Source organism: Nerophis ophidion, linkage group LG07 (assembly GCF_033978795.1).
Source record: "Nerophis ophidion isolate RoL-2023_Sa linkage group LG07, RoL_Noph_v1.0, whole genome shotgun sequence".
Lineage (NCBI taxonomy): Eukaryota > Metazoa > Chordata > Actinopteri > Syngnathiformes > Syngnathidae > Nerophis > Nerophis ophidion.
Genome location: NC_084617.1, coordinates 73,892,598 through 74,036,776, shown reverse-complemented (window position 1 = coordinate 74,036,776; position 144,179 = coordinate 73,892,598). Strand labels below are relative to the sequence as shown.

Below are 144,179 nucleotides of genomic sequence, written 5' to 3'. Positions count from 1 at the left end.
AATGTCATTTTTTCCAACATAATACAAGGGTTTAAAATAACGTACAACATATAAAACAGTCTCATGCATTATAATCCATCCATCCGTTTTCTACCGCACCTGTTCTAGAAGTCGCATCAGTAGTAAGAACTACTTTATTTATTATTGGTTAGCTTCAGAATAAAAATGTTATTAAAAAAAAAGACTTATTATACTCTAAAAATGTTGGTCTTTCTTAAAAAATGCATGCATTTAGTTGTATTCAGTGTTAAAAGATATTATATTGCTCTCAAGGTAATACACTTTAAAATATTTGGCTTTCATGGCTCTCTCAGCCAAAAAGGTTCCCGACCATCCATCCATCTATCCATCTATCCACAAATCTTCTTCCGCTTTTCCGAGGTCGGGTCGCGGGGGAAATAGCCTAAGCAGGGAAACCCAGACTTCTCTTTCCCCAACCACTTCGTCTAGCTCTTCCCGGGGGATCCAGAGGCGTTCCCAGGCCAGCCGGGAGACATAGTCTTCCCAACGTGTCCTGGGTCTTCCCCGTGGCCTCCTACCGGTCGGACGTGCCCTAAACACCTCCCTAGGGAGGCGTTCGGGTGGCATCCTGACCAGATGCCCGAACCACCTCATCTGGCTCCTCTCCAGCGGCTTTACTTTGAGTTCCTCCCGGATGGCAGAGCTTCTCACCCTATCTCTAAGGGAGAGACCCGCCACCCGGTGGAGGAAACTCATTTCGGCCGCTTGTACCCGTGATCTTATCCTTTCGGTCATGACCCCAAAGGTCATGACCATAGGTGAGGATGGGAACGTAGATCGACCGGTAAATTGAGAGCTTTGCCTTCCGGCTCAGCTCCTTCTTCACCACAACGGATCGGTACAACGTCCGCATTACTGAAGACGCCGCACCGATCCGCCTGTCGATCTCACGATCCACTCTTCCCTCACTCGTGAACAAGACTCCTAGGTACTTGAACTCCTCCACTTGGGGCATGGTCTCCTCCCCAACCCGGAGATGCCACTCCACCCTTTTCGGTGCATCCCTACTTTAAAATATTTGGCTTTCATGGCTCTCTCAGCCAAAAAGGTTCCCGACCCCTGTTGTAATATGTATATGTGCTTTGCTATGGAAGTTGTTTCCCACTCCAGACTGGGCCCCCTTAGCAGCCCAGTCTAGATTTTATTTTTTTAACTCATCCTTCCCCAGCGTTTTACCTTTCTCCCCATCTTTGTGGCGACCCATCAACGTTCCTGGTCTGTAACCCTGTACTCTGTTTGTTTGTCTCATCTTGAATGGGTTTGTGCTGAAAACGAAGTTTTGTTGTACTTGTGCAATGACAATAAAGACCCGTGCTAGCCTATCAGACCCACAGTGTAGTAGTACTACTCTCAGAGATTGTGTGATTGTCTGACCAGATGCAGTCACTATCACTATCTTTGTACTCCTACCACAAGCGAGATGGATGTTGTCATAAATAATGTAAGACTCTGCAGTCCTGCTAAAAGCTCACAATAACCTTGACAAAACAAGCGATGCATACTCCAAAAAATCCCCAGCACTCATTGCGTATTTTGATCACCGGTAAAATGACTACAATCTCTTAAAGCTTTGATTTTCCATGCCTGGGCCTGCTTCTGTCTAATAGCTGATAATGTAATTATGTTTCCATCAGAGGGAAGCCTAATGATTGACTGAGTTGTAGAAAGTGTGAGCGGGATTAGCGGCCTCCTCAAACGCTGGCTTTGCAGAGGCTGGCTGGGTCAATAATATCTTTCTCATGTTCTTCTCGTTTGTCATGCCAAAGTATTTCCTGTCATTATGCAATAATATATTGTCAGAGGGGATATTTGTTGTTTTACAAACCTCAAACGCAGTGAAGTTGGCACGTTCTATAAATGGTAAATAAAAACAGAATACAATGATTTGCAAATCCTTGTCAATCGATATTCAATTGAATGGACTGCAAACGTTCGAACTGGAAAACTTTATTTTTTTTGCAAATATTTACTCATTCGGAATATGATTCCCTGCGATGAGGTGGCGACTTGTCCAGGGTGTACCCTGCCTTCCGCCCGATTGTAGCTGAGATAGGCGCCAGCGCCCCCCGCGACCCCGAAAGGGAATAAGCGGTAGAAAATGGATGGATGGATGGAATATGATTCCTTCAACATGTTTGAAAAAAAATGGCACTAGTAGCAAAAAAGACTGAGACAGTTGAGGAATGCTCATCAAACACTTATTTGGAGCATCCCACAGGTGAACAGGTGGGTGCCATGATTGGGTAAAAAAAAACAACTTCCATGAAATGCTCAGTCGTTCCCAAACTAGGACGGGGGCGAGGGTCAGCACTTTGTCAACAAATGCGTGAGCAAATTGTCAAACCGTTAAAGAACAACATTTCTCAACCAGCTATTGCAACGAATTTAGGGATTTCAACATCTAGTTCAGGGGTCGGGAACCTTTTTGGCTGAGAGAGCCAAATATTTTAAAATGTATTTAGTGCGTCTGCCTCACAAGACGAAGTTCCTGCAGTCCTGGGTTCAAATCCAGGCTCGGGATCTTTCTGTGTGGAGTTTGCATGTTCTCCCCGTGAGTGCGTGGGTTCCCTCCGGGTACTCCGGCTTCCTCCCACCTCCAAAGACATGCACCTGGGGATAAGTTGATTGGCAACACAAAATTGGCCCTAGTGTGTGAATGTGAGTGTGAATGTTGTCCGTCTCTCTGTGTTGGCCCTGCGATGAGGTGGCGACTTGTCCAGGGTGTACCCCGCCTTCCGCCCGGTTGAAGCTGAGATAGGCGCCAGCACCCCCCGCGACCCCGAAAGGGAATAAGCGGTAGAAATGGATTTCCCTAAGAGACATATAATGTTTTTTTTCAACACTGAACACAACTAAACGCGTGCATTTTTAAGTAAGACCAACATTTCCAGAGTATAATAAGTCTCTTATTCTTTGTAATAACATTGTTATTCTGAAGCTAACTGTGGAGGGGGGCGTGGCCTGCGAGCCTGCAGCAAAGCGGGATGTTGCCAGGACCGGCCTCGAAATCAGCGACAGGTGCATAGAAGGCCCACCTGGGCCTTTTTATCTAATCACCTGTTATAAGCGGCAGCCAGGAGGAGAGACAGGGTTGGGGTTGGGGCTGGAGCCAGAGCACGAGTGAGGAGGAAAGAGAAAAAGACAATTGCTGGAAAGCAACTGAGAGACTAATTGAAAAAATATTTTACCCTAAAACAGGCTCTCATGTGGTGCTTGGTGGTCTGAAGAACCCCCCGGAGGGCAAGCCCAACACTAACCAATAATAAATAAATAACTTCTTACCATTAACGCAACTTCCGGAACATAAAAATGCATGAGAATGTTTTATATTTTGAATGTTATTTTTAACACTATGATTACAAGTGGAATTATTCATTACTTATCATGTCAAGCAATGTCAGCTCAGATTCATCCGAGAGCCAGATGCAGTCATCAAAAGAGCCACATCTGGCTCTAGAGCCCTAGGTTCCCTACCCCTGATCTAGGCTCTGTAATATAATTAAAAAGTTCAGAGAATCTGGGGAAATCACTGCACGTAACATTGACCTTGGATCCCTCAGGCGGCACTGCATCATAAACCGATATTAGTGTGTGAAGGATATCACCACATGGGCTCGGGAAACCACTGCCAGTAACTACAGTTTTCGCTACATCTGTAAGTTCTAGTTAAAACTCTACTATGCAAAGAAAAAGCCATTTATCAACAACACCCGGAAACGAAAACAGCTTTGCTGGGCCCGAGCTCATTCAAGAAAAATGTTCTGTGGTCTCACGAGTCCACATTTCAAATTGTTTTTTGGAAACTGTGGACGTGTCCTCCGGAACAAAGAGGAAAACAACCATCTGGATAGTTATAGGCGCAAAGTTGTGATAGTATGGGGGTGTATTAGTCCCCAATGCATGGGTAACTTACACATCTGTGAAGGCACCATTAATGCTGAAAGGTACATACAGGATTTGGAGCAACATATGTTGCCATCCAAGCAACGTTATCATGGACACCCCTGCTTATTTCAACAAGACAATGCCAAGCCACCTGTTACAACAGCGTTGGGTTTTGTATTTCCCCAATCAGTAAACAACAATCAGTGTCATGGTTGTGTGATGTCTTCATGTCGCATTTTGTGTGTTTCCATGCAGGTTTTGAGTTGCTGTATCAGCCAGAAGTAGTCCGGCTCTACCTTTCTCTCCTGACGGAGAGTCAGAACTACAACACCCTCGAGGCCGCTGCGGGTGCTCTGCAGAACCTCGGTGCCGGACAATGGACTGTGAGTGGAATGGTGGGAGGGTACACATCTTACAGCAACAGCGGAATCAATACCGGTACTCAACTGTACCAATTAACAGTGTACGTTTTACCAGGGGTCCTTGTCGGTGCGTGTTGTGTGAATCTTTCGCCGAATCCAAGGGGCAAGGTGAAGAGGTCAGTCAGCAAGGGTTGGAGAGAGGCAACGATGTCCGTGTCCAAGCAGGGGTCGAGGATCGAGGGAGGCGAGGAGAGATCTGGGTGGAGGTCGTGAGGCAAGACACGATCACGGGCAACAGGGAAGACATGTGAAAGATAGGCTACGTTCTGGCAGAGGGGTCCGCTGGCTTTTATGCCGCTCCCTCTCATTAGGACCAGGTGTGCTGATTCACAATTGTCTGCAGCTTTGTTGCTGAGCGCGAACAGGGGCATGTCTTGGCAGACTCAGCTGCTGGAAAAAAGCGGGTTTGAGTCCTTGTTGTCATAAAACTGTGCAGTCCAGGTTATATATATTGTCTCATTTGCAAGTATTATATAGTAGAGTTTGCATGCAGTTGCAATTACAAGAGGTTAAAAGGCAATAGTCTATAGACCAGGGGTCACCAACCTTTTTGAAAGCAAGAGCTACTTCTTGGGTACTGATTAATGCCAAGGGCTACCAGTTTGATACACACTTAAATAAATCGCCTGAAATAGCCAATTTGCTCAATTTACCTTTATTAAATAAATCTATATATATAGAAAAATGGGTATTTCTGTCCGTCATTCCGTCATAATTTTTTTTTCCTTTTACAGAAAGTTTTTTGTAGAGAATAAATGATGAAAAAAACAGTTAATTGAACGGTTTAAAAGAGGATAAAACACGAAAAAAATAAAAATAAAAATTTGAAACATAGTTTATCTTCAATTTCGACTCTTTAAAGTTTAAAATTCACCTGAAAAAAATGAATAGAAAAACTAGCTAATTCGAATCTTTTTGAAAAAATAATTTATGGAACATCATTAGTAATTTTTCCTGATTAAGATTAATTTTACAATTTTGATGACATGTTTTAAATAGGTTAAAATTCAGTCGGCACTTTGTTAGAATATATAACAGCTATATTTCTAACAAAGACAAATCATTATTTCTTCTAGATTTTCCAGAACAAAAATTTTAAAGGAAATTCAAAAGACTTTGAAATAAGATATAAATATGATTCTACAGATTTTCTAGATTTGCCAGAATATTTTTTGGGGAATTTTAATCATAATAAGTTTGAAGAAATATTTCACAAATATTTTTCGTCGAAAAAACAGAAGCTAAAATGAAGAATTAAAGTAAAATATATTTATTATTCTTTACAATAATAATAATAATAAAAAAATACTTGAAAATTGATTGTCAGAAAAGAAGAGGAAGGAATTTAAAAGGTAAAAATGTGTATGTGTTTAAAAATCCTAAAATCATTTTTAAGGTTGTATTTTTTCTCTAAAATTGTCTTTCTCAAAGTTATAAGAAGCAAAGTAAAAAAATAAATGAATTTATTCAAACAAGTGAAAACTAAGTCTTTAAACTATTTTTCTTGGATTTTCAAAATCTATTTAAATTTTGTCCCTTTTAGAATAAAAAATGTCGAGCAAAGTGAGACCAGCTTGCTAATAAATAAATAAAATTAAAAAACTTGAGGCAGCTTACTGGTAAGTGCTGTTATTCAAGCTATTTTAGAACAGGCCAGCGGGCGACTTATCTGGTCCTTACGGGCGACTTGGCGCCCGCGGGCACCATGTTGGTGACCCCTGGTATAGACTAAGGTGTGTTGCCTAGCTAGGAAATTGTCTTTGCTATAAACTTGTTACCAACGCTCTCTTAGTGTTTATAATGTAAATAAAGCCAGACTTGCGCAATTTTTCAGGATTTATGCAGATCCCAAATACCGATCAGCAGGTACCAGAATGTATGAAAAGTTGCTTTTGCATCATATTGCCAAACAAAACACCAGATAATGTCTTACCTTATACACACTCTGTAATACATTGTATGCTTCTGATGATTAGGGATGCACCGATTAATCGGTAACCGAATATATTCGGCCGAATATGGCAAAAAAAAAGCCACATTCGGCCTTCGGTGGAATGAGTTGAAAACAAGGCCGAATAGTGGCGTGTGACGCAATTTTTTGACGCGGTGACGTTGGGATATGTTGTGTACCTGTATAAGTGTATGAGGTTACAATGTTGTGTACCTGTATAAGTGTATGAGGTTACAAGCACACACTTATTTGAGATTTACTTGAGCCTTCTGTTTACATTATTAGCATATCTACTGTGGCTAAGCAGACTTTTGCCAAAAGGACAATAATTCATTTGTTGTGGGTTTATCCACTTTAATGCACTTTATTTTTTTTGGAATGCATGTTTTGTTTGAAGGCTTAATATAAATGAAAAGCAAAGGCTACTGGAATATTTAGAAAAATGTCAGTATTCAATGAAAAATGACTTTATTTGAAAAACATGTCTAAATATTTATTCTAGGCTATTTATGCAATATAAAAAAAAATTGTGAAAAACTGCATTCATTATTCGGTATTCGGTATTCGGCCTTCGGCCAAGCGTTTAAGTTTTATTCGGCTTCGGCTTCGGCCACAAATTTTCATTTCGGTGCATCCCTACTGATCATCAATCAATGTTTATTTATATAGCCCCAAATCACAAATGTCTCAAAGGACTGCACAAATCATTACGACTACAACATCCTCGGAAGAACCCACAAAAGGGCAAGGAAAACTCACACCCAGTGGGCAGGGAGAATTCACATCCAGTGGGACGCCAGTGACAATGCTGACTATGAGAAACCTTGGAGAGGACCTCAGATGTGGGCAACCCCCCCCCCCTCTAGGGGACCGAAAGCAATGGATGTCGAGCGGGTCTAACATGATACTGTGAAAGTTCAATCCATAGTGGCTCCAAGACAGCAGTGAGAGTCCCGTCCACAGGAAACCATCTCAAGCGGATCAGCAGCGTTGAGATGTCCCCAACCGATACAGGCGAGCGGTCCATCCTGGGTCCCGACGAGCGGTCCATCCTGGGTCTCGACTCTGGACAGTCAGTACTTCATCCATGGTCATCGGACCGGACCCCCTCCACAAGGGAGGGGGGGGACATAGGAGAAAGAAAAGAAGCGGCAGATCAACTGGTCTAAAAAGGAGGTCTATTTAAAGGCTAGAGTATACAGATGAGTTTTAAGATGAGACTTAAATGCTTCTACTGAGGTAGCATCTCGAACTGTTACCGGGAGGGCATTCCAGAGTACTGGAGCCCGAACGGAAAACGCTCTATAGCCCGCAGACTTTTTTTTTTTTTACTGATGATCGATGAGAATATCTGCAGGCAGAATCAACATTTATTCCACTTAAAGCCGTAAGTGTGTGTATCTAACTTGCAGGCAGCAGTGAGTTATGGACAGGAAACGGTGGGTGTTTTTATACACAATCTCTGTTTTTTAATCCTGTACACCGCAGCATTATAATGGGGAGTGTTTCAGTTTGCATCAATATGTGAACGCACCCATCAAGCGGGTGAAATCAGTGGTCAGCAGGCCCTTCTGGCTCCTCGGGGAAAATCACATGAGTGGGTGATTTCATCCCCCGGCTTCCTTGTCACATTTTAGCCTCTCCATAATTCATCTGTAGTGATTTTTCCAGCAAAGGTGGCCATTTTAGGACAAATCAGTTTGTGCATGTTTTTTTCCTGCGGAAGCCGATCAGAGGGGTCCCCGAGCCGGACTCGGGAGAAGGTCGAGCTGCTTATAAAATTTGTCACATCTGAATGCCGGACTAAGCCGGTGCTCTCTCTCAAACCCTGCTGGTCTGCACCACCGGATGTGGTCCGCTTGCAAGGCTGACTACTGCCCTCTTGTGCTGACTGTTATTATGACGCTAGCTTTCAGAGGGTAGGCTCAGACAAGAACCAATTCCATGTCAAATGCAATATTTCAAGTGTGTATTATTGTTCAATCAATCAATCAATCAATCAATGTTTATTTATATAGCCCCAAATCACAAATGTCTCAAAGGACTGCACAAATCATTACGACTACGACATCCTCGGAAGAACCCACAAAAGGGCAAGGAAAACTCACACCCAGTGGGCAGGGAGAATTCACATCCAGTGGGACGCCAGTGACAATGCTGACTATGAGAAACCTTGGAGAGGACCTCAGATGTGGGCAACCCCCCCCCTCTAGGGGACCGAAAGCAATGGATGTCGAGCGGGTCTAACATGATACTGTGAAAGTTCCATCCATAGTGGCTCCAACACAGCCGCGAGAGTTCAGTTCAAAGCGGATCCAAGACAGCAGCGAGAGTCCCGTCCACAGGAAACCATCTCAAGTTCAGCTAAATGTGTTGGTTTTCTGACATGGACTTGTTTCTTCAGCATTGTCCACGCATTTAAAGTCACTGTAACCTTAATTCTAGCCTGATTTAGCCATTCCTTTACCACTTTTGACATGTGTTTGGGGTCATTGTCCTGTTGGAACACCCAACTGCGCCCAAGACCCAACCTCCAGGCTGAAGATTTTAGTTTGTCCTGAAGAATTTGGAGGTAATCCTCCCTTTTTATTGTCCCATTTAAAGTACCAGTTCCATTGGCAGCAAAACAGACCCAGATTGCTTCTGGAGCAACGGCGATTGTATTGTACCATATGTCCCGGCAATAAATCTGCGTTCAAAAGACTCCGGCTTATTAGTGATTCCTAGAGCCCAAAAAAAGTCTGCGGGCTATAGAGCGTTTTCCATTTGGGCTCCAGTATTCTGGAATGCCCTCCCGGTAACAGTTCGAGATGCTACCTCAGTAGAAGCATTTAAGTCTCACCTTAAAACTCATCTGTATACTCTAGCCTTTAAATAGACCTCCTTTTTAGACCAGTTGATCTGCCGCTTCTTTTCTTTTTTCTCCTATGTCCCCCCCCTCCCTTGTGGAGGGGGTCCGGTCCGATCACCATGGATGAAGTACTGGCTGTCCAGAGTCGAGACCCAGGATGGACCGCTCGCCTGTGTATCGGTTGGGGACATCTCTACGCTGCTGATCCGCTTGAGATGGTTTCCTGTGGACGGTACTCTCGCTGCTGTCTTGGATCCGCTTTGAACTGAACTCTCGCGGCTGTCTTGGATCCGCTTTGAACTGAACTCTCGCGGCTGTGTTGGAGCCACTATGGATTGAACTTTCACAGTATCATGTTAGACCCGCTCGACATCCATTGCTTTCGGTCCCCTAGATGGGGGGGGGGGGGGGTTGCCCACATCTGAGGTCCTCTCCAAGGTTTCTCATAGTCAGCATTGTCACTGGCGTCCCACTGGATGTGAATTCTCCCTGCCCACTGGGTGTGAGTTTTCCTTGCCCTTTTGTGGGTTCTTCCGAGGATGTCGTAGTCCTTTGAGACATTTGTGATTTAGGGCTGTATAAATAAACATTGATTGATTGATTGATTGAACGGCGTGCGGAGGGGGTAGGGGGGTGGATTGTAAATGCCCATTGTCTTGGGTGTGTTGATGTAGTGTCCATAGGCCTGGGGCCATTCTGCATGCAAGTAAAGGTTCGACTCCGGATGTTGTTGAGGAGGGAGGGAGGTCAAAAGCGTCCATCATTGAGGTGTCCTTGGGGGGATGTTTTCAGAGCAGCCTGCTCCTGTCGTTGCATCAAGAACATTCGAGGGGAGTCAAATCGTAGATTAGCATTTTTGTTTTTCCGCGAGCAGACATTAAAATGGCTTGTCTGTTCTATTCGTCCATGCTGGCTCGTCCTTCTTGCATGGTAACCTCTCAGTCCATGGCGATGCAAAACACGCTTGACTGTGGACACCGACACCTGTGTTCCATTGCAGACCTGCCTTTTAGTGTCTCTCGGTTGACTCTTGATCCTCCTGACCAATTTTCTCTCAGCAGCGGGTGATAGCTTGTTTTTTCTTCCTGATCGTGGCAGTGACAAAACTATGCCATTTACAGTTTACTACCACCACCATGCTTGACGGTAGGAATGGTGTTCCTGGGATTAAAGGCCTCAACTTTCTCCTACAAACATATTGCTGGGTTTTGTGGCCAAACAGCTCAATTTTTGTTTCATCTGACCACAGAACTTTCCTCCAGAAGTTCTTATCTTTGTCCATGTGACGTCATGAGTTGTAGAAATGATTGGAAACTCAAGACAGCCATGACATTATGTCCTTCACAAGTCTATTTAAACTTTTGACCGCGACTGTAAGTCTGAACGTGTTCATCCTATTTGAGTGTGCTAATCAATTGTGCAAAGATTGTGGTGAAGTTATTTCCCAATTCCTTCTATCATACCATGAAATGAAATTTTAAAATGATAAAAGGCGCTCACGCATTACTTTCTGCCTACCTTTTAGTGGTCTAACTACATCCGGGCCACCGTGCGCAAAGAGAAAGGTCTCCCCATCCTGGTAGAGCTGCTGCGATCCGACTCCGACAAGGTGGTCCGAGCTGTGGCCATCGCCCTTCGCAACCTCTCCATTGACCGCCGCAACAAGGACTTAATTGGTAAGCACTTTTTTCTATGAATTTTCCCCTGAATACTTGCCACTCAATGTCAAAAAATGCTATATGATAGTACTTTGGGGTACAGTGCCTTATTACTAGGATTATACTACCTTCATATATCTGACTTTTACAACTTGTCAACATGTCCGTATTTCTTTTTTTAGAGGACCTACCTTTGGTTGCACTGTAAACTGACTTTTATGTACGTTGTTGCGTTTGGACCAGATGTTCCTCCAAGGGAATTTAAGTTGCTGGTCAATCCCAAGTTCTTTCAATGACACATAAAATGAGTTTAAATGATCACCCAGAACAGAATAGGTATTTTGCAATTTATGCCAAAGCTTTGGAGAGACCAACCTAAAAACAACACATTCAATTCGTGTCGCCTAGTTGATCTGAAAACCTTACGGAAGCGCTGTCTTTTTCAATATCTCCCTTACCCCCACCCACCGGAACGAATACACATGTCTATCGTCGTCCTTAGCTGGGCACAGGATGAGATAAGAAGGGAGTATTGCTACTCCCCACATTCCTAAAGCCAAGGTTAACTTGCAGTGTACCATAGGCATCACATTATAAAATAGAAAGAGTACAAATGGAAAACACTAGCTATTTCAAATATGACTATAGAGAGAAATAACTCTTAAATATGGATGTATGTAGATATTTATCTCCGTCAGCGTTTATTTACAAGTTACGATGCATAAAAAAAATCCATCCGTCATCAAGTCTTTCATAATGATTGTGAACGATAGGCACAATTTCAAAAAAAGTGCAGTTCCCGTTAAAGTCCCATAGCAGCAATAACATTATAAAATGATGTTGCTGAATAGACGATATGTCTAATGTATTTAATCTCCGACTGATCGTTCACAATCATTTCAAGAGATTAATTATACCTCGGGGGCGGCATAGCTCGGTTGGTAGAGTGGCCATGTCAGCAACTTGAGGGTTGCAGGTTCGATTCCCGCTTGTGCCATCCTAGTCACTGCCGTTGTGTCCTTGAGCAAGACACTTTAGCCACCTGCTCCCAGTGCCACCCACACTGGTTTAAATGCAACTTAGATATTGGGTGTCACTATGTAAAGCGCGTTGAGTCACTTGAGAAAAGCGCTATATAAATACAATTCACTTCACTTCACCTCTCAATCAAAAAAATCTAAACTGCATTAAAAAAAAAATGTCAACAATACTTTATTTACGTTCCGTAACCCGTGGCAACCATGTCATTGGCAGTAATTACAACTACTGTTATCACTGTAGGACGAGGAAAAGCTAAACATGCTTCACTACACACCATTTGTGGATCTACACCTGACATCCACTGTAATGATCAATCAATCAATCAATGTTTACTTATATAGCCCTAAATCACTAGTGTCTCAAAGGGCTGCACAAACCACCACGACATCCTCGGTAGGCCCACATAAGGGCAAGGAAAACTCACACCCAGTGGGACGTCGGTGACAATGAGGACTATGAGAACCTTAGAGAGGAGGAAAGCAATGGATGTCGAGCGGGTCTAACATGATACTGTGAAAGTTCAATCCACAATGGATCCAACACAGTCGCGAGAGTCCAGTCCAAAGCGGATCCAACACAGCAGCGAGAGTCCCGTTCACAGCGGAGCCAGCAGGAAACCATCACAAGCGGAGGCGGATCAGCATCGCAGAGATGTCCCCAGCCGATACACAGGCAAGCTGTACATGGCCACCGGATCGGACCGGACCCCCTCCACAAGGGAGAGTGGGACCAAGTACAGGAACGTATCTATCAATATATTTTATCGTCACAAAATCTTTTTTCTTTCTAAAATTGACAACATCCCAATAAACATATGTTCAGTATTTTAACATAAAAGTGTGTGATTGTGAGGCATTAAAAGCCACAAAATGCAACGGGTCCATCAGACCCACAAACGCTGGCTGAGTAACAACAATATGAACATTACACAAGGATTAAATGCATTTTTAAATGTGCAGTTAAATTAATGTGCAGGAAACTTTTCTATATTAAAGAACATATTTTTTAGTTATTTTTATCATGCATTTGTGCATTTTATTTCCCGGGGACACAATTCGGTGCAGGGTCCCATAACCTACTAAATCCGGGTATAAATCAGTTTTAATAGTTTTTTCATGTTTCAACAACTGTCCAGGTAAAATCTGCTATTTTATTGATTTTGCAGCAGTCCTACAATGTCTTAACAAAGAGGAATTTGCAAAGTGTGGTCCACATTTCTAGTTTGTCAGTGCAACATAATACCGAAACTGTTTACAAATGTGTTTCCCTTTTCATTAATAGGAAGTTATGCCATGCGGGACTTGGTCAGTAATTTGCCAAGCGGACAGCAGCGACCAGCCAAGAACTTGGAGGAAGACACGGTGGTCGCCATCCTCAACACCATCCATGAGATCGTGACGGACAGCTCCGAAAACGCTCGCTCCCTCATCCAGGCCCAGGCCATCGAGAAGCTGGTGGCGATTAACAGGACCAGGTATGGCTTTTTGTCTGTTCCGTCATAGGTCAGGATAGGACTTTGTTGTCATTGCACAAGTACAACGAAACTTTGTTTTCGGCACAAACCCGTTCAAAATGAGACAAACAAACAATGTACAGGGTTACAAAACAAGAACGCTAATGGGTCGCCCGTTAATGTTGGGGAAAACTTAAAACGCTGGGGAAGAAGATGAGTATAAAAATACAATCTAGACTGGGCTCCTAAAGGGACCCAGTCTGGAGTGAGAAAAAAACCTCCATGCCATGCACACATAAACATGTTACATGTAATCACTACAACTCGCAACAGACGGACGGACGGGCGGGGGGGTTGGGACCCTGGAGGTCGACTGCATCTATAAAGCGCTGCCAGCCGTACATCACCCCGAAGGGGAATCAAGCAGTGTATAAGCCCATTGTCTTGAGTGTGTTGATGTAGTGTCCATAGGCCTGGGGCCGTTCTGCAAGCAAGCAAAAGTTCAACTCCAGGTAAATAAATGATAAATGGGTTGTACTTGTATAGCGCTTTTCTACCTTCAAGGTACTCAAAGCGCTTTGACAATACTTCCACATTTACCCATTCACACACACGTTCACACACTGATGGAGGGAGCTGCCATGCAAGGCGCCAACCAGCACCCATCAGGACACAACGGACGTGACGAGTTGGTACTAGGTGGGATTTGAACCAGGGATCCTCGGGTTGCGCACGGCCACTGCGCCACGCCGTCCCAGGTGTCGTTGAGGAGGGAGGGAGGTCAAAAGCGTCCATCATTTAGGAGTCCTCGGGGCGCTGTTTTCAGAACAGCCTGCTCCTGTTGTTGCATCAAGGCCATTCGAGGGAGTCGAATAGTAGATTAGGATTTTTGTTTCTCCGCGAGCAGACATTATGATAGCTTGTCTGTTCATGCTGGCTCTCATATCCAATTTTTCCCTTTCAACAAACTTTTCAATGATGCGATCCATCTTGCGATCCAGTTCAGAAATCGCCCCAGTCTCTGATCCCACAGCCCGGCCCAAACCTTCCATTGCGACGAACAGCCCAATTTGATTGATTGATTGATACTTTTATTAGTAGATTGCACAGTACAGTACATATTCCGTACAATTGACCACTAAATGGTAACACCCGAATAAGTTTTTCAACTTGTTTAAGTCGGGGACCACGTTAATCAATTCATGGTACAAATATATACTATCAACATAATACAGTCATCACACAAGTTAATCATCATAGTATATACATTGAATTATTTACATTATTTACAATCCGGGGGGTGGGATGAGGAGCTTTGGTTGATATCAATCAATCAATCAATCAATGTTTACTTATATAGCCCTAAATCACTACTGTCTCAAAGGGCTGCACAAACCACTACGACATCCTCGGTAGGCCCACATAAGGGCAAGGAAAACTCACACCCAGTGGGACGTCGGTGACAATGATGACTATGAGAACCTTGGAGAGGAGGAAAGCAATGGATGTCGAGCAGGTCTAACATGATACTGTGAAAGTTCAATCCATAATGGATCCAACAAAGTCGCGAGAGTCCAGTCCAAAGCGGATCCAACACAGCAGCGAGAGTCCCGTTCACAGCGGAGCCAGCAGGAAACCATCCCAAGCGGAGGCGGATCAGCAGCGCAGAGATGTCCGCAGCCGATACACAGGCGAGCAGTACATGGCCACCGGATCGGACCGGACTCCCTCCACAAAGGAGAGTGGGACATAGAAGAAAAAGAAAAGAAACGGCAGATCAACTGGTCTAAAAAGGGAGTCTATTTAAGGGCTAGAGTATACAGATGAGTTTTAAGGTGAGACTTAAATGCTTCTACTGAGGTAGCATCTCGAACTGTTACCGGGAGGGCATTCCAGAGTACTGGAGCCCGAACGGAAAACGCTCTATAGCCCGCAGACTTTTTTGGGGCTTTGGGAATCACTAATAAGCCGTATTGTATGTCACTTTTCTAAATGTTTATACAACCTAAAATAAAATTGTTATTGGTTTAACCTATTTTCTTGACTGTTTTGAGTGCATTTACACAGTGCGGGTCAAAACGACCCGCAACATAATCAATGTCATTTTTTCCAACATAATACAAAATGCAACCTATAATCCAGTGCACCTTATATATGAAAAAACATTCAAAAAATAGAGCATTCATCACCTTAAATGCTTCTACTGAGGTAGCATCTCAAACTGTTACCGGGAGGGCATTCCAGAGTACTGGAGACCGAACGGAAAAAGCTCTATAGCCCGCAGACTTTTTTTGGGCTTTGGGAATCACTAATAAGCCGGAGTTTTTTGAACGCAGATTTCTTGCCGGGACATATGGTACAATACAATCGGCAAGATAGGCTGGAGCTAGACCGTGTAGTATTTTATACGTAAGTAGTAAAACCTTAAAGTCACATCTTAAGTGCACAGGAAGCCATCTTGCTTTTTTTTTATCAGAACTTCAGTCATCAACAATTGCATCAACAGAGAAATGTGGACATTGAAACAGTGTCGGTCTTATTTAGTAGGATATGTACAGCCAGCAGAGAACATAGTGAGTTCACATAGCATAAGAACAAGTATATACATTAGAAGTACATTTGAGTTGTTTATAATCCGGGGAGATGGGATGTGAATGGAGGAGGGTATTAGTAAAGTGTTGAAGTTGCCTGGAGGTGTTGTTTTAGAGCGGTTTTGAAGGAATATAGAGATGCACTTACTTTTATACCTGTTGGGAGTGCATTCCACATTGATGTGGCATAGAAAGAGAATGAGTTAAGACCTTTGTTGGATCGGAATCTGGGTTTAACGTGGTTTGTGGAGCTCCCCCTGGTGTTGTGGTTATGGCGGTCATTTACGTTAAGGAAGTAGTTTGACATGTAGTTCGGTATCTGATTTTATAGACTGGGCTCAGTGCAAGTTGTTTGACTCTGTCCTCCACCCTGAGCCAGCCCACGTTGGAGAAGTGGGTTGGATTGAGGTGTGATCTGGGGTGGAGGTCTAAAAGTAACCGGATTATCTTATTCTGGGATGTTTGGAGTCTAGATTTCAGGGTTTTGGAGGTGCAAGCGTAATCGAAGAAGGGTTGAATGAGAGTTCCCGCTAGAATCCTTAAGGTGCTTTTGTTGACCACACAATAAATGTCTTCCACGTCCTCGATGGAAAGGACTGAGAGGCACGTGATTCTCCATTTATCCCAGAAATCTCTCACGTACCCCGCAACAATGGTTCTATCAGGGCAGCCAGGCTCCCCAAGACCTCTTTTCCTCATTGAAAAGATTTTGTCAATTGAGTCGAGAGTCCTGCTGATCGATTCCATGTCTGATGTTTAGATTTGGAGGACAGCGCAGAGCAGTTAGATATCATAGAACGACGCAAAATAAATAGGGCGGTCGATGAACACAATAATGAGTTTCCATGCCGCCTCTTTGACCCTAAGTCTATACCATAAGTAGCAGCATTCCAGTTAAAAACAATCAGTTATTTTCAACCACGCACACATTCATACACCAGTGTGAGCAAGGGTGAAGTGTCTTGTCCAAGGACACATCGGCGGTAATGGCAGAGGCGGGGCTTGAACCCGGAACCCTCGAGTTGCTTGAATGGCTGCTCCATCCAAACTACAAACTAAACAAAAATGACCATGGATGAAGTACTGGCTGTCCAGAGTTGAGACCCAGGTTGGACCGCTCGCCTGTATCGGTTGGGGACATCTCTACGCTGCTGATCCGCTTGAGATGGTTTCCTGTGGACGGGACTCTCGCTGCTGTCTTGGATCCGCTTTGAACTGAACTCTCGCGGCTGTGTTGGAGCCACTATGGATTGAACTTTCACAGTATCATGTTAGACCCGCTCGACATCCATTGCTTTCGGTCCCCTAGAGGGGGGGGGGGGGGGGGGGGGGGTTGCCCACATCTGAGGTCCTCTCCAAGGTTTCTCATAGTCGGCATTGTCACTGGCGTCCCACTGGATGTGAATTCTCCCTGCCCACTGGGTGTGAGTTTTCCTTGCCCTTTTGTGGGTTCTTCCGAGGATGTCGTAGTCGTAATGATTTGTGCAGCCCTTTGAGACATTTGTGATTTGGGGCTATATAAATAAACATTGATTGATTGATTGATAAATGTGATTAAACGCAATTAAATATTAGAATCGTTTGGCAGCACTGAAAATAGTGAAGTGAAGTGAAGTGAATTATATTTATATAGCGCTTTTCTCTAGTGACTCAAAGCGCTTTACATAGTGAAACCCAATATCGAGGTTACATTTAAACCAGTGTGGGTGGCACCGGGAGCAGGTGGGTAAAGTGCCTTGCCCAAGGACACAACGGCAGTGACTAGGATGGCGGAAGCGGGAATCGAACCTGCAACCCTCAAGTTGCTGGCACGGCCACTCTACCAACCGAGCTAAAAAATAATCTGACTAAGATGTATTCGCTCTACTTTTTGATATTAATATAAAACCTAAAGCAGTTTGGCTAATGAAGATGACGTCTAATAAACACAAATAAAGAGGAGTGACACGTCTCACATCGAATACACAATCTTCACAGCCGGCGTTCAATTCCATTAAAATGAGAGATCAATTTAGCTAGAATTGATGTAATTTGAACACTGATGCAGTTTGCATTTAAATAAAAGATGAGTAAACATCCCAGTAAATAAACTAAGCAGCTGATGGATGCTTTATTGTGAAAATAAAAGCAACATCCTAATAGTTTCTCTCCTTCACTGTATCATTTTAGTGTGGGGACAAGTGTCTCCAATATTGTCCTCACCCATCTAATCACAGCAGTATTCTCCTAAACGCACGAGGGAAAATATCGTAAACCAAGCGTCTGGCTCCATTTACTCCGAAGGGGAATCTCCGGAGCAAAGTCCGTGTAGCAAGTGAGGCTTGTGCGCATACGCCTGACTTCGGAGCTGCCTAAAAATGCATCAATAAATGGCGTTTTTTCTGTCATTAAAAGCTGACTATGATCTATTCACCCTCCAGTAGCTCTTTGCCCTTATATTTAGTACCCTCTATATTCCACAAAGTCACCAGAAAGATGACATTCATGAATTGCAAATGGTTCACTGAGCAGCATATTCGTGGTAAATATTATTTTTTATTTCAAAATGTCAAACTCGGCTCTCTTTTTCTGTTTCTCTCCCTCTAACCTAAACACACACACATAAACAGGAGTTATCTACTGTATCAATCCAGGACATTATTGCAGATATTTGAAGCATTTTTGCTACCGTTTTTCCTTGAATTGCCGCCGGGTGCGCTAATTAATTTAAAACCTCGTCTCACTCCAGGCTTTACCCAAAGGCATGCGGTAAAGGCAAACATGTGCTAAATATTTTAAAACCTCCTCTCACTCCGGCACTTACCCAAAGGCATGCGGTAAATTTAGGCCTGTGCTTGAAAATTTGAGTGTGATGTAAGGATACCATCATGAAAAGCACATTTAATAAAAAAAATGTTATTATTGTCTTATCCATTCCATCCATTTTTTACCGCTTATTCCCTTTTGGGGTCGCGGGGGGCGCTGGCGCCTATCTCAGCTACAATCGGGCGGAAGGCGGGGCACACCCTGGACAAGTCGCCACCTCATTGCAGGGCCATTATGGTCTTACCTTTACTTATAAATGAAGTCCATGCGCAGCTCCTTCTGATCAAAAGCATCGATAACTTGTTTATAGAAGTCTTCCTTATCTTTCTTCAGTTTTAAAAGTCTCTCTGTCTCGATGGAGATCTTCTTTTATTACCTCCTGCTTCGATTGAAAGTCCAGTTTAGAAAACTGTTTTATTTTAGATATGTAATCCTCCATGTTAAAAGTGCAAGCGAGAGGAAAAACTAAAAACACGCTGCTTGTTGTCACTTCTTCTGCAGCCGAGTAGTCGCAAGAAGGATCACTAGCGCCCTCTACCATCCAGGAGGCGGGAGTCATTTAATGACTCATATTTGACACACGCAGCTACGGTATATTAATAAAACATAGATGCTTACTGTTCTTTTTAGCATATTCAATAGCTTGGACCTCAAATCCTACTGAATAGCTCTTAATCTTCTTCCCTTTATGCGATTTCAAATGATTGAAATCAGCCTCCTCCATTTTGAAAATGATGACCGGTGAAGTGTCACTCGTGACGTGACGAGTTTGACCCGTTGGAAATTCTAGGTATATGCTAATTACTTTTTCGAAACAAGTTTTACCCGGCGGAAATTCTAGACATGCGCTAATAAAAATAATATTTTGCGAAACGAGTTTGACCCGGCAGTAATTCTAGGCAGGTGCATACTATATTGTTAGTGATTCCCAAAGCCCAAAAAAAGTCTGCGGGCTATAGAGCGTTTTCCGTTCGGGCTCCAGTACTCTGGAATGCCCTCCCGGTAACAGTTCGAGATGCCACCTCAGTAGAAGCATTTAAGTCTCACCTTAAAACTCATTTGTATACTCTAGCCTTTAAATAGACTCCCTTTTTAGACCAGTTGATCTGCCGTTTCTTTTCTTTTTCTTCTATGTCCCACTCTCCCTTGTGGAGGGGGTCCGGTCCGATCCGGTGGCCATGTACTGCTTGCCTGTGTATCGGCTGGGGACATCTCTGCGCTGCTGATCTGCCTCCGCTTGGGATGGTTTCCTGCTGGCTCCGCTGTGAACGGGACTCTCGCTGCTGTGTTGGATCCGCTTTGGACTGGACTCTCGCGACTGTGTTGGATCCATTGTGGATTGAACTTTCACAGTATCATGTTAGACCCGCTCGACATCCATTGCTTTCCTCCTCTCCAAGGTTCTCATAGTCATCATTGTCACCGACGTCCCACTGGGTGTGAGTTTTCCTTGCCCTTATGTGGGCCTACCGAGGATGTCGTGGTGGTTTGTGCAGCCCTTTGAGACACTAGTGATTTAGGGCTATATAAGCAAACATTGATTGATTGATTTATATACCTGGCGGCAATTTAAGGAAATACCGAAAATGTGTCAAGATTTTTTCTGTCCCCACCACTTTTAATTTAACATCAAAAGCCCTCCCTGACCGTTAATTTACAATCCAAATACTCCAGTTTTTTAACATCATGTGAGGCTGTGTTACTTTCAAGGCCTCCATTCACGTTTGATTCATCCTGCTGGTGTAGAAGAATCTAATAAAAGGGAAAAAAAACTGGTTTTGAATTAAAAAGGAGACCCTGAGGCCACTCCAGGGATTCCAGAGTTTTTTTGAACAAAGAGATAGACAGCAGCAGAAGAACACATCGTTTGAAGATCTCTGACTTGTTCTGTTATTTCTTCATCTTTCTTCACGTGGGGTTGTTGTCCTGGCAGTCAGTCGCCCAGAGAAACAAAGGCTGCGTCTCATGTGCTGCAAACGGTGTGGAGTTATAAGGATCTAAGGAACGCCTTGACAAAGGACGGCTGGAACAAGAGCCATTTCCAGGTACTGGATAAGTCAGTGAGTGTTATTTTTTTAAATGTTACCTTCAAAAGTACATTTGCAACTTTTCAGACTTATGTACATGTATATGTTCTAAATGATATGGAAATGCCATGATGTATTATAAGGTTGTTGTGTCTTTAAAGCAATTTTTGGAAAGTCAATGTATGACAACTTGCTATGTCTGATTGTTCCTTTTGTCCGGCTTTAATCTGCGGGATGCGGGCTCAGGCCACAACATTTTTACTTTTTAAGGTCGAGGCAATGGTTGCCTTAAAGGAGGGCTCGTATTGTAGAGCAAAAAGGCAAACAATATTTTCTTTCAAGGCAGGGTATATATATATATATATATATGTAGGTGTGGGAAAAATCACAAGACTACTTCATCTCTACAGAACTGTTTCTTGAGGGAACCCCTCATGAAACAGTTCTGTAGAGATGAAGTAGTCTTGTGATTTTTCCCACACCTACATATTGCGCTCTACCATGGTATCGAGCACTATTCTCTGGATAATCCAATCAAGACACACATATATATATATATGTATATATATATATATATATATATATATATATATATATATATATATATATATATATATATATATATATATGTGTGTGTGTGCGTGTGTGTGTATATGTATATTTATATGTGTGTGTGTATGTATATATATATATGTATGTATGTATGTATGGTATGTATATATATATATATATACATGCATGCATATATATGTATTTTTATATATATACATATATATGCATGCATTTACATATGTATATATGCATGTATATGTGTATATATACACATATATGTATGTATATGTATATATACATATATTTCTATGTATGTATATATATATATTTATGTATATTTATATGTATATGTACGTATATATATGTGTATATTTATATGTATGTATATATGTATGGATATACATAATAATATGTATGTAAATATATATATATATGTACATATATATATATATTAATATATATATATATACATATATATATATGTGTGTGTGTGTATGTTTGTATATATACTTTTTTTCGTTTTTTCAGCTTTGTGTCATTAAATGATACCTTTATCTCTATTTTTCCATTTTGATAGAGGTAGGTATTTTTTTTGACTATTTATTTATGTTGTCAAGTTATGTACATTTCTATGTACACATAGATGCAGTATCGGGACAGATCTATTAAGAGTTTTAGCAGAAATATGTCATATAGGAATTAAATATACACAATAAAACATGACCAAAACTATGTCTGACATGAATGGTTTTTTTTAATTGGTTAAATAAGAGTGGAATAATTAGCTTTGGGGGGGGGGTTGTTTAAATTCTGTTTATTAGATTGAACAGGTGTGCCCAGTGGAGTCTTTGCTGAGTGCATATACGTAACATAAACAGCTTCAGGCTAAAGGAGTTTCCATAATTGTATAACCCCCCCCCCCCCCCCCCCAGGATTATTAAGGCTTCACCACAGAGCTCATAATGACCATAAAAATGCGCTCTAACACTTAAACGTGTTTTTACTGCAAAAAATAACTTTTTTTTTTTTTTAGCCCACAGCGACGGCAACCCCCAAAGCAACCAAGAACGGCAAACCGGGCTATGATGACACCACGCTGCCCCTGATGGAGAAGAACCAAGGTCAGCCAGAACTCATTACTGACTCACCTGTTAATTGGGTTCGTTAGACAGAAAGAGGCAGTTTGTGGTCCAATCCGAGGAGTCCGCGGATAAACCGCGGGTCGGGCGGGTGACCTGACGAAAAAATCGATTTTAATTAGATTCGGGCGTTTGGTGGTTGAACCATTCAGAAATATTTGATATACATGGTTCTGGGATCGATATCCTTTACCATTCAAAGAGCCATTTAGGTCCCGTGTCACAAAGCGAAGAAGACAATAGGAGACGCAAACATAGTCCTGAATGACTGCTGGCAGTCACCCCGTTAATAAGTATTAGCGTGCTAGGAAGTCATTGGCTTTGTCACCTTCTACAACAGGGGTAGAGAACCTATGGCTCTCGAGCCAAATGCGGCTCTCAGATAAATCTTAGCTGACGTTGCTTACCAGGATAAGTATTTAATAATTCCGCTGGTAATCACAGTGTTAAAAATATTCTTCAAAATATAAAACATTCTCCTGCATTTGAATCCATCTATTCGTTTCTAACGCACCTGTTCAAGAAGTCGCATTAATGGTCAAAAGTATAGCTAACTTCAGAATAACAATGTCATTAAAAAGAATAGGAGATGCACACATTGAGTTGTTGTAATCTGGGAAAGTCCAAATGAACGAGAAGGCGTGGAATTGTACAAGGGTGCAGGTCTACAGGTTTCTCTCCTCATTGAGCTAAATTGATTCCTGTCTCTGTTTAATTCCTTGCTTCTTGTCTGTTTAATAGATGTCGTCAGTGTTTGAACCTGACAGTTGTAATTGTTAATAATGTTATATGGCTCTTACGGAAATACATTTTAAAATATTTGGCTTTCATGGCTCTCCCAGCCAAAAAGGTTCCCGACCCCTGTTCTACAACATGAACGATCTGCTTGTCAGTCCAGCAACATGTTGTGTGTGACTACTGCAGACACACACACACACACACACGACTGCAAGGCATACTGGGTGACACAGAGTACACTAATGGTTGTCATACTAACAATTTTATCACTCTTAGTAATATGCGCCACGCTGTGAAGCCACACCAAACAAGGATGACAAACACATTTCGGGAGAACATCCTCCCAGTAACACAACATAAACGCAACTGAAGAAATACTCAGAATCCTTTGCATCCATGACACTACCTGACTATTTTATACACCCCGCTAGCAGCAAACCCCGCCACCCCCCACCCTCTGTGCGTCGGTAAGGTCGGTGGGGTTGGGGGCGCGGTGGTGTCAATCAATCAATCAATGTTTATTTATATAGCCCCAAATCACAAATGTCTCAAAGGACTGCACAAATCATTACGGCTACAACATCCTCGGAAGAACCCACAAAAGGGCAAGGAAAACTCACACCCAGTGGGCAGGGAGAATTCCCATCCAGTGGGACGCCAGTGACAATGCTGACTATGAGAGTGGTAAAATAGTTTCATGAAGTGTCACGGATGCAAAGGATTCTGGGTATTTGTTGCGTTGCGTTTAGGTTGTGTTACTGTGAGGATGTTCTCCCGAAATGTGTTTGTCATTCTTGTTTGGTGTGGCTTCACAGCGTGGCGCATCTTACTAAGAGTGTTAAAACTGTTTATATGACAACCATTAGTGTACTCTGTATCACCCAGTATGTCTTGCAGTCGCGTGCGTGCGATTGCGGAAGTTGCACACAACATGTTTGCTGGACTAACAATCGGTTTGTACATGTTGTTGAAGGTGTCAAATCAAAGGCTTCACAGCACGCCCTTATTCTTGTCATCAGGATGAACACCATTGGATAGTCGGGAGAACGTTAGCGGCTCCCATTGTCTTCTTTGCGCTGTGAAACGGGTTTAAAGAGCTCTTTTAGTGGTAAAGGTGGCCGACCTCTGATGTATTTCAACGGGCGGGTGGCGGGCGGTTGCGTTTCTGATAAAATGTTGGTTCGGTTTGGGCAGGGCTCCAGCGCAATTAATCAATCAATCAATCAATCAATGTTTACTTATATAGCCCTAAATCACTAGTGTCTCAAAGGGCTGCACAAACCACTACAACATCCTCGGTAGGCCCACATAAGGGCAAGGAAAACTCACACCCAGTGGGACGTCGGTGACAATGATGACTATGAGAACCTTAGAGAGGAGGAAAGCAATGGATGTCGAGCGGGTCTAACATGATACTGTGAAAGTTCAATCCATAATGGATCCAACACAGTCGCGAGAGTCCAGTCCAAAGCGGATCCAACACAGCAGCGAGAGTCCCGTTCACAGCGGAGCCAGCAGGAAACCATCCCAAGCGGAGGCGGACCAGCAGCGCAGAGATGTCCCCAGCCGATACACAGGCAAGCAGTACATGGCCACCGGATCGGACCAGACCCCCTCCACAAGGGAGAGTGGGACATAGAAGAAAAGAAAAGAAACGGCAGATCAACTGGTCTAAAAAGGGAGTCTATTTAAAGGTTAGAGTATACAAATGAGTTTTAAGGTGAGACTTAAATGCTTCTACTGAGGTGGCTTCTCGAACTTTTACCGGGAGGGCATTCCAGAGTACTGGAGCCCGAAATGAAAACGCTCTATAGCCCGCAGACTTTTTTTGGGCTTTGGGAATCACTAATAAGCCGGAGTCCTTTGAACGCAGATTTCTTGCCGGGACATATGGTACAATACAATCGGCAAGATAGGATGGAGCTAGACCGTGTAGTATTTTATACGTAAGTAGTAAAACCTTAAAGTCACATCTTAAGTGCACAGGAAGCCAGTGCAGGTGAGCCAGTATAGGTATGTATATATATGTATATATGTATATATAAAGGTATATACAGTATAGGTATATATGTATGTATATATGTATATAAAGGTATATACAGTATAGGTATATATGTATGTATATATGTATATAAAGGTATATACAGTATAGGTATATATGTATGTATATATGTATATAAAGGTATATACAGTACAGGTATATATGTATGTATATATGTATATAAAGGTATATACAGTACAGGCGTAATGTGATCAAACTTTCTTGTTCTTGTCAAAAGTCTAGCAGCCGCATTTTGTACCAACTGTAATCTTTTAATGGTAGACATGGGGAGACCTGAAAATAATACGTTACAGTAATCGAGGCGAGACGTAACAAACGCATGGATAATGATCTCAGCGTCTTTAGTGGACAGAATGGAGCGAATTTTAGCGATATTACGGAGATGAAAGAAGGCCGTTTTAGTAACGCTTTTAATGTGTGACTCAAAGGAGAGAGTTGGGTCGAAGATAATACCCAGATTCTTTACCGTGTCGCCTTGTTTAATTGTTTGGTTGTCAAATGTTAGAGTTGTATTATTAAATAGAGTTCGGTGTCTAGCAGGACCGATAATCAGCATTTCCGTTTTTTTGGCGTTGAGTTGCAAAAAGTTAGCGGACATCCATTGTTTAATTTCATTAAGACACGCCTCCAGCTGACTACAATCCGGCGTGTTGGTCAGCTTTAGGGGCATGTAGAGTTGGGTGTCATCAGCATAACAGTGCTAAGTCTGACATACCAATTCGTGTTTTGATACGTTCTAATAAAATCTTATGATCATCTTGTTCAATCCTATCTGTTGAGTTGAGATTTGATGTAACATTTCCTAAGGACCAACAATTGCCGGTGATCCAGAACGTCTGTCCTGTGACCTCCAACTACGGAAAAACGATGTTACTTTAATCTTCGAAAAACTTTTGATTGTCCGTGCCATGATAAGTGTCGATGTGTACAGCATTACTTGTCTGCTATTTGACCCGCTCTTCTCTCACCTCGTTAGATGGTTACTCCACCATCGACCAGAGGGACAAAGACTGCAAATACCAGACAGGCGACAGCTCGGTGGACCTGACAGAACGGGAACCATTAAAGGTACAAGCAGGGGGATGAAACAATTCTGTCTTATAGCTTTCTTCCTCTCCACGTTTTCTGCGGTGGTCCTCAATAGAACTTTTTAATTCCTATTAAGTTTGTCATTCAGGGCTGTGAATATCCGCCAGATCTGTGGACCAACCGCTCATTAATTAAGTGGACGCTTTTGCAGCCTGTAAAGCAATTAAAATCAGATTGATTCAAATTAAAGCCAACAGCGGATTTCTTGTGGAAACCACCCTTGGCTTGGCACTAGGAAGACACTTCATCATACTATTGATAACAGATTGTTAATTGCAAGGCTGATTGGTCATCTGTCTTTAAGCCATGTCCACACGAACACGAATTTGTTCAAAAAACCGGTTTTAGAACCATTCCCATCCACATGGTTGCTGTTTTAAAATGAGCTCTGTCCACACAAAAAGTACCGTATTTCCTTGAATTGCCGCCGGGGCGCTAATTCATTTAAAACATCTTCTCACTCCGGCGTTTACCAAAGGCATGTGGTAAATTTAGGCCTGCGCTTAAAAATTTGAGTGTGATGTAAGGATACCATCAGGAAAAGCACATTTAATTTAAAAAAACGTTATTATGGTCTTACCTTTACTTATAAATGAAGTCCATGCGCAGCTCCTTCTGATCAAAAGCATCGATAACTTGTTTATATAAGTCTTCCTTATCTTTCTTCAGTTTTAAAAGTCTCTCTGTCTCGATGGAGCTCTTCCTTTATTACCTCCTGCTTCGATTGAAAGTCGAGTTTAGAAAACGGTTTCATTTTAGATATGTAATCCTCCATGTTAAAAGTGCAAGCGAGAGGAAAAAATAAACGATCGCTGCTCACTCTAGCCGAGTAGTCGCTAGAAGGATCACGAGCGCCCTCTACCACCAGGAGGCGGGAGTCATTTAATGACTCATATTTGACACACGCAGCTACGGTATATTGATAAAACATAGCTGCTTACTGTTCTTTTTAGCATATTCAATAGCTTGGACCTTAAATCCTACTGAATAGATCTTAATCTTCTTCCCTTTATGCGATTTCAAATGATTGAAATCAGCCTCCTCCATTTTGAAAATGATGACGTGACGAGTTTGACCCGGCAGTAATTTAAGGAAATACGGTAATTCTCCAGCTGTCCATTAAGATGCCCAGAAAGCTGCCATTATCTGCATTGGTAGCATCCTAACCAGATATGTCAGATAATATGAGCCTGCCAATATTTTCGGCCAATAAATGCTTTAAAATTAAATATCAGAAATTATTGGTATCGGTTTCAAAATTATTGGTATCCGTTTTAAAAATAAAATACAATTCCTGACTTTTTAATAACCCTGCTGTGTTCGCAGAAGAAGGGAGAAGAACCGAGCGCCAATAAACCTTAAAGGCACTGCCTTTGCTTGCCGGCCCAGTCACATAATATCTACGGCTTTTCACACATACACAAGTGAATGCAAGGCATACTTGGTCAACAGCCATACAGGTTACACTGAGGGTGGCCGTATAAACAACTTTAACACTGTTTCAAATATGCGCCTTACTGTGAACCCGCTCCAAACAAGAATGACAAACACATCGGCACCGTAACACAACAGAACAAATACCCAGAATCCCTCGCAGCAGTAACTCAACTTCAATAAGAAATATGGCAGTGTCATGTTGGCATTTTTTTTTTTCATAACTTGAGTTGATTTATTTTGGAAAACCTTGTTACATTGTTTAATGCAAGGGTGTCAAACTCATTTGGCCCGCCGTGTATTTTCATTTGGCCCTTGAGGCAATATCAAATTAGCATTAGAGCTGGCCCGCCGGTATTATACAGCGGCGGTGTCGCTGTATAATACCGCATTCACCGCTAATACTCATACTTGCTAACCCCCTGATTTTCCAATTGACTCCCAAATTTCAGTGCCCCTCACGAAAATCACAGGGGGCAACCATTCTCCCAAATTTCTACCGATTCACACCTGGACAACAATATTGGGGGCGTGCCTTAAAGGCACTGCCTCAAGTGTCCTCTAAAACCTTTCGTCACGTCCGCTTTTCCTACGTAGAAACAGCATGCCGGCCTAGTCACATGATATATGTGGCTTTTACACACACATACACACGCTAATGCAATGCAAGCTTGGTCAATAGCCATACAGGTCAAACTGAGGGTGGCCGTATAAACAACTTTAAGACTGTTACAAATACGCACCACACTGTGAACCAACACTAAACGAGAATGACAAGCACATTTCGGGAGAACATCCGCCCTGTAACACAACATAAACACAACAGAACAAATACACAAAAACCCTTGCAGCACTACCTCTTCCTGGATGCTTCAATATAAAAATGTATTATTAGCCTGTGGGAAAAGTTTATTTTGATATTTACCTGAGAAGGCTGCAAATAGAAAAGAGGCATTCAATTTCTAATTAAATTTGATTTGATATGCCATTGCTATTTTTAAATGATTAGTATTATTTGAAACTGGATTTTGGATGTCACTATAAAGTTATATAAGTCTCGCTTGTTCAATATTTAATGCAAAACTTGTTTGGGTCCCTGTTAAAAGGTTCATTTGTTCAACCTTGGCCCGCGGCTTTGTTCGGTTTAAAATTTTGGCCCACTTTGTATTTGAGTTTGACACCCCTGCTTTAATGCATACAGCGGGGAATCACAACAAAATTAAGCATAATAATGTGTTCATTCCACAACTGTACATATTGGTATTGGTTTTGATTGATTGATTGATACTTTTATTAGTAGATTGCACAGTACAGTACATATTCCGTACAACTGACCACTAAATGGTAACACCCGAATACGTTTTTCAACTTTTTTAAGTCGGGGTCCCCGTTAATCAATTCATGATAAATTAATTGATGGGTGATATCGTAATCGGTAATTAAGAGTTGAACAATATGGGTAAAAAAAGCCATTATCGGCCATTTGTAGTCTTTGGTATGACTGTTTGAACTCATGACCTAAAGATCTCAGGACGGACATGCTAACCATGAGGCCACTGAGCAAGTCAAAGGACAAAAATATGTGTTTGCGTGTGGACAATGGAAAAAATGGCGTTTTTAAAATATTCATGACCAAGATTTTTTAAATGTTTTCTTATTTTATTCAAATATGTGCCTTTACTCAGTAAACATTGTGCAACACTGCTCTACTGTACTTGTAGTACTCTCTGTGTTATTGCAACAAATAGTCTAATAATCTCCATTAACCTCTACAGCAGGGGTGTCCAAAGTGTGGCCCGGGGGTCATTTGCGGCCCGCAGCTAATGTTTTACCGGCCCGCAACACATCATTCTAAAAATACTAGAACTTTTTTTTTTAAACATTAAAAAGTGGAATAAAAGAGCAAAAAGGTGAAATGCAACAAGAAAAAGTTGCATTGTTGACTCTAATACTCTAATAACACAATTTTTTTCATAATTTATCAAAAAAATAATAATGAATCAAAATCAATGTTTCTATAAATTATTGATTGATTTAAGGACAAAAAGGACATAAATACAACAAACATAAAAACATGAAAAATATGAAAGTTATAAAAAAAATACATACTAATTATATACTAATACTAATTATACAAATTATTCTATTGATTGTTATAATAAATATATTAAAATAATTACACTCCATATATAGTATATGTATAGTATCATATATACATATATATATATATATATGTGTGTGTGTGTATATATATATATATATATATATATATATATATATATATATATATATACATATACATACATATATATATATACAAAAAAACATAAAAACATGAAAAATATGAAAGTTATAAAAAAATACATACTAATTATATACTAATACTAATTATACTAAGTATTCTATTGATTGTTATAATAAATATATTAAAATAATTACACTCCATATATAGTATATGTATAGTATCATATGTACATATATATATATATATGTGTGTGTGTGTGTGTATATATATATATATATATATATACATTTATATATATATATACATTTATATATATATATATATACACACATACATATATATATACAAAAAAAAAAAAAAAAATATATATATATATATATATATATATATATACACACAAAATATTGTGTATTTTGTATTTTGCCTCAAAAAATTGGGTTTCGACAAAAAGCTCATAAAAGTAAAAACAAATAATGAAATAGAATTAGCTATTCAAGGGTTTTATGAAAAAAATGATATATGACTTATTTTGAACCTTGTTTAAGACTGAAACCCTTCTGGGTCCTTAAGACCTAACTTGAGGGAGCTCCAACAATTTAAAAAAAAAAAGTGTATATTGTATTGGTTTTGAAAATGAAAAAATATCAACTTGGCCTCCGGGGAGCTTTGATTTTTCAGTGTGCGGCCCTCAGTGGAAAAAGTTTGGACACCCATGCTCTAAAGGCTTAGTGGTCACATGTGTGGACAGCAAATTTTAGCTCTTATTTCCAAAATTGTGTACACTACTGAATTGGGGTCTAATGGCCACTTATGTGGACACTTATACTGCCATCTGGTGGTGTCAGAAGAATATAACAATACAATGGGATTTGGAAAAAAAAAGTGTAAAAATAAAAATGAGCATGTCACTACACATGAAGTACACGTTTGTGTACTTATGGACTCAGTACATCATATCAAAAGATGATTTTTAGTTTTCGTTGTAACTAGGGTCCAATAAGCACAAATAGCAAAGAGAAAAAAAAAAAAACGCATGGTTGCCAGGTAACCACAGAAACGACCACTCACATTGTCGGACAGTTTTGAGTCTCAAATTAGCCGACCATGCATGTCTTTGAGAAGGATTGAGAAAGATCCCACAAATGCAGGCCTGGGCAAATATTTTTACTCGAGGGGCCACATTCAGATAAAAAATGTGTCTGGGGGCCGGTATATGTAATACAAAAGCTCACAATAATGTCTGGTGGAATGCTAAAAACGTTATGACAGACCGCTTTATAAAACAGAATGAAATTAAATTTTTTTTTTACTGAATGAGACACCCAGAATGTACATGAAAGTAACTATGGAGGATAAAACACTGAATATTGACAACATATGAAGGTCACACCCCCTGTCCAACGACATATTTTACAATAAACGCAACCCCTACAAGTCTGTTTTGAAAGTTTCCCTGCTCTTCAGGGGATTTTATTATATATTATATTCCAAAATCCCCCTGTTTTGCAGGTTTCCTTGATCTTCAGGGGATTTTATTATATATGCATCCATTTTCTACCGTTTATCCCTTTCGGGGTGGGGCGGTGCTGGAGCCTGTGTTATTATAAAATCCCCTGAAGAGCAGGGAAACCTGCGAAACAGGCTTGTAGGGGTGAAATAGCCTCTGTGTTATCTCCTGACATGATATGTATTTTAAATTTTGAATTTTTTTAACCCATAGCGGCCCCCGAGTCAAAAAGTTTGTATAGTTCAAGACTTACGGTCATTTGAAAACATGACTGCACATCATAATGGCGGCTACGGCTTCCATCTTGAAGACCTAAACAAAATTTTGGGGGTGGTCCGGCGGGCCAGATCGACAAGCTTAACGTCTTAATTTGCCCAGGTCTGCACTAGAGGAATATTAATGCATTTTAATTTCAAAGTGCAAGCTTTTTTGTTTAATCATATTCTTGTTTAAGCTCAGTTCCAGAGCTGTTCTTTTGCACAGCTCTTAAATCTAAGGCTGCGGAAAAAAATAATCATCTTTATTGTCAGTGTAGAGCAGGGGTGCCCACACTTTTTCTGCAGGCGAGCTACTTTTCAATTGACCAACTCGAGGGGATCTACCTCATTTATATATATCATTCATATTTATTTATTTATGAAAGAGACATTTTTGTAAACAAGTTAAATGTGTTTAATGATAATACAAGCATGTGTAACACATATAGATGTCTTTCTTTCACCAAGACAAGAATATAAGTTGGTGTATTACCTGATTCTGATGACTCGCATTGATTGGAATCAGACAGTAATGATGATAACGCCCACATTTTCAAATGGAGGAGAAAAAAAGTTGTCCTTTCTGTACAATACCACATGAAAGTGGTTGGTTTTTGGCATCTAATTCATCCAGCTTCCGTACACTTTACAAGAAAAACATTGGCGGCAAATTCCGTAGCTTGCTTGATTGACATTCACGGCACCCGAGGGTCTTGTGAGATGACGCTGGCTGCTGCCAGTTCATTATTATGAAAAAATGACAGAGAGGAAGGCGAGAAACACTTTTTATTTCAACAGACTTTCACGCCGTCCCTTCCGTCAAAACTCTAAAGGCCGACTGCACATTTCCTATCTTCACAATAAAAGCCCTGCTTCATGCTGCCTGCGCTAACAAAATAAGAGTCTCGGAAAGCCGGCGTGCACAAGTGATGTGCACGCCAGCTTTCTGAGGGATCGCTTGTGCACGCCAGTTTTCCGAGACTCTGTATTTAGTTAGCGCAGGCAGCATGAAGCAGGGCTTTTATTGTGAAGATAGGAAATACGCAGTCGGCCTTTAGAGTTTTGACGGAAGGTACGGCGCGAGAGTCTGTTGAAATAAAAAGTGTTTCTCGCCTTCCTCTCGGTCATATTTTCATAATAATGATCTTGCAGCAGCCAGCGTCATCTCACAAGACCCTCCGGTACCGTGAATGTCATTTAAGTGACGTCTTGGTGAAGATTGATGATCACAAATTTTTAGGTCTATTTTTAAAAAAAAGCCTGGCTGGAGATCGACTGACACACCCCCCGCGGTCGACTGGTAGCTCGCGATCGACGTAATGGGCACCCCTGGTGTAGAGCTTCTAAAGATGTCCTCTAAGTCTGCCATCTGTACCTCTCCAAGGTTTCGCCAAATGCTACTTGTCCTCTCGCATGTCGGTCTGGTTCCTTTCCCTTCGTCTTGCATACGGCAGGAAATTAACCGCAGCTTCTTTTTTTTTTTCTGATTCTGTTGCATGTCTAATGTATTGACCTCTTGTTTGTTTTTGCTTTGTCTTTTTTTTTTGTTTTAACCCACCCTCCTGTGAACACAGAATGAGACAAGTAGGAAACTCTATATCAGGAGTAACAGGCCTGCGGTCAGTCTGGTGGACGCTTGTGACGTTAAGCCCCAGCCTGTTGATTCCTGGGTCTAAATGCATGCATGGTAGGTCTGAAAAGGAAAAGAAAAAATCACCAAAAATAACCCACTCTCACCTTTTAAGTTGGACTGCAGAAACCCTTTTCCATTCCCTGTTTTGTTCATCAGTTCTGTCTCCTTTCCACTAACCTGCAACACCACGCATCATCACTTTGCACCTGATAAGTCACCTGGTTCCACTCTATGTACTAGGGTTGTCCCGATACCGATAGATTGATTGATTGATTGATTGAAACTTGTATTAGTAGATTGCACATTACAATTGATCACTAAATGGAAACACCCGAATAAGTTTTTCAACGTAAATCAATTCATGGTAATAATTAGGTACCGGTACCAAAATGTGTATCGATTACCGGTGTCCGATAATATCGGACTGCCGATATTACCGGCCGATAATTCCAATGTTGTCCTTTAATAAAATAGTGAACATACAGGACATCTTGTCTTTTAGTAGTAAGTAAAACAAAGCCGCCCAATTAGCGTCAACTCATGCAAGTGAAATGACCAAATTTTTGTAACAAATTCCTACAATTTATGTTTTATCTTTAATAAATGTATTTTACCTGTTACATGGCTTATCCGTGTACATTGATCCATAGTTTTGATTTAGTCCTGACTAGGGTTGTACCATTATTCATATGCAGTTATATATTGTGTCATTTATACACCTATTATTTTGTCAACATTATTAAGGACAAGTGGTAGAAAATTAATTATTACAATTCAGAGGCAATATAGTAGCGAATAGGATCCATTAGTATCGCGGTTCTATACGAATAATGGTATACCGTACAACCCTAGTCAAACAAAACTATGGATAAATGTACACAGATAAGCCATGTAACAGGTAAAATACTTTTATTAAAGATAAAACACAAATTGTAGGAATTTGTTACATAATTTGGTCATTTCACTTGCATAAGTTGACGTTAACCCTTGTATTATGTTGGGAGAAAAAATGACATTGATTATGTTGCGGGTCGTTTTGACCCGTACTGTGTAAATGCACTCAAAACAGTCAAGAAAACATCCATTTCCTACCGCTTATTCCCTTTCGGGGTCGCGGGGGGCGCTGGCGCCTATCTCAGCTACAATCGGGCGGAAGGCAGGGTACACCCTGGACAAGTCGCCACCTCATCACAGGGCCAACACAGATAGACAGACAACATTCACACTCACATTCGCACACTAGGGCCAATTTAGTGTTGCCGATCAACCTGTTTATATAACTTAAAAATAAAATTGTTATTGGAAAACAGGTTAAACCAATAACAATTTTATTTTAAGTTATATAAACATTTAGAAAAGTGACATACAATACATTTTTTTATTCCAATTGTATTATGTTAAGGGTCAATTTGACCCATTTCAGTTTTTGTGTCGATCAAAGTACTGGTTATCCTTTCTTTTTCTTGCTGAAATCTGGTGACTTTTCCTCATCTAGGGTCATGAACTGGTGTGTAAAATCTGGACACTTTGTTTTGTAGTGGAATGTTTGTGCAGAGTTTGTATAAAAAGATGATGTTGCGAGTCATTTTGACCCAGGCACTTTAATGTGGGTAAATAGCTGTTCAGATCCAAAAATAAACATGTCTCCTTGACTTACTTTTTACTTTGATGTACAATTGTTTGTATTTTGATTGTCTCTGAGACCCAGAGCCAGGTGTGTGAAGAGAGGGAACTTTCTCACACTTGTCCTTGTCTCCTCAGATCTCATCCTTCTGGAGCTCATTTTTGGTGAGTTTGTCAAAGAGATGACATGAGAACAGTGACAAGGACAAGTTTGAGAAAGTTCCCTCTCTTCACACACCTGGATCTGGGTCTCAGAGACCATCAAAATACAAACAATTGTACATCAAAGTAAAAAGTACATCAAAGAGACTTGTTTATTTTAGCTATTTACCCACATTACAGGGTCTGGGTCAAAATGACCCGCAACATCAGCTTTGTATACAAACTCTGCAAGACATTCCACTACTCAATAAAGTGTCCAGATTTTACACACCAGTTCACGACCCTAGATGAGGAAAAGTCACCAAATTTCAGCAAGAAAAAGAAAGGACAACCAGTACTTTGATCAACACAAAAACTGAAATGGGTCAAATTGACCCTTAACATAATAGAAGGGTTAATTGGGCTGCTTTTTAATATTTTTCATCAAGCCGAGCAGCTGTGTGCGCGTCTACAGAGGAGCTGGTTAACGTGTTTGCGAGAATGGCAAAGTGTTGGCTGAGTGACGTCAGACTAACGTCTAAACCAGGGGTCGGGAACCTTTTTGGCTGAGAGAGCCAAAAAGCCAAATTGTTTTAAAATGTGTTTCCGTAAGAGTCATATAATATATATTTTTAACATTGAACACAACTAAACACGTGCATTTTTAAGTAAGATCAACATTTCTAGAGTATTATAGGTCTCTTATTCTTTGTAATAACATTGCGGGCCTGCAGCGAACTGGGGTGTGCCAGGGCCGGACTCGAAATCAGCGACAGGTGCGCAGCCAGGAGGAGGGACGGGGTTGGGGCTGGAGCCAGAGCGCGAGCGAGAACGAAAGAGAAAAATACAATTACTGGAAAGCGACTGAGAGACTTATTGAAAAATTAAACAATACTGTAACCCTGGAAAAGGCTCTCATGTCGGTGCTTGGTGGTCTGAAGAACCCCCAGGAGGGCGGGCCCCACACTAACCAATAATAAATAAATAACTTCATACCATTAACGCAACTTCTTGAACAGGTGCGGTAGATAACGGATGGATGGATTAAAAATGCATGAGAATTTTTGATATTTCGAACGTTATTTTTAACACTGTTTACAAGTGGAATTATTCATTCCTAACTTTACACATGCGCATATTGCCCGTCCCCTTAAAAGGGATGGGGGGGTCGCACTAATATACAACGAAAACTATAACCTTAGTCCTAACATAAATAATAAATATAAATCGTTTGAGGTGCTTACTATGAGGTCTGTCACACCTCTGCCTCTACACCTGGCTGTGAACGGGACTCTCGCTGCTGTGTTGGATCCGCTTTGGACTGGACTCTCGCGACTGCGTTGGATCCAATATGGATTTAACTTTCACAGTATCATGTTAGACCCGCTCGACATCCATTGCTTTCGTCCTCTCCAAGGTTCTCATAGTCATCATTGTCACCGACGTCCCACTGGGTGTGAGTTTTCCTTGCCCTTATGTGGGCCTACCGAGGATGTGGTAGTGGTTTGTGTTGTGGTTTGTGCAGCCCTTTGAGACACTAGTGATTTAGGGCTATATAAGTAAACATTGATTGATTGATTGATTACTTATCGTGTTAAGCAGAGTCAGCTCAAATTTACCACATCTCCCGAGCCATAGGTTCCCTACCCCTGCTTTAACATAACTATTTCTTCAAATCTTCTAAGAGGTTCTACTATTTCATACTGAATTAAGACTACTTTAGGCAAGCATATTCAACTGGCAACCCAAGTTAGTTTCGAAACTTGAGCATGTCGTGGTTTTAGGTCAACATTTTATTCCATCAGCATTGGGTCTGTTTGTTTATGTCCCATTCTTTGAATGCCATACGTCCATGAGTCCGTAGCATCGTGTCGACCTTCCTGTCTTCCTACTCCAAGTCATCATATTTTCTCTCTATGCTCGTTTTTATCCTAACTGTATCATGACTTGAGGTCTGTAGTCACAGTGGTGCTATTCAGTCTAGTCATGCTGCTTGATTCCAAAGGTGTACACCATTAGAATGACCTAAGGTAAGTAATTGTGCCTCTCATGATTTTAATCAATAGCAGACAATTAAGTTAATCTCTGATGCCTCTATTTAGTGGACTTCAAAGGCACGGTGATGACAAGTTCAATAGCGACAGCTTATTACCATCTGTGTTTGCATGTAATTGAAATAAAAAGCATTGAAATAGACTACCGTACTTTCCGGGTCATAGAGCGCACCGGTATTTGATTTGAATTTTAGAAGAAATAAACATTTTAACACGTATTAGCCACGCCGGACTATAAGCCGGAGATACAGTACATACCTGTCATGATTCGTGGTCCTGATCAGGTTTTGTGTTTTCCGTTAGTTCCTGTTTGTGCACCTCCTGAGTTTGTTACCATGGCTAATTATGATTTTCACCTGTCTCTCTTGTTCGGGACGCTCACCTGTTTGTAATCAAGAGACATTATTTAAGCCTGCCTGTGCCGATCACTCGTCCTGGCTTCTTTGTTTGCTTCACACTACTGTGACAAAAGTTTTTCTTGCCTCCTAGCTCATGATAAGTCTAGCTTCAAGTGCTATCCGCACCTTTGTTCCGTCAGTTGTTTTCTGTTTTGTACCTCTTTGGTTAATGTTTCAAGATTAATTCACGTTCATACCCGCAAGTCCTGTCCGGAGTCGTCCGTTTGCATCCCGGGAGAACGAACCTCATCCTGGCTTCTTTGTTTGCTTCACGCTACTCTTACGAAAATTTTGCTTGCCTCCTAGCTCATGATAAGTCTAGCTTCAAGTGCTATCAGCACCTTTGTTCCGTCGGTTGTTTTCTGTTTTGTACCTCTTTGATTCTTGTTCCAAGATTAAACCATGTTCCTACCTGCAAGTCCTGTCCGGAGGCGTCCGTTTGCATCCCGGGAGAACAAACCTCGTCCTGGCTTCTTTGTTTGCTTCATGCTACTCTTACAAAAATTTTCCTTGCCTCCTAGCTCATGCTAGGTCTAGCTTCAAGTGCTATCGGCACCCTTGTTCCGTCGGTTGTTTTCTGTTTTGTACCTCTTTGGTTCTTGTTCCAAGATTAAACCATGTTCCTCCCTGCAAGTCCTGTCCGGAGTCGTCCGTTTGCATCCCGGGAGAACGAACCTTGTCCTGGCTTCTTTGTTTGCTTCACGCTACTCTTACGAAAATTTTGCTTGCCTCCTAGCTCATGATAAGTCTAGCTTCAAGTGCTATCAGCACCTTTGTTCCGTCGGTTGTTTTCTGTTTTGTACCTCTTTGATTCTTGTTCCAAGATTAAACCATGTTCCTACCTGCAAGTCCTGTCCGGCGTCGTCCGTTTGCATCCCGGGAGAACGAACCTCGTCCTGGCTTCTTTGTTTGCTTCACGCTACTCTTACGAAAATTTTCCTTGCCTCCTAGCTCATGCTAAGTCTAATTTCAAGTGCTATCAGCACCTTTGTTCCGTCGGTTGTTTTCTGTTTTGTACCTCCTTGATTCCTGTTCCAAGATTAAACCATGTTCCTACCTCCAAGTCCTGTCCGGAGTCGTCCGTTTGCATCCCGGGAGAACGAACCTTGTCCTGGCTTCTTTGTTTGCTTCCTACTACTGTCACAAAAGTTTTTCTTGCCTCCTAGCTCATGCTAAGTCTAATTTCAAGTGGTATCGGCACCTTTGTTCCGTCGGTTGTTTTCTGTTTTGTACCTCTTTGGTTCTTGTTTCAAGATTAATTCACGTTCCTACCCGCAAGTCCTGTCCGGGGTTGTCCGTTTGCATCCCGGGAGAACGAACCTCGTCCTGGCTTCTTTGTTTGCTTCACGCTACTCTTACAAAAATGTTCCTTGCCTCCTAGCTCATGCTAAGTCTAGCTTCAAGTGCTATCAGCACCTTTGTTCCGTCGGTTGTTTTCTGTTTTGTACCTCTTTGGTTCTTGTTTCAAGATTAATTCACGTTCCTACCCGCAAGTCCTGTCCGGAGGCGTCCGTTTGCATCCCGGGAGAACGAACCTCGTCCTGGCTTCTTTGTTTGCTTCACGCTACTCTTACGAAAATGTTCCTTGCCTCCTAGCTCATGCTAAGTCTAGCCTCAAGTGCTATCAGCACCTTTGTTCCGTCGGTTGTTTTCTGTTTTGTACCTCTTTGGTTCTTGTTTCAAGATTAATTCACGTTCCTACCCGCAAGTCCTGTCCGGAGGCGTCCGTTTGCATCCCGGGAGAACGAACCGCGCAGCAAGCTGCCTATACCCCGCCGTAACAATACCAGCGCGAACGATTTTGTAAATGTGTTATTTACATACCTTAATTTTTACCAAACAATGCCTGTAATATGGCAGTAAAATGGCTGATTGAAACAAAACTGAAGCATCATCAGGGACCCACTACGCTGCGGAAACTAGCTCTCCGAGGCCGTAAACATACTCAATAACTGTATTGATGGATTGATTGAGACTTTTATTAGTAGATTGCACAGTACAGTACATATTCCGTACAACTGACCACTAAATGGTAACACTTGAATAAGTTTTCAACTTGTTTAAGTCGGGGTCCACGTTAATCAATTCATGGTAAGACGACTTGTTGGTGACTTTCAGAGACTGAAACAATCCGAGATCGACGCCATTGTAGGTTAATAATACTAACACTGACTCTTGTAAATGTGTTAGCATTTAAGCTAATATGCTAACACATCTACACATTTTTAACTTGATTAAATTTTATTACAGTATTCACAGAAACCATCTTTTAGACATCACACATGGGACGGTTTGAGGGTCACACATTCTGAAATTATTCAAACACAACTGTCGATTTTTTTAGAAATTAAACGATTTTAAGTGCGCCTTATGGTCCGAACAATACGGTACTTTACTTTGTGTGAGTAATGTATTTAACTACAGTTATTAGATCATTTCCCTTATTATTATCCTTCATTCTAATAATAAAAAATGTTTTATTTGTTCCTTAAAATGTCCCCTCATCTTTCATGAAATATGTTAAAATGCATTTGCTTTGTTTTCCTACTGAGAAAATGTGTTATTATTTCCATTTGTCTAATGCCTTTATGTATTGTGTTCCAGGCTTAAAAAAACAAACAAAACAAAAAAAAAAGCGACGGGAGTGCCACACCAGGAGGGTCTCTCACATCACCACTGCCATTTCATAAGGAGCTCACATTTGGGAGCTGAACTTTGTACAGATAGAGGATTTTAAAGATAACAACACCGATGACCAGAACGGCGACCAGCATTATATATGGAAAAAAAAAAAAAAAAAAAAAATCAACAACACAATATGAAGTGACAATTCCTACTGCTTTTACATTTCTACATTCCCACTGGACAGCATGTGAATTCTACAGTGTTGAGCTCGGCAAGTACGACGCAGGTGTGTGGACCTGATGAGGGGCAGGTGAGTGGGAGAGGAAGGAGTCTTTTTTTTTTTTTTTTAGCTTGCTTTCACACCTGGAGGATTTACGGATGGTCCAATTTCTTAGTCCGACTTTTTTCAGTTTTCATTTTTTTTCTTTGACGTGAGCAGGTTTGGGATTGGAGTGTTTGAAAGGTACCGGATGTCCGACGGCGAGGGTGATGAATAAATAAATAACTAAAAGGAGCGGTAACGAAGTGGATCAACATGTACACTAAGGGCCTGATTTACTAAGATCCAAATGAAAGCGTGTGCAATCTATACAAGTGTTTTTCAACCACTGTGCCGCGGCACACTAGTGTGCCGTGAGATACAGTCTGGTGTGCCGTAGGAGATGATCTAATTTCACCAAATATTTTTTGCAAACCAGTAATTATAGTCTGCAAATGATGTGTTGTTGTTAAATGTTGGTGCTGTCTACAGCTCGGCAGAGTAACCGTGTAATACTCGTCCATATCAGTAGGTGGCAGAACAGCGGGAGGCAGGGTGCAGGTAAAAAAAAGTGTCTAATGCTTAAACCAAAAAGTGAGTGCCCCTAAGACAAGGCATTGTATCTTAGGGAAGGCGTTGCAGAACAAGACTAAAACTGAACTGGCTACAAAGTACACAAAAACAGAATGCTGGACGACAGCAAAGACTTACTGTGGAGCAAATACGACGTCCACGATGTACATCCGGACATGAAAATCAACAATGTCCCCAACAAAGAAGGATAAAAACAACTGAAATATTATTGATTGCTAAAACAAAGTAGATGCTGGGAATATCGCATGAAACTGCTGCAGGAAAAAACCTCAAAAACAGAAAAAGCCACCAAAATAGGAGCGCAAGACCAGAACTAAAACACTAGATGCATGCTTGGTTATGCTTTAAAGTCATAACCAACAATTGCGACCACGACTTTTTACTGTAAACTGAGTTTTGTTTTTTAATGATGTCTGCCGGTGGTGGGCCTCCGCATTTTTTTCAGCGCAAAAAATGTGCCTTGGCTCAAAAAAGGTTGAAAAACACTGAACTATACAATAGCGTGCACATGTCACGTATGATCTACTAAGACTGTGTGTTCAAGTAAAAAGTGGTGCAAACCGTCTAATTTACATTGGATTTTGTGTGTTCTATCCTGGGCATCACCAGGGAGACACTCATTTACCGCACGTCCATGTTATCATGCTCCTACCTGTGGCTTTTTGCTGTTTTTATACAAGCAGGGGACATATACCACTTTTTATGGGCGTTTTACAAGCAGTCTACACTGACACTTTTTTTTTTTTACCACTGAAGGTGCATCATGGTAAGGAGGTTGCACTTACTGTGCTCAATACACCAAAAATGCATACTTTTGTCAGGTTCAAACACTGATGACATCTATTAAACAGACAAGAAGCAAGGAATCATGCGGAGACACGAGTTCAATTTAGCTCATGAGGAGAACGCATGGAGCTGCGCACTTAGTCACAGTCTCGCCCTACGCTCTAAGGTTCAGGTTCCGCGTCCCTCTATTTATTCAAGAGTTCCACAGTCTACGTCACTGAGGCCGCCTCTGAAAGGAGTGGGTCTCACCCAGAGCTTCTCACCCTATCTCTAAGGGAGAGCCTTGCCATCCGGCGGAGGAAACTCATTTTGTCCGCTTGTACCCGTGATCTTGTCCTTTCGGTCATAACCCACTGCTCATGACCATAGGTGAGGACGGGAACGTAGATCGACCAGTAAATTGAGAGCTTTGCCTTCCGGCTCAGATGTCGACTGGTGCTATAAAGCGCTGCCAGCAGTCCATCACCCCTTAGGGGAATCAAGCAGTGGTGAAGGCGTGGGGTGGCGGATGTCTTAGTTGTGTCGATGTAGTGTCCGTAGGCCTGGGGCCGTTCTTCGTGCAAGCAAAAGTGTTCGACTCCAGGTGTTGTTGAGGAGGGAGGGAGGTCAAAAGCGTCCATTTTGAGGAGTCTGTTGTTGCATCAAGCCCATTCGAGGGAGTCAAATCGTAGAATAGGAATTTTCTTTTTCCGCGAACAGACATTACGATGTCCAATGTCTAATTTTTCCCATTTCAACCAGCCTTTCCATGATGTGATGGTGCTCCCAAAATGAATTACACGCCTTATTTTACTCACTTAACAGACACAGTCCACTTTGCACACGTTTATTAGATCAGCGTTGTGCGCAAATCGTTAGTAAATCAGGCCCTAAGTCACCAAATAGCAGTCTTTTTGATTCACTGTGTTTAAAGAAAACTGCACTAAGATGCTTTTGGAGTGTGAGGTTTTATTCTATAAAGGGAGGGTTCTGCAGGTGGAAAAAAAGTGAAAGCAAGACGAGGCTAAGACGTGTAAAAGAAACGACGACACATGCTAAGAAATGAATACATTTCCTGATTCTGTGTGTATTAAAAATAAATATAAAGCGCTGTGTTCAGTTTGGAAAAGTTTGGTCTAAATTCTCTTTTTATGTTCAACCATACTTGCCAACCTTGAGACCTCCGAATTCGGGAGATTGGGGCGTTGCGGGTTTAAAGGGGCAGGAGTATATTTATAGCTAGAATTCACTGAAATTTTGGTATTTCTTATACAAACAAGGAGCATAGGTATGGGCAGCATCTGTGACATTTAATTTGCAGGAAAGAAGTGAGTTCAGGGTTGAATTGTCCGTCCTCGTTCTATTCTCTGTCCCTATCTTCCTAACCATGCTGAACACCATCTCGGATGATGCATTGCTGTGTGGCATGCACAAAAGTGCCTTCATCAAAATGCACCAGAGTCTAGAATCTTCCATCCCTACCGAGCATAGCCCTTAAAACTTCGAGCTGTCCTGGATGAACTGAAATTTTTGTTTCCAATTAGTTTGGAACTTGCAAGCGTACTTCTTTTTCTTACTCGAAGTCGCCATGACTGTCTCTTCTTCGTTTTTCTGCTTTGTGTCTGTTATGTTTTTTGGACATTACTACTTGCCGTAGTTTTGATGCAATGCATGATGGGAATCCAGATGTTGTTTGTCAGTGTATTAACTTGCCGGCTGGAATAAACACACACTGAGAAATAGTTCCGTGCCTGCTTACTTTATGGGTTATAGATAAACCTACGGATAACGGAGAAATATATAATAGTCCCCTTGTTGTGTGTGCAGTTGCACACTTAGCTCCAAAAGCCGTAGATGTTATGACGTGACTGGGCCGGCACGCTGTTTGTATGGAGGAAAAGCGGAAGTGATGACAGGCTGTCGTCACTCTGGAAATCGGGAGAAATTGGGGAGAATGGTTGTCCCGGGAGATTTTCGGGAGAGGCACTGAAATTCGGGAGTCCCCCGGAAAATTCAGGAGGGTTGGCAAGTATGGTTACATATAATCACGACAACTCGCAACGGGGGTTGGGGCCTCGGAGGTCGACTGTTGCTATAAAGCACTGCCAGCCGTCCATCGTCCCAAAGGGGAATCAAGCAATGAAGTGTCCATAGGCCTGGGGCGGGTCTGCATTCAGGCAAAAGTATTCGACTCCAGTTGTCGTTGAGGAGGGAGGGAGGTCAAAAGCGTCCTTAATGTTCCACGAACAGACATTACAATGTCCAATATCCAATTTTTCCCAGCTTTTCTATGATGTGATGGTGCTCCATGGGGGGCTTTTTTCAGAACAGCCTGCTCCTGTTGTTGCATCAAGGCCATTCGAGGAGGTCAAATCGTAGATTAGGATATTTTTTTTTTCCGCGAACAGACATTACAATGTCCAATATCCAATTTTTCCCTTCCAACCAGCTTTTCCATGATGTGATGGTGCTCCATGGGGGGGCTGTTTTCAGAACAGCCTGCTCCTGTTGTTGCATCAAGGCGATTTGGGGTAGTGTATATTGATAATAAAATAATAATAAAATAAAATAATAAGATGGAAAAAAAGTATATTAAAATCTCATTATTTGGAAAGCACATCTCAAGCAAGTAGTAACCGTGTCACATATTGTCGACTTCCGCATATCATCCCTTATTTATACGTTCATCGTGGGGCGGTATGGCTCGGTTGGTAGAGTGGCCGTGGCAGCAACTTGAGGGTTGCAGGTTCGATTCCCGCTTCCGCCATCCTAGTCACTGCCGTTGTGTCCCAGTGCCACCCACACTGGTTTCAATGTAACTTAAATATTGGGTTTCACTATGTAAAGCGCTTTGAGTCACTAGAGAAAAGCGCTATATAAATGTAATTCAGTTCAATCGTCTCTCTGGGCAAAAAAAAAAATTCTATATATAAACTGAGGTCGAGGGTCAGAGGTCAACAACTGATTATGTTTCTTTCCACTGTGTTGTTATAACGAAGCACTGATTGGTGCTTCTTAAAGACGAATATTATGTTGTGAGCATGACAAAAAAAAAAAAATGTACAGATGTCCAGTTTCTTTTTAAGTGCCAGGTTTGTGTGTGTGTGTGTGTGTGTGTGTGTGTGTGCTATCACTCTGTTACCGACATGCAGCGAGAGAAAATCCAAATGGAAGGATCACACTGTATAAACGCAAGTATAAAAAGGTCATATAGTATATATTTTTACAAGGTTCCAGGGTGGTTAGAAAACAGAGTGATATAGGCTCATATCTGCCATCACCCCCCACCCCCCCCTCACCCACACACAAACTCCGTCTTTCTCCGGAGTCAACGTATATAGCGGAGACGGAAACATTATTTTTTGTATCAGGTGTACGTCATCCCCGGCGAACGGCATGTGCCTGCATTGACGTTTTTTTTTGGGTTCGCTTTGTGACATGACTTTTATAAGAGCTTGCATATTTGTTTACAAAAAGGTGTGTGTGTTATGGTAATATTCAATAAATGACACAAAAAAAAAAAACTTGTATCAATAAGTTAAAAAAATATATATGATTAATATTCCCTTTTGTCGGTCCCTCGGAAGTGTGTGTTTTCGTCCACGCGATCCTCTTAAAAGTGTGTAGGACTGTAACGCCGCAACCAAAGGAGTCGTGTTGGCGTGAGTCGAGGTGTGTGTCGGTTTATGGAACACAACCGTGGTGTCGACAGGCGGGCGGTCGGTGTAGATTTAACTGATTCAACTTTTGTCAAAAAAAATAAAGTCGGCGTACTTCTCGGTAGCAGATGTGTTTGTACCTATCATGTGCCTTAATCTTTTTCCATGCTAGATAGCTGTTTTTTCTAGACCCGTATTCCCGCCCTTTCTGTGTTTCTTTGATCCAATGCTGATTTTACAACGCCATTTGTTTGAAATAAAGCAAAACGTACGTTTTCGGTGGAGATGAAGTCGTTAGAATGTCATTGAATCGGGTCCGTTTAAATATACTCTCCAAATGCTGATGGTTTTGGGGCTGTCGCTTGGCAACTTCCGAGTCTCAGCTCCCTCCAAAATGTACTGTATTCTTTTGAGCCATTCCTTCGTTGCCTTTGATAGGACAAATGAGTGTACAAACCCTGTTTCCATATGAGTTGGGAAATTGTGTTAGATGTAAATATAAACAGAATACAATGATTTGCGAATCCTTTTCAACCCATATTCAGTTGAATATGCTACAAAGACAACATATTTGATGTTCAAACTGATAAACATTTTTGTTTCTGCAAATAATCATCCATCCATCCATCCATTTTCTACCGCTTATTCCCTTTCGGGGTCGCGGGGGGCGCTGGCGCCTATCTCAGCTACAATCGGGCGGAAGGCGGGGTACACCCTGGACAAGTCGCCACCTCATCGCAGGGCCAACACAGATAGACAGACAACATTCACACTCACATTCACACACTAGGGCCAATTTAGTGTTGCCAATCAACCTATCCCCAGGTGCATGTCTTTGGAGGTGGGAGGAAGCCGGAGTACCCGGAGGGAACCCACGCATTCACGGGGAGAACATGCAAACTCCACACAGAAAGATCCCGAGCCTGGATTTGAACCCAGGACTGCAGGAACTTCGTATTGTGAGGCAGACGCACTAACCCCTCTGCCACCGTGAAGCCCTCAAATAATCATTAACTTTAGAATTTGATGCCAGCAACACGTGTTAAAGTTGAGGAATGCTCATCAAACACTTATTTGGAACATCCCACAGGTGTGCGGGCTAATTGGGAACAGGTGGGTGCCATGATTGGGTATAAAAACAGCTTCCCAAAAAAATGCTCAGTCTTTCACAAGAAAGGATGGGGCGAGGTACACCCCTTTGTCCACAACAGCGTGAGCAAATAGTCAAACAGTTTAAGAACAACGTTTCTCAAAGTGCAATTGCAAGAAATTTAGGGATTTCAACATCTACGCTCCATAATATAGTCAAAAGGTTCAGAGAATCTGGAGAAATCACTCCACGTAAGCGGAATAGCCGGAAACCAACATTGAATGACCGTGACCTTCGATCCCTCAGATGGCACTGTATCAAAACCAACATCAATCTCTAAAGGATATCACCACGTGGGCTCAGGAACATTTCAGAAAAACACTGTCACTAAATACAGTTAGTCGCTACGTCTGTAAGTGCAAGTTAAAGCTTTACTATGCAAAGCGAAAACCATTTATCAACAACATCCAGAAACGCCGCCGGCTTCTCTGGGCCCGAGATCATCTAAGATGGACTGATGCAAAGTGGAAAAGTGTTCGGTGGTCTGACGAGTCCACATTTCAAATTGTTTTTGGAAATATTCGACATGGTGTCGTCCGGACCAAAGGGGAAGCGAACCATCCAGACTGTTATCGACGCAAAGTTGAAAAGCCAGCATCTGTGATGGTATGGGGGTGCATTAGTGCCCAAGGCATGGGTAACTTACACATCTGTGAAGGCACCATTAATGCTGAAAGGTACATACAGGTTTTGGAACAACAAATGCTGCCATCTAAGCACCGTCTTTTGTCATGGAGTGCGTGTACTTTCCTGGCCTGCCTGCAGTCCAGACCTGTTTACCACGGAAATGTGTGGCGCATTATGAAGTGTAAAATACGACAGCGGAGACCCCGGACTGTTGAACGACTGAAGCTCTACATAAAACAAGAATGGGAAAGAATTCCACTTTCAAAGCTTCAACAATTAGTTTCCTCAGTTCCCAAACGTTTATTGAGTGTTGTTAAAAGAAAAGGTGATGTAACACCCTGGTGAACATGCCCTTTCCCAACTACTTTGGCACGTGTTGCAGCTATGAAATTTTAAGTTAATTATTGTTCGCAAATATGTTGTCTTTGTAGCATATTCAACTGAATATGGGTTGAAAAGGATTTGCAAATTATTGTATTCTGTTTATATTTACATCCAACACAATTTCCCAACTTCAATGGAAACGGGGTTGGTACTTCTGATACTTATTTCACAATACTTATTTAATTTATAACCTTTATTTCATGTTGTTTTTTTTACATTTCTTAAATCTCCATGAAAACACCATTAAATTATATATTTGCAAAGCTTGGAAAGTCAGCAGGGGATCAAACACTTATTCCCACACCCTCCGTATCACACTGGTATCATCCAACATGCAATGCCCCCCTCCCCGACTCTTGGTAGTTTAGTACGTGGGTCCCTGCCTTGTAACGCATTGTATTTGAAATTTTTACAAAGGTTAGGATCATTGGTTTGACTTTTTCTAGAGGAGTGCGGTCATTCGGGCTTAGGTAGCAAGCAGAAGCGATGCCACAGTGACAGAATGTATTACTTTAATCTTACTAATACCCACATGAAGATATTCAACTTGTTCCACATAACAGAAAGATGCTGGTTTGTAGAGTATACATTTTGGTGTGTTTTCAATAAAATCATGCCTGTAAAGCTCGTCTTCTTTGCCTGTGTGCCTTATTTTGTCTTGCTATTTATACTCGTCACTTTTCAAAGTTTTTTAAAAGGTTGATATCTTGTTGAATAACTTTTGCTGAAAAAAATGGCACGTAATTTCAGAAGGAAATTGGAAATTATAATTCTATTCAATTAAACATAATCATTTTAAATAGCTGCTCTAGTATTAAAGTGACTATTCAGTGCAGGTGATGAGTTATTGTTTTGTTTTTCGACTCTGTCAGCAAGGGGTCTCAATATTATTATACTTTTATACATATATACATACAGTATATGCATATCTCACTATATATGTTTCTCAAAAGAAAATGTTATTGCTAGTATTGTTTATATACATATATATAAATATATATATATATACATACTGTATACATATATATATACTGGATACATATATGTGTGTGTGTTTTTGTTAATATGTAGAGATATACATATATGTATGTACATATATACATTATATATACAAGCGACGATATATATATATATTTGTGTGTACATATGTACATGTTTATATCTATAAATGTATATGAATAAACACACACACATATGTATATATATATATACATACATATATATGTGTGTGTGTGTGTTTATTAATATACATATAGAGAGAGATACATATATTTGTATATATACATATATGTATATATTATATATTTATAAAAGCGTATGTACATGTGTATATGTACATGTATATATCTATATATGTATATATATATATGTATGTATACATATCCATCCATTTTCTACAGCTTGTCCCTTTTGAGTGGCGACTTGTCCGCACCCTCCCCATATATATATATGTGTGTATAGGTATATATATATAAGTGAAAAAATATATATATATTTCTGTATATATATGTATTTGCTTATATATATAAATGTGTGTATGTATGTATATATATATTTATATATATACACATATATATGTATACGTGTATATATATATATATATATATATATATATATATATATATATATATATATATATATATATATATATATATATATATAAAAATACAATCTTAGCACTGTGATGAAGTGGCGACTTGTCCAGGGTGTACGCGGCCTTCCGCCCGATTGTAGCTGAGATAGGCGTCCAGCGCCCCCTGCGACTCCAAAGGGAATAAGCGGTAGGAAATGGATGGATGGATAATAGAAATTACAGTTTCTGTTGAGAATAATTCTAGCCTTTGGACAAATTTGTACAAATATTTAAATTACAATAACTGTGTATACACTAAACTTTCTACAAGGTATAAGTGGTTCATTATTATTAGTGCAATTTATATGTATATGAGTTGAAGAGTTATAGTGAATATTTATTCGGGTCAGCCGGGACCTAAGGCGGAAACCACCATTTTTTTCCCGTCAGGCACTTATTCGGACACCTTAGCGACAGTTGGGGTCCTTCGTTTCACAACAACGACATGGCGGTCCTGTGCAGAGTCAAACACCGATGGAAGTCTGTCAGCTGCTGTCGTCTGATGACCACACACTTCTCAACCTTCTCAGGTGACCTTCTGACTCTCACACTCATACAAAACAGGACATTTGTTTTAAATTTGACGGTACTTTTGCGTCTGAAGAAGGCATTTATTTAAACCACGTGACTAGAGTCACCGCTTTTAACTAAACTTCTGACGTTTTTAACTATCTTTGCGTATTTCTGGTACTTATGTGTTCATAAAGTATACTCCAAACAAAACATTTAAGGTAGGTAGGTCCATAGACATATTATAAGTAGATACAGCATAGGCTGCTGTGTCGCGAGAAATTGGGCCGCCATCTTGAAGTGGTGATGAGCCTAAACCATACTTGCCAACCTGGAGAACTCCGATTTCGGGGAGGGGCGTGGTTAATAGGGGACGAGTATATTTACAGCTAGATTCACCAAGTCAAGTATTTCATCCATCCATCCATTTCTACCGCTTGTTCCCTTTTGGGGTAGCGGGGGGCACTTGCGCCTATCTCAGCTACAATCGGGCGGAAGGCGGTGTACACCCTGGACAAGTCGCCACCTCATCGCAGTGCCAACACAGATAGACAAACAACATTCACACTCACATTCACACACTAGGGCCAATTTTAGTGTTGCCAACCAACCGATCCCCAGGTGCATGTCTTTGGAGGTGGGAGGGGCCTATCCCCAGGTGCATGTCTTTGGAGGTGGGAGGAAGCCCGAGTACCCGGAGGGAACCCACGCATTCACGGGAAGAACATGTAAACTCCACACAGAAAGATCCCGAGCCTGGGATTGAACCCAGGACTGCAGGACCTTCGTATCGTGAGGCAGACGCACTAACCCCTCTGCCACCGATATATAACAATGGGTGGGTGGCGGGCGGGTGTGGCTTTGATGAAATGTTGGTTCGGGTGGATGACCACTTTAGTGATGCGGTTGCGGATGATATAATTGCCTATCCGCGCATCTCTAATACATATATATATATATTATATAAGTAAACAAATAAAATGAATACTTGAATGTCAGTGTTCATTTACTTACACATATACACACACATAACACTCATCTACTCATTGTTGAGTTAAGGGTTGAATTGGCCATCCTTGTTTTTCTAACCATATGCATGTACAGTAGATGGCAGCATTGTCCTGTTTAAGAGTGTCAAACATTACCATGAATTGATTAACGTGGACCGCAACTTAAACAAGTTGAAAGACTTATTCGTGTGTTACCATTTAGTGGTCAATTGTACGGAATATGTACTGAACTGTGCAATCTACTAATAAAAGTTTCAATCAATCAATCAATGCTGTTCACGGCAAACACATTGCTTTACAGTAGACAAAAATGGGCTGCTGTTGTTGTGTGTTGTTGCCGCGCTGGGAGGACGTTAATGAAACTGCCTAACAATAAACCCACATTAGAAACCAAGAACTCACCCTCGATCATTCTATTGTAACATCATTGGGCAGATATGCTGTGGGAAAGCGGATGTGAAAAAAGGCTCCCGCCCGCATGGAGCTGGAGGGGAATGGCCTCCAGCTCCGCCTGAATTTCGGGAGATTTTCTAGAGAAAATTTGTCCCGCAAGATTTTCGGGAGAGGCGCTGAATTTAGGGAGTCTCCTGGAAAATCCGGGAGGGTTGGCAAGTATGGCCTAAACTGACAGTTGACAGGTAGAAAACAAAGATGTTGAACTGATGGTTGACAGGTAGAAAACAAATATGTTAAAGTGACAGTTGACAGGTAGACAAAAAAAGATGCTAAACTGACAGTTGACAGGTAGAAAAAAAAGATGCTAAACTGACAGTTGACAGGTAGAAAACAAATATGTTAAAGTGACAGTTGACAGGTAGAAAAAAAAGATGCTAAACTGACAGTTGACAGGTAGAAAACAAAGATGCTAAACTGACAGTTGACAGGTAGAAAACAAAGATGCTAAACTGACAGTTGACAGGTAGAAAACAAAGATGCTAAACTGACCCTTGACAGGTAGAAAACAAAGATGTTAAACTGATGGTTGACAGGTAGAAAACAAATATGTTAAACTGACAGTTGACAGGTAGAAAAAAAAGATGCTAAACTGACAGTTGACAGGTAGAAAACAAAGATGCTAAACTGACAGTTGACAGGTAGAAAAAAAAGATGCTAAACTGACAGTTGACAGGTAGAAAACAAAGATGCCAAACTGACAGTTGACAGGTAGAAAACAAAGATGCTAAACTGACAGTTGACAGGTAGAAAACAAAGATGCTAAACTGACAGTTGACAGGTAGAAAACAAAGATGCTAAACTGACAGTTGACAGGTAGAAAACAAAGATGCTAAACTGACAGTTGACAGGTAGAAAACAAAGATGCTAAACTGACAGTTGACAGGTAGAAAACAAAGATGCTAAACTGACAGTTGACAGGTAGAAAACAAAGATGTTAAACTGATGGTTGACAGGTAGAAAACAAATATGTTAAACTGACGGTTGACAGGTAGAAAACAAAGATGCTAAACTGACAGTTGACAGGTAGAAAACAAAGATGCTAAACTGACAGTTGACAGGTAGAAAACAAAGATGCTAAACTGACCCTTGACAGGTAGAAAACAAAGATGTTAAACTGATGGTTGACAGGTAGAAAACAAATATGTTAAACTGACAGTTGACAGGTAGAAAAAAAAGATGCTAAACTGACAGTTGACAGGTAGAAAACAAAGATGCTAAACTGACAGTTGACAGGTAGAAAAAAAAGATGCTAAACTGACAGTTGACAGGTAGAAAACAAAGATGCCAAACTGACAGTTGACAGGTAGAAAACAAAGATGCCAAACTGACAGTTGACAGGTAGAAAACAAAGATGCCAAACTGACAGTTGACAGGTAGAAAACAAAGATGCTAAACTGACAGTTGACAGGTAGAAAACAAAGATGCCAAACTGACAATTGACAGGTAGAAAACAAAGATGGTGTTCAGCGTTTTTCTGCTCAAATGAGCGGACTGTTGAAAATAGAAATAGGGGGATTACTTTTCACAGGTAAGATTTAACATTAACTTACTCTTGGTTGTATTTTCTGAAAAAAATATTACCACAGATTTGAGAAGGAGTAAAGATCTCCAATCGTACTGAAATCGTAGCCGCTAGCAAACAAGAGTATGACCGTAATAGAATTGCTTGTCAATAAAATGAATTATATTTAAAAATGTCACACTTGAATAATAAAGTTGAAATGAATGATTAAGATAAAGATTGTAAAAGCCAACGGGTAAAAGTTAGGACCACAGTCCAATTTTTGCGCGCGTGTGTGTGTGTGTGTGTGTGTGTGTGTGTGTGTGTGTGTGTGTGTGTGTGTGTGTGTGTGTGTGTGTGTGTGTGTGTGTGTGTGTGTGTGTGTGTGTGTGTGTGTGTGTGTGTGTGTGTGTGTGTGTGAGCTCTTAAGACTGGACTCGTAAAGGGGCCCAGTCTGGCGTGGGAAAAAACTCCAGAGCAAAGCACAAAAATGTATATTACAACATACATCTCGAGACTTGCAACAGAGGGGGAGGGAGTGGGGGCTACGGTGGCAGGCTGCAGCTCTTCAGGCGCTGCCCAGCCGTCCATCACCCCTAAGGGATTTGCGTCAAGGGCGTTGGATGGGGCGGTGGGGTATGTGTGTGTGGCGTATATTTTTGTGGATGAATGTGTGTGTGTGTGAGCCTGCCGCGTGTCTCTGTTCCGCAGTCGGTAGTCCAAAGTCAACAACAACAAGTGTGTGTCCATGAGCGACAAGAAGGGAGTTTGCAGAGTCTTGAATCCAGGAAAAAAATTCTAATTAGAATGTTTTGTATGCAAGTGAAAATAAAATTTGTTTTAACTCTAAATTGTCTATGACTGGTCCTCAAAATTCATCCTGCGGGAGCAGACAGTCCAATGTGATCCAAATCACAAGAGTGTCCACAGTTCTTCCCGCATCATCCAATCATTTGTGGCAGCTTTGGGCTACTTTGAAAACTGCCGGCAACTTCCAATCTGTTGACAAATCAGAGCAACGCTTACTTCAATCAGCAAATGTCCTGTTGTCATCCTTCCGAATAGGTAAATATCTTCACGTCCACAACCGAAAGTTTTTGTCAGGCACTTTTTCTTCTCCCAAAAGTCCATCCGTCTGTCACGACAAGCAGGTTCCTCTAAACCAGGGGTGCCCATTACGTCGATCGCGAGCTACTAGTCGACCGCGGGGGGTGAGTCAGTCGATCTCCAGCCAGGCTTTAAAAAAAAATAGACCTAAAAATTTGTGATCATCAATCTTCACCAAGACGTCACTTAAATGACATTCACGGTACCGGAGGGTCTTGTGAGATGACGCTGGCTGCTGCAAGATCATTATTATGAAAATGTGACCGAGAGGAAGGCGAGAAACACTTTTTATTTCAACAGACTCTCGCGCCGTACCTTCCGTCAAAACTCTAAAGGCCGACTGCACATTTCCTATCTTCACAATAAAAGCCCTGCTTCATGCTGCCTGCGCTAACTAAATACAGAGTCTCGGAAAACTGGCGTGCACAAGCGATCCCTCAGAAAGCTGGCGTGCACAAGTGACTCTTATTTTGTTAGCGCAGGCAGCATGAAGCAGGGCTTTTATTGTGAAGATAGGAAATGTGCAGTCGGCCTTTAGAGTTTTGACGGAAGGGACGGCGCGAAAGTCTGTTGAAATAAAAAGTGTTTCTCGCCTTCCTCTCTGTCATTTTTTCATAATAATGAACTGGCAGCAGCCAGCGTCATCTCACAAGACCCTCGGGTGCCGTGAATGTCAATCAAGCAAGCTACGGAATTTGCCGCCAATGTTTTTTCTTGTAAAGTGTATGGAAGCTGGATGAATTAGATGCCAAAAAGCAACCACTTTCATGTGGTATTGTACAGAAAGGACAACTTTTTTTCTCCTCCATTTGAAAAAGTGGGCGTTATCATCATTACTGTCTGATTCCAATCAATGCAAGTCATCAGAATCAGGTAATACACCAACTTATATTCTTGTCTTCGTGAAAGAAAGACATCTATATGTGTTACACATGCTTGTATTATCATTAAACACATTTAACTTGTTTACAAAAATGCCTCTTTCATAAATAAATAAATATAAATGATATATATAAATGAGGTAGATCCCCTCGAGTTGGTCAATTGAAAAGTAGCTCGCCTGCAGAAAAAGTGTGTGCACCCCTGCTCTAAACCCAAGATCTTGTCAATTTCGTTGAGGCCAGTCAAATAGTTCCAATGTTTAGATTTGGTGAGCAGAAAAAAAACATTGGAAACAAACCATTTAATTGAAAGACTAATGTAATGATTTCATCTTAACTGTCTTTTAAATAGCTTTCTCATGTACAGTAAAATACATCAAACATGCTGCTAATATTGTGCCATTTTGTTTTGGCTTAATTATCCAACGTGTTCATGCAGGGAAGTATGAGTACGATGTGGTGGTCATTGGAGGCGGTTCAGGAGGGCTTGCCTGTTCCAAGGAAGGTGAGAACTGTAAAAAAGATTCCATACTGGACATTATTTTCTGACAAATAACATGACATTGTGTGCTGTTTACAACAGCTGCTCAACTCGGACTCAGCGTTGCTGTTCTGGATTATGTGGAGCCGTCTGTTCAAGGTGAACACAACTTACTAATTACTGAGTCACACTCACAAAAAGTTAGTAGCAATGCATGTTGCTCACATTTTGACTTCTTCTTGGATGTATGGAGATTCCAATCATTCAGGACTGATGTGGCCTGAATCTGATGCCAAAAGATCAGATTTGAAGCGTTTTGGAGCATTTAGACTGGCAAAAAATAACAGATCTGTGTCAGTAGAGGGCAAAAAAATCTGATTTGGTGTGCAGTGTAAACTGAGCCTAAAATACTATTTTAAAAAAAATATAAAAAATAAAATAAATGAAAAAAATCAAATGGGTATAATATTAAAAGAAAATGTTGTATTGTTGCCTCAAATAATACAAAACTGCAATGCTGACTGTTTTTTTTACTTTAAAGCTGTCATTGCTCAAAAAGTAATAATTAATCAAAACTAATCTTTTCACAAATTATTCACATATTTGGGAAAATATGTAGCATATTTTGTGTTTTTTTCTATATAAAAACAAATTTTCCTTGGGCAAAAAGAGCTTAAAACGACAACACAAAAATAACTCACTTAAAACATAATTAAAAACGTCCATCCATCCATCCATTTTTTACCGCTTGTCCCGTTTTGGGGTCGCAGGGGGTGCTGGAGCCTATCTCAGCTGCATTCAGGCGGAAGGCAGGGTACACCCTGGACAAGTCGCCACCTCATTGCAGTAATTAAAAAAGTATAATCCACAAATAGATCTGAAGTTGATTCATCCATCCATCCATTTTCTACCGCTTATTCCCTTTCGGGGTCGCGGGGGGCGCTGGCGCCTATCTCAGCTACAATCGGGCGGAAGGCGGGGTACACCCTGGACAAGTCGCCACCTCATCGCAGGGCCAACACAGATAGACAGACAACATTCACACTCACATTCACACACTAGGGACAATTTAGTGTTGCCAATCAACCTATCCCCAGGTGCATGTCTTTGGAAGTGGGAGGAAGCCGGAGTACCCGGAGGGAACCCACGCATTCACGGGGAGAACATGCAAACTCCACACAGAAAGATCCTCAGCCTGGAATTGAACCCAGGACTGCAGGACCTTTGTATTGTGAGGCAGACGCACTAACCCCTCTGCCACCGTGAAGCGAAGTTGATTCAGAGAAAGTTAAAAACAAGACCTACCATATTTTAACGGCCCTTTTTCATCCCCAAGACTTTTAGTGGGATTTTTTTTTTAAAACTGTCATTGCTCAAAGAATAATAATGCATTACAATCAATGGCGTTATGAAATACTGACCTATTTAAGGCACCTATTATGTCACATCAAACATTCCACTTTGAAGTGTGTTTACTGAGAAAATATTGCATATTATGTGTTTTGTCATAAAACATAAATGAATAAAAAAACTTTACAGACCTAAAGTTGATCCAGCGATTTAAGCGTTAAAACATGAATATATGATTTATTTTTAATATTTTTATGACTGAGACCCTTCCTGGTCCATCCATCCATCTTCTTCCGCTTATCCGAGGTCAGGTCGTGTGGGCAGCAGCCTAAGCAGGGAAACCCAGACTTCCCTTTCCCCAGCCACTTCGTCTAGCTCTTCCCGGGGGATCCCGAGGCGTTCCCAGGCCAGCCAACGTGTCCTGGGTCTTCCCCGTGGCCTCCTACCGATTGGACGTGCCCTAAACACCTCCCTTGGGAGGCGTTCGGGTGGCATCCTGACCAGATGCCCTAACCACCTCATCTGGCTCCTCTCCATGTGGAGGAGCAGCGGCTTTAGTTTGAGCTCCCGGATGACAGAGCTTCTCACCCTATCTCTAAGGGAGAGACCCAAACTCATTTCGGCAGCTTGTACCCGTGATCTTGTCCTTTCGGTCATAACCTAAAGCTCATGACCATAGGTGAGGATGGGAACGTAGATCGACCGGTAAATTGAGAGCTTTGCCTTCCGGCTCAGCTCCTTCTTCACCACAACGGATCGGTTCAACGTCCGCATTATTGAAGACGCCGCACCGATCCGCCTGTCGATCTCACGATCCACTCTTCCCTCACTCGTGAACAAGACTCAGAGGTACTTGAACTCCTCCACTTGGGGCAAGATCTCCTCCCCAACCCGGAGATGGCACTCCACACTTTTCCGGGCGAGAACCTTCCTGGTCCCTGGAACTCAAATTGAGGGGAGCCCTTAAAGTTAAAAAAAAAAATATATATATGTACTGTATTGGTTTGGAAAATCTGTAATGAGGTGGCAACTTGTCCAGGGTGTACCCCGCCTTCCGCCCGATTGTAGCTGAGATAGGCACCAGCGCCCCCCGCCACCCCAAAGGAAATAAGCGGTAGAAAATGGATGGATGGATGGTTTTGAAAATAAAAAATATCTAAATGGCCCCCACATACTTTGATTTTTCTGTTTGCGGCCTTCAATGGAAAAAGTTTGGACACCCTGTACAGTAATGGAAATGTACACATCTGCATCCAGGCACCAAGTGGGGGCTCGGTGGCACGTGTGTCAATGTCGGCTGCATACCGAAGAAGCTCATGCACCAGGCGGCTCTGCTTGGCACCGCAGTCAAAGACGCCAAGAAGTATGGTTGGCAGATCTCAGGACCAATTTCACATGACTGGTAAGGTTTGGAGAGGGAGACTTGTGAGGCAAACCAGACTATAATTAACTTAGCAGCACCATCTAGTGGTATTTTTCAGAAGTACACATAATTCAAGTTAGTCCTTGCATTGGCCTTTTCTACCAGCCTGTAATAAATGCATGTGAGTAGGGAGATTTGAATTTTACATACTAAATACAACATAAATTCAGTTTACAGAGCAAGAGTCTTTTTATTTGATTTAAATGTGCTTTCCTGTTTTTTATTTGGCTATTGTTCACCCAATCATGTGAACCAACACTTGTTTGTTGACAATACAGCGATTTTTTTTAATTTGGTGATGTTTCAGTGCGGTCTTTTTTGTAATCCCCTTATCTTCTTGCAGGGTTACCATGGCGCAGGCAGTTCAGAACCACGTCAGATCTCTGAACTGGGGTCACCGGGTGCAGCTCCAGGACAAGTCAGTACAATACAATATCACAACCACATTGTTTGTTCTGGGCAATTATTTTGACTCGGGGGTCAAATTTTGGAGAAAAAAGTCTGTTTAGGGGACTTTATATCTGATTTTTAGGAACATTAATACAAAACATCACAATAATGTCTGATTGAATGCTAAAAACGTCATGACAGACCGCCTTAAAAAAACTAAAAGGAATTTGTATTTTTTAATTACTGAATGAGACTCCCAAAATGTACATGAAAATAAAGAATGTGGGATTTACAATATTAACAATGAACGATAAAACACTGAATATTTATAGCAGGGGCCTCAAACTCATTTTACCTGGGGGCCACTGGATGCAGAGTCTGAGTGAGGCTGGGCCGCAAGAAAAGATTTCTTAAAAATAAATCTTTTTAAATGTCTTTATTTTTATTTTCAACACAAAATAAAATATAAATATAAATAAACAAAATGAGGGTTAGGAAATGATAAACGGGTTGTACTTGTATAGCGCTTTTCTACCTTCAAGGTACTCAAAGCACTTTGACACTACTTCCACATTTACCCATTCACACACACATTCACACACTGATGGAGGGAGCTGCCATGCAAGGCGCCAACCAGCGCCCATCAGGAGCAAGGGTGAAGTGTCTTGCTCAGGACACAACGGACGTGACGAAGATGGTTCTAGGTGGGGATTGAACCAGGGACCCTCGGGTTGCGCACGGCCACTCTCCCACTACGCTACGCCCGTCCCTGTGAGGCAATGCAAATAAAAATAAATAAATACATATAAGGGTTTAGATTGGTCCAGGTTATCGGGGACTGTTATTACTGATGGACAGGTGTCGCGGTGCGAGCGCAGCCAGGCATGTTAGAAAACCCTCGTCTCCATGGCAACGTCTCTGTCGCTTTCAATCATTTGCCGCTGTTCCACTAACGCAGGGGTAGGCAACCCAGAATATTGATAGAGCCATTTTGCACCCAAATTCCAAAAATCGTCTCTGTCTGGAGCAAATGGGAGGGAGGGGGGTTGGGGGGGGTTCTCTGCTTGCATCATGCAAGTGACGTCAATGTTCTGCCCTGGAGAGCCACATACCACACCGTGATTGGTAGATTCCTTCAGCTCCGCACGCGACGCTGTCAAGCGCCATTCATACAAAACTTGCGGGGCCGCACTAACATTAAACTTTCATATTAAGGTGGGGGCCGCAAAATAACGTCTCGCGGGCTGTGTGTCTGAGAGCCCTGATTTAGAGAAAGAAGTGTGACGGGGCCGGTATATCTGATTTTTAGGAACACTAATAAAATAACATTCAATAATGTCTGATTGAATGCTAAAAACGCTATGACAGACCGCCTTAAAAAACTAAATGGAATTGTATTTTTTCTTTTTTTTTTTAACTGAATGAGATGTCTGGAATATACATGAAAATAAAGAATGTGGGATTTACAATATTAACTATGAAGGATAAAACACTGAATATTTACAACAATTGAACGTCACACCCCTTCTGGATCGAAATATTTTACAATCAAGCGAAACGCAACAAACAGTGAAATATGAACTTATAAAAAAAACTAATAATCTGATATATCGGATACATCACTAAACTGTAGAACTTTGTTATATAAATCTCCTTTCGTTTCTGTACCTGACACCCGCATTTCAGGCTGGCAGTTCTAGAAACACTCTGTGGAAACGCTCCCCGCCCACACTGCTTGGTGCCTCTTCCGAGCTGCTGTGACTTAGATGACTATAGTAACTAATTAGATGACCATAGTAACTAATTAGAAGACCATAGTAACAAAATAGAAGACCATAGTAACTAGTACCGTACACATATAACACTATTGCACATTATAGTCCGAAGAAATAAGAAAGAAAAAGACATGAGGACACGATGGACACATTGTGCTCACACAGTGCCTGTTTAATGCCAGTCTCCATAATAACAAATGCTCAAATACTCTAACTAAATGCAAGAAAATGTGATAAATGAAGTAGCCATTGTTTGTTGATGTTTTGTTTCAAAGCCAAAGCCAGGTTGCAGACCCCTGGCCTAGTGTGATAAGAACTGTAGTTTACCCTTCTGCCAATCTAGCTTCAAGGCTTCTTGTGTTTCTTTTGCAGGAAAGTGAAGTATCTCAACATGAAAGGGATCCTGGTAGATGAACACACTGTCAAAGGACTCACAAAAGCAGGGAAGGAGGTTGGTAGTTAGCACTCAGAAATACATTGATTTCCATATTAAGTTGAATAACATTGAAACATTATGAAAAGTATCATTGAATAAAATAGAATGGTTTATTGTCAAAATACTGTGTATGAAGAAACTAACATTTGCCCTAAATGGTTGGAGTGAAAAGACTTTGGAGACCACTTGCCTTCTTCATCTGACATTTCCTTGTTGTTCCAAGGATATGAACAATGACTGCCACTTCACATCCTTCTCTCTTTTCATGCAGATGACCCTGACTGCCGAGAACATTGTGATCGCTACAGGTGGACGACCCAAACTCCCAACGAATGTTAGTGTCATTGTTTGTATCAGGATGTCTGTCTTTGTCGGCGCCAAGCTCGGTTGTCTTATACAAACAAGGTCAACATTTTCAGCTGGGAATCTCAGTTTTTAGGACACGCGATACATGACTCACAACCACGATACTATTTTGATATTGCGACTATCGATAAACAGGTCTTCATCCTTATTTTCACTGCGAGCTCAGGGTGGCGACAGACAACGTGGCTCTGAGTGTTTTTTGTCTTTCACGGGCATTAGATTTTCTTGAGACGCTTCTCCTTTATGGCAAAGTTCTTATCGTGCTTTGTCCACAAAAAAAGAGATCTCTTGTTGTTACAAGCTATACCAGGGGTAGGGAACCTATGGCTCTAGAGCCAGATGTGGCTCTTTTGATGACTGCATCTGGCTCTCAGATAAATCAGAGCTGATATTGCTTAACAATAAATAATAAATAAATAACAGTAAATAATGAATAATTCCGCTGGCAATCACAGTGTCAAAAATAACGTTCAAAATTAAAAACATTCTCATGCATTTTAATCCATCCATCTGGTTTCTACCGCACCTGTTCAAGAAGTCGCATTAATGGTAAGAAGTATTTTATTTTTTGTTGGTTAGCTTCAGAATAATTATGTTGTTAAAATGAAAAAGAGACTTATTATAAATGTTGGTCTTACTTAAAAATGCATGCATTTAGTTGTATTCAGTCTTAAAAAAAATATTATATGGCTCTCATGGAAATAATTTTTAAAATATTTGGCTTGTATGGCTCTCTCAGTCAAAAAGGTTCCCGACCCCTGAGCTATACTGTCATTAAAACTACAGTAGGTGGCAGAATGCAACATTACTTTGCATCTTAACACACCTCAAACACACATGTTCTGTTAGAGAATAAGAAAACGTGGCAAGAAGGATCAGTGTTGCCTAAATTCAGTAAGTATTCCGGCCCCTCTTAATATTCTTAAACAAAACAACAACACTAATTTAATCGAGTGACTTTTTCTGCTTTTATTTCACATTTTGTAGACTCTGATATGAAAGTATATACAGTGCTTCAAATATTGCGATTTCACCGTACAGCAGGTTTTTTAAAAATGTATTCTACAATTTTTTAAACTTAAATTAACTATATTGAAGCATAAACATGGCTAAATAAACCAAAATGTTCAACACTACCTGTGGAGGGATAATGTGAACAGCGCGCCTGTAGGAGCAAAGGTCACCGCCTCTGTCCATGGTGCTGAAGACGGAGCACCATCAGACAGGGGCGCGGCAGTGCTGACGGCGAGACACAGCTGGCAGGTGATTAGATTTCCCGGGTGGTCCGAGTTGTTTAATCACCTGTTGTCTTTAACAGTAGCGGTCAGTAACAGCAGAGGAGGAGGAGGAGGATTGGTGAGACTGAAAAGTCTGGCAAAAACTTTGCATAAAAACATACGATCATTAAAAAGCTTGTTAACCCTGCACACTGGACTCTTGTGCCGTGTCTGACAGTGGGACTGCAAGCAAGTGACTTCCACACTAACATAATATTGGCCAATAGAGGAGACCAAATCATTCAGAGCGTTCTTTTCAGTATTGTGGCCACTGATTGGCTCAGCCTCAGGCTGCAATGCTATATGTATTAAAAGAGTGTAAATGTAGCTATCCATCCATCCATCCATCCATTTTCCTACCGCTTATTCCCTTTGGGATTGCGGGGGGCGCTGGTGCCTATCTCAGCTACAATCGGGCGGAAGGCAGAGTACACCCTGGACAAGTCGCCACCTCATCACAGGGCTAAATGTGACTAAAGGGTGTTATTTCATGTCTAGAGGGCTCTCATAATTTAAAAAAATTATTTAGAAGGTCATAAACAGATTTTATTTATGCTCTAGCTATGAAAATAGAGATATCCGATAATGTCGGACTGCCGATATTATCGGCCGATAAATGCTTTAAAATGTAATATCGAAAATGATCGGTATCTGTTTCAAAAAGTACAACTTCTGACTTTTTAATACGCCGCTGTGTTGGAGAACAGAGCCCCAATAAACCTTAAAAGCACTGCCTTTGCATGCCGAACCGGTCACATAATATCTACAGCTGTTCACACACATAAGTGAATGCAAGGCATACTTGGTCAACAGCCATACAGGTCACACTGAGGGTGGCCGTACAAACAACTTTAACACTGTTACAAATATGCGCCACACTGTGAACCCACACCAAACAAGAATGACAAACATATTTCGGGAGAACATACGCACCGTAACACAACATAAACATAACAGAACAAATGCCCAGAATCTCTTGCAGCACTAACTCTTCCGGGACGCTACAATATACATCCCCCGCTACCTCCTATACCTGGCGTGGCGCAGTGGGAGAGTGGCCGTGCGCAACCCGAGGGTCCCTGGTTCAAATCCCACCTAGTACCCAACCTCGTCACGTCCGTTGTGTCCTGAGCAAGACACTTCACCCTTGCTCCTGATGGGTGCTGGTTGGCGCCTTGCATGGCAGCTCCCTCCATCAGTGTGTGAATGTGTGTGTGAATGTGTAAATGTGGAAGTAATGTCAAAGCGCTTTGAGTACCTTGAAGGTAGAAAAGCGCTATACAAATACAACCCATTTATTTATCATTTAACCCCACCCACCTCATGCTCTCTCAGGGAGAGCATGTCCCAAATTCCAAGCTGCTGTTTTGAGGCATGTTAAAAAAAATAATGCACTTTGTGACTTCAATAATAAATATGGCAATGCCACGTTGGACTCCTTTTTCCATAACTTGAGTTGATTTATTTTGGAAAACCTTGTTACATTGTTTAATGCTTCCAGCGGGGCACCACAACAAAATTAGTCATAATAATGTGTTAATTCCAATACTGTATGGATCGATATCTTTTGATATCGGACATCTCTATATGAAAATATTAGATTTTTGATTAATGATCCCTACTTCGCGAAAAATTCATTCATCCGGTTCATGTCTGTAACAAATTACCAGTGATAAACGATTGATGACTGTATCGCTCTTTTCAACGAGCTGCGGTTCCTCCTTCTAAAAATATGTGACAGAATAAGAAAGAATCCACAAAAAAAAAAAAAGTAAAACATTTTCTTGCTTACACTTGTTAGCTCTCCCACAATGCCCATAAAAAATGTGGTCATGCGTCATGGCCATTTATGCAAATTATACTATGATGTCATCACGCTACTTCTAGCCACCCTCTGAAACACTGACGTCACATTATTGTTTAGAAGCCTTCAGTGAGGAACTGCAAACAAGCACACGGCCGTCATTCACCTTCCTAAACACACTTTGCGCTTGCAGGTGCTTTATGAGCTCCGGGTGGCCTAAATGAGACAAGAGTTTAAGGGACATGTGTGCCTTGTTATGGTAATTGTTGAAGCTTAATCAAGCATTTAACTGCCTGCTATAAGTTCAGCTCATTTAACAGGGCTGGGACTTTCCTGGCATTTCTATAAAGTACATGCACAGGAACAAACAATTTCCTGTTTAACTGATTCGGTTGATGCTGTTTACATCTGTAACTTTGTGTTCTAGATCCCTGGAGCCGTGGAGCATGGCATCACCAGCGATGACATATTCTGGCTGAAAGAATCACCGGGAAAAACGTAAGCATGGCCCGCATACATCTTTAAAGACAGCATAATTGTACAAACCCCGTTTCCATATGAGTTGGGAAATTGTGTTAGATGTAAATATAAACAGAAAACAATGATTTGCAAGTCATTTTCAACCTATATTCAGTTGAATATGCTACAAAGACAACATATTTGATGTTCAAACAAATAAACTTTATTTTTTTTTTTGCAAATGATAATTAACTTAGAATTTCAGGGCTGCAACACGTGCCAAAGTAGTTGGGAAAGGGCATGTTCACCACCGTGTTACATCACCTTTTCTTTTAACAACACTCAAAAACGTTTGGGAACTGAAGAAACAAATTGTTGAAGCTTTGAAAGTGGAATTCTTTTCCATTCTTGTTTTATGTAGAGCTTCAGTCCTTCAACAGTCCGGGGTCTCCGTTGTCGTAGTTTACGCTTCATGATGGGCCACACATTTTCGATGGGAGACAGGTCTGGACTGCAGGTGGGCCAGGAAATGACCCGCACTCTTTTTTTACGAAGCCACGCTGTTGTAACACGTGTTGAATGTGGCATTGTCTTGCTGAAATAAGCAGGGGCGTCCATTAAATAGACGGCGCTTAGATGGCAGCATATGTTGTTCCAAAACCTGTATGTACCTTTCAGCATTAATGGGGCCTTCACAGATGTGTAAGTTACCCATGCCTTGAGCACTAATGCACCCCCATACCATCACAGATGCTGGCTTTTAAACTTTGCAACGATAACAGTCTGGATGGTTCGCTTCCCCTTTGGTCCGGATGACACAATGTCGAATATTTCCTAAAACAATTTGAAATGAGGACTCGTCAGACCACAGAACAATTTTCCACTTTGCATCAGTCCATCTTAGATGATCTCGGGCCCAGAGAAGCCGGCGGCGTTTCTGGATGTTGTTGATAAATGGCTTTCGCTTTGCATAGTAGAGCTTTGCCTTGCACTTACAGATGTAGCGACCAACTGTATTTAGTGAAAGTGGTTTTCTGAAGTGTTCCTGAGCCCATGTGGTGATATCCTTTAGAGATTGATGTCGTTTTTGATACAGTGCCGTCCTAGGAATGGAAGGTCATGGTCATTCAATGTTGGTTTCTGGCCATGCAGCTTACATGGAGTGATTTCTCCAGATTCTCTAAACCTTTTGATGATATTATGGAGCGTAGATGTTGAAATCCCTAAATTTCTTGCAATTGCACTTTGAGAAACGTTGTTCTTAAACTGTTTGACTATTTGCTCACGCAGTTGTGGACAAAGGGGTGTACCTCGCCCCATCCTTTCTTGTGAAAGACTGAGCATTTTTTGAGAAGCTGTTTTTATACCCAATCATGGCACCCACCTGTTCCCAATTAGCCTGCACACCTGTGGGTAGCATATTCAACTGAATATGGGTTGAAAAGGATTTGCAAATCATTGTATTCTGTTTATATTTACATCAAACACAATTTCCCAACTCATATGGAAACGGGGTTTGTAATAAGAATGAAGATATCGTTTAGCTTTTCATTGGAAACAACATGTAGTTGTGAAGATGTGTGCTACCGATGGCGTCACCTCAGTTGTTGACACGCCACATCCCGCTGTCACGCGCTGTTAGCAAGCATCAGTGGCAGTTCACTTTTTTCTTCCCTTCCTGTAAGCCTGTCCTCACCTCCACGATTCTGATTAGTGACATGCTTCCTGACTTATTCGGAACAAGGCCTTTAATCCAACCATTTAGCGCCTGTCATCGCCTGGTTAATTGGTCTATCTGAGACAATTCCTCTTGGCACAGCACACGGACCGAGACTTGTTGTGGTGTACCTGGATCCTGTTTACATCATGGTGGCAAATACAGGGTGGGTTGATGTCGGTATTTTAGCTTTTTGTAAAGTTTTGTTGTTGGCTCTCCTTACTGATCATTTATTTTGGTTTGTTTAGTTGTAAGAGGGGCTTCACGGTGGCAGAGGGGTTAGTGCGTCTGCCTCAATACGAAGTTCCTACAGTCCTGGGTTCAAATCCAGGCTCGGGATCTTTCTGTGTGGAGTTTGCATGTTCTCCCCGTGAATGCGTGGGTTCCCTCCGGGTACTCCGGCTTCCTCCCACCTCCAAAGACATGCACCTGGGGATAGGTTGATTGGCAACACTAAATAGGCCCTAGTGTGTGAATGTGAGTGTGAATGTTGTCTGTCTATCTGTGTTGGCCCTGCGATGAGGTGGCGACTTGTCCAGGGTGTACCCCGCCTCCCGCCCGATTGTAGCTGAGATAGGCGCCAGCACCCCCCGCAACCCCAAAAGGGAATAAGCGGTAGAAAATGGATGGAAAAATGGATAGTTGTAAGAGTGGGAGGTTAGGGCAGTGGGCCCCAACCACCGGGCCTTGGCCCGATTGGTACCGGGCCACAGAATAATTTTTTATTTAAAAAAAATAAATAAATAATAAAATTGTTGTGACAGTGTGATAAATTAAACACTAAAATGACTGTAATAGCTCAAAAGAGAAATAGAATATGTGGGAATACTGCTTGCCTGTGTATCGGCTGGGGACATCTCTGCGCTGCTGATCCGCCTCCGCTTGGGATGGTTTCCTGCTGGCTCCGCTGTGAACGGGACTCTCGCTGCTGTGTTGGATCCGCTTTGGACTGGACTCTCGCGACTGTGTTGGATCCATTGTGGATTGAACTTTCACAGTATCATGTTAGACCCGCTCGACATCCATTGCTTTCCTCCTCTCCAAGGTTCTCATAGTCATCATTGTCACCGACGTCCCACTGGGTGTGAGTTTTCCTTGCCCTTATGTGGGCCTACCGAGGATGTCGTAGTGGTTTGTGCAGCCCTTTGAGACACTAGTGATTTAGGGCTATATAAGTAAACATTGATTGATTGATTGATTGAATAAAATCAGCTAAGATAGTCTGCCAAACTTTTCTTAAACGCAAGGGAGAAGTGGTGGGATATATATGTATGAGGGTGTACAATATGCTCTATATTTAAATGTGGAATATTCTGTCTGAGCGGATGTTTTCATGCTTTCAATCACAATTTGATTTGATACACAGTCTGCTCTTCAACTTTTCTGCCACTTGGTGGCAATACAGCGAGCAGGATTGTGGTGCAGCAGTGACATGTGGTGAGCAAAAAGGCAGGTCCAAAAGAGAATAGTTCTAATTCATATTAATATTAAATATCAGGTAATAATTCAGTATTAATACTTGTTCATCGATTTGTGTTATAAATGTAATGACTAAATGATAACTGAAAATCTTTAAATTTGCACATTTCTTGATCATATACAGTGAAGGAAGCTGATATGAGGCTGCCTTTATAGACATTTGTCTGCTTAGTGCAGACCGGACAAATTAAAGGAGAACATTATCACCACACCTATGTAAGCGTCAATATATACCTTGATGGTGCAGAAAAAAGACCATCTCTTTTTTTAACAGATTTCCGAACTCTAAATGGGTGAATTTTGGTGAATTAAACGCCTTTCTGTTTATCGTGCTGGAGGCGATGACGTCAGAATGTGACGTCGCTGAGGTAACACACCCACCATTTTCATTTTCAACGATTACAAACACCGGGTCTCAGCTCTGTTATTTTCCGTTTTTTCGACTATTTTTTGGAACCTTGGAGACATCATGCCTCGTCGGTGTGTTGTCGGAGGGTGTAACAACACTAACAGGGAGGGATTCAAGTTGCACCACTGGCCCCAAGATGCCAAAGTGTCTGCCGCCAGACCCCCATTGAATGTGCCAGAGTGTCTCCACATTTGACCGGCGATGCTAAGGCAGACATGGCACAGAGATGTATTGATAACCTGCAGATGCATTTGCAAAGATTGTCAATGAAACCACAAAGGTGAGTTTTGTTGATGTTGACTGCCAGCTAATCGATGCTAACATGCTACGCTAATTGATGCTAACATGCTATTTACCGGCGGTGCTAAAGCAGACATGGCACAGAGATGTATGGATAACCTGTAGATGCATTTGCAACTATATTACGTTTCCTTCCACCCACATTTAATGCGAAAAAAACACTCACCAATCGACAGATTTAAGTTGCTCCAGTGTCAAAAGATGCGAAAGTCCTGATCGTTTGGTCCGCACATTTTACCGGCGATGCTATCGCAGCTATTCGGCCATGCTATGGCTATGAATAGCGTCAATAGCTATTCGCTCAGTAGCTTCAGTTTCTTCTTCAATATTTTCATACTCCAACCATCTGTTTCAATACATGCGTAATCTGTTGATTCGCTTAAGTCGCTGAAATCCGAGTTTGAATCCGAGCTAATGTCGCTATATCTTGCTGTGGTATTCCCATTGTTTGTTTACATTGGCAGCACTGTGTGACGTCACAGGGAAATGGCCAGTGTCTTCGCAGAGAGCGAAAATAAGGCACTTTAAAGCTTTATGTAGGGGATATTCCGAGACCGGTAAAATTTTGAAAAAAACTTCAAAAAATACAACAAGCCACTGGGAACTGATTTTTATTGTTTTTAACCCTTTTGAAATTGTGATAATGTTCCCCTTTAAGGCCCGGAGGCCACATGTGGCCCATTGAGCTTTTCAATCAGGCCCGCTGGACATTCCCAAATAATTTTTTTAGATCTATGAGATGAAAACTGTAGCTGCAATTATGATGTGCAGTCATGTTTTCAAATAACCGTAAGTCTTCAACTATACAAAGTATTTTAATGGTTGGAATCGGCGCTTATGGATGATATACCAGTTACCATGGTAATCTACTTTGTTACTATGGTCATTTACGTCACAGCAGTTCAGACGAGGCACCAAGCAGTGTGGGCGGGAAGCGTTTCCACAGATGCGGAAGGAGATTTTCACAAGAAAGTTCTAAAGCTTAGTGATATATAAATAGAATAGAAAGTACTGTATTGATCCCTATGGGAAATTCAGCAAATATCAGATTGTAGGTGGGTTTATTGTGTACCCTTCTTGTTCATATTTCACTGTTTATAGCATTTTTGTTGCGTTTCACTTGATTGTAAAATATGTCGATCGACAGGGGGGGTGAAATTCATATTTTGTCAATATTCAGTGTTTTATCGTTCATAGACAAATGTAAAATTCTATTACGTTTTTTAAGGCGGTCTGTCATAACGTTTTTAGCATTCAATCCGACATTATTGTGAGGTTTTGTATTGGTGTTCCTAAAAAGAGATGTACTGGCCCCCAGACAAATTATTGTCTCTCTTAATGCACTGATTGAGTACATTATAGAAACCAGACGAGGCAGTGCCTAATATGGTTTTTCCTGTGTAGTGCGTAAGCAATCATTTCCTGTCAGCTTTAGTGCACAAGCATGCTGGTTTAGGGTGTGAATAAAAACAATGTAAAAAAAGGTGATATTAATGGAGATTGGATTATTTATTTGTCTGTTATATCTCCCAGCCCAACGATTTTAAAATCAGCTCGGAATAATTGCAAATAATGACGTAATACTAATAAAAATAATAAAGCTAATAAAAAATGCATTTTTCACATCTTCATTCGCACCAATTGCATACTGTATAGTACTGATAAGAGTACCAATGAATACCGGTATCGCTAAGGAATAGAGATGTACGATAATGTCTTTTTTTGCCGATGTCGGCTATCGTCCAACTCTTAATTACCGATCCTGATTTCAAACGATACCGATATATACAGTCTCGGAATTAACACATTATTTTGCCTAATTTTGTTGTGATGCCCCGCTGGATGCATGAAACAATGTAGCAAGGTTTTCCAAAATAAATCAACTCAAGTAATGGGAAAAAAATGCCAACATGGCACTGCCATATTTATTATTGAAGTCACAAAGTGCATTTTTTTATTTATTTTTTTAACATGCCTCAAAACAGCTGCTAGGAATTTGGGAGAGCATGAGGAGGTTGAGGTGGGGTGTAGCGGAGGGTGTATTTTGTAATGTCCTGGAAGAGTTAGTGCTGCAAGGGATTCTGGGTATTTGTTCTGTTGTGTTACAGTGTGGATGTTGTCCCAAAATGTGTTTTGTCATTCTTGTTTGGTGTGGGTTCACAGTGTGGCTGTTTTTTTTACAGCCACCCTCAGTGTGACCTGTATGGCTGTTGACCAAGTATGCGTGGCATTCACTTGTGTGTGTGAAAAGCCGTAGATATTATGTGATTGGGCCGGCACGCAAAGGCAGTGCCTTTAAGGTTTATTGGCGCTCTATACATCCGTGTACACAGCGGCGTTTTAAAAAGTCATGCATTTTACTTTTTGAAACCGATACCGATCATTTCCGATAGCACATTTTAAAGCATTTATCGGCCATCTGTAGTTAACAGCGATTAGCGCATATGAAATAAAGTTTTATAATAACTCCAAAGTAGGGATGCACCGAAATGAAATGTTTTGGCCGAAGCCGAATAAAACTTAAACGCTTGGCCGAAGGCCGAATACCGAATAATGAATGCAGTTTTTCACAATTTTTTTTATATTGCATAAATAGCCTAGAATAAATATTTAGACATGTTTTTCAAATAAAGTCTTTTTTTATTGAATATTGACATTTTTTTAATATTCCAGTAGCCTTTGCTTTTCAAAAAAAAAAAGCACAAAGTTTTTCATTTATATTAGGCCTTCAAACAAAACATGCATTCCGAAAAAAAAATAAAGTGCATTAGAGTGGATAAACCAACAACAAATGAATTATTGTCCTTTTGGCAAAAGTCTGCTTAGCCACAGTAGATATGCTAATAATGTAAACAGAAGGCTCAAGTAAATCTCAATAAGTGTGTGCTTGTAACCTCATACACTTATACAGGTAGCCTACACAACAGGCTAATAATGTAAACAGAAGGCTCAAGTAAATCTCAATTAAGTGTGTACTTGTAACCTTATACACTTATACAGGTAGCCTACACAACAGGCTAATAATGTAAACAAAGGACCCACTAAATCTCAATAAAGTGTGTGCTTGTAACCTCATACACTTATACAGGTAGACTACACAACAGGCTAATAATGTAAACAGAGGCCCCACTAAATCTCAATAAGTGTGTGCTTGTAACCTCATACACTTATACAGGTACACAACATATCCCAACGTCACCGCGTCAAAAAATTGCGTCACACGCCACTATTCGGCCTTGTTTTTAACTCATTCCACCGAAGGCCGAATGTGGCTTTTTTTCGCCATATTCGGCCGAATATATTCGGTTACCGATTAATCGGTGCGTCCCTACTCCAAAGTGCCTCACCCGCCATGAACCTCACTGGTAAGCAGTCTTAAACAATTACCATCAAAACATTCAGCAGATTCATAAACCTTTTGTGTATGAACCCAAATCAACCACTTAGAAATGCCACTTGAGCTCAGGAAGTCCTTTCATTTTATGAGGGAGGATCTCTACCACCCTGGGGGCCAGAAAAGGTATTCAATAGCTTTTGGTTCTTGCAGAAGAGTAGCGCCACACACACGCTAGCAAGAACTGAGGTTGTTGTTGTTGTGCTGCCGAGCTGTCATCTGTGCAGGTGAGGTCAGGGTTGGTGGAGGTAAGGGGAAGGTGAATGATGGATGTCTAATAGGCCTTGGAGCGTGTATACAACTGAGTGACATCTCTGGCCCCGGGCCTGAAGCTACTGCCATACATCCTGCTCTGCAGTAGAAAACACTGAGTACATGTCGTTAAGACTGATTGTGCTCTAGAATTTGACCAGGACACTAAAGTAATCACCTTACAAACTTGACTGTTTTTTGTAAATGAACATAAAACTGCAATTTAGAATAATTTTAAGGTGCTGCAAATATCTAACTACTACTATTCATTTAGTTGCTAATTTTGTCAACTTCACGTATAGGGTTGAACTTTTATTCATTTCTTACTTCTTTCCCTCTTTCATATTTATTTGTGTCACCATCTGGGCCAATAATATGTTTATGGAGATCAATTTGTGTAATTTTATCTAATCCATCCATCCATCTTTTTCCGCTTATCCGAGGTCGGGACGCGGGGGCAGCAGCCTAAGCAGGGAAGCCCAGACTTCCCTCTCCCCAGCCACTTTGTCTAGCTCTTCCCGGGGGATCCCGAGGCGTTCCCAGGCCAGCCGGGAGACATAGTCTTCCCAACGTGTCCTGGGTCTTCCCCGTGGCCTCCTACCGGTTGGACGTGCCCTCAACATCTCCCTCGGGAGGCGTTCGGGTGGCATCCTGACCAGATGCCCGAACCACCTCATCTGGCTCCTCTCCATGTGGAGGAGCAGTGGCTTTACTTTGAGTTCCTCCCGGATGGCAGAGCTTCTCACCCTATCTCTAAGGGAGAGACCTGGAAACTCATTTCGGCCGCTTGTACCCGTGATCTTATCCTTTCGGTCATGACCCAAAGCTCATGACCATAGGTGAGGATGGGAACGTAGATCGACTGGTAAATTGAGAGCTTTGCCTTCCGGCTCAGCTCCTTCTTCACCACAACAGATCGGTACAACGTCCGCATTACTGAAGACGCCGCACCGATCCGCCTGTCGATCTCACCATCCACTCTTCCCCCACTCGTGAACAAGACTCCTAGGTACTTGAACTCCTCCACTTGGGGCAGACGATGTGGTCCTGTTGGCTTCATCTGGCCGGGATCTTCAGCTCTCACTGGATCGGTTCGCAGCCGAGTGTGAAGCGGCCGGAATGAGAATCAGCAACTCCAAATCCGAGTCCATGGTTCTCTCCCGGAAAAGGGTGGAGTGCCATATCCGGGTTGGGAAGGAGACCCTGCCCCAAGTGGAGGAGTTCAAGAAAAGAGGAAAAAATAAATAAATAAATAAATAAAAAATTTTATCTAATCAAAAAATACAATTGATTTGAGATAAATAGAAAAAAAATAGATTTGCTGAAAGTACGTGACGTATGTAAGAAGGTGTGTTTGCTGTCTGTGAGAAGGGGAGACAAGAAAGAGTGGGACGAGCCTGTAGTACAGGGGTCACCAACGCAGTGCCCGTGGGCACCAGGTCGCCCGTAAGGACCAGATGAGTCGCCCGCTGGCCTGTTCTAAAAAATAGCTCAAATAGCAGCACTTACCAGTGAGCTGCCTCTATTTTTAAAATTGTATTTATTTACTAGCAAGCTGGTCTAGCTTTGCTCGACATTTTTAATTCTAAGAGAGACACAACTCAAATAGAATTTGAAAATCCAAGAAACTATTTTAAAGACTTGGTCTAGACTTGTTTAAATAAATCCATTTACTTGGCTTCTTATAACTTTCAGAAAGACAACTTTAGAGAAAAAATACAACCTTAAAAATGATTTTAGGATTTTTAAACACATATACCTTTTTACCTTTTAAATTCCTTCCTCTGCTTTCCTGGCAATTTTAATCCATGTTCAAGTACATTTAATTTTTTTTATTGCAAAGAATAATACATTTTAATTTAATTCTTCATTTTAGCTTCTGTTTTTTCGAAGAAGAATATTTGTGAAATATTTCTTCAAACTTATTATGATTAAAATTCAAAATAATTATTCTGGCAAATCTAGAAAATCTTTAGAATCAAATTTAAATATGATTTCAAAGTCTTTTGAATTTCTTTTTAAAAATTTTGTTCTGGAAAATCTGAAAGAAATAATGATTTGTCTTTGTTAGAAATATAGCTTGGTCCAATTTTTTATATATTCTAACAAATTGCAGATTGGATTTTAACCTATTTAAAACATGTCATCAAAATTACAAAATTAATCTTAATCAGGAAAAATTACTCATGATGTTCCATAAATTATTTTTTTTATTTTTTCAAAAAGATTCGTATTAGCTAGTTTTTTTTCTTCTTTTTTTCGGGTGAATTTTGAATTTTAGAGAGTCAAATCTAAGATAAACTATGTTTCAAAATTAGATTTTCATTTTTTTTCTGTTTTGTCCCCTTTTAAACCGTTCAATTAGGTGTTTTTTTCATCATTTATTCTCTACAAAAAAACCTTCCGTAAAAGGACAAAAAAATGTACAATGGAATGACAGACCGAAATACCCATTTTTTTTAATATATATATATTGATTTATTTATTAAAGGTAAATTGAGCAAAATGGCTATTTCTGGCAATGTATTTAAGTGTGTATCAAACTGGTAGCCCTTGGCATTAATCAGTACCCAAGAAGTAGCTCTTGGTTTCATAAAGGTTGGTGACCCCTGCTGTATTGTAATGCCAGCAGCTTAAAGAAACTGCGTGACAACATATACTCGAATATCACAATATAGTCATTTTCTATACTGCAAAGAGACAAACCCGCAAGCCCTAACTGGAACATTAAAATAATGGCAATCAAACCGAACCATATTTAAATAATTTAGTGTGTATGTACAAGTCACACTAAATGCACTGGATATACAAATCAAAGCTCGACTGCAGTCCACATTTTGTAACACACTGGATGTAGTAACTAGTTAGCACGAAGGCAAATAAGTATCCAAAAATAAGTTTTAGTCATTATTGAGGCTTCTTAAGAGTTCTGGTTGGCAGAAAGAACTAGTAAGGTGGCTTTTGTTGTCCATCCATCCATTTTATACCGCTTATTCCCTTTTGGGCTCGCGGGGGGCGCTGGCGCCTATCTCAGCTGCAATCGGGCGGAAGGCGGGGTACACCCTGGACAAGTCGCCACTTCATCACAAGGCCAACACAGATAGACAGACAACATTCACACTCACATTCACACACTAGGGCCGATTTAGTGTTGCCAATCAACCTATCCCCAGGTGCATGTCTTTGGAGGTGGAGGGGCCTATCCCCAGGTGCATGTCTTTGGAGGTGGGAGGGGCCTATCCCCAGGTGCATGTCTTTGGAGGTGGGAGGGGCCTATCCCCAGGTGCATGTCTTTGGAGGTGGGAGGGGCATATCCCCAGGTGCATGTCTTTGGAGGTGGGAGGGGCCTATCCCCAGGTGCATGTCTTTGGAGGTGGGAGGGGCCTATCCCCAGGTGCATGTCTTTGGAGGTGGGAGGAAGTCGGAGTACCCGGAGGGAACCCACGCATTCACGGGGAGAACATGCAAACTCCACACAGAAAGATCCCGAGCCTGGATTTGAACCCAGGACTGCAGGAACTTCGTATTGTGAGGCAGACGCACTAACCCCCTTCCCACCGAATGATATATACACACTATTATTCAATCTGTTTTTCTTTACTTAAATATATTTTCTTAAATACTCCACCATGGTAATTGTGTGATTCTGTTCATAACTTTTATGGACAGAATTTCTCGGAGCAGTCAGGACGTTGAGGGTTTCTGGTTTGGTGGCTGCAGGATTAGGTCTCTGCTTTTTGAAGATAATGTGGTCTCGATGGCTTCATCTGGCCAGGATCTTCAGCTCTCACTGGATCGGTTCACAGCCGAGTGTGAAGGGGCTGGGATGAGAATCAGCACCTCCAAGTCCGAGTCCATGGTTTGCGCCCGGAAAAGGGTGGAATGCCATATCCGGGTGGGGAGGAGATCTTGCCCGAAGTGGAGGTGTTAAAGTACCACGGAGTCTTGTTCACGAGTGAGGGAAGACTGGATGGTGAGGTGGACAGGCGTCTCCAGTAATTCGGACGCTGTATCGATCCGTTGTGGTGAAGAAGGAGCTGAGCCGGAAAGCAAAGCTCTCAATTTACCGATCGATCTACTTTCCCATCCTGACCTACGGTCATGAGCTTTGGGTTATGACCGAAAGGACAAGATCACGCCCAAAGGAGTTTGGGGCTCTCCCTTAGAGATAGGGTGAGAAGCTCAAAGTAAAGCCACTGCTCCTCCACATGGAGAGGAGCCAGATGAGGGTGGTTCAGGCATCTGGTCAGGATGCCACCCGAACCTCCCTACGGAGGTGTTTCGGGCAAGTCGGGCAAGTCTGGGAAGACCCTAGGCACGTTGGGAAGACTATGTCTCCCGGCTGGTCTGGGAACGCCTTGGGATCCCCCGGGAAGAGCTGGACGAAGTGGCTGGGGAGAGGGAAGTCTGGGTTTCCCTGTTTAGGCTGCTGCCCCCTTGACCCTACCTCAGATAAGAAGAAGATGGATAGATGGTAATTGTGTCAAAAATATCCCTTATATAGAGAAGCTAGATTCTGGTAAATGTTACCAGCAATTGTTTCTGGATGTAGATGCAATAATCAAAAAATGAAGTTCATTCTTTTCTGCTGTCATTGACTGGTTTCATACATTAATTACATTGTATCCATGTCATCTGTAAATGCAGTGCAATTATTTCAACATGGCATCTTCTCAAAGCTGGCTGCCCGTGCATGTCACCATTCCTGTAAAAAGGTGATGGGGTCACGAGTAGTTGAACAACTGTACTGCCTTTGAGACAGTGTGACATCTAGTCAGGCTGAAGGCGTAGGGTGAAACGAGACATTTTCCCCAGTTGATGAAAGTGTAGAATCCTGCTGACGCTCTTTACTTGATCTCCTTTAAGCCTCTCACAATAGTGATAAGTGCACCTGTGCATTACCCAGACACAGGGACAAGGGGCATTGGGATTTTTTTTTTTTAGGAGTTGGTGTTAACATGGACAAGGGCAGTATTTGCCACAGGCACTCTGAGCTGTCAGGTACATGCCGTCTGGAGGTAGGAGGTTAAAACAAAGTGAGAGTGGGGCCTCCTGCACGAGGGCGATTGGCTTCACTCAGTAGTCTTAAATGTAGACTTGAGCCCTGAACATGACATTCCCCATCTGCAGGGATTAGTTTAAATGGTGGCAATTAGCCCTCCTCATAGCCAGGGATCTTAGGGTTGTATTAGACGTGTTATTCACCTGGACCACACACACAACATTAAGTACACTCGAGCAATATCCCAATGTGGAGGCACACCACCAGAAGAAATAATTAAAAAAACTAAACTCAGTTGACAGTAAAAAGTCGTTGTGGCAATTGTTGGATATGACTTTAAAGGGGAACATTATCAGCAGACCTATGTAAGCGTCAATATATACCTTGATGGTGCAGAAAAAAGACCATCTATTTTTTTAACCGATTTCCGAACTCTAAATGGGTGAATTTTGGCGAATTAAACGCCTTTCTGTTTATCGCGCTGGAGGCGATGACGTCAGAATGTGACGTCGCCGAGGTAACACACCCACCATTTTCATTTTCAACACATTACAAACACCGGGTCTCAGCTCTGTTATTTTCCGTTTTTTTGACTATTTTTTGGAACCTTGGAGACATCATGCCTCGTCGGTGTGTTGTCGGAGGGTGTAACAACACTAACAGGGAGGGATTCAAGTTGCACCACTGGCCCGGAGATGCCAAAGTGTCTGCCGCCAGACCCCCATTGAATGTGCCAGAGTGTCTCCACATTTGACCGGCGATGCTAAGGCAGACATGGCACAGAGATGTATGGATAACCTGCAGATGCATTTGCAACGATAGTCAACGAAATCACAAAGGTGAGTTTTGTTGATGTTGACTGCCAGCTAATCGATGTTAACATGCTACGCTAATCGATGCTAACATGCTATTTACCGGCGGTGCTAAAGCAGACATGGCACAGAGATGTATGGATAACCTGCAGATGCATTTGCAACGATAGTCAATGAAACCACAAAGGTGAGTTTTGTTGATGTTGACTGCCAGCTAATCGATGCTAACATGCTACGCTAATCGATGCTAACATGCTATTTACCGGCGGTGCTAAAGCAGACATGGCACAGAGATGTATGGATAACCTGTAGATGCATTTGCAACGATAGTCAACGAAATCACAAAGGTGAGTTTTGTTGATGTTGACTGCCAGCTAATCGATGTTAACATGCTACGCTAATCGATGCTAACATGCTATTTACCGGCGGTGCTAAAGCAGACATGGCACAGAGATGTATGGATAACCTGCAGATGCATTTGCAACGATAGTCAATGAAACCACAAAGGTGAGTTTTGTTGATGTTGACTGCCAGCTAATCGATGCCAACATGCTACGCTAATCGATGCTAACATGCTATTTACCGGCGGTGCTAAAGCAGACATGGTACAGAGATGTATGGATAACCTGTAGATGCATTTGCAACTATATTACGTTTCCTTCCACCCACATTTAATGCGAAACAAACACTTACCAATCGACGGACTTAAATTGCTCCAGTGTCACAAGATGCGAAAGTCCTGATCGTTTGGTCCGCACATTTTGCCGGCGATGCTAACGCAGCTATTCGGCCATGCTATGGCTATGAATAGCGTCAATAGCTATTCGCTCAATAGCTTCAGTTTCTTGTTCGATATTTTCATACTCCAACCATCTGTTTCAATACATGCGTAATCTGTTGAATCGCATAAATTGCTGAAATCCGAGTTTGAATCCGAGCTAATGACACTATATCTTGCTGTGGTATTCCCATTGTTTGTTTACATTGGCAGCACTGTGTGACGTCACAGGGAAATGGATAGTCGTATCGCAAATAGCGAAAATCAAGCACTTTAAAGCTTTATTTAGGGATTTTCCGTGACCGGTAAAATTTTGAAAAAAACTTACAAAAATACAACAAGCCACTGGGAACTGATTTTTATTGTTTTTAACCCTTTTGAAATTGTGATAATGTTCCCCTTTAAAGCATAACCAAACATGCATCAATATAGCTCTTGTCTCAAAGTAGGTGTACTGTCAAGCCCTGACTTATTTGGACTTTTCGGGTGATTTCCTGTGTGTCTTGTTTTAGTTCTTGCCTTGCGCTCCTACTTTGGTGGCTTTTCCTCTTTTTTTTGACGGTTTAATGTCTTCCTTTGAGCGCTATTTTCCTTCATCTGCTTTGTTTAAGCAATTTTCATCCTTCTTTGTGGGTGCATTGTCGATTGTCATGTCTTTTTGGGATGTACATTGTCTTTGCTCCACAGTAAGTCTTTGCTGTCGTCCAGCATTCTGTATTTGTTTACTTTGAAGCCAATTCAGTTGTAGTTTTGTTCTACGTAGCCTTCCCTAAGGATGTCGTAGTGGTTTGTGTTGTGGTTTTGTGCAGCCCTTTGAGACACTAGTGATTTAGGGCTATATAAGTAAACATTGATTGATTGATTGATCGATCTTAGGGGCACTCACCTTTTGTTTGTTTTTTTTTGTTTAAGCATTAGACACCTTTTTACCTGCACCCTGCCTACCGCTCTTTCCGTCATCTACAAACCAATTAGCTACCTGCTGCCACCTACTGACATGAAAGAGTATTACACGGTTACTCTGCCGAGCTCTAGAAAGCACCGACACTCAACATCCATTCGTCCATCCATCCATCCATTTGCTACCGCTTGTCCTGTTCGGGGTTGCTGGAGCCTATCTCAGCCGCATTCGAGCAGAAGGCGGCGTACACCCTGGACAAGTCGCCATCTCATCGCAGGGCCAACATAGATAGACAGACAACATTCACACACTAGGGACCATTTAGTCAACAACGGCACTTTATTAGCAAATTATAATTACTGATTTGCTTGAAAAAATATTTTTACCCCTGATAGGTTAAATTAGATAATCTCCCACATCACACCAGACTGTATCTCACGGCACACTGGTGTGCCGCGGCACAGTGGTTGAAAAACGCCGCTCTATGCAATATACCGTGAATGGCATCCACATGTTTCTCGTCTCGTAGGATTGTCATAATCATAATGATATTTTTGTGTTTTACAGGCTTGTGGTTGGAGCGAGTTGTATCCTTTTATCCGCCAACTACTGTAGCACATGAATAAATGACTGGTACAGTGGGGCAAAAAAGGATTTAGTCAGCCACCGATTGTGCAAGTTCGCCCACTTAAAATGATGACAGAGGTCTGTAATTTTCATCATAGGTACACTTCAACTGTGAGAGACAGAATGTGAAAAAAATCCAGGAATATCACATTGTAGAAATTTTAAAGAATTTATTTGTAAATTATGGTGGAAAATAAGTATTTGGTCACTTCAAACAGACCCGTAACTTCTTCTTTAAGAAGCTCTTCTGTCCTCCACTCGTTACCTGTATTATTGGCACTTGTTTGAACTCGTTATCCGTATAAAAGACACCTGTCCACAACCTCAAACAGTCAGACTCCAAACTCCACCATGGCCAAGACCAAAGAGCTGTCGGAGGACACCAGGAAAATAATTTTTGACCTGCACCAGACTGGGAAGAGTGAATCTACAATAGGCAAGCAGCTTGGTGTGAAAAAATCAACTGTGGGAGCAATTATCAGAAAATGGAAGACGTACAAGACCACGGATAATCTCCCTCGATCTGGGGCTCCACGCAAGATCTCATCCCATGGGGTCAAAATGATCATGAGAGCGGTGAGCAAAAAATCCCAGAACCACACGGCGGGACCTGGTGAATGACCTGCAGAAAGCTGGGACCAAAGTAACAAAGGTTACCATCAGTAACACACTACGCCTACAGGTAATGAAATCCTGCAGTGCCAGATGTGTCCCCCTGCTTAAGCCAGTGCATGTCCAGGCCCGTCTGTAGTTTGCCAGAGAGATGATACAGCAGAAGATTTGGAGAATGTCATGTGGTCAGATGAAACCAAAATAGAACTTTTTGGTATAAACTCAACTCGTCGTGTTTGGAGGAAGAAGAATACTGAGTTGAATCCCAAGAACACCATACCTACTGTGAAGTATGGGGGTGGAAACATCATGCTTTGGGGCTGTTTTTCTGCTAAGGGGACAGGACCATTGATCCGTGTTAAGGAAAGAATGAATGGGGCCATGTATCGTGAGATTTTGAGCCAAAACCTCCTTCCATCAGTGAGAGCTTTGAATGGTTGACCAAACACTTATTTTCCACCATAATTTACAAATAAATTCTTTAAAATTCCTACAATGTGAATTCCTGGATTTTTTTTCACATTCTGTCTCTCACAGTTGAAGTGAGAGACAGAATGGTGAAAATTACAGACCTCTGTCAGCATTTTAACTGGGAGAACTTGCACAATCGGTGGCTGACTAAATACTTTTTTGCCCCACTGTAGTCAGTTGAGAAACTGCAAAGTTGTAAACTTGACTTAAATTTACCACTTGATGTCAGGCCAGCGTAGCATGAATGCCTCGTGGTGTTTGTTTTAAGGTCAGTGTGCCATATGGGAGAGCCTTTTAGTTTTGTGTGCAAGGTAAAACACACATGCTTCCCATATGTGAAACTATTGCAAAACAAACAAAGTGACATGTTTCCAAATACAGTGTACCACTGAGTGCTTTTTTAGTTTGCTACTGTTTTACTGTGTCTTTTAGGTTGCCACTTTAGTATGCGGGACTACTAAGTCCGCATTATTTAAGGTATTAATTCATTTATTCATGATAAACACAGCAATCCCTAACCTGATGTTGCTCAGATGTGGCTCTTGAGTGTGCAGGCTTCCTCACAGGCATCGGCTTGGACACCACCGTGATGGTCCGCAGCATCGCCCTCCGGGGTTTTGATCAGGTACTGCTTCTTCTGTAATCAACTATTCTTGATGCCATCATAATAATAATATATTGCGCAATTGCATTGTTTTGGGGTTTTAACAGCAAATGGCAGGATTGGTGACAGACTACATGGAGTCCTATGGAACAAAGTTTGCATGGAAGTGTGTCCCCACCAGTGTGGAAAAACTCCCAACAGGAGTCCTGCAAGTAACCTGGAGTGATATCCTGACAGGCAACACACACAAGGACACCTATGATACCGTGTTGTGGGCAATCGGTAAGTGTGTGTGTGGACGTAGTCCTACACATGGATCAATCAAAATAGGGTGTTTTGTTAGAGATGGCCGATAGTATCGGACTGCCGATATTATCGGCCAATGAATGCTTTAAAATGTAATATCGGAAATTATTGGTATCGGTTTCAAAAAGTAAAATGTATGACTTTTTAAAACGCCGCTGTACGGACTGGTACACGGACCTAGGGAGAAGTACCGAGCAGTTGCGTCTCCCAGTCATACTTGCCAACCCTCCCCATTTTCCGAGGAGACTCCCCAATTTCAGTGACCCTCCTGAAGATCTCCCGGGGCAACCATTCTCCCGATTTCCACCCAGACAACAATATTGGGGGCGTGCCTTTAAGGCACTGCATTTGCAATCACAAAATATCTACGGCTTTTCACACACACAAGTGAATGCAAGGCAAACTTGGTCAACAGCCATACAGGTCACACTGAGGGTGGCCGTATAAACAACTTTAACATTTTTACAAATATGCGCCACACTGTGAACCCACACCAAACAAGAATGACAAACACATTTCGGGAGAACATCTGCACCGTAACACAACATAAACACAACAGAACAAATACCCAGAAGCCCTTGCAGCACTAACTCTTCCGGGACGCTACATTATAGACCCCCCGCCCATCTCAACCTCCTCATGTTCTCTCAGGGAGAGCATGTCCTGAATTCCAAGCTGCTGTTTTGAGGCATGTTAAATTAAGAAGGAAAAAAACATATAGATGTCGCACTGGAGTATAAGTCACATTTTTTGTGGAAATTTATTTTTTGACCATAGTAACTACCGTATTTTTCAGAGTATAAGTCGCTCCGGAGTATAAGTCGCGCCTGCCGAAAATGCTTAACAAAGAAGGGAAAAACATATATAAGTCGCACTGGAGTATAAGTCGCATTTTTTTGGGGAAATTTATTTTTTGACCATAGTAACTACCGTATTCTTCAGAGTATAAGTCGCTCCGGAGTATAAGTCGCACCCGCCGAAAATGCTTAATAAAGAAGGGAAAAGCATATATAAGTCGCACCGGAGTATAAGTCGCATTTTTGGGGGAAATTTATTTTTTGACCATAGTAACTACCGTACTTTTCAGAGTATAAGTCGCTCCGGAGTATAAGTCGCACCTGCCGAAAATGCTTAATAAAGAAGGGAAAAACATATATAAGTCGCACTGGAGTATAAGTCACATTTTTTGGGGAAATTGATTTTTTGACCATAGTAACCACCGTATTTTTCAGAGTATAAGTCGCTCCGGAGTATAAGTCGCACCTGCCGAAAATGCTTAATAAAGAAGGGAAAAACATACATAAGTCGCACTGGAGTATAAGTCGCATTTTTTGGGGAATTTTTTTTTTTGACCATAGCAACTACCGTATTTTTCAGAGTATAAGTCGCTCCGGAGTATAAGTCGCACCTGCCGAAAATGCCCGATAAAGAAGGGAAAAGCATATATAAGTCGCACTGGAGTATAAGTCGCATTTTTTGGGGAAATTTATTTTTTGACCATAGTAACTACCGTATTTTTCAGAGTATAAGTCGCTCCGGCGTATAAGCCGCACCTGCCGAAAATGCTTAATAAAGAAGGGAAAAACATATATAAGTTGCACTGGAGTATAAGTCGCTTTTTTGGGGGAAATTTATTTTTTGACCATAGTAATTACCGCATTTTTCAGAGTATAAGTCGCTCCGGAGTATAAGTCGCACCTGCCGAAAATGCTTAATAAAGAAGGGAAAAGCATATATAAGTCGCACTGGAGTATAAGTCGCATTTTCTGGGGAAATTTATTTTTTGACCATAGTAACCACCGTATTTTTCAGAGTATAAGTCGCTCCGGAGTATAAGTCGCACCTGCCGAAAATGCTTAATAAAGAAGGGAAAAACATATATACGTCGCACTGGAGTATAAGTCACATTTTTTGGGGAAATTTATTTTTTGACCATAGCAACTACCGTATTTTTAAGAGTATAAGCCGCACCTGCCGAAAATGCTTAATAAAGAAGGGAAAAACATATATAAGTCGCACCGGAGTATAAGTCGCATTTTTTGGGGAAATTTATTTTTTGACCATAGTAACTACCGCATTTTTCAGAGTATAAGTCGCTCCGGAGTATAAGTCGCACCTGCCGAAAATGCTTAATAAAGAAGGGAAAAACATATATACGTCGCACTGGAGTATAAGTCACATTTTTTGGGGAAATTTATTTTTTGACCATAGCAACTACCGTATTTTTAAGAGTATAAGCCGCACCTGCCGAAAATGCTTAATAAAGAAGGGAAAAACATATATAAGTCGCACCGGAGTATAAGTCGCATTTTTTGGGGAAATTTATTTTTTGACCATAGTAACTACCGTATTTTTCAGAGTATAAGTCGCTCCGGAGTATAAGTCGCACCTGCCGAATATGCTTAATAAAGAAGGGAAAAGCATATATAAGTCGCACTGGAGTATAAGTCGCATTTTTTGGGGACATTTATTTGATAAAACCCAACACCAAGAATAGACATTTAAAAGGCAATTTAAAATAAATAAAGAATAGTGAACAACAGGCTGAATAAGTGTACGTTATATGAGGCATAAATAACCAACTGCTATGTTAACCTAACATATTATGGTAAGAGTCATTCAAATAACTATAACATATAGAACATGCTATATGTTTACCAAACAATCCATCACTCCTAATTCCGATGAAATCTTATACGTCTAGTGTCTTACGTGATTGAGCTAAATCATATTATTTGATATTTTACGGTAATGTGTTAATAATTTCACACATAAGTCGCTCCTGAGTATAAGTTGCTCCCCCAGCCAAGCTATGAAAAAAACTGCGACTTATAGTCTGAAAAATACGGTAGTATAATATCATCCATAGGCGCAGATTCCAACTATTTAAATACTTTGTATAGTTGAAGACTTACGGTCATTAGAAAACATGAGTGCACGTCATAATGGCAGCTACATGTTCCATCTTAAAGATCTAAAAAAAAAATTATTCGGGAATGCCCGGCGGGCCAGATTGAAAAGCTCAACGGGCCACATGTGGCCCCCGGGCCTTAATTTGCCCAAGTCTGGTGTATATTATTACCCTTACCATAGTTAAAAAATAATATTTAAAATTGGTCGGGAGGGGCTTGACGTTTAAAAATTTCACCCGGAAACAGAATATCTCCCTAACATTTGTGGAGCAGTGGATGTCACGGGCCATCTTGTTATTTTCCTGTGATCTACTAACACAACCATCTAAAAGATCAACCCCCCCCCCCTGTTGCAGTCGTCCATCTTCATTGTCATCCTCACCAGAGTGCACTGTCAGCAGATAGCATAGGAATCAAGGTTGAAAACAAAGTAATAAAGCCTGAGTGATGGAGATGGCCGGGGGAAATGTTAATCACCTAGCAATAGCTCACCGGCTTTCTGGGTGGAGAGGGGCCAGAGCGGGCAGGATGCACCCAAACATAGGGTCACTTTATTCCCCTCTTTGTTCTCCCTCCCTGGCTCTTCCTGTTAATACCAACCTGCATCTGTCACTTCTAACCCTGCCGGCCGCTTTTTTTTTGTGTGCCAGTGCTACAGTGCCAACCTGTCTAATCCATTTCTCTCCTTTATTTTTGTATCTACAAACCCCGTTTCCATACGAGTTGGGAAATTGTGTTAGATGTAAATATAAACGGACTACAATGATTTGTGAATCATTTTCAACCCATATTCAGTTGAATATGCTACAAAGACAACATATTTGATGTTCAAACTGATCAACACTTTTTTTTTTTTGCGAATAATCATTAATTTTAGAATTTGATGCCAACAACACGTGACAAAGAAGTTTGGAAAAGTGGCAATAGATACTGATAAAGTTGATTAATGCTCATCAAACACTGATTTGGAACATCCCACAGGTTTGCAGGCTAATTGGGAACCCTGATTTTATACCCTGTTTGGGTTTAAAAACAGCTTCCCAAAAAGGGCTCAGTCTTTCACAAGAAAGGATCGGGCGAGGTACACCCCTTTGTCCACAACTGCGTGAGCAAATAGTCAAACAGTTTAAGAACAACGTTTCTCAAAGTGCAATTGCAAGAAATTTAGGGATTTCAACATCTACGCTCCATAATATCATCAAAATGTTCAGAGAATCTGGAGAAATCACTCCACGTAAGCGACATGGCCGGAAACCAACATTGAATGACCGTGACCTTCCATCCCTCAGACGGCACTGTATCAAAAACCGACATCAATCTCTAAAGGATATCACCACATGGGCTCAGGAACACTTCAGAAAACCACTGTCACTAAATACAGTTCTTCACTACGTCTGTAAGTGCAAGTTAAAGCTCTACTATGCAAAGCGAAAGTCATTCAACAACAACATCCAGAAACACCGCCGGCTTCTCTGGGCCCGAGATCATCTAAGATAAACTGATGCAAAGTGGAAAAGTGTTCTGTGGTCCGAGGAGTCCACATTTCAAATTGTTTTTGGAAATATTCGACATCGTGTCATCCGGACCAAAGGGGAAGCGAACCATCCAGACTGTTATCGACGCAAAGTTGAAAAGCCAGCATCTGTGATGGTATGGGGGTGCATTAGTGCCCAAGGCATGGGTAACTTACACATCTGTGAAGGCACCATTAATGCTGAAAGGTACATACAGGTTTTGGAACAACATATGCTGCCATCCAAGCGCCGTCTTTTTTTATGGACGCCCCTGCTTATTTCAGCAAGAACAATGCCAAGCCACATTCAGCATGTGTTACAACAGCGTGGCTTCGTAAAAAAAAGAGTGCGGGTACTTTCCTGGCCCGCCTGCAGTCCAGACCTGTCTCCCATGGAAAATGTTTGGCGCTTTATGAAGCGTAAAATACGACAGCGGAGACCCCGGACTGTTGAACGACTGAAGCTCTACATAAAACAAGAATGGGAAAGAATTCCACTTTCAAAGCTTCAACAATTAGTTTCCTCAGTTCCCAAACGCTTATTGATTGTTGTGAAAAGAAAAGGTGATGTAACACAGTGGTGAACATGCCCTTTCCCAACTACTTTGGCACGTGTTGCAGCCATGAAATTGTAAGTTAATTATTATTTGCAAAAAAAAAAAGTTTATGAGTTGAAACATCAAATATCTTGTCTTTGTAGTGCATTCAACTGAATATGGGTTGAAAAGGATTAGCAAATCATTGTATTCCGTTTATATTTACATCAAACACAATTTCCCAACTCATATGGAAACGAGGTTTGTACCATTTCACATCTTCCTCTGAAAGCCTGGTGAAGAACAACAGAGGCACACACAATATCCAATCAGGGCGTAGTCACCACTTAATTGAGATTTTCCTTATAACTCCCAATGCTTTTCCAGTTTTGTTTCTGTGTTTGCGTATGGAGGGAAAAAAATGCCTGTGCTTACGCGTGTGACAGCAACAAGGATGTGCGTGACCCTACAGCTGAAATGACGTTTGCCATTTCCTCCTGCGACTGAATTCCCACATCGTCTTAGCGTGAGACTGTTGGTGCCAATATTTGCATCAGTGTTGAAAACACCGAGCATTGTCACATCCCTGAAATGCTGTCAACACATTTATTTTCGGCTTTTGTCTGAGTTTTAAACACTGCAAAATCAAGGATTGCTTATTGCCCAAAAAGAGTCACGAAGATGAACGACATGTTTCACAATGCACCGAGATTTGATATATTTAAGACGATTTTCTTCACCTTGCTTTGCCTTTCTCAAGCCAGACTGTGCCATGTTCACAACGCACGGTTCATGAAGGCCTATTTAAGGAGAAGCTTATTCAAGCAAATACATGAAATATAGTCAAATATTAGTATGTATGGTAGTGATTCAACAAAAAAAAAAATATAAGGCTGGGTGATATGGCCTTAATCAATCAATCAATCAATGTTTATTTATATAGCCCCAAATCACAAATGTCTCAAAGGACTGCACAAATCATTACGACTACAACATCCTCGGAAGAACCCACAAAAGGGCAAGGAAAACTCACACCCAGTGGGCAGGGAGAATTCACATCCAGTGGGACGCCAGTGACAATGCTGACTATGAGAAACCTTGGAGAGGACCTCAGATGTGGGCAACCCCCCCCCCCTCTAGGGGACCGAAAGCAATGGATGTCGAGCGGGTCTAACATGATACTGTGAAAGTTCAATCCATAGTGGCTCCAACACAGCCGCGAGAGTTCAGTTCAAGCGGATCCAAGACAGCAACGAGAGTCCCGTCCACAGGAAACCATCCCAAGCGGAGGCGGATCAGCAGCGTAGAGATGTCCCCAACCGATACACAGGCGAGCGGTCCATCCTGGGTCCCAACGAGCGGCCCATCCTGGGTCTCGACTCTGGACAGCCAGTACTTCATCCATGGTCATCGGACCGGACCCCCTCCACAAGGGAGGGGGGGACATAGGAGAAAAAAGAAAAGAAGCGGCAGATCAACTGGTCTAAAAAGGAGGTCTATTTAAAGGCTAGAGTATACAGATGAGTTTTAAGGTGAGACTTAAATGCTTCTACTGAGGTAGCATCTCGAACTGGAGCCCGAACGGAAAACGCTCTATGTCATACAGAATCATTTAAAAAAATGTTTTTCTGGAATTAGTTATTTATTTTCTCAAAACAGTTGTATATTAAGTCCCGTCTGGGTGCATTTTAAGTGAAATTTGCCTGCGAGCACACCAGTTGGAGTCTCCTCACTCATCTTCGCAGTGACCTGATCACTGACCGTATAACAACCTACTTCGCCTTTCTGGTAACCAAAATAAAGGAGCATACGCGGTCAAAATAAAGTGTGCAATTAATCTGCGTTTAAACATGAATAATGAGATAATGTTTTGTGATTCAAGGCATGAATGTTCACTATTACAGCAATTAATTTTAATTTTTCTGAGGGAACTCTCCTGAAGGAAGCAATAAAGTACTGTCTATCTGTCTATGAAAATAAATACATTTTTAAAAGATTTAACTGATTTCGTTTTATGGGAAAGTCTACATTTAGGAAGCCAGAACATTCAACAAATGCTATTTTTCCAGTGTTCAAAGTAGTTTAACCCCTGTATTATGTTGGAAAAAATGACATTGATTATGTTGCGGGTCCTTTTGACCCGTACTGTGTAAATGCACTCAAAACAGGTTAAACCAATAACAATTTTATTTTAGGTTGTATAAACATTTAGAAAAGAGACATACAATACATTTTTTATTCCAATTGTATTATGTTAAGGGTCAATTTGACCCATTTTAGTTTTCGTGTTGATCAAAGTACTGGTTATCCTTTCTTTTTCTTGCTGAAATCTGGTGACTTTTCCTCATCTAGGGTCATGAACTGGTGTGTAAATCTGGACACTTTGTCTTTTATGGAATGTTTGTGCAGAGGTTGTATAAAAAGATGATGTTGCGAGTCATTTTGACCCAGGTGCTTTAATGTGGGTAAATAGCTGTTCAGATCCAAAAATAAACATGTCTCCTTGATGTACTTTTTACTTTGATGTACAATAGTTTGTATTTTGATTGTCTCTGAGACCCAGAGCCAGGTGTGTGAAGAGAGGAAACTTGTCTCCTCAGATCTCATCCTTCTGGAGCTCAATTTTGGTGAGTTTGTCAAAGAGATGACATGAGAACAGTGACAAGGACAAGTTTGAGAAAGTTCCCTCTCTTCACACACCTGGCTCTGGGTCTCAGAGGCAATCAAAATACAAACAATTGTACATCAAAGTAAAAAGTACATCAAAGAGACTTGTTTATTTTGGCTAGTTACCCACATTAAAGTGTCCGGGTCAAAATGACCCGCAACATCATCTTTGTATACAAACTCTGCAAGACATTCCACTACTCAACAAAGTGTCCAGATTTTACACACCAGTTCATGACCCTAGATGAGGAAAAGTCACCAAATTTCAGCAAGAAAATGAAAGGATAACCAGTACTTTGATAAGCACAAAAACTGAAATGGGTCAAATGGGTTAAGTGATCTTTAGTTTTTCAATCAGATCTTTGTGCAGGACACTTTGCTCAATAAACATACATTTATATTCCAATTATTTGTATTTCTAAATTGTATTTCCAATTCAGTAGAATGTTCCTACACATCTGTTCATGCAGTAACTCTGTATGTTACCAACTTGCAAATAGTCCAAAGGTCCGATTTCTAGATCCGTCCATCCAAGCTTTTGTTCCCATTCTCATCAGTGAGAAAAACAGTTAGAACACGGCTCTGGCTCTTTGATCCCTGCATGCAGGAGTTGTGAGTACGAGGCCACTTCCCTTAACTGTGACCTTACACTCCAGGCCAGGCGGGGTCCGGGCCTCTGTGGAGTTATTAAAGGCCCCGTCCAGGTGTGACCGCAGAAATACACCAGGAAACAGAACATTTCCACTTCCCGCGGACAGGCAGACAGTGGACATGACTTTTCCGCCTCAATGGACACTACGGTACTCAAGGATGTTATTTGAATGGATAAAGTTAAAGCTGTGTACAGACAAGCTGAAGTTCAAACGCTTTATTTTTTTTAAATTAACGATAACAAAAACGCTCAAAAGATCCTTGGTAGTGAAGATCTGAAGAGTGTCAAAATAGAACTCCAGTCTTAAAAATGTTTAGTTTTAGTAGAAGGTGGATTGAATTCAATCAAATCTGGTAAATAGCGGTTTCATTGATCAATCAATCAATCAATGTTTATTTATATAGCCCCAAATCACAAATGTCTCAAAGGACTGCACAAATCATTACGACTACAACATCCTCGGAAGAACCCACAAAAGGGCAAGGAAAACTCACACCCAGTGGGCAGAGAGAATTCACATCCAGTGGGACGCCAGTGACAATGCTGACTATGAGAAACCTTGGAGAGGACCTCAGATGTGGGCAACCCCCCCTCTCTAGGGGACCGAAAGCAATGGATGTCGAGCGGGTCTAACATGATACTGTGAAAGTTCAATCCATAGTGGCTCCAACACAGCCGCGAGAGTTCAGTTCAAGCGGATCCAAGACAGCAGCGAGAGTCCTGTCCACAGGAAACCATCTCAAGCGGATCAGCAGCGTAGAGACGTCCCCAACCGATACAGGCGAGCGGTCCATCCTGGGTCCCGACTAGCGGTCCATCCTGGGTCTCGACTCTGGACAGCCAGTACTTCATCCATGGTCATCGGACCGGACCCCCTCCACAAGGGAGGGGGGGACATAGGAGAAAGAAAAGAAGCGGCAGATCAACTGGTCTAAAAAAGAGGTCTATTTAAAGGCTAGAGTATACAGATGAGTTTTAAGGTGAGACTTAAATGCTGATAATGTTGCTGGACCGTCCTTGGTACTGTTAGTGCAGAGGTGTCAAACTCAATCGCACAGAGGGATACAATTAAAAACATACTTTTGATTGCGGGCACCGCGAACCCCAAAGGGGAATAAGCGGTAGAAAATGGATGGATGATTGCGGGCAAACAGGATTCATTGACAAACCAGCCAACAAATTCACAATTTGTCACGATCTGTAGCCGGATCGTGTTTTGTTTAGTTATGTTCTGTTAGTTTTGGACTCCCTTAGTTCCTGTTTTGTGCACTTCTGGTTTTGTTTTTGGTTACCGTGGATACTAATTGGTTTCACCTGCCTCTGATTAGTGTTCAGCAACTTCACCTGCTGCCGGGGACTAATCAGAGAGCTATTTGAAACCCTTAGTATACTTGTATGTGGGATTAGGAACTTCACCCCCGTTCATCTGATTTACTCCGATCCAACTTCAAAATGTTAAATGATAAACGATAAATGGGTTGTACTGCCCTGCCAAAATAGGCTTTCCAATGTGTGTTCATTTTGCTAATGTAGGGTCTTCAATTTAATGGAAAAGTTGTTGTGTACTAGGCAATGGGAGGAGGCTGTTATGGTTTGCAAGGGAGATGACGACAGACTGACACCAGAGGGCGAAGTAATCTACTAAGATTTTTTATATATATATAGTAAACATATATACATATATATAATACTAATGGTAAATGGGTTGTACTTGTATAGCGCTTTTCTACCTTCAAGGTACTCAAAGCGCTTTGACTCTACTTCCACATTTACCCATTCACACACACATTCGCACACTGATGGAGGGAGCTGCCATGCAAGGCGCCAACCTGCACCCATCAGGAGCAAGGGTGAAGTGTCTTGCTCAGGACACAACGGAAGTGTCGAGGTTGGTACTAGGTGGGGATTGAACCAGGGACCCTCGGGTTGCGCACGGCCACTCTCCCACTGCGCCACGCCGTCCCTATCCAGGAATTGCGGGCTCTCGTTCAATAATTTTCCAAGAATTTTCTGATTTCCCTGAAGTCCCAATTTTCCAGGAAATGCTTCCTTTTGAAAACAAACTTTCGCAATTTGTACCCATCCATTTTCTACCACTTGTCCCTTTTTTAGGGGGGTCACAGCGGGTGCTAGAGCCCATTTCAGCTGCATTCGGGCGGAAGGCGGGGTACACCCTGGACAAGTCGCCACCTCATCACAGGGCCAACACAGATAGACAGACAACATTCACACACTACGGCCAAACCTATCCCCAGGTGCCTCTCTCAGTCTGGAAATTCAAACTCGCACATTTCCCGGTGCAAAAAAAAAAATTCCTGGTTCTCCAAAGCCCCATTTTCACCCTTTTTGATCTTTCGGTTTCACGGTTCACATTTTTCAACCAATTCCAACAACTCCACCATCAAAACATTCAACTTATTCCGGACAACAAAGTGATCTATTTTATTTGACCTAAAAAAATATCCTAGTTTCCCGGAAATAATGTCGAAAAGACAGCCAAAAGGGGTTGGTAGATAAGAATAAATCCAAAGGTAAAATATTGTGCAGAAAAGCATCCAATTGCAGGAAATGTAGTCTTTATTTTTAGCAATTTATTTTGTGTTTCTCTTTATTATGTTAGATCCACTGTGGACTGGACTCTCACTATTATGTTAGATCCACTATGGACTGGACTCTCACACTATCATGTTGGATCCACTATGGACTGGACTCTCACTATTATGTTAGATCCACTATGGACTGGATCCCACTATTATGTTAGATCCACTATGGACTGGATCTCACTATTATGTTAGATCCACTATGGACTGGACTCTCACAATATTATGTTAGATCCACTATGGACTGGACTCTCACTATTATGTTAGATCCACTATGGACTGGATCTCACTATTATGTTAGATCCACTATGGACTGGACTCTCACAATATTATGTTAGATCCACTATGGACTGGACTCTCACAATATTATGTTAGATCCACTATGGACTGGACTCTCACAATATTATGTTAGATCCACTATGGACTGGACTCTCACTATTATGTTAGATCCACTATGGACTGGATCTCACTATTATGTTAGATCCACTATGGACTGGACTCTCACAATATTATGTTAGATCCACTATGGACTGGACTCTCACTATTATGTTAGATCCACTATGGACTGGATCTCACTATTATGTTAAATCCACTATGGACTGGACTCTCACTATATTATGTTAGATCCACTATGGACTGGACTCCCACTATTATGTTAGATCCACTATGGACTGGACTCACACTATTATGTTAGATCCACTATGGACTGGACTCTCTAACTATTATGTTAGATCCACTATGGACTGGACTCTCACACTATTACGTTAGATCCACTATGGACTGGACTTTCACACTATTATGTTAGATCCACTATGGACTGGACTCTCACTATTATGTTAGATCCACTATGGACTGGACTTTCACAATATTATGTTGGATCCACTATGGACTGGACTCTCACACTATTATGTTAGACCAACTATAGACTGGATTCTCACTATTATGTTCGATCCACTATGGACTGGACTCTCACTATTATGTTAGATCCACTATGGACTGGACTCTCACTATTATGTTAGACCCACTATGGACTGGACTTTCACAATATTATGTTGGATCCACTATGGACTGGACTCTCACACTATTATGTTAGATCCACTATGGACTGGACTCTCACACTATTATGTTAGACCAACTATAGACTGGACTCTCACTATTATGTTAGATCCACTATGGACTGGACTCTCACACTATTATGTTAGATCCACTATGGACTGGACTCTCACACTATCATGTTAGATCCACTATGGACTGGACTCTCACACTATTATGTTAGATCCACTATGGACTGGACTCTCACACTATTATGTTAGATCCACTATGGACTGGACTCTCACACTATTATGTTAGATCCACTATGGACTGGACTCTCACACTATTATGTTAGATCCACTATGGACTGGACTCTCACACTATCATGTTAGATCCACTATGGACTGGACTCACTATTATGTCAGATCCACTATGGACTGGACTCACACTATTATGTCGGATCCACTAAGGACTGGACTCTCACTATTATGTTCGATCCACTATGGACTGGACTCTCACTATTATGTTAGATCCACTATGGACTGGACTCTCACTATTATGTTCGATCCACTATGGACTGGACTCTCACTATTATGTTAGATCCACTATGGACTGGACTCTCACTATTATGTTCGATCCACTATGGACTGGACTCTCACTATTATGTTAGACCCACTATGGACTGGACTCTCACTATTATGTTAGACCCACTATGGACTGGACTTTCACAACATTATGTTAGATCCACTATGGACTGGACTTTCACAACATTATGTTAGACCCACTATGGACTGGACTCTCACACTATCATGTTAGATCCACTATGGACTGGACTCTCACACTATTATGTTAGATCCACTATGGACTGGACTCTCACACTATTATGTTAGATCCACTATGGACTGGACTCTCACACTATCATGTTAGATCCACTATGGACTGGACTCACTATTATGTCAGATCCACTATGGACTGGACTCACACTATTATGTCGGATCCACTAAGGACTGGACTCTCACTATTATGTTCGATCCACTATGGACTGGACTCTCACTATTATGTTAGATCCACTATGGACTGGACTCTCACTATTATGTTCGATCCACTATGGACTGGACTCTCACTATTATGTTCGATCCACTATGGACTGGACTCTCACTATTATGTTAGACCCACTATGGACTGGACTCTCACTATTATGTTAGACCCACTATGGACTGGACTCTCACTATTATGTAAGATCCACTATGGACTGGACTTTCACAACATTATGTTAGATACGCTAGGGACTGGACTTTCACAACATTATGTTAGACCCACTCGACGTCCATTGCATCCGGTCTCCACTAGAGAGCGCGGTGTCACCCACATCCGCGGTCCTCTCCAAGGTTTCTCATAGTCATTCATGTTGACATCCCTCTGGGTTGTGAGTTTTTCCTTAGCCTTATGTGTTCTCTGAACCGAGGTTGTCACTGTGGCTTGTGCAGCCCTTTGAGACACTCGTGATTTAGGGCTATATAAACAAACATTCATTCATTGATTGTCTGCTTGGAAACACTTTGTGTTGGTAGAAACGTTCCTCGTTTTTTCTTAAATGTTGCATTTGTTTCCTCAAAGGATACTCACATCCTTGCATTTGAAATGACTACAGTTATGTTTCATGTTTATCTGCTTTTTTTGTACTAAATTAAACCTAAATACTGCCCACCAGTCCAGAGTGAAGTCCTCTTACGCCCGTCGTCAGATATTAGACTTGCCTTGACCCTAAACATAAGCGGAACGGGCAAGAAATGCCTGCTACAAAGCGTATTAAGGTCTTGATTTAAATCTTTTTTTGGCACGGTGCAGAAACGGCTCCATCCAAGCAAAACATATCTGTTTCCACTGCGTCTTTGTTCTTTTTAATTGATCAGTTAAGCGCTGCATTTGATTTTGCAGATAAAGGGTTGTTGTGGCTCATTAGCTGAGCCGTCTGGAAGCTTCCTTCAAATGTCACAACAGGCATTGTTCAGTACGTGTGTGTGGCCTGGCCTGGCGTCCGCATGCGCAGGCACTCTCACCAGGTCGCTTATCGTTGTTGTGTCCTCGCCACACAATGTGGTGACTTCTGAGTGGGGCTGCAGACAGGAAGGCCCACTGTGGAAGGTGGAAAAGTCTTTCCCACTGAATTTGAAAACTGCATAAATATAATCATGGGGCAGATTCAAGGAAATAGAGGGTACAAATACAAACCCTGTTTCCATATGAGTTGGGAAATTGTGTTAGATGTAAATATAAACGGAATACAATGATTTGCAAATAATTTTCAACCCATATTCAGTTGAATATGCTACAAAGACAAGATATTTAATGTTTAAATTTTTGCAAATAATAATTAATTTAGAATTTCATGGCTGCAACAGATGCCAAAGTAGTTGGGAAAGGGCATGTTCACCACTGTGTTACATCACCTTTTCTTTTAACAACACTCAATAAGCGTTTGGGAGCTGAGGAAACTAATTGTTGAAGCTTTGAAAGTGGAATTCTTTCCCATTCTTGTTTTATGTAGAGCTTCAGTCGTTCAACAGTCCGGGGTCTCCGCTGTCGTATTTTACACTTCATAATGCGCCACACATTTTCCATGGGAGACAGGTCTGGACTGCAGGCGGGCCAGGAAAGTACCGGCACTTGTTTTTTACGAAGCCACGCTGTTGTAACATGTGCTGAATGTGGCTTCGTATTTTCTTGTTGAAATAAGCAGGGGCGTCCATGAAAAAGACGGCCCTTAAATGGCAGTAAATGTTGTTCCAAACCCTGTATGTACCTTTCAGCATTAATGGTGCCTTCACAGATGTGTAAGTTACCCATGCCTTGGGCACTAATGCAACCCCATACCATCACAGATGCGGGCTTTTGAACTTTGCGTCGATAACAGTCTGGATGGTTCGCTTCTCCTTTGGTCCGGATGACACAATGTCGAATATTTCCAAAAACAATTTGAAATGTGGACTCGTCAGACCACAGAACATTTTTCCACTTTGCATCAGTCCATCTTAGATGATCTCGGGCCCAGAGAAGCCTGCGGCGTTTCTGGATGTTGTTGATTAATGGCTTTGGCTTTGCATAGTAGAGCTTTTCGTTGCACTTACAGATGTAGCGACGAGCTGTATTTAGTGACAGTGTTCCTGAGCCCATGTGGTGATATCCTTTTAGAGTTTGATGTCGGTTTTTGATACAGTGCCGTCTGAGGGATCGAAGGTCACGGTCATTCAATGTTGGTTTCCGGCCATGCCGCTTACGTGGAGTGATTTCTCCAGATTCTGTGAACCTTTTGATGATATTATGGAGCGTAGATGTTGAAATCCCTAAATTTCTTGCAATTGCACTTTGAGAAACGTTGTTCTTAAACTGACTATTTGCTCACGCAGTTGTGGACAAAGGGGTGTACCTCGCCCCATCCTTTCTGGTGAAAGACTGAGCATTTTTTTGGGGAAGCTGTTTTTATACCCAATCATGGCACCCACCTGTTCCCAATTAGCCTGCACACCTGTGGGATGTTCCAAATAAGTGTTTGATGAGCATTCCTCAACTTTATTAGTATTTATTGCCACCTTTCCCAACTTCTTTGTCACGTGTTGCTGGCATCAAATTCTAAAGTTAATGATTATTTGCAAATTGAACATCAAATATGTTGTCTTTGTAGCATATTCAACTGAATATGGGTTGAAAAGGATTTGCAAATAATTGTATTCTGTTTATATTTACATCTAACACAATTTCCCAACTCATATGGAAACGGGGTTTGTAATATGCAACCTATAAATAAATACCCATGTTTGAAAGGCACCGATTTTCCAGCGTGCTCCTAACTGCGGGCGTCAGGAAAATATTTGGAAGTTGCATATTTGGGAAAGTGTCTTGCTGCCAAACTTCCCTTCTTTTCCTTCTTTTCCTTCTTTTCTTTTCCCTTCCACCACCCATGTTGTGGAGTAGACAGATCCCTGTTGTCTCCCAGTCTGGGGGAGAACGTTGTTCTTTGGCTCCAGCCAGGAAAAAGGGTCTCGGGGGTTTGTTATTTTTGCTTTCCGATAGCATCTACATGTGTACCTCACGGCCGGGTGTTTATTATGCTGCCCAGACTGCTTATGAGGGGAGGCGGGGGTCGATTCGGCATCGCCATTGGAGATTCCTTGTTGACAGCATCCGTCGACTGTCCCTGAGGAAGTGTCACAAGTGACATCACGGTATTCCCCCTTCAGATGAGGGCTCGGCTGGCTTTAATGGCCCAGTTGTTTCCATGCAAGTTTACCGTTATGATTAGAGATGTTCGATCATATCAGACTTATGATATTATTGGCCGATAAATGCTTTAAAATGTAATATCGGAAATTATCGGTATCGGTTTTAAAAAGTAAAATGAATGAATTTTTAAAAACGCCGCTGTACGCAGTGGTACACGGACGTAGGGAGAAGAACTGAGCAGTTGCGTCTTCGAGTCATACTTGCCAACCCTCCTAAATTTCAGTACCTCTCCCGGAGCAACCATTCTCCCGAATTTCTCCCGAATTCCACCCAGACAACAATATTGGGAGCGTGCCGACCCAATCACATAATATCAACGGCTTTTCACACACACACAAGAGAATGCAATGCATACTTGGTCAACAGCCATACAGGTCACACTGAGGGTGGCCGTATAAACAACTTGAACACTGTTACGGATAAGCGCCACACTGTGGACCCACACCAAACAAGAATGACAAACACATTTCGGGAGAAGATCTGCACCGTAACACAACATAAACACAACAAAACAAATACCAAGAGCCCCTTGCAGCACTAACTCTTCCAGGACGCTACAATATACACCCCGTGTTGGTATTTTTTTCCATAACGTGAGTTGATTTATTTTGTAAAACCTTGTTGCATTGTTTAATGCATCCAGCGGGGCATCGCAACAAAATTAAGCAAAATTATGTGTTGATTTTATAACTGTATATATCGGTATCGGTTTTAAAAAGTAAAATTAATGACTTTTTAAAATGCCGCTGTACGGAGTGGTACACGGACGTAGGGAGAAGTACTGAGCAGTTGCGTCTTCGAGTCATACTTGCCAACCCTCCCCATTTTCCCGGGAGAGTCCTAAATTTCAGTACCTCTCCCGGGGCAACCATTCTCCCGAATTTCTCCCGATTTCCACCCAGACAACAATATTGGGGGCGTGCCTTAAAGGCACTGCATTTGCGTGCCGACCCAATCACATAATATCAACGGCTTTTCACACACACACAAGATAATGCAAGGCATACTTGGTCAACAGCCATACAGGTCACACTGAGGGTGGCCGTATAAACAACTTGAACACTGTTACAGATAAGCGCCACACTGTGGACCCACACCAAACAAGTATGACAAACACATTTCCGGAGAATATCCGCACCGTAACACAACATAAACACAACAAAACAAATACCCAGAACCCCTTGCAGCACTAACTCTTCCGGGACGCTACAATATACACCCCATGTTGGTATTTTTTTCCATAACGTGAGTTGGTTTATTTTGGAAAACCTTGTTACATTGTTTAATGCATCGCAACAAAATTAGGCAAAATAATGTGTTAATTTTATAACTGTATATATCGGTATCGGTTGATATCGGAATCGGTAATTAAGAGTTGGACAATATCGGATATTGGCAAAAAATGCCATTATCGGACATCTCTAGTTATGATGACAACAAGAACAATACAATATTTGATCAACAAATCAACATTCATTTAGGTAAGAAAATGACCAAATGTATATATTCTTAAATAACCGTAAATCCTTGCTATAGCCCGGGTGTCAGCAACCCATGACTCTTGAGCCAAATGTGGCACTTTAGTGCCACCCTAGTGGCTCCCTGGAGCATTTCTAAAACAGGATTGAAAATGGAAAAAAGATGGGAAAATAATTTTTTTGTTTTAGTATTGTTTTTGTTTGAGGACAAACATGACACAAACCTTCCCAATTGTTAAAAAGCCCACCGTTTAGTAAGTTTAATATAAGTATTTGGTGAACATCGTTTTGTCCTACTAATTTCGGCGGTTCTTGAACTCACCATAGAGTGGACAGTGACGCAACAGTTTGTTTACATGTGAAATATTCCACTCCTATTTTGTCCACCAAAAGTTTTATGCTGTGAACGAATGGACAAAGGTGGAGTGCCAATCAGGCATATTTGGTCAGTGAATGACTGCAAGCTAATCAATGCTAACATGCTATTTAGCCTATCTGTACGTACATATGGCATCAGTATTCCACTTTTGTAGCTATACATTTAATATCATTTACTTTTATCCTCTTTGTATGTAATTTTAGTTTTGCATGTCTCATGACTTGAGATGTACGATAATGTTTTTTTTGCCGATATCCGATATTCCGATATTATCCAACTCTTAATAATGATATCAACCGATACCGATATATACAGTCGTAGAATGAACATATTATTTTGCCAAATTTTTTTTTTATGCCCCGCTAGATGTATTAAACAATATAACAAGGTTTTCCAACATAAATTAACTCAAGTTATGGGGAAAAAAATGCCAACATGGCACTGCCATATTTATAATTGAAGTCACAAAGTGAATTATTTTTTTTTTTCAACATGCTTGAAAAACAGCAGCTTGGAATTTGAGACATGCTCTCTCTGAGAGAGCATGAGGAGGTAGAGGTGAGGGGGTGTATATTGTAGCGTCCCCGAAGAGTTAGTGCTGCAAGGGGTTCTGGGTATTTGTTCTGTTGTGTTACGGTTCGGATGTTCTCCCGAAATGTGTTTGTCATTCTTGTTTGGTGTGGGTTCACAGTGTGGCGCATATTCGTAACAGTTGTTTATACGGCCACTCTCAGTGTGACCTGTATGGCTGTTGACCAAGTATGCCTTGCATTTATTTGTGTGTGTGAAAAGCCGTCGATATTATGTGATTGGGTCGGCACGCAAAGGCAGAGCCTTTAAGGTACGCCCCCAGTATTGTTTTCTGGGTGGAAATCGGGAGAAATTCGTGAGAATGGTTGCCCTGGGAGATTTTCGGAGGGGGTACTGAAATTTGGGACTCTCCCGGGAAAATGGGGAGGGTTGTACTTCTCCCTACGTCCGTGTACCACTCCATACAGCAGCGTTTTAAAAAGTCATACATTTAACTTTTTGAAACCGACACCGATAATTTCCGATATTACATTTTAAAGCATTCATCGGCCGATGATATCGGCAGTCCGATATTAACGGACATCGCTACTCATGACACACGATCTGTAAGTAATATTTGCTGCATTTCAGATAGTTGTTGGTGGGTCACATTGTTCCAGACCACAGCAAACATTACCTAGCTTGCCAAAGATTGTAATAAATATATTTAAAAAAAGACAGCCTTAATTTGGACACACACATTTAAGCCTTCGGCCATTAAAAGCAAGTCATTTCCAGGAGTTATCTCACCTTCTGAGTAGCCTCAGATTTACTAATGGTTTCTAATGTAAAAATGTGTAGAATTTCACATTTCTGTGAACGAAGATTTTCTTCAGCCTGCGACACATAGTCATTTTGATAGTAGGCTATTATAGCTAATATAGTCATGTGTTGTCTTCATTATAAGACTTATATACGGCTTTTCATTCTTTGCGGCTCCAGAGAGATTAGTTTTTTGTATTTTTGGTCCAATATGGCTCTTTCAACGTTTTGGGTTGCCAACCCCTGATGTAGCCATTCAGAAGCACTATTCTGTAGTAAAATATTAATCAAAGAAAAGGTGCAATTTTCCACACCCTAACCGTGTTTGTATCCCACTAGAACAGGGGTAGGGAACCTATGGCTCTAGAGCCAGATGTGGCTCTTTTGATGACTGCATCTGGCTCTCGGATAAATCTGATCTAGCACAATAAGTAATGACTAATTCCACTTGTAATCAAAGTGTTAAAAATAACGTTCAAAATATTAAACATGCTCATGCATTTGAATCCATCCCACCTTTTTCTACTGCACTTTATTTATTTTTATTTTTTTTAGGGCTTGCCCTCCTAGGGGTTCTTTGGACCACCAAGCACCGACATGAAAGCCTGTTTCAGGGTTACGATATTTTTTTTATTTTTCAATAAGTCTCTCAGTTCCAGCAATGATCTTTTTCTCTTTCGTTCTCGCTCGCACTCTGGCTCCAGCTCCAACCCTGTCTCTCCTCCTGGCTGCTGCTTATAACAGAGCAACAGGTGATTAGATAAGAAGGCCCAGGTGGGTTGTCTACGCACCTGTCGCTGATTTCGAGGCCGGTCCTGGCACACCCTGCTTCGCTGCAGGCCCGCAGGCCACGCCCCCTCCACAGTTAGCTTCAGAATATCAATGTTATTACAAAGAATAAGAGACCTATTATACTCTAGTAATGTTGGTTTTACTTAAAAATTCACGCGTTTAGTTGTGTTCAGTGTTGAAAAAAAAAATGATATGGCTCTTAGGGAAATACATTTTTAAATATTCGGATTCTTGGCTCTCTCAGCCAAAAAGGTTCCCGACCCCTGCACTAGAGTAAAGGTTGTTTCTCGATGACATCTTGGTTTAAAGTGCATGTGCATTTACTTTCTATGAATGACGTGAGTCAGACAATTACAATTATTAGTACGTACTTTGACGAAACAGTCCAAAGTAGACAAGTCGAATGGGTTCAGTCAGGAAGACTTGATTGTTAATAAATCATTGTAATAATGTATCATTATGCATACTTTATCATGTCATTTTCTTCCTCTGATTTTGGACTGCAGGTCGAGTTCCAGAATCTAAGGCTTTGGGTCTCGACCAGCTCCAAGTACGACTCAACAAGAAGACGGGGAAGATAAATGTGTGCATTGATGAGTCTACCACTGTGCCATCCATCTTTGCTCTAGGTGACATAAGCCAGGTAGGCATTCCTCACTTGTCAGATAATAACAGCAGCAATACGAGGGGGATATCTTATTTCAATGATGCGTTTATATTTCAATTAGTCCTGGATGCGGGGGCCGTTTCGATATTTTTCATTTTCAAACCATAACAAAATATATGGATTTTTAAAAATTATTTTACCTTAAAGGGGAACATTATCAGCAGACCTATGTAAGCGTCAATATATACCTTGATGGTGCAGAAAAAAGACCATCTATTTTTTTAACCGATTTCCGAACTCTAAATGGGTGAATTTTGGCGAATTAAACGCCTTTCTGTTTATCGCGCTGGAGGCGATGACGTCAGAATGTGACGTCGCCGAGGTAACACACCCACCATTTTCATTTTCAACACATTACAAACACCGGGTCTCAGCTCTGTTATTTTCCGTTTTTTTTGACTATTTTTTGGAACCTTGGAGACATCATGCCTCGTCGGTGTGTTGTCGGAGGTTGTAACAACACTAACAGGGAGGGATTCAAGTTGCACCACTGGCCCCAAGATGCCAAAGTGTCTGCCGCCAGACCCCCATTGAATGTGCCAGAGTGTCTCCACATTTTACCGGCGATGCTAAGACAGACATGGCACAGAGATGTATGGATAACCTGTAAAATGCATTTGCTACAATAGTCAATGAAATCACAAAGGTGAGTTTTGTTGATGTTGACTGCCAGCTAATCGATGCTAACATGCTACGCTAATCGATGCTAACATGCTATTTACCGGCGGTGCTAAAGCAGACATGGAACAGAGATGTATGGATAACCTGTAGATGCATTTGCAACTATATTACGTTTCCTTCCGCCCACATTTAATGCGAAACAAACACTTACCAATCGACGGATTTAAGTTGCTCCAGTGTCAAAAGATGCGAAAGTCCTGATCGTTTGGTCCGCACATTTTACCGGCGATGCTAACGCAGCTATTCGGCCATGCTATGGCTATGAATAGCGTCAATAGCTATTTGCTCAATAGCTTCAGTTTCTTCTTCAATATTTTCATACTCCAACCATCTGTTTCAATACATGCGTAATCTGTTGAATCGCTTAAGTCGCTGAAATCCGAGTTTGAATCCGAGCTAATGTCACTATATCTTGCTGTGGTATTCCCATTGTTTGTTTACATTGGCAGCACTGTGTGACGTCACAGGGAAATGGCCAGTGTCTTCGCAGAGAGACGAAAATAAGGCACTTTAAAGCTTTATTTAGGGATATTCCGAGACCGGTAAAATTTTGAAAAAAACTTCAAAAAATACAACAAGCCACTGGGAACTGATTTTAATGCGACTTCTTAAACAGGTGCGGTAGAAAACGGATGGATGGATTTAAATGCATGAGAATGTTTGATATTCTGCAAGTTATTTTTAGCACTGCGATTACCAGCGAAATTATTCATAATTATCCCGTTAAGCAATGTCTGCTAAGATTTATCCGAGAGCCAGATGCAGTCATCCAAAGAGCCACATCTGGCACTGGAGCCATAGGTTCCCTACCCCTGTGCTAAAGCAAACAATTACCACAGGTGTGCGTCAAAAAGCATAGCAGGTGGAACAAATGCGAAACCATGGTAACAAGGTAAAACAGGAAGAGTCCAAAACGATTGACAAAACACAAAAGGACTCAAAAACCAAAACAATATAACAATTACGTTTATTTTAGAGATAAATATGACATTGAACTGCGTGTTGTTACTCAACAAGGTAATCCCACCTCCAAGTCGAAGTTTAATGGGACATCCTTGTCTCATTTAGTGTGAATGTGTGTGTGTGTGTGTGTGTAATTATCCCACCACAGCTATCATTTCCGAGTGGGCCTCTTCTAGAACATTTGCACTATATTCAAGTTGCACCGTGTAAATACTGGTTAACTCCAGCAGCTGTAATGTCAGCGTGGCTTTTTTTTTTTTTTAACACAAACATCTCTGTGCTTCCTTCCTGTCTCACCGGACTCACGATGAGACACACACACACACACACACACACTCATTTGACTGACAGCTCGCTTTGATGAGTTGTGCTTCACCCCAATCTATCTGTCATCTTGTCACAGCAGCAGCAGGAGGCTTTTGGGTGTTTGTTTTTCTAAGCGGGGAAGGTTCGATATCTTGCTCAAGTCGTAGCGATACACTTCTTGTTTTCTTCTCATCGTTCGAATGAAGCGCCGAGAAATGCATTAAAATGACGCGAGCTGTCTGGTGTAGATAAACATGGGTGAGTATGCATCCAAGAAGATGTTTTGGACAACGGGAGGTGAAGTGGGAATTCAACAGGTTTTAGTCATGCCTTTTATAATTGCCCCGCAGCCCTACTATTTCCTGCACTACTTAGGCGTGTCTGTGTGTGTGTGTGTGTGTGTGTGTGTATTTTTATTTGCTCTGGCTCACATCCAGAACAATACACCCGTAAACCTCGGAGAAGAGTGGAGTATGTGTTCGTGTCAAAATGTACAGTTGACGATGGGAAGTTTCATTGAAATAATGTCTGCCGTTCCAGGGTCGTCCTGAACTGACCCCGACGGCCATCAAAGCAGGGAAGCTCCTCGCTCGCAGACTCGCCGGCCGGAGCACGGCGCTCATGAACTATGACAATGTGAGTCACACACATGCAGGTCTGTTACCTTTGCTCAAAGGCCTACTGAAATGAGACGTTCTTATTTAAACGGGGATAGCAGGTCCATTCTATGTGTCATACTTGATCATTTCGCGATATTGCCATATTTTTGCTGAAAGAATTTAGTAGAGAACATCCACGATAAAGTTCGCCACTTTTGGTGCTGATAAAAAAGCCTTGCCTGTACCGGAAGTAGCAGACGAACAGTTTAAGAAGAACATTTCTCAACTAGCTATTGCAAGGAATTTGGGGATTTCACCTTCTTTCAGAGAATCTGGAAAAATCACTGCACATAGCATCAAAAGCCCGTGACCTTGGAGCCCTCAGGCGGCACTGCATCCAAAAGAGACACCCTAATGTAAAGGATATCACCACATGGGCTCGGGAACACTTCAGAATGTCATGATCTGTGGTCTGCATCATGTTTTTGTTATGTTCTGTTAGTTTTTGGCTCCATTAGTTCCTGTTTTTGTGCACCCTTGTTTGTTTTAATTACCATGGTGACTTGTGATTTTCACCTGGGAACAGGTGGGTGCCTCTGGTGTTCGGGACGCGCACCTGTTTCCAATCAGGAGACATGATTTAAGCCCACCTATGCCAGTCAGTCGGCCTGGCGTCATTATTGGTTTCATGCCACAGTTTCCTGTTGAGCTATATCATAGTTATGTTAGTTGTTTCATGCCACAGCACGTCTTGTTTGTTCTGTGTCTATAGTTCATGCTAAGTGTAAGCGTCTATGTTTCCTGCGTTACGTTTTTTATCTTTAGCCTTTCGTGTGAACGGCACGCTTTCCTTTTGTTTTAGTTGCTGTCTTTTTTTTGATGTGTAAGATTAGTTAATTAATAGTCCGTTTGCATCCTGGGAGAACAAACCTTGCAGTAAGCTGCAAAAACCACGTTATGACACAGAAAACCACTGTCAGTAACAACAGTTGGTCGCTACATCTGTAAGTGCAAGTTAAAACTCTACTATGCAAAACGAAAGCCATTTATCAACAACACCCAGAGACGCTGGGCCCGAGCTCATCTAAGATGGACTGATGCAAAGTGGAAACGTGTTCTGTGGTCTGAAGAGTCCACATGTCAAGTTGTTTTTGGAAACTGTGGACGTTGTGTCCTCGGGAACAAAGAGGAAGCGAACCATCCGGATTGTTATAGGCGCAAAGTTGAAAAGCCAGCATCTGTGATGGTATGGGGGTGTATTAGTGCCCAAGGTATGGGTAACTTACACATCTGTGAAGGCACCATTAATGCTGAAAGGTACATACAGGTACATGGGGCGGCATGGCGAAGTGGGTGGAGCGGCCGTGCCAGAAACCTGAGGGTTGCAGGTTCGCTCCCCACCTATGGACATCAAAGTCGCTGCCGTTGTGTCCTTGGGCAGGACACTTTACCCTTTGCCCCCGGTGCCGCTCACACTGGTGAATGAATGATGGATGAATGATTGGTGGTGGTCGGAGGGGCCGTAGGCGCAAACTGGCAGCCACGCTTCCGTCAGTCTACCCCAGGGCAGCTGTGGCTACAAATGTAGCTTACCACCACCAGGTGTGAATGAATGATGGGTTCCCACTTCTCTGTGAGCGCTTTGAGTATCTAACAATAGAAAAGCGCGATATAAATCTAATCAATTATTATTATTATTATCATGGACGCCCCTGCTTATTACAGCAAGACAATGCCAAGCCACGTATAAAACCAGCGTGGCTTCATAGTAAAAGAGTGCAGGTACTAGACTGGCCTGCTTGTAATCCAGACTTGTCTCCCATTGAAAATGAAGCCCAAAATACCACAACATGGACCCCGGACTGTTGAACAACTTAAGCTGTACATCAAGCAAGAATGGGAAATAATTTAACTTGAAAAGCTTCAAAAATGTGTCTCCTCAGTTCCCAAAATTGCAAGAAAAAAAAAAAGTTTCTCAGTTGAACATTAAATATCTTGTCTTTGCAGTCTATTCCATTGAAGATAAGTTGAAAAGGTTTTACAAAACATTGTGGTCTGTTTTTATTTACGAATTACACAACGTGCCGACTTCACTGGTTTTGGGTTTGTGATTACTGTATTCCTTCCACTAATTTAAAGAAATGGTCTGAAAATATAGTGTGTGTTTTCAATGATTGACTATTATAGCGTTGACTAGTGACAAGTGCATCCACGTTGTTCTGTGTTTATTTCAGGTAGCAACAACAGTTTTCACCCCTCTGGAGTACGGCTGTGTGGGTCTGTCGGAGGAGGAGGCGGAACTCAAGCATGGCAAAGACAACATCGAGGTGAGCCAATAACTCTTACATGGTAAATAACGCTGATGTCGTCATTGTGTCATTTGGCATAATTAGGATTCAACTCAGCAGCAGCTCCTGTAGCACCAAGCACTGCGAGTAAGGTGTTGTCACTAAGCCAGGAAAGTAGCTCACCTGTGGTTACTCCTACAATAAAAATGTCACTACACCTTGGCTGATAGTCACGGCATGTAAATAGAGCTTTGTCTAGAGGCGATATAGCTGAATCCGCATTACCGTTACATTCTTAGCTATTTATATTGCATAGAAAATGGAAAGACTTGTGTTCTTGTCTCACTCAAGGATTGTGGATGATGAGCAGAATTTGAAAAAAGGGCAATTTTCTTTTAAGAAGCGGAGTTGGTATGTAATCTGCTGTACAAAAATGTAACAGCAAGCTACTTTCACAGACAATCTCATTATACTGTGTTTATGGGCAGAAGCATTAGAGATAACACCAAATGTATTTGTGGCAATCTAAATGTATTCATAACGGACCGCCACAAATAAATGAATGTATGAGAAACACTGTTAATACTGCTTGAGCCCCTGAAAACTAATAAAAAAGCATATTTAAAAAAATAAAATGTGTGTGTATATATATATATATATATATATATATATATATATATATATATGAAAACCTGAAAACTAATAAAAAGGACAATTAAAAAATATATATATATACTGTATATATGTATATATTTTTTTTTTTTAATTAGCCTTTTTATTAGTTAAAAAAAATGTATATATATATATATATATTATATTTGCCTTTTTATAAGTTTTCAGGGTCTCAAGCGGTAAATAAAAAAAAAAATATATATATATATACTGTATATATATATAGATATATATATATATACTGTATATATATATGTATATGTATATATATATATATATATATATATATATATATATATATATATATGTATATATAATAATGAAAACCTGAAAACTAATAAAAAGGAAAATTTTAAAAAATATATTTATATATATACTGTATATATGTATTTTTTATTTTTTTGTATACATATGTATATATATATGTATATGTATTCTATACTTGCCTTTTTATTAGTTTTCAGGGTCTCAAGCGGTAAATAAAAAAAATTAAAAAAAAAAATATATATATATAGTAATTTTTTATTTTATTTTTTATTTTTTTATTTTCATTTTTATTAGTTTTTAAGGGTTAGGGCAGTATTAACAGTGTTTCTCATACATTCATTTACTTGTGGTGGTCCGCTGTGAATACATTTAGACTGCTTTACCGCTGACGGTAGTTTTTTCTATATTTTTTTTGTAACATTTAAAACATGTGATTTTTCTATTTTCAGCCAAAGTAAAACAAAGAAAACAATCTGAAGTGGTCTTCATTTTTTTTTGTTCTAATGCGATTAATTTAATATTCTGGCCCGCGTGTGAACAGATTTTCCTCCATGTGGCCCCTGAGCTCAAGTGAGTTCGACGCCCTTGTTCTGGAATATATTTGACCTTATATTATTCCATAGTCAGGTTTCAACAAGGATTCAATGATTTGAAGGTGGCAGCCTCTGTGCTGTGTACCAATACAACACAGACATTGGTACTTGGTTTAGAATTGGTGGTTGTTTTCAAAATTTGTCCTAGATGCACGAGTAACACTTGCAAATATAGTCACATTCTGATTTCCTCAACCAACATAAGACAAGAGAACGTCCACTCAGCCCTAAAACACAGAGAGAAATGCATGAAGTACGGTGGAAAAAGGAACCAATGTGTGTTTTGTACTTGTGTGCCTGAGCAAGTGTGCCAGATGCTCGGCAACACCTGCACAAGACGGTGGATAAATGGTTTAGCAAGCCAGGGTGCGGTTCCTGGTTGTGATTGACAGGCGAGCGGGAGGCCTGATTGAGGTGTGTGTGAGGTGATGACAGATTGGCTTAGATCTTAGGAGGAGCTGCTGCAGCGACCCCTCCTACAGCTGCATGCTCCTCCAGACTTGTGTTGGCATGCTCACGCCTTCAATGAAACGCATTAAACACACGTCCTCCACCTGGAGTTGCAAATCTGACAACTTAATGGACAACTAGGATTTGTTTTCCAGTGTTACATTTTTTTTATTTCTTCCTACTGTTAAGATTAAGCTGGTGTTTATATTTTTATCTTGTTTTTGAGTTGTCACAATGACAATTTTTGCTGTATTTTGTAACCAGTGCCTACATTATTTGCACTAGATGAGATCTTAATCTGGCAGCACGGTGTGACAGTGGTTATTGCATGTGCCTCACAATACGAAGGTCCTGAGTAGTCCTGAGTTCAATCCCGGGCTCGGGATCTTTCTGTGTGGAGTTTGCATGTTCTCCCCGTGACTGCGTGGGTTCCTTCCGGGTACACCGGTTCCCTCCCACCGTCAAAAACATGTGCCTGGGAATAGGCCCCTCCCACCTCCAAAGACATACACCTGAGGATAGGCCCCTCCCCCCTCCAAAGACATACACCTGAAGATAGGCCCCTCCCCCCTCCAAAGACATACACCTGAAGATAGGCCCCTCCCACCTCCAAAGACATACACCTGAGGATAGGCCCCTCCCCCCTCCAAAGACATACACCTGAAGATAGGCTCCTCCCCCCTCCAAAGACATGCAGCTGGAGATAGGCCCCTCCCACCTCCAAGGACATACACCTGAGGATAGGCCCCTCCCACCTCCAAAGACATACACCTGAGGATAGGCCCCTCCCCCCTCCAAAGACATACACCTGAGGATAGGCCCCTCCCACCTCCAAAGACATACACCTGAAGATAGGCCCCTCCCACCTCCAAAGACATGCACCTGAGGATAGGCCTCTCCCCCCTCCAAAGACATGCAGCTGGAGAGAGGCCCCTCCCACCTCCAAAGACATACACCTGAGGATAGGCCCCTCCCACCTCCAAAGACATACGCCTGAGGATAGGCCCCTCGCCCCTCCAAAGACATGCAGCTGGAGATAGGCCCCTCCCACCTCCAAGGACATACACCTGAGGATAGGCCCCTCCCACCTCCAAAGACATACGCCTGAGGATAGGCCCCTCGCCCCTCCAAAGACATGCAGCTGGAGATAGGCCCCTCCCACCTCCAAGGACATACACCTGAGGATAGGCCCCTCCCCCCTCCAAAGACATGCAGCTGGAGATAGGCCCCTCCCACCTCCAAGGACATACACCTGAGGATAGGCCCCTCCCCCCTCCAAAGACATGCAGCTGGAGATAGGCCCCTCCCACCTCCAAGGACATACACCTGAGGATAGGCCCCTCCCCCCTCCAAAGACATGCAGCTGGAGATAGGCCCCTCCCACCTCCAAAGACATGCACCTGAGGATAGGCCCCTCCCCCTCCAAAGACATGCACCTGGAGATAGGCCCCTCCCACCTCCAAAGACATGCACCTGAGGATAGGCCCCTCCCCCTCCAAAGACATGCACCTGAGGATAGGCCCCTCCCCCTCCAAAGACATGCACCTGGAGATAGGTTGATTGGCAACACTAAATGATCCCTAGTGTGTGAATGTTGTCTGTCTATCTGTTTGCCCTGCGAATGCGATGAGGTGGCGACTTGTCCAGGGTGTAAGCTGCCTCCCGCCCGGATGCAGCTGAGATAGGCTCCAGCACCCCCCGCGACCTCAAAAGGGACAAGCGGTAGAAAATGGATGGATGGATGGAGATCTAAATCGTCCCTAGTGTGTGAATGTGAGTGTGAATGTTGTCTGTCTGTGTTGGCCCTGCGATGAGGTGGTGACTTGTCCAGGGTGTACCCCGCCTTTCCTCCCAAATGTAGCTGAGATAGTCACCAGCGCACCCCGCGACCCCAAAGGAAATAAGCGGTGGGAAAATGGATGGATGGATGGATATTTTTCGGCTATGTCACGATGCACAATATATATCTCCATATTTTGCCTTAGCCTTGAATGAACACTTGATGCATATAATCCCAGCAGTATGATGATTCTATGTTTTTTTTTTTGTTTTTTGTTTTTTTTTTCATGTAAAAGGGACGTTTTTGTCATGAAAAAGGGAGTTTTTTGTAGTTGGTGCACTAATTGTAAGTGTATATTGTGTTTATTATGTTGATTTAATGAAAAAATTTAAAAAATTATATATATATATATATATATATATATATATATATATATATATATATATATATATATGTAGGTGTGGGAAAAATCACAGGACTACTTCATCTCTACAGAACTGTTTCGTGAGGGGTTCCCTCAATCATCAGGAGATTTCCTGATGATTGAGGGAACCCCTCATGAAACAGTTCTGTAGAGATGAAGTAGTCCTGTGATTTTTCCCTCAATCATCAGGAGATTTCCTGATGATTGAGGGAACCCCTCATGAAACAGTTCTGTAGAGATGAAGTAGTCTTGTGATTTTTCCCACACCTACATATTGCGCTCTACCACGGTATCGAGCACTATTCTCTGGATAATCCAATCAAGACTTATATATATATATTTTTTTTTTTTAATAAAAATGAATAAAAGATTATTCTGCGGCCCGGTACCAATCGGGACACGGCCCGGTGGTTGGGGACCACTGTCTTAACAGACACTGGTTTATGTTTTGAAAGTGCAGGAGTGTAGGGTACATGGCCTCAGCTCAAATGTCTGAAAGGTTTGGAACCACTGGGCCACTGTAGGTCATTCCATGGATCTTAATGTTGATCCTTAAGCCAATACATCGCTTTTGCCGTATATTTTAGTGTATTGTCATGTTGGCAGACACATTTACGACTCATCTTCAGTGTTCTGACCGAGGCCTTGAAGGTTCTCATGTCGGAAAAAAGTGGCCAGCTCCATATTTTCATCCATTTTTGGTCACAGCTGGTGTGGTGTTATTATTTTTGTTCAGCATATCTGGCCCTTACATCTAGCTCCACGACATCCTGCAAAAGGTCGGCTGCACAACAACCTACCATGCTGTAATAACAGTTTGTCAATTTTTCTGTTTTTGCAGGTTTTCCACGCTTTCTACAAGCCACTAGAATTCACCGTCGCCGAGCGTGATGCCAGCCAGTGTTACTTAAAGGTTGGATTAAATTGCTTAAAATGTATTTCAAAATATTTACAGGAGGTGTTCAATCTACATTCGCAATGTTTGTTGAGTTTCAATGTAAGTCGGAATTTATAGTTAAACTAGATGAGGCAGTTCCTGACCGTGTGACCGCTCCAATGCTGAAGTTGAACTGAAATCATGTAATTTTTTTATTTTTTATTGTTGAAGTACAACATACAATTCCTAGACAGGCTGAATATTTTGAAACCGTTTGAATCAGATGAAAAATGTGGGAGTTGTGGAACTTAGAAGAAAGTCCCATTGATTTCAATGGGAATTTCCCCGAAATGTGGGAATTTTGGGAAAAACCTGCAAACAACTTAAATGGTCTGAATAAATTGAAATGGTTGGTGTTGGAATTGTTCAAATCGGTCAAGAAATGTTGAAGTAGTAACATGTTTGTGGAGTGGGGCGTAGATGGCCCAGGTGGGCCTTGTTATCTAATCACCTGTCGCCTTTGTTAGCAGCACCTGGGATGAGACTCATTGTTGGAGCTGGAGTGAGAGGCGGAGAGACACGGACAAGAAAAAGACAGTTTACTGGAAAGCAAATTTATGAAAATAAATCAGTGTTGTGCCCCTGATCCGGGCTCTCGTGGCAATAGTTGGTGGTCTGAGGAAACCACTGGAGGACAACCTCCACAATGTTGAATTGTGACATGGTGTTACGGAATTCCTGTATTAACTGTTTACTTTTAAGACAATAACCTCCAGATCAACTCCAGATTATAAATTGTATTATTGTTATGTTTTTTGTTTGTTTGTTTTAGGCCCTTTTTAAAACAATTTTTTTTTAAAAACAGCTTACTTTTTTACATAGCAAACACAAAATAGGCAACATTTTCCCCAAAGAATATATCAAAGTGGAATATTTAATGTGACTTTATTGGAGCCTTGAATAGGTCAATAATTCATAATGTCATTGATTGTGATTCATTATTATTTTTTTAAAGAAAGAAATGGCCTGCATGGCAGCTTTGTGTTATTAGAGTCAACATTGCATCATTTCTTGTTACACTTTTTATGTTTTTTTGTTTTTTTTTAATACTATTTTTACAATGTGCCGTGGGGCCATTAAAAAATGACCTGTGGTCCGAACTGTGGACACCCCTGATATAAGTAAACTTTGATTGATTGATTGATTGATTGAGGGGTACGTAAATTGAGGTTCCACTCTCGTCAGCTTCAAAAGCCTTCAGTTATTATTCTGACAAATCTTATTACAATCAGTTTATATAAGTAAACTTGGATTGATTGATTGATTGAGGGGTTCGTAAATTGAGGTTCCACTGTCATCAGCTTCAAGAGCCTCCAGAGTCATCAATTCTGACAAATCCTAATGACCTGGCAGACTGACCACTATCATATCCTGAAGTATTTTCCACCCTCTCAGGTAATATGTGAGCGGGCTGGCGTCCAGAAAATCCTGGGTCTGCACTTTACTGGTTTGAATGCCGGAGAGGTGACGCAGGGCTTTGCCATGGGCTTCCAGTAAGTAGTCCTCTGCTACTGGTTTCTATCATGTGACCAGGCTGCAGAAATCTACCTCAACCCTGTGCGTCTTAGGTGTGGGGCGACATATTCACACCTGTCGGAGACCGTGGGCATCCACCCGACCTGTGCCGAGGAGCTGACCAAGGTCAACGTCACAAAACGATCCGGATTGGATGCCACAGTCACCGGATGCTGAGGTTAAGTTCCCTCGGTCTTGGAACGCTGAGCACACGAGGTAACAAGTCGGGTCCAAGTAATCTAGGTTTAATCCGCTCTCTCTTTTTTACTCGTCTCCTCTCCATCATGCTGTGCCACTCACTCAGGGTATCACCTGTTACCCAGGTGACTAGGAATGGGATTTTATTTGATAAACGAGACAAGCGGTCACAGGTTGATTGGCAACACTAAATTGGCTTTAGTGTGCGAATGTGAGTGTGAATGTTGTCTGTCTATCTGTGTTGGCCCTATATCAGCCCGAATGCGGTTGAGATAGGCTCCAGCACCCCCTAGAAGGGACAAGCGGTAGAAAATGGATGGATGGATGCACATGCGTTCTGTCCATTCAGTTTCTTAAAGTAAAATGGTCAATGGGTTATACTTGTATAGCGATTTTCTACCTTCAAAGCTCTTTGACACTATTTCCACGTTCACCCATTCACACACTGATGGCGGGAGCTGCCATACCACGCCCTTTGATGGATTGATTGATTGATTGATTGATTGATTGATTGATTGATTGATTGAAACTTGTATTAGTAGATTGCACAGTACAGTACATATTCCGTACAGTTGACCACTAAACGGTAACACCCGAATAAGTTTTTCAACTTTTTTAAGACGGGGTCGGGCATCACGGTGGAAGAGGGGTTGGTTTCATGTGCCTCACAATACGAAGGTCCTGAGCAGTCCTGGGTTCAATCCTGGGCTCGGGATCTTTCTGTGTGGAGTTTGCATGTTCTCCCCGTGACTGCGTGGGTTCCCTCCGGGTACTCCGGCTTCCTCCCACCTCCAAAGACATGCACCTGGGGATAGGCCCCTCCCATGTCAAAAGACATGCACCTGGGGATAGGCCCCTCCCACCTCCAAAGACATGCACCTGGGGATAGGCCCCTCCCACCTCCAAAGACATGAACCTGGGGATAAGTTGATTGGCAACACTAAATGGTCCCTAGTGTGTGAATGTTGTCTGTCTTTATGTGTTAGCCCTGTAATGAGGTGGCGACTTGTCCAGGGTGTACGCCGCCTTCCGCCCGAATGCAGCTGAGATAAGCTCTAGCCACCCCAAACGGAACAAGCAATAGAAAATGGATTAACGGATGGATAAGTCGGGGTCCACGTTAGTCAATTCGTGCTAACCACGACCCATCAGTAGCAAGGGTGAAGTGTCTTGCTCAAGGGCACAACAGACGAGGTTGGTAGAAGGTGGGGATCGAACAAGGAAACCTCAGGTTGCTGACGCCACGCCGTCCCTAAGTAGACCCAAGTAGACTCTAAATTGTTTCGGTCTTTTGGAAGCATGTGCTTACGAATCAGAATTTAAAGCCTGAAGTGCGCAAGAACGAACGAACAAACGAACGAATGAACGAATGGACGGACGAAGGAAGGAAGGAAGGAAGGAAAATTGATTCCTTCAAGAGAGTTCCATAAGGAAAAATAAAATTCCAGCGATGAGGTGGCGACTTGTCCAGGGTGTACCTCGCCTTCCGCCCGAATGCGGCTGAGATAGGCTCCAGCGACCTCAAACGGAACAAGCAGTAGAAAATGGATGGACGGATGGATAAGTCGGGGTCCACATTAGTCAATTAGTGGTAACCACGAGCCATCAGTAGCAGGGGTGAAGTGTCTTGCTCAAGGGCGGAACGGAGGAGACGAGGTTGGTAGAAGGTGGGGATCGGACAAGGAAACCTCAGGTTGCTGGCGCCACGCCGTCCCTAAGTAGACCCAAGTAGACTCTAAATTGTTTCGGTCTTTTGGAAGAATGTGCTTACGAATCAGAATTTAAAGCCTAAAGTGCGCAAGAACGAATAAACGAACGAACGAACGAAGGAAGGAACGAAAAGTGATTCCTTCAAGAGAGTTCCATAAGGAAAAATAAAATTCCAGCGATGAGGTGGCGACTTGTCCAGGGTGTACCTCACCTTCCGCCCGAATGCGGCTGAGATAGGCTCCAGCGACCTCAAACGGAACAAGCAGTAGAAAATGGATAGACGGATGGATAAGTCGGGGTCTACGTTAGTCAGTTTGTGGTAACCACGAGCCATCAGTAGCAAGGGTGAAGTGTCTTGCTCAAGGACAGAACGGAGGAGACGAGGTTGGTAGAAGGTGGGGATCGGACAAGGAAACCTCAGGTTGCTGGCGCCACGCCGTCCCTAATTAAACCCAAGTAGAATCGAAATTGTTTTGGTCTTTTGGAAGAATGTGCTTACGATTTAGAATTTAAAGCCTAAAGTGCGCAAGAACGAACGAACAAACGAACGAACAAACGAATGAACGAATGGACGGACGAAGGAAGGAAGGGAGGAAGGAAGGAAGGAAGGAAGGAAGGAACGAAAATTGATTCCTTCAAGATAGTTCCATAAGGAAAAATAAAATTCCAGCGATGAGGTGGCGACTTGTCCATGGTGTACCCCGCCTTCTGCCCGAATGCAGCTGAGATAGGCTCCAGCGACCCCAAACTGAACAAGCAGTAGAAAATGGATGGACGGATGGATAAGTCGGGGTCCACTTTAATCAATTCGTACTAACCACGACCCATCAGTAGCAAGGGTGAAGTGTCTTGCTCAAGGGCACAACAGACGAGGTTGGTAGAAGGTGGGGATCGAACAAGGACACCTCAGGTTGCTGGCGCCACGCCGTCCCTAAGTAGACCCAAGTAGACTCTAAATTGTTTCGGTCTTTTGGAAGAATGTGCTTACGAATCAGAATTTAAAGCCTAAAGTGCGCAAGAACGAACAAACGAATGGACGGACGAAGGAAGGAAGGAAGGAAGGAACGAAAATTGATTCCTTCAAGATAGTTCCATAAGGAAAAATAAAATTCCAGCGATGAGGTGGCGACTTGTCCATGGTGTACCCCGCCTTCTGCCCGAATGCAGCTGAGATAGGCTCCAGCGACCTCAAACGGAACAAGCGGTAGAAAATGGATAGACGGATGGATAAGGCGGGGTCCACGTTAGTAAGTTCGTGGTAACCACGACCCATCAGTAGCAAGGGTGAAGTGTCTTGCTCAAGGGCAGAACGGAGGAGACGAGGTTGGTAGAAGGTCGGGATCGGACAAGGAAACCTCAGGTTGCTGACGCCACGCCGTCCCTAAGTAGACCCAAGTAGACTCTAAATTGTTTCGGTCTTTTGGAAGAATGTGCTCACGAATCAGAATTTAAAGCCTAAAGTGCGCAAGAACGAACAAACGAATGAACGAATGAACGAACGGACGGACGAAGGAAGGAAGGAAGGAAGGAAAATTGATTCCTTCAAGAGAGTTCCATAAGGAAAAATAAAATTCCAGCGATGAGGTGGCGACTTGTCCAGGGTGTACCTCGCCTTCCGCCCGAATGCGGCTGAGATAGGCTCCAGCGACCTCAAACGGAACAAGCAGTAGAAAATGGATAGACGGATGGATAAGTCGGGGTCCACGTTAGTCAGTTTGTGGTAACCACGAGCCATCAGTAGCAAGGGTGAAGTGTCTTGCTCAAGGACAGAACGGAGGGGACGAGGTTGGTAGAAGGTGGGGATCGAACAAGGACACCTCAGGTTGCTGGCGCCACGCCGTCCCTAAGTAGACCCAAGTAGACTCTAAATTGTTTCGGTCTTTTGGAAGCATGTGCTTACGAATCAGAATTTAAAGCCTGAAGTGCGCAAGAACGAACGAACAAACGAACGAATGAACGAATGGACGGACGAAGGAAGGAAGGAAGGAAGGAAGGAAGGAAGGAAGGAAGGAAGGAAGGAAGGAAAATTGATTCCTTCAAGATAGTTCCATAAGGAAAAATAAAATTCCAGCGATGAGGTGGCGACTTGTCCAGGGTGTACGCCGCCTTCCGCCCGAATGCAGCTGAGATAAGCTCCAGCGACCCTAAACAAAACAAGCAATAGAAAATGGATGGACGGATGGATAAGTCGGGGTCCACGTTAGTCAATTCGTGGTAACCACAAGCCATCAGTAGCAAGGGTGAAGTGTCTTGCTCAAGGGCACAACAGACGAGGTTGGTAGAAGGTGGGGATCGAACAAGGAAACCTCAGGTTGCTGGCGCCACGCCGTCCCTAAGTAGACCCAAGTAGACTCTAAATTGTTTCGGTCTTTTGGAAGAATGTGCTTACGAATCAGAATTTAAAGCCTAAAGTGCGCAAGAACGAACGAACGAACGAACGAACGAACGAACGAACGAACGAACGAACGAACGAACGAACGAACGAACGAACGAACGAACGAACGAACGAACGAACGAACGAACGAACGAACGAACGAACGAACGAACGAACGAACGAACGAACGAACGAACGAACGAACGAACGAACGAACGAACGAACGAACGAACGAACGAACGAACGAACGAACGAACGAACGAACGAACGAACGAACGAACGAACGAACGAACGAACGAACGAACGAACGAACGAACGAACGAACGAACGAACGAACGAACGAACGAACGAACGAACGAACGAACGAACGAACGAACGAACGAACGAACGAACGAACGAACGAACGAACGAACGAACGAACGAACGAACGAACGAACGAACGAACGAACGAACGAACGAACGAACGAACGAACGAACGAACGAACGAACGAACGAACGAACGAACGAACGAACGAACGAACGAACGAACGAACGAACGAACGAACGAACGAACGAACGAACGAACGAACGAACGAACGAACGAACGAACGAACGAACGAACGAACGAACGAACGAACGAACGAACGAACGAACGAACGAACGAACGAACGAACGAACGAACGAACGAACGAACGAACGAACGAACGAACGAACGAACGAACGAACGAACGAACGAACGAACGAACGAACGAACGAACGAACGAACGAACGAACGAACGAACGAACGAACGAACGAACGAACGAACGAACGAACGAACGAACGAACGAACGAACGAACGAACGAACGAACGAACGAACGAACGAACGAACGAACGAACGAACGAACGAACGAACGAACGAACGAACGAACGAACGAACGAACGAACGAACGAACGAACGAACGAACGAACGGTGATTCCTTCAAGAGAGTTCCATAAGGAAAAATTAAATTCCAGCAGCAGTGTACAGAATTGAGATCAAATTTAAAAAGTAAATAATGGGGGTATAAATAGAAACAAAATAGAAAAATATTACAATAAACAGCAACAATGGGAATACAAATATAACAGTAAAATAAGAATACTACAAGAGAAACTAGGCATGTTATGAAAAAGTATTGCACTGTTATTGTTTTGCATCCCCTGTCATCCTAGTAAGCCCCCCCCCCCTCCGCCCCAGAGAGTCCAGTACAGTCTAATGGCGTGTGGGACAAAGGAGTTTTTGAGTCTGTTAGTCCTGCACTTGGGACGAAGCAGTCGTAGCACAGAGCATGTTCTCTAGTTTGTTCTGAAAATATATCCTACAAATATTGTCGTTGCTGGGGCTGTACTTCCTGTCCATTAGTCTTGAAGGTGACACATACCACGGCTCTCTCCCCCCACCCTTCCCCACCCTCCATGACACTGATGGATGGCCTCGGGCCCTGTCCCATTTCCCATGGACGGACACAAACAGTCGCCCGTTGTCGGTCAGTCCTCTGGGCAAGACCTCGCCAGGGAGACTCTGAGGGTCTAGAAAAGCTCCGGCCTTACCTAACCTTTGATTGTGACGTCGGAACGTCTCCAAGGAGACTCTGAGGGTCTAGAAAAGGTCCAGCCTTACCTAGCCTTTGATTGTGACGTCCGAACGTCGCCAGGGAGACTCTGAGGGTCTAGAAAAGGTCCAGCCTTACCTAGTCTTTGATTGTGACGTCGGAACGTCGCCAGGGAGACTCTGAGGGTCTAGAAAAGGTCCAGCCTTACCTAGACTTTGATTCTGACTAAATGTCTGGCAGAACATGGAGCAGCAGAGCAGAGTGATAAACATCTGCAGGCTGAACATACTCTGCATCAATGCACCAGCAACTCTGCATTACTCCGTCTCGCCCAAAGGTGGCATTGTTGCCTGTCTGTTCTAATGTTTTGAGGGGATAAATGTGTGTTGGCTTCAATGTAATCATTTTATACTCATATCCTCACAAGTTGGGTTGTGTATTTGCATGGATGCAAGGCTTGTGCTGAGGAGTCATCGCCCCTTTTAAAGATAAGCTAAATGGTATATATCAGGGGTCGGCAACCCAATATGTTGAAAGAGCCATATTGGACCAAAAATACAAAAAAAAAGTAATCCGCAAAAAGTTCAAAGCCGTATGTAAGGCAACACATTAAGTAAGTATCTCAAAGGTAAATGGTAAATGGGTAATACTTGTATAGCGCTTTTCTACCTTCAAGGTACTGAAAGTGCTTTGACACTATTTCCACATTCACACACTGATGGCCCTAACCACAACCCATCAGGGGCAAGGGTGAAGTGTCTTGCTCAAGGACACAACAGACGTGACGAGGTTGGTAGAAGGTGGGGATTGAACCAGAAAACCTCAGGTTGCTGTGCACAGCCACTCTCCCAACTGCGCCGATGAAACCTGCTCCAGAGCGGGTTTGATAATTCCTGGAAATGACTGCCTTAAAACTGCCAAAGGTATAGAATGACTCTAATGGATTTATTAGGATATTTGCAAGCTGGGTAATGTTTGCTGTGGTCTGGAACAACATGGCACACAATAAGAAATGCAGCACTACCATGAATTGATTAACGTGGACCCCAACTTAAACAAGTTGAAAAACCTATTGGGGTGTTACCATTTAGTGGTCAATTGTACGGAATATGTACTGTACTGTGCAATCTACTAATAAAAGTATCAATCAATCAATCAATCAACGGATAAAGTTTCATGAAATCTGCAAATATAAATTAAATACCGTATTTTTCGGAGTATAAGTCGCTCCAAAGTATGAGTCGCACCTGCCGAAAATGCATAATAAAGAAGGGAACAAACATATATACAGTGGGGCAAAAAAGTATTTAGTCAGCGATTGTGCAAGTTCTCCCACTTCAAATGATGACAGAGGTCTGTAATTTTCATCATAGGTACACTTCAACTGTGAGAGACAGAATGTGAAAAAAAATCCAGGAATTTTAAAGGGAATTTTAAAGAATTAATTTGTAAATTATGGTGGAAAATAAGTATTTGGTCAACCATTCAAAGCTCTCCCTGATGGAAGGAGGTTTTGGCTCAAAATCTCACGATACATGGCCCCATTCATTCTTTCCTTAACACGGATCAATCGTCCTTAGCAGAAAAACAGCCCCAAAGCATGATGTTTCCACCCCCATGCTTCACAGTAGGTTTGGTGTTCTTGGGATGCAAGAACACGACGAGTTGAGTTTATACCAAAATGGATACATGGATGATACAGCAGAGGATTGGGAGAATGTCATGTGGTCAGATGAAACCAAAATAGAACTTTTTGGTATAAACTCAACTTGTGTTTGGAGGAAGAAGAATACTGAGTTGCATCCCAAGAACACCATACCTACTGTGAAGCATGGGGGTGGAAACATCATGCTTTGGGGCTGTTTTTCTGCTAAGGAGACAGGACGATTGATCCGTGTTAAGGAAAGAATGAATGGGGCCATGTATCGTGAGATTTGGAGCCAAAACCTCCTTCCATCAGTGAGAGCTTTGAATGGTTGACCAAATACTTATTTTCCACCATAATTTACAAATAAATTATTTAAAATTCCTACAATGTGAATTCCTGGATTTTTTTTTCACATTCTGTCTCTCACAGTTGAAGTGTACCTATGATGAAAATTACAGACCTCTGTCAATCAATCAATGTTTATTTATATAGCCCCAAATCACAAATGTCTCAAAGGACTACACAAATCATTACGACTACAACATCCTCGGAAGAACCCACAAAAGGGCAAGGAAAACTCACACCCAGTGGGCAGGGAGAATTCACATCCAGTGGGACGCCAGTGACAATGCTGACTATGAGAAACCTTGGAGAGGACCTCAGATGTGGGCACCCCCCCCCCCTGTCATCATTTTAAGTGGGAGAACTTGCACAATCGGTGGCTGACTAAATACTTTTTTGCCCCACTGTACGTATACAACTTTCTCCGTCACTGCCACAGAAATATGTTTAATGCAACTCCTTCTTTGTCTCATTTTGTCCACCAAACGTTTTATACTGTGCGTGAATGCACCAACGTGAGTTTTGTTGATGTTACTGATTTGCGTAGAATGCTAAAAATCCATGCTAACTGAGCCCCGGTATATATGAATAAAGCCCAAATAGCAGATAAAAGTGTTCTGAACGAGCGAGTGTGAGGTTCTAGACGAGGAGGGGATCTCTAATGGAGGCTGATGGGTGTCGTTTATTTTTACGCGATGTCTAATCTGCCCCGGGTCTGATTAATGAGCGTGATGAGAGGAGTGACAGCGTGCCTGGAGAAGGAAAGAGCAAAAAAAAAAAAAAAAAAAAGGAGAGCGAGAGAGAGCGGGCTACCTGGTTTGTTTGGACCTGGTCCGGGAGCAAGAGAGCTGAGTTTCAGCTGGGTTGGTGAGGGATGCGTTGGGGGTTGGGGGTCGGGGGGGGGGGGGGGGGGTTCCTGTGTGCTCTGTTCCGAACCGAGGTGCTGACTGAAGGACCCTGACCCCCGCTCAGCGGGAACAGCTTGACTCTATCACTTTGAGTACCGAGGGCTCACAACAGGGGCCGAGTGGGTTTTGGCCCGCCGGACTAAGCGGGTAATTGAGTCCCTATCCCCCTGCCCTTTACAAGCACATGTGAGACCCTGCGAGGGCGCGAGGAGGGAAGTCATTCTCTTCTCAGGGTAAATGTAATGTCTGTTTGCTTTTGCTCTCCGCTTCCCCTCCGCCGGCCTTTGCAAGAACGTGCGATGCAACTCACGCGGCTTTGAATAATTCATGTGTTTTAATTTGGGGGATTATTCGATGATGAGTCCGGGGCATCTTATAACTCGAGCAGGGAGCCTCCTCTGAGCGGCACGGGGGATCAGGGTTCAACTTTCATAGCCAGCTAATGATGACCTGCACTAAAACCCAAAAGCGGGGCGTGCAGGGCTGATGTCTCCTGGCTTAAGATGTCACACACCTTGTTATTTATGTATATTAATATTTATGTATGTTCACTATGGATGCATATTGTCCATATTAAATTTGGGGTTTCGTCCCATTGCTTGTCTGGCAAATTATTTTGGCGTAGGGTAAGGGATGCGGGTGGAAGTCTCCCTTATTTTCCAGAAAATGTGCCTTATTTACACATTTTTATAGGTATAAACACAGCAGTATTTATTCAGCATTTAAAAAAAGGAAAGCACAACTAAAAAACAAGTACCGTATTTCCTTGAATTGCCGCCATGTATATAGAAATTCCACCGGGTCAAACTCGTCACGTCACGAGTGACACTTCACCTGTCATCATTTTCAAAATGGAGGAGGCTGATTTCAATCATTTGAAATCGCATAAAGCAGGGGTGTCAAACTCAAATACAGAGTGGGTCAAAATTTAAAACTGAACGAAGCCGCGGGCCGAGGTTGAACAAATGAATCCTTTAATAGGGACCCAAACAAGTTTTGCATTGAATATTGACCAAGCAAGGCTTGTATAACTTTATAGTGACATGCAAAACCGAGTTTTAAATAATAATAATTAAAAAACATCAATGGCATATCAAATAAAATAAAAATACAAATTGAATGCCTCTTTTCGGCGGGGGGTTTGAGTTGGGTCCCGGAAGAGTTAGTGATGCAAGGGGTTCTGGGTATTTGTTTGGTTGCGTTTATGTTGTGTTACGGTGCGGATGTTCTCCCGAAATGTGTTTGTCATTTTTGTTTTGGTGTGGGTTCACATATTTGTAACAGTGTTAAAGTTGTTTATACGGCCACCCTCAGTGTGACCTGTATGGCTGTTGACCACCAAGTATGCCTTGCATACACTTGTGTGTGTGTATGAGACGCATATATTATGTGAATGGGCCGTGACGCTGTTTGTATAGAGGAAAAGCGGACGTGGCGACATGTAGAGAACGCCAAAGGCAGTGCTTTTATGCCCCCCCCCCCCAATATTATTGTCCGGGTGGAAATCGGGAGAAATTCGAGAGGGGCACTGAACTTCGGGAGTCTCCCGGGAAAATCGGGTGGGGTTGACGAGTATGAGTATAAGTGGTGAATGCGGTGTTACAGCGGCGGGCCAGTTCTAATGTTAATTGGATATTGCCTCAAGGGCCAAATGAAATTACATGGTTGGCCAAAGTTGGCCCGCGGGCCAGAGTTTGACACCCATGGCATAAAGTGAAGAAGATTAAGAGCTATTCAGTAGGATTTAAGGTCCAAGCTATGGAATATGCTAAAAAGAACAGTAAGCAGCTATGTTTTATTAATATACCGTAGCTGCGTGTGTCAAATATGAGTCATTAAATGACTCCCGCCTCCTGGTGGTAGAGGGCGCTAGTGATCCTTCTTGCGACTACTCGGCTGCAGAAGAAGTGACAACAAGCAGCGATCGTTTATTTTTTCCTCTCGCTTGCACTTTTAACATGGAGGATTACATATCTAAAATAAAACGGTTTTTTAAACTGGACTTTCAATCGAAGCAGGAGGTAATAAAGGAAGATCTCCATCGAGACAGAGAGACTTTTAAAACTGAAGAAAGATAAGGAAGACTTCTATAAACAAGTTATCGATGCTTTTGATCAGAAGGAGCTGCGCATGGACTTCATTTATAAGTAAAAGCAAGACCATAATAAAGTTTTTTTTAATTAAATGTGCTTTTCATGATGGTATCCTTACATCACACTCAAATTTATAAGCGCAGGCCTAAATTTACCGCATGCCTTTGGTAAGCGCCGGAGTTAGAAGAGGTTTTAAAATAATTTGCGCATGCTTGCCTTTACTGCATGCCTTTGGTAAGTGCCGGAGTGAGAAGATGTTTTAAAATAATTATCGCCCCGGCGGCAATTTAAGGAAATGCGTTATACACCAAGCTTAATTTGTTCTGTGACGAAGCTCTTAACCACAAAACCCAAAACCAGTGAAGTTGTCACGTTGTGTAAATGGTTAATAAAAACAGAACAAAATTATTTGCAAATCCTTTTCAACCTATTTTCAATTGAACAGACTGCAAAGAAAAGATACTTAACGTTCGAACTGGTAAACTTTATTTTTTTGCAAATATTAGCTCATTTGAAATTGGATGCCTGCAACATGTTTCAAAGAAGCTGTCACAAGTGGCAAAAAAGACTGAGAAAGTTGAGGAATGCTCATCAAACACTTATGTGGAACATCCCACAGGTGAACAGGCTAATTGGGAACAGGTGGGTGCCATGATTGGGTGTAAAAGCTGCTTCCATGAAATGCTAAGTCGTTCACAAACAAGGATGGGGCGAGGGCTCGCCACTTTGTCAACAAATGCCTGAGCAAATTGTTTAAGAACAACATTTGTCAAGCAGCTAATGCAAGGAATTTAGGGATGTCACCATCTACGGTCTGTAATATCATCAAAAGGTTCAGGGAATCTGGAGAAAGCACCGCACATAAGCGATGATATTACGGACCTTGGATCTCTCAGGCGGCACTGCATTAAAAAGCGACATCAGTGTGTAAAGGATATCACCACATGGGCTCAGGAACACTTCAGAAAACCACTGTCAGTAACTATAGTCGGTCGCTACATCTGTAAGTGCAAATTAAAGCTCTACTATGCAAAGCGAAAGCCATATATCAACAACACCCAGGAACGCCGCCTGCTACGTTGAGCCCGAGCTCATCTAAGATGGACTGATGCAAAGTGGAAAAGTGTTCTGTGGTCTGACGAGTCCACATTTCAAATTTTTGGGGGAAACTGTGGACATTGTGTCCTCTGGACTAAAGAGGAAAAGAACCATCCGGATTGTTCTCGGCGCCATTTTGAAAAGCCAGCATCTGTGTTGGTATGAGGGTGTATTAGTGCCCAAGACATGGGTAACTTACACACCTGTGAAGGCACCATTAATGCTGAAAGGTACATACAGGTTTTGGAACAACATATGTTGCTTGGTTACCATGGACATGAGCCATATTGGACCAAAAATACAAAAAACTAATCTTTCTGGAGCCGCAAAAAAAATCAAAGTCTTTCATACAGTCGTGGCCAAAAGTTTACATATACATGGACAAAGACCTTCTGGAGGAAAGTTTTGCGATCAGATGAAACAAAACGTTAGCTGTTTGGCTACAATACCCAGCAATATGTTTGGAAGAGAAAAGGTGAGGCCTATAGTCCCAGGAACACCAACCCTACCGTCAAGCATGGTGGTGGTAGTATTATGCTCTGGGCCTGTTTTGCTGGCAATGGAACTGGTGCTTTACAGGGAGTAAATGAGACAATGAAAAAGGAGGATTACCTCCAAATTCTTCAGGACAAGCTAAGATCATGAGCCCGGAGGTTTGGTCTGGGACACAGTTGGGTGTGACCCCGAATACACGTCAAAAGTAGTAAAGGAATGGCTAAATCAGGCGAGAATTAAGGTGTTAGAACAGCCTTCCCAAAGATTTAAACGTGTGGACAATGCTGAAGAAACAAGTCCATATCAGAAAACCAACAAAACAAGCGAATTTGCACCAATTTTGTCAAGAGGAGTGGTCGAAAATTCGAACGAAAAGCTTGTGGATGGCTACCAAAAGCACCTTATTGTGGTGTAAGCAAATATTAACATTGCTGTATGTATACTTTTGACCCAGCACATTTTCAGTAGAGCCATAATAAATTCATGAAAGAACCAAACTTCATGAACATTTTTTTGTGACCAACAGTCACTCTATCACAAAAAAATAAGGGTTGTAGAAATGATTGGAAACTCCAGACAGCCATGACATTAAGTTCTTTACAAGTGTATGTAAACTTTTGACCAGGACTGAATATTTCATGGAATTGAACTGCTCACCTCAAGATGCAAATGTTGACTAAGGACCGAGAGAGCCAGGCCAGAGAAAACCTTGATGAATTCCAACTGAAATCTTTCCAGCGTATGAACTAACAATAGATGTTTCTGGCAAAGAGGGGCTTTCCAAAATTAAATGCTTTAGTTTCGAGCAGTCTTGGGGAAATTAAGGACAGGGGGCCACATGCGGCCCGTTGAGCTTTTCAATTTGGTTTTCTGAAGTGTTCCTGAGCCCGTGTGGTGATATCCTTTAGAGTATAGGTTTCAAACTCTGGCCCGCCGTGTAATTTAATTTGGCCCTTGAAGCAATATCAATTTAGCATTAGAGCTTCCCCGCCGCTGTAACACCGCATTCACCGCTAATACTCATACTTGCCAACCCTCCTAATTTTCCCGGTAGATTCCCGAAGTTCAGTGCCCCTCCCGAAAATCTCCCGGGGCAGCCATTCTCCCGAATTTCTACCGATTTCCACCTGGACAACTATATTGGGGGCACTGCCTTTAGCGTTCTCTACAACCTGTCGTCACGTCCGCTTTTCCTCCATACTAACAACGTGTCACATAATATTTGTGGCTTTTACACACACACACACGCACAAGTGAATGCAAGGCATACTTGGTCAACAGCCATACAGGTCACACTGAGGGTGACCGTACAAACAACTTTAGCACTGTTACAAATATGCGCCACACTGTGAACCCACACCAAACAAGAATGACAAACACATTTCGGGTGGACATCCGCACCGTAACACAACAGAAGAAATACCCAGAAACCCTTGCAGCACTAACTCTCCTGGAAACTTCCAGCAAACTGACCAATAATTAAAGTTTTATTCATGCATTTTCTCTTGCTACTTCAAGGCTTGAATGTTTGGTTCATTCATTATTGTTGTTTTATTTTCAAATGTATTACTAGCCTGTGGAAAAATTGTTATATTTATCTCAGAAGATTGCAAATACAAAAAAAGGCTTAACATTTTTATTTAAATTTTATTTGATATTTTTTAAATTATTATTATTATTGTTTGAAACTGGATTTTGCATGTCACTAAAGTTATATAAGCCTTGCTTGTTCAATATTTAATGCAAAACTTGTTTGGGTCCCTATTAAAAGGTTCATTTGTTCAACTTTGGCCCGCGGCTTTGTTCCATTTAAAATGTTGGCCCACTCTGTATTTGTAACACAACAGAACAAATACCCGGAAACCCTTGCAGCACTAACTCTCCTGGAAACTTCCAGCAAACTGACCAATAATTAACGTTTTATTCATGCATTTTCTCTTGCTACTTCAAGGCTTGAATGTTTAGTTCATTCATTATTATTTTATTTTCAAATTCATCACTAGCCTGTGGAAAAAATTTGATATTTACCTCAGAAGATTGCAAATAGAAAAAAAGACATAACATTTTTATTGAAATTTTATTTGATATGCCATTGATATTCTTTTAATTATTATTATTTGAAACTGGATTTTGCATGTCACTAAAGTTATATAAGCCTTGCTTGTTCAATATTTAATGCAAAACTTGTTTGGGTCCCTATTAAAAGGTTCATTTGTTCAACCTTGGCCCGCGGCTTTGTTCCGTTTTAAATTTTGGCCCACTCTGTATTTGAGTTTGACACCCCTGATGTAAAGATTCATGTCAGTTTTTGATACAGTGCAGGTTTGAGGGATGGAAGGTCACGGTCATTCAATGTTGGTTTCCGGCCATGCCGCTTACGTGGAGTGATCTCTCCAGATTCTCTGAACCTTTTGATGATATTATGGAGCGTAGATGTTGAAATCCCTAAATTTCTTGCAATTGCACTTTGAGAAACGTTGTTCTTAAACAGTTTGACTATTTGCTCACGCAGTTGTGGACAAAGGGGTGTACCTCGCCCCATCCTTTCTTGTGAAAGACTGAGCATTTTTTGAGAAGCTGTTTTTATACCCAATCATGGCACCCACCTGTTCCCAATTAGCCTGCACACCTGTGGGATGTTCCAAATAAGTGTTTGATGAGCATTCCTCAACTTTCCCAACTTCTTCGTCACGTGTTGCTGGCATCAAATTCTCAAGTTAATGATTATTTGCACACAGTTTGAACATCAAATATGTTGTCTTTGTAGCATATTCAACTGAATATGGGTTGAAAAGGATTTGCAAATCATTGTATTCTGTTTATATTTACATCTAACACTATTTCCCAACTCATATGGAAACGGGGTTTGTAAGAACTGTATTCGGGTAAATAAAGGAGTTTGCAATAAATATCAAGACATTCCAACACTTTGATAAGAAATTGCTCGTAAATACACAACTTCAGTTTCTACAAGTAATGCACAGATTATAGGAAAGGAATTGTGCAGTGGATTAGTCCAGGTGATGTTAACTCCTGCTACACGGCTTAGTCTCTGCATGAAGCCGAGTCACGAGGGGGTGGTCACACTTTGACCCCGACTCGTCTTTGCTGACAGGCTGCTCCGCTATGCAGGCCTGTCACTCAACTCTCTGCACCAACAATGGCAGAAATTCCAGTATGTTTGTTTGGTTAAGGACGGCTCTCTGCAACCCTGAACCTCCCCGCCATCCACTGCGGCCTCCGTCACCCGGTGTCAGTCCCAAGGAGTAGCTGGCCCCGTGTCTCCAGACCAGTCAGTCCCATTCACCAATTGTATCTCCTGCGTCCGTCCACAATGGCGCAAACAGGCTAAATCCGCCTTCAAATGCACTTAGTAGAACATGTCAACATGTCAGGCTCTACTCGGTTCTTCGTTCCGTCTTAATCCGGCCCATTCAATGCTGACAGTTGTCTGTGAGTCAGACATTCATTGGGTCTTTGTCAGTCCCGGCAGCCCCAGAACTTTCAGACGGGCGTTCAAAACACACACACACACACATGCCGGGTATTAAGCGCCACGGCCGAGGTAAAAGCTCCGAGAGGAGGAGAAAGCGATACAAACCTTATGTAAACACGAGCGCCAAAGTGACGCAAGGAGCAGAAAAGACTCAACCGAGGCGAGGATTATCTCCAGAAATGAAAAGGAGCCGATTATGACTGCTTTGTTGTCCTATCTGGCTGAAGGGATGTCAGTCTGAGATGCCTTCAGGGCCCCCCGGACAAGGTGCGGCGTCTTGGGATGGCGTCTTTAGGCTACTTTTAAAGGCCTGCTGACATGAGATGTTCATATTTAAACGGGGATAGCAGGTCCATTCTATGTGTCATACTTGATCATTTCGCCATATTGCCATATTTTTGCTGAAAGGATTTAGTAGAGAACATCCAGGATAAAGTTGGCAACTTTTGGTCGCTAATAAAAAAGCCTTGCCTGTACCGGAAGTAGCAGACGATGTGCGCGTGACGTCACGGGTTGTGGAGCTCCTCACATCTGAACATTGTTTCCAATCATGGCCACCAGCAGCTAGAGCGATTCGGACCGAGAAAGCGACGATTTCACCATTATTTGAGCGACGATGAAAGATTCGTGGAGGAGGAAAGTGAGAGTGAAGGACTAGAAAAAAAAAAGACGAGGGCAGTTGGAGCGATTCAGATATTAGACACATTTACTAGGATAATTCTGGAAAATGCCTTATCTGCTTATTGTGTTACTAGTGTTTTAGTGAGATTATATGGTCGTACCTAAAAGTCCGAGGGGTGTGGTGACCGCCAGTGTCTCTGAGGGAAGCCACAGAGGAGCCAAGAAAGTGGCAGCTGCCTCTTTGACAGCAGTAGGAACGACACAAGCTCCGCTCATGTTTACGGTAAGAGCCAACTTATTACCACAATTTTCACACCGAAACCTGCCGGTTGACATGTGGTAGGGAACCATGTTCGCTTGACCGCTCTGTTCCATAGTAAAGCTTTACCGTCATCTTTCGGGAATGTAAACAATGAAACACCGGCTGTTATTCAAACGGGGATAGCAGGTCCATTCTATGTGTCATACTTGATCATTTCGCCATATTGCCATATTTTTGCTGAAAGGATTTAGTAGAGAACATCCACGATAAAGTTGGCAACTTTTGGTCGCTAATAAAAAAGCCTTGCCTGTACCGGAAGTAGCAGACGATGTGCGCGTGACGTCACGGGTTGTGGAGCTCCTCACATCTGAACATTGTTTACAATCATGGCCACCAGCAGCTAGAGCGATTCGGACCGAGAAAGCGACTTTCACCATTATTTGAGCGACGATGAACGATTCGTGGATGAGGAAAGTGAGAGTGAAGGACTAGAAAAATTAAAACAAAAAAGACTATACAGTGGGAGCGATTCAGATGTTATTAGACAAATTTACTAGGATAATTCTGGAAAATTCCTTATCTGCTTATTTTGTTACTAGTGTTTTAGTGAGATTACATGGTCATACCTGTACAACCTGAAAGTCGGAGGGGTGTGGCCACGGATGTGATGACCGCCAGTGTCTCAGAGGGAAGCCACGTTTCTTGACGAGGCGAAGGCAGCCGGTCGGGACGGGCTGAGATTTTTTTTTTTTTTTTCCCCCTCCTCCACGGTGGAAGCCTCCGACGGTCGGTAGCGGCCGGTGGCAGGAGGAAAGAGAGTCGCAGCTGCCTCTTTGACAGGTGCAGGAGGAACTACGCAAGCTCTCCGCTCATGTCTACGCTAAGAGCCGACTTATTACCACCATTTTCTCACCGAAACCTGCCGGTTGACACGTGGTAGGGAACCATGTTCGCTTGACCGCTCTGTTCCATAGTAAAGCTTCACCGTCATCTTTCGGGAATGTAAACAAGGAAACACCGGCTGTTATTTAAACGGGGATAGCAGGTCCATTCTATGTGTCATACTTGATCATTTTGCCATATTGCCATATTTTTGCTGAAAGGATTTAGTAGAGAACATCCACGATAAAGTTGGCAACTTTTGGTCGCTGATAAAAAAGCCTTGCCTGTACCGGAAGTAGCAGACGATGTGCGCGTGACGTCACGGGTTGTGGAGCTCCTCACATCTGAATATTGTTTACAATCATGGCCACCAGCAGATAGAGCGATTCGGACCGAGAAAGCGACGATTTCACCATTATTTGAGCGAGGATGAAAGATTTGTAGATGAGGAAAGTGAGAGTGACGGACTAGAAAAAAAAAGACGAGGGCAGTGGGAGCGATTCAGATGTTATTAGACACATTTACTAGGATAATTCTGGAAAATGCCGTATCTGCTTATTGTGTTACTAGTGTTTTAGTGAGATTATATGGTCGTACTTGAAAGTCGGAGGGGTGTGGTGACCGCCAGTGTCTCTGAGGGAAGCCAAAGAGGAGCCAAGAAAGTGGCAGCTGCCTCTTTGACAGCAGTAGGAACGACACAAGCTCCGCTCATGTTTACGGTAAGAGCCAACTTATTACCACAATTTTCACACCGAAACCTGCCGGTTGACATGTGGTAGGGAACCATGTTCGCTTGACCGCTCTGTTCCATAGTAAGGCTTCACCGTCATCTTTCGGGAATGTAAACAAGGAAACACCGGCTGTTATTTAAACGGGGATAGCAGGTCCATTCTATGTGTCATACTTGATCATTTCGCCATATTGACATATTTTTGCTGAAAGGATTTAGTAGAGAACATCCACGATAAAGTTTGCAACTTTTGGTCGCTGATAAAAAAGCCTTGCCTGTACCGGAAGTAGCAGACGATGTGCGCGTGACGTCACGGGTTGTGGAGCTCCTCACATCTGAATATTGTTTACAATCATGGCCACCAGCAGATAGAGCGATTCGGACCGAGAAAGCGACCATTTCCCCATTAATTTGAGCGAGGATGAAAGATTCATGGATGAGGAAAGTAAGAGTGACGGACTACAAAAAAAAAGACGAGGGCAGTGGGAGCGATTCAGATGTTATTAGACACATTTACTAGGGTAATTCTGGAAAATGCCGTATCTGCCTATTGTGTTACTAGTGTTTTAGTGAGATTATATGGTCATACTTGAAAGTCGGAGGGGTGTGGTGACCGCCAGTGTCTCTGAGGGAAGCCACAGAGGAGCCAAGAAAGTCGCAGTTGCCTCTTTGACAGCTGCAGTAGGAACGACACAAGCTCCGCTCATGTCTACGGTAAGAGCCGACTTATTACCACAATTTTCTCACCGAAACCTGCCGGTTGACATGTGGTAGGGAACCTTGTTCGCTGGACCGCTCTGTTCCATAGTATAGCTTCACCGTCATCTTTCGGGAATGTAAACAAGGAAACACGGGCTGTTATTTAAACGGGGATAGCAGGTCCATTCTATGTGTCATACTTGATCATTTCGCCATATTGCCATATTTTTGCTGAAAGGATTTAGTAGAGAACATCCAGGATAAAGTTTGCAACTTTAGGTCGCTAATAAAAAAGCCTTGCCTGTACCGGAAGTAGTAGACGATGTGCGCGTGACGTCACGGGTTGTGGAGCTCCTCACATCTGAACATTGTTTAAAATCATGGCCACCAGCAGCGAGAGCGATTCAGACCGAGAAAGCGACGATTTCACCCTTATTTGAGCAAGGATGAAAGATTCGTGGATGAGGAAAGTGAGAGTGAAGGACTAGAAAAAAAAAAGACGAGGGCAGTGGGAGCGATTCAGATGTTATTAGACACATTTACTAGGGTAATTCTGGAAAATGCCGTATCTGCTTATTGTGTTACTAGTGTTTTAGTGAGATTATATGGTCGTACTTGAAAGTCCGAGGGGTGTGGTGACCGCCAGTGTCTCTGAGGGAAGCCACAGAGGAGCCAAGAAAGTCGCAGCTGCCTCTTTGACAGCAGTAGGAACGACACAAGCTCCGCTCATGTTTACGGTAAGAGCCAACTTATTACCACAATTTTCACACCGAAACCTGCCGGTTGACATGTGGTAGAGTACCTTGTTCGCTTGACCGCTCTGTTCCATAGTAAAGCTTTACCGTCATCTTTCGGGAATGTAAACAATGAAACACCGGCTGTTATTTAAACGGGGATAGCAGGTCCATTCTATGTGTCATACTTGATCATTTCGCCATATTGCCATATTTTTGCTGAAAGGATTTAGTAGAGAACATCCACGATAAAGTTGGCAACTTTTGGTCGCTAATAAAAAAGCCTTGCCTGTACCAGAAGTAGCAGACGATATGCGCGTGACGTCACGGGTTGTGGAGCTCCTCACATCTGAAAATTGTTTACAATCATGGCCACCAGCAGCCAGAGCGATTCGGACCGAGAAAGCGATGATTTCACCATTATTTGAGCGAGGATGAAAGATTCGTGGATGAGGAAAGTGAGAGTGAAGGACTAGAAAAATTAAAACAAAAAAGACTATACAGTGGGAGCGATTCAGATGTTATTAGACAAATTTACTAGGATAATTCTGAATAATCCCTTATCTGCTTAGTGTATTAATAGTGTTTTAGTGAGATTATATGGTCGTACCTGTACAACCTGAAAGTCGGAGGGGTGTGGCCACAGGTGTGGTGACCGCCATTGTCTCCGAGGGAAGTCACGTTTCTTGACGAGGCGAAGACAGCCGGTCGGGCCGGGCTTAGATTTTTTTTTTCTCCCCCTTCTCCACGATGGAAGCATCCGACGGTCGGTGGCGGCCGGTGGAAGGAGGCAAGAGAGTCCGCAGCTGCAGAAGGCACGATGCAAGCTTTCCGCTCATGTCTACAGTAAGAGCCGACTTATTACCTCCATTTTCTCACCGAAACCTGCCGTTTGACATGTGGTAGGGAACCATGTTCGCTCGACCGCTCTGTTCCATAGTAAAGCTTCACCGTCGTCTTTCGGGAATGTAAACAAGGAAACACCGGCTGTGTTTGTGTTGCTAAAGGCGGCCGCAATACACCGCTTCCCACCTACAGCTTTCTTCTTTGACGTCTCCATTTTTCATTGAACAAATTGAAAAAGATTCAGCAACAATGAAGTCCAGAATAGTGTGGAATTATGCGATGAAAAGAGACGACTTATAGCTGGGAATGGTGCTGGACCAAAATGTCCTCTACACACGCGTCATCATACCGCGACATTTTAGCTGATACTTCCGTGCAAAATTTAAAATTGCAATTAAGTAAACTAAAAAGGCCGTATCGGCATGTGTTGCAATGTTAATATTTCATCATTGATATATAAACTATCAGACTGCGTGGTCGCTAGTAGTGGCTTTCAGTAGGCCTTTAAGGAGGCGATTGAACTCAGGAAGCGGCCCAAGGATGAGAGTATTCTTGCCCTGCATACCTGGGACTCCCTCCTCCAACCAGGGGTCTGCCTGCTTGGCCACGCCTACAAGAACAGCTGCTAGGCAACACGTCACAGTGGTCAGGTGACCCTTCTGAAGAAGACCGCAGATGACAGTCAGGTAAATATTCCATCTAATACACCGAAAAATATTGTCTGAGTACAAAAACATTTGAAAGAGAACCATGACAACAAGTTCTAATGTTGAGTCGTACACACTTTTCTTCTCCAGAATCCAAGGACGCTTATTTGTGATACCGCCGGGACTCTTGACTCCCTTTTTGCGGGTAAAGTACTCCCCTTCAAAAAAAACATCAAGGTTGTCTCGTTTGCGTCCGACTGATCTAAGGACCGCATTTCTGCCTGTGCTCCAACCTCCAGAAAGATCCGGTCCACGCCTCACATCCCTTCTTCGGCTCGACTGAAACCACAAACCCTGCAGGAAGAAGGCGGTGCTCTTATCAGCGCCGGGTCGCCGTCGGTAGCCGAGTCCAGGTGAAGGTCCGCGAAATGAGCTTATTTGACCCCTGATAAGAACAGGAGACCCTCAGGAATGGTCTAAATTCAACACACATGGCTGCCGCTGTGGCTTCCATCAGAGGGGATGTGGACGTTAGAGAAGAAGCTGGCTACTCTGCAAAAAGTCAGTCTTCAAAAACAAGGGGAAAAAATACAAAAATGAGGGGTATTTTACTTGAACTAAGCAAAATTATCTGCCAAGAGAACAAGAAAATTTGGCTTGTCAAGACTTTCCGAAACAAGTCAAATTAGCTAACCTCAATGAATCAAAAATACCTTAAAATAAGTATAGTCTCACTAATAACAAGTGCACTTTTCTTGGTAGAAAAAACAAAAAGAGACCTTTTTGCTCAATATGTTGAAAAATATTCCTAAATTAAGTAAATGCTAGTGGCATTATCTTGACATAAAAAAATACATTATTTATACTTGCGGGTGTTGTTGACACAGCGATGCAACAGTTGATAGCCTGTTTTCAGGTCCGCTTTCCCACAATACAAACAGCGTGTCTGCCCAATGATTGTTATAACTGTGGAATGATCGAGGGCGAGTTCTTGGTTTCTTATAAAAAAACAAACAAAAAAAACAACGGTAACAACACACAACAACAGCAGTCACGTTTTCGTCTACCGTAAAGCAGTTCGTCTGCCGTAAACAGCAATGTTGTGACACTCTTAAAAAGGACAATACTGCCATCGAACTGTACATGCATAGGGTTAGAAAAAATAGTGCCAAAGAAAAGAACATGGATGGACAATTTAACCCTTAACTCAACAATGAGTACATGAGTGTTATGTGTGTGTATATGTGTAAATAAATGAACACTGAAATTCAAGTATTTCTCATATATATATATATATATATATATATATATATATATATATATATATATATATATATATATATACCAACCGGTATAGCTCGGTTGGTAGAGTGGCCCGTGCCAGCAACTTGAGGGTTGCAGGTTCGATTCCCGCTTCCGCCATCATAGTCACTGCCGCTGTGTCCTTGGGCAAGACACTTTACCCACCTGCTCCCAGTGCCACCCACACTGGTTTATATGTAACTTAGATATTGGGTTTCACTATGTAAAGCGCTTTGAGTCACTAGAGAAAAGCGCTATATAAATATAATTCACTTCACTTCACTATTCTGGTTTCAAGCATGTTTTACTCAATATAGGTCATTGGCCCTAGTGTGTGAATGTGAGTGTTGTCTGTCTGTCTGTGTTGGCCCTGCGATGAGGTGGCGACTTGTCCAGGGTGTACCCCGCCTTCCGCCCGATTGTAGCTGAGATAGGCGCCAGCGCCCCCCGCGACCCCGAAAGGGAATAAGCGGTAGAAAATGGATGGATGGATGGACATCTCAGCTACAACCTGTACTGAGATCATTTAGGACCAAAACCCTTAAAACAAGAAAAACACTAACATAAAATCTGCTTAATGAGGATAATTATCTTATCAGACATAAAATAAGCAAATATCACCCTTATTTGAGATATTAAATCTTACTTAGATTTCAGTTTTTGCAGCGTATCTGTCGCACTTTGGTCCGGGTTCTGGCCTATCTAGACGGGTCAAACACACCACAAACTTCTTGTCCAACAACAAGAAGCGGCTGCACAACTATGTGTTATTCTGAGGTTTGGATCCCCAGGCATCTCGGCGAGAGCTATGATGATGCCAACCTCTAACAAATCATTTGTTGAGGCCTTTTGTCACTCGGGAAGCTGTTTTATTACAGGATTTATGGAGGGGATAACATAACAACAATGTTTGCATGCCAAGCCTCACTCACGTAAGTCAAATCTGATCGCAGATGCAACACAACATGGGTTGTATTTGTATAGCGCTTTTCTACCTTCAAGGTACTCAAAGCGCTTTGACACTACTTCCACATTTACCCATTCACACACTGATGGAGGGAGCTGCCATGCAAGGCGCCAACCAGCACCCATCAGGAGCAAGGGTGAAGTGTCTTGCTCAGGACACAACGGACGTGACGAGGTTGGTACTAGGTGGGGATTGAACCAGGCACGCTCGGGTTGCGCACGGCCACTCTCCCACTGCGCCACAAACATTATCTCCTCTGAGCGCGTTTGTTGTGTCAGCTTCAAACTACCACAGGAGAAAGATTGAACCATTCTGATTAAAACTTGAGAAAAGAGTTTTAATAACTGCTCCGGTTTTGATTTTAGGAGCCTTCAAAGAACGACTGCGCCGATGCTGCTGCGCTGCTGCCGTCTCAAGATGGCCGCTTGAAAGCAGGAAGCACCAGCCTGACCACACAATGCATGGAAGGTAGGTACTGTGCGGGTAAAGATATGTTGACTGGGTGATGACAGGAAGCACCAGCATGTATGGGTGAAAGAAAAAAGCCCTAGTGTGACCCCAGGATACAGGGAAGGTAGGTAATGTGCAGGTAAAGAGATGTTGAATGGGTAAATGTGGAGGTAGTGTAAAAGCGCTTTGAGTACCTTGAAGGTAGAAAAGCACTATACAAGTACAACCCATTTATCATTTATTTATCATTATCTACATCCTTCAGCAAAAATCAACAGGAAGTTGGCAATTACCCCTTCAAAACAAAAGTTTTGTAAAAACCTGTCACCTCTTTTCAAACATTATCTCCTCTGAGCGCGTTTGTTGGGTCAGCTTCAAACTACCACCGCAGAAAGATTGAACCATTCTGATTAAAATTTGAGAAAAGAGTTTTAATAACTGCTCCGGTTTTGATTTTAGGAGCCTTCAAAGAACGGCTGCGCCGATGCTGCTGCGCTGCTGCAGTCTCAAGATGGCCGCTTAAAAGCAGGAAGCACCAGAAGGTAGGTACTGTGCGGGTAAAGATATGTTGACTGGGTGATGGCAGGAAGCACCAGCATGTATGGGTGGAAGACAAAAGCACCAGTGTGACCCCAGGATGCAGGGAAGGTAGGTAACGTGCAGGTAAAGATATGTTGAATGGGTAAAGGCAGGAAACGCCAGCAAAAGTCAGCTTTGATTTCCTTTAAGTCCTCTTTATTCAACTTATCTCATGACTCACTATCTGTATTTTTGTATTTTTGGCTCTTTCAACATGTTGGGTTGCCGATCCCTGCTAGTGTCTTCCAAACTGCTGTAGCAAGTATGAAAAAACAACAACATTTTGCCGAATCAATCATCAGCGGTGCAATCTGCGAGTAATTTACAGAATGAAAGCCAAATGGCTGGAGTGAAGATTGCTCTGTGCCAGGCGTGGCGGACATGACCATGAGGAGAGGCTTCATCCTCCTTCATCAGCCGAGGGAGTTTGAAGTGCAGCTGATAAAAAAAGATGAACTCGTGCCTCCCTGCCGGTCATTCCCAGGGAGGATGCTCCACCCGCTCTTCATTATTAACGCTCTGTTCTTCTTTCACCGCTACCGTCATTCCCGCCTGGCTGCCAGTAAAGTTCCCGAAACTAAAACGGAAGGTAGCGAGTCACGGTATAATACACAGGTGTCAAATCAATCAATGTTTATTTATATAGCCCCAAATCACAAATGTCTCAAAGGACTGCACAAATCATTACGACTACAACATCCTCGGAAGAACCCACAAAAGGGCAAGGAAAACTCACACCCAGTGGGCAGGGAGAATTCACATCCAGTGGGACGCCAGTGACAATGCTGACTATGAGAAACCTTGGAGAGGACTTCAGATGTGGGCAACCCCCCGCCTCTGGGGGACCGAAAGCAATGGATGTCGAGCGGGTCTAACATGATACTGTGAAAGTTCAACCCATAGTGGCACGAGAGTTCAGTTCAAAGCAGATCCAAGACAGCAGCGAGAGTCCCGTCCACAGGAAACCATCTCAAGCGGAGGCGGATCAGCAGCGTAGAGATGTCCCCAACCCATACACAGGCGAGCGGTCCATCCTGGGTCCCGACGAGCGGTCCATCCTGGGTCTCGACTCTGGACAGCCAGTACTTCATCCATGGTCATCGGACCGGACCCCCTCCACAAGAGAGGGGGGGACAAAGGAGAAAAAATCAATCAATGTTTATTTATATAGCCCCAAATCACAAATGTCTCAAAGGACTGCACAAATCATCACGACTAGGACATCCTCGGAATAACCCGCAAAAGGGCAAGGAAAACTCACACCCAGTGGGCAGGGAGAATTCACATCCAGTGGGACGCCAGTGACAATGCTGACTATGAGAAACCTTGGAGAGGACCTCAGATGCCCCCCCCCCTCTCTAAGGGACCGAAAACAATGGATGTCGAGCGGGTCTAACATGATACTGTGAAAGTTCAATCCATAGTGGCTCCAACACAGCCGCGAGAGTTCAGTTCAAAGGGGATCCAAGACAGCAGCGAGAGTCCCGTCCACAGGAAACCATCCCAAGCGGAGGCGGATCAGCAGCGTGGAGATGTCCCCAACCGATACACAGGCGAGCGGTCCATCCTGGGTCCCGACGAGCGGTCCATCCTGGGCCTCGACTCTGGACAGCCAGTACTTCATCCATGGTCATCGGGCCGGACCCCCTCCACAAGGGAGGGGGGGACATAGGAGAAAAAAGAAAAGAAGCGGCAGATCAACTGGTCTAAAAAGGAGGTCTAGTTAAAGGCTAGAGTATATAGATGAGGTTTAAGGTGAGACTTAAATGCTTCTACTGAGGTAGCATCTCGAACTGTTACCGGGAGGGCATTCCAGAGTACTGGAAACCGAACGGAAAACGCTCTATATTGTTTGTCTGTTTCCTGTTTTTTTTCCCTGTGCGCTTTTATCCCCTCAGATGCTGCTGATTGGCACCTGGCCACACCTGGTTTCAATCAGCCCGCTCCTATTTTACCTGCTTTGTTCCTCCAGTCAGTGCTGGATTATTGTCATATCGATGTCACTTCTTGTCGTGTCGTATCTCTGTAGCGTAGCGGTAAGCTATATTTCGTTAGATGTTTGTAGCTTACTGTTTTTTGTTCCATGCTTCCGAGCTTGTTTTCATATTACATGTATGACTTCTGTTTCCTGCTCGATACCTGCTATCTTCCACGCTAAGCCTTTTTGTTTGTTATCCGCCCAGGTGCGCGCTTTTTGTTTGTACCCTTCGTTTGTTTTTGTCTTAGTATTTAAATTAAATCACGTTTTCTCACTCCATGCCTTCCTCTATCTCTGCATCTTGGGGTTTGTCACCAGATAACTGAAAATTCACCATTAGTTAGTTGCTTATTAAAGTAACAAAGACTACATTTTGAGTTATTTGGACACTAGGGGAACATATAAGTGTTAGGGTTACTAATAAGCAATAATTCTGAGGTTGTTGAGGGAAGACTCTTAGTTAATGGCTTACTGGTTGTATAATAAGGCCATGCAGAATAAGGCATTAATAAGTATATAATAATGACTAATTAAGTGCCAGAATGCTACTAATTTGCATGTTAATAAGCAGCTAATTAATGGTGAATAATGTTTCCCACACTAAAGTGTTACCATATATGTATATGATAACACTTGGGGAACATATTCATGTCAGGCTTGCCACTGACAGTTTGTTTGTGTTTTAGTTGTCTCTGTGTGTGTTTAGTATTTCCTGTTTTTAGTTCCTATCAGCGCTCTTATTTTGTCTGTTTCCTGTTTTTTTTCCCTGTGTGCTGTTTTCCCCTCAGCTGCAGCTGATTGGCAGCTGGCCACACCTGGTGTCAATCAGCCCGCTCCTATTTTACCTGCTTTGTTTCTCCAGTCAGTGCTGGATTATTGTCATGTCTATGTCACTTCTTGTCGCTTTTGTCGTGTCGTATCTTTGCAGCATAGCGGTAAGCTATATTTCGTTAGATGTTTATAGCTTACTGTTTTTTGTTCCCTGCTTCCGAGCTTGTTTTCATATTACATGTATGACTTCTGTTTCCTGCTCGATACCCGCTATCTTCCACGCGAAGCCTTTTTGTTTGTTATCCGCCCACGTGCGCGCTTTTGTTTGTACCCTTTGTTTGTTTTTGTCTTAGTATTTAAATTAAATCATGTTTTTTCACTCCATGCTTGCCTCCATCTCTGCATCTTGGGGTTTGTCACAAGATAACTGAAAATTCACCATTAGTTAGTTGCTTATTAAAGTAACAAAGACTACATTTTGAGTTATTTGGACACTAGGGGAACATATAAGTGTTAGGGTTACTAATAAGCAATAATTCTGAGGTTGTTGAGGGAAGACTCTTAGTTAATGGCTTACTGGTTGTATAATAAGGCCATGCAGAATAAGGCATTAATAAGTATATAATAATGACTAATTAAGTGCCAGAATGCTACTAATTTGCATGTTAATAAGCAGCTAATTAATGGTGAATAATGTTCCCCACACTAAAGTGTTACCATATATATGTATATGATAACACTTGGGGAATATATTCATGTCAGGCTTGCCACTGACAGTTTGTTTGTGTTTTAGTTGTCTCTGTGTGTGTTTAGTATTTCCTGTTTTTAGTTCCTATCAGCGCTCTTATTTTGTCTGTTTCCTGTTTTTTTTCCCTGTGCGCTGTTTTCCCCTCAGCTGCAGCTGATTGGCAGCTGGCCACACCTGGTGTCAATCAGCCCGCTCCTATTTTACCTGCTTTGTTCCTCCAGTCAGTGCTGGATTATTGTCATGTCTATGTCACTTCTTGTCGCTTTTGTCGTGTCGTATCTTTGCAGCGTAGCTGTAAGCTATATTTCGTTAGATGTTTATAGCTTACTGTTTTTTGTTCCCTGCTTCCGAGCTTGTTTTCATATTACATGTATGACTTCTGTTTCCTGCTCGATACCCGCTATCTTCCACGCGAAGCCTTTTTGTTTGTTATCCGCCCACGTGCGCGCTTTTTGTTTGTAGCCTTTGTTTGTTTTTGTCTTAGTATTTAAATTAAATCACGTTTTCTCACTCCATGCCTTCCTCTATCTCTGCATCTTGGGGTTCGTCACCAAATAACTCTGACAATTCACCATTAATTAGTTGCTTATTAAAGTAAGAAAGACTACATTTTGAGTTATTTGGACACTAGGGGAACATATAAGGGTTATGGTTACTAATAAGCAATAATTCTGAGGTTATTGAGGGAAGACTCTTAGTTAATGGCTTACTGGTTGTATAATAAGGCCACGCAGAATAAGGCATTAATAAGTACATAATAATGACTAATTAAGAGCCAGTATGCTACTAATTTGCATGTTAATAAGCAGCTAATTAATGGTTAATAATGTTTCCCACACTAAAGTGTTACCATATATATATATGATAACACTTGGGGAATATATTCATGTCAGGCTTGCCACTGACAGTTTGTTTGTGTTTTAGATTTTCCTCTGTGTGTGTTTAGTATTTCCTGTTTTTAGTTCCTGTCAGCGCTCTTATTTTGTCTGTTTCCTGTTTTTTTCCCCGTGCGCTCTTTTCCCCTCAGCTGCCGCTGATTGGCACCTGACCACACCTGGTGTCAATCAGCCCGCTCCTATTTTACCTGCTTTGTTCCTCCAGTCATTGCTGGATTATTGTCATGTCGATGTCACTTCTTGTCGCTTTTGTCGTGTCGTATCTTTGCAGCGTAGCGGTAAGCTATATTTCGTTAGATGTTTGTAGCTTACTGTTTTTTGTTCCATGCTTCCGAGCTTGTTTTCATATTACATGTGTGACTTCTGTTTCCTGCTCGATACCCGCTATCTTCCACGCTAAGCCTTTTTGTTTGTTATCCGCCCAGGTGCGCGCTTTTTTTTGTAGCCTTTGTTTGGTTTTGTCTTAGTATTTAAATTAAATCATGTTTTCTCACTCCATGCCTTCCTCCATCTCTGCATCCTGGGGTTTGTCACCAGATAACTGAAAATTCACCATTAGTTAGTTGCTTATTAAAGTAACAAAGACTACATTTTGAGTTATTTGGACACTAGGGGAACATATAAGTGTTAGGGTTACTAATAAGCAATAATTCTGAGGTTGTTGAGGGAAGACT

The 144,179-nt window shown here is 42.1% G+C and overlaps 3 protein-coding genes across 9 annotated transcripts in view; all 3 read left to right on the top strand.

Annotated features, from left to right (window-relative positions):
- The window catches only part of arvcfb (ARVCF delta catenin family member b), a 334,691-nt gene extending 291,742 nt beyond the window's left edge, over nucleotides 1-42,949 (top strand). For 4 of the 7 annotated variants that reach the window (XM_061907096.1, XM_061907092.1, XM_061907094.1 and 1 more), the window contains 8 exons: nucleotides 4,162-4,289; nucleotides 10,656-10,806; nucleotides 13,111-13,303; nucleotides 20,612-20,738; nucleotides 22,291-22,378; nucleotides 26,173-26,264; nucleotides 33,303-33,415; nucleotides 40,182-42,949. In XM_061907096.1, the coding sequence (XP_061763080.1) occupies nucleotides 4,162-4,289; nucleotides 10,656-10,806; nucleotides 13,111-13,303; nucleotides 20,612-20,738; nucleotides 22,291-22,378; nucleotides 26,173-26,264; nucleotides 33,303-33,404 (881 nt within the window). In that variant the 3' untranslated portion in view covers nucleotides 33,405-33,415; nucleotides 40,182-42,949. The remainder of the gene's footprint in view (nucleotides 1-4,161; nucleotides 4,290-10,655; nucleotides 10,807-13,110; nucleotides 13,304-20,611; nucleotides 20,739-22,290; nucleotides 22,379-26,172; nucleotides 26,265-33,302; nucleotides 33,416-40,181) is intronic. The other 3 variants (XM_061907095.1, XM_061907093.1, XM_061907097.1) reach the window with 2 other exon arrangements.
- Nucleotides 42,950-49,675: 6,726 nt separating this feature from the next.
- On the top strand, nucleotides 49,676-118,937 carry txnrd2.2 (thioredoxin reductase 2, tandem duplicate 2). The gene is made up of 17 exons (XM_061907091.1): nucleotides 49,676-49,803; nucleotides 55,178-55,243; nucleotides 55,322-55,378; nucleotides 57,827-57,971; nucleotides 58,336-58,410; nucleotides 60,530-60,608; nucleotides 60,865-60,927; nucleotides 64,468-64,538; nucleotides 80,111-80,130; nucleotides 81,787-81,878; nucleotides 81,965-82,139; nucleotides 102,844-102,980; nucleotides 105,495-105,590; nucleotides 107,788-107,880; nucleotides 112,869-112,940; nucleotides 114,360-114,457; nucleotides 114,533-118,937. The coding sequence occupies exons 1-17, from the start codon at nucleotides 49,719-49,721 to the stop codon at nucleotides 114,654-114,656; spliced, it is 1,548 nt and encodes a 515-aa protein (XP_061763075.1). The 5' UTR covers nucleotides 49,676-49,718; the 3' UTR covers nucleotides 114,657-118,937.
- A 16,530-nt stretch (nucleotides 118,938-135,467) lies between these two features.
- The window catches only part of gnb1l (guanine nucleotide binding protein (G protein), beta polypeptide 1-like), a 123,014-nt gene continuing 114,302 nt past the window's right edge, over nucleotides 135,468-144,179 (top strand). Inside the window, exons 1-3 of the mRNA XM_061907088.1 lie at nucleotides 135,468-135,853; nucleotides 135,965-136,019; nucleotides 136,114-136,227. The gene's annotated coding sequence lies outside the window, so the exon portion shown is untranslated. The remainder of the gene's footprint in view (nucleotides 135,854-135,964; nucleotides 136,020-136,113; nucleotides 136,228-144,179) is intronic.

Coding starts and splice junctions, on each gene's coding strand:
- txnrd2.2 (XM_061907091.1), top strand. CDS start 49,719: ATGGCGGTCCTGTGCAGAGTCAAACACCGATGGAAGTCTGTCAGCTGC. Junction 60,609..60,864: donor TCACAAAAGCAGGGAAGGAG/GTTGGTAGTTAG, acceptor CTTTTCATGCAG/ATGACCCTGACTGCCGAGAA. Junction 107,881..112,868: donor ATGGCAAAGACAACATCGAG/GTGAGCCAATAA, acceptor CTGTTTTTGCAG/GTTTTCCACGCTTTCTACAA.